This window comes from Toxotes jaculatrix, chromosome 2, assembly GCF_017976425.1.
Source record: "Toxotes jaculatrix isolate fToxJac2 chromosome 2, fToxJac2.pri, whole genome shotgun sequence".
Classification (NCBI taxonomy): domain Eukaryota; kingdom Metazoa; phylum Chordata; class Actinopteri; family Toxotidae; genus Toxotes; species Toxotes jaculatrix.
The window spans coordinates 8347098-8468098 of record NC_054395.1 but is presented as its reverse complement, the minus strand read 5'-3'; the positions used below and the strand labels follow the sequence as shown (position 1 = coordinate 8468098).

General features: G+C 39.9%; 4 protein-coding genes across 13 annotated transcripts; 2 read left to right on the top strand and 2 right to left on the bottom strand.

Moving 5' to 3' along the window:
* Window positions 1–3662: 3662 nt before the first annotated feature.
* Window positions 3663–7387, bottom strand: LOC121187146 (twist-related protein 2-like). Of its 2 annotated transcripts, XM_041046287.1 has the most exons (3): window positions 6202–7387; window positions 5715–5956; window positions 3663–4254 (listed from the first exon to the last, which is right to left on the bottom strand). In XM_041046287.1, exon 1 carries the CDS (start codon window positions 7018–7020, stop codon window positions 6373–6375), a length of 648 nt encoding a protein of 215 aa, XP_040902221.1. In that variant the 5' UTR covers window positions 7021–7387; the 3' UTR covers window positions 3663–4254; window positions 5715–5956; window positions 6202–6372. The 2 variants fall into 2 exon arrangements, with proteins under 2 accessions (XP_040902221.1, XP_040902214.1); XM_041046280.1 differs by having other exon boundaries at window positions 5715–7387.
* A 3529-nt stretch (window positions 7388–10916) lies between these two features.
* Window positions 10917–18603, bottom strand: LOC121199884. Of its 8 annotated transcripts, XM_041064871.1 has the most exons (7): window positions 18501–18603; window positions 18329–18373; window positions 17944–17998; window positions 17714–17745; window positions 13198–13261; window positions 13039–13070; window positions 10917–12932 (listed from the first exon to the last, which is right to left on the bottom strand). In XM_041064871.1, the coding sequence occupies exons 1-7, from the start codon at window positions 18517–18519 to the stop codon at window positions 11506–11508; spliced, it is 1674 nt and encodes a 557-aa protein (XP_040920805.1). In that variant the 5' UTR covers window positions 18520–18603; the 3' UTR covers window positions 10917–11505. The 8 variants fall into 8 exon arrangements, with proteins under 8 accessions (XP_040920805.1, XP_040920821.1, XP_040920812.1 ...); XM_041064887.1 differs by lacking the exons at window positions 13039–13070; window positions 13198–13261 and adding an exon at window positions 16751–16899 and having other exon boundaries at window positions 10917–12783; XM_041064878.1 differs by lacking the exon at window positions 18329–18373.
* Window positions 18604–22186: 3583 nt separating this feature from the next.
* LOC121195071 (E3 ubiquitin/ISG15 ligase TRIM25-like) lies at window positions 22187–27543 on the top strand. The gene is made up of 4 exons (XM_041058271.1): window positions 22187–23031; window positions 23889–24028; window positions 25551–25718; window positions 26257–27543. The coding sequence occupies exons 1-4, from the start codon at window positions 22390–22392 to the stop codon at window positions 26963–26965; spliced, it is 1659 nt and encodes a 552-aa protein (XP_040914205.1). The 5' UTR covers window positions 22187–22389; the 3' UTR covers window positions 26966–27543.
* Window positions 27544–27687: 144 nt separating this feature from the next.
* On the top strand, window positions 27688–106504 carry LOC121195075 (MICOS complex subunit mic25a-like). 2 transcript variants are annotated; one of them, XM_041058285.1, is made up of 8 exons: window positions 27688–28062; window positions 30416–30509; window positions 31290–31410; window positions 31725–31869; window positions 52494–52577; window positions 64262–64332; window positions 81554–81689; window positions 104626–106503. In XM_041058285.1, the coding sequence occupies exons 1-8, from the start codon at window positions 27979–27981 to the stop codon at window positions 104647–104649; spliced, it is 759 nt and encodes a 252-aa protein (XP_040914219.1). In that variant the 5' UTR covers window positions 27688–27978; the 3' UTR covers window positions 104650–106503. The 2 variants fall into 2 exon arrangements, with proteins under 2 accessions (XP_040914219.1, XP_040914229.1); XM_041058295.1 differs by lacking the exon at window positions 52494–52577 and having other exon boundaries at window positions 104626–106504.
* The last annotated feature ends 14497 nt before the right edge of the window (window positions 106505–121001 follow it).

Here is a 121001-nt window from a genome sequence, read left to right as displayed (position 1 = left end):
GTCCAAACATTATAATATGAAAGTGTGAACATATAAATTGACCATAAATGAACATGGCGTTGATCATTTTCACAATACCTCGATTCTGTTTCCCAGTAAATTAATTATTGTCAAAGAAATGCTTGATAGAAAAAAAGAAATTAATATATTTTTCACACACTCTTTTTGTAAAAAGGTACATAATCAAAATAAATACAATTCTTGAATGTTAGCAGTAACTATATTTTTTAAAAAAAACTACTAATTACTAAACTACTACTAATTACCAGATTAAATTTATGGATTTTTAAGTGAGCATTGACCATTATTCTAGTATTGTATGGAAATACATTCAAGTTTGATGGAAAAAAAAAAAAGGTGCCTGGCTTTACAGAAGTCTTCTTTCAGATGTATTGTTTTCTTCAAAGGAAATAAATGAAGGAAATTTCTACCTAAAAAGGTGTGTAAGGTTGAAGAATATTAGCTTATTTTTAGATTTACCACTGACAGGGCAGGAACAAGCCACTTAGCAATATTAATGAGAGCTGTTAAAGTGGCATCCATCCTCTAGTCCTTAGCAAGCTAATTTGTCATTTCATTTCCAGCTGCTTGGACACTGTCACCCAGCAGATATACTTTAATGCTATATTTAGCAAATTTGGAGAGCATATTAAAGCATCACTCTAATATTAAGTGTGAAAGACTTATTTACCACAAATTGCAAACCAGTATTTTTACAGTTGTTATTAGCAAGCTAATGCTGTTTATGCCAAAAACGTCAGCCATCTTAACACCATGTCCCTGTTACAGCATTATCATCATTACTAGTTTCCGTCTTTTATCTACTGTAACCGTATCCCAAAGCTGAAAGAAGCTCTAAACTGGCTGAAACTTCTAAAATTAAAGGACATACATCCCTAACTTTAAAATTTTAATGCAGAAATATCTGAATGTTGATTGTACATAACAATATTGTATGTAATGCATCAGGCTAGGAGTTTTATCACTGAAACTTTGAGCCATGTGCAGCACTTTAGCACCTGAACATTGTATAGTAGCCTTTTGTATGAAACAGCAGAGCTACAAAGACTGAAATAAACATGACATTGAAAGTGACTGTTTGATTGACAGCTGCTTCACTCTCCTGTTAGTTTTGCTGCACTTGCACCTTGATTCTAATGAAGTGCCCGTGGAGCTCAGAGATGAGTGAATTCCTTTCCAACTCCACCCAGTTTGAACCTGAGCTGAGGTCTAATCAGAACAACTGGAAACACCTGTGAGTGTGAGCACAGCCTTTAACTAGCTGCACCAGGCGTACTTCACATTAGTGCAAGCACATTTTTGAAGCATGCTGCAGTGTTTTAGTGGAAGGGGAGATCAGAGCACCACATAAACTTAATGTACAGTCAACAGTCATCAGTGGACTGAGGACACTACTGTGTCCTGATGTTCCGATGTATGAGGTCTTACAATAGATGTGAGGTTACCAGTTGGTTTGGTCATTGCCAGGGGAATTTATTTTTCATCGTTTGACATGATGACATGTGGCCAGCACCCCCTTTTTTTTAAAATCTGAACTTCTCTGAAAGTTTTAATGATTTAACTGAAATCTTTTTGTTTCATGCTATTCTTTATTATTTACCTGTATGTGTTTTTTTTCCTTTACATTTCCTACCATGTGTATGTATAGAAAGATTGTCTATTTTATACTGTTATTTTTGTCTTTTCTTCTTGATTAAAAACAAAATAACTTCCAGTATGAGCCTGCTTTTATATTTCCTTTTTGTCCAAACATTATAATATGAAAGTGTGAACATATAAATTGACCATAAATGAACATGGCGTTGATCATTTTCACAATACCTCGATTCTGTTTCCCAGTAAATTAATTATTGTCAAAGAAATGCTTGATAGAAAAAAAGAAATTAATATATTTTTCACACACTCTTTTTGTAAAAAGGTACATAATCAAAATAAATACAATTCTTGAATGTTAGCAGTAACTATATTTTTAAAAAAAAAACTACTAATTACTAAACTACTACTAATTACCAGATTAAATTTATGGATTTTTAAGTGAGCATTGACCATTATTCTAGTATTGTATGGAAATACATTCAAGTTTGATGGAAAAAAAAAAAGGTGCCTGGCTTTACAGAAGTCTTCTTTCAGATGTATTGTTTTCTTCAAAGGAAATAAATGAAGGAAATTTCTACCTAAAAAGGTGTGTAAGGTTGAAGAATATTAGCTTATTTTTAGATTTACCACTGACAGGGCAGGAACAAGCCACTTAGCAATATTAATGAGAGCTGTTAAAGTGGCATCCATCCTCTAGTCCTTAGCAAGCTAATTTGTCATTTCATTTCCAGCTGCTTGGACACTGTCACCCAGCAGATATACTTTAATGCTATATATAGTAAATTTGGAGAGCATATTAAAGCATCACTCTAATATTAAGTGTGAAAGACTTATTTACCACAAATTGCAAAGCAGTATTTTTACAGTGTTGTTATTAGCAAGTTAATGCTGTTTATGCCAAAAATGTTAGCCATCTTAACACCATGTCCCTGTTACAGCGTTATCATCATTACTAGTTTCTTTTATCTACTGTAACCGTATCCCAAAGCTGAAAGAAGCTCTAAACTGGCTGAAACTTCTAAAATTAAAGGACATACATCCCTAACTTTAAAATTTTATCACTGAAACATTGAGCCATGTGCAGCACTTTAGCACCTGAACATTATATAGTAGCCTTTTGTATGAAACAGCACAGCTACAAAGACTGAAATAAACATGACATTGAAAGTGACTGTTTGATTGACAGCTGCTTCGCTCTCCTGTTAGTTTTGCTGCACTTGCACCTTGATTCTAATGAAGTGCCCGTGGAGCTCAGAGATGAGTGAATTCCTTTCCAACTCCACCCAGTTTGAACCTGAGCTGAGGTCTAATCAGAACAACTGGAAACACCTGTGAGTGTGAGCACAGCCTTTAACTAGCTGCACCAGGCGTACTTCACATTAGTGCAAGCAAATTTTTGAAGCATGCTGCAGTGTTTTAGTGGAAGGGGAGATCAGAGCACCACATAAACTTAATGTACAGTCAACAGTCATCAGTGGACTGAGGACACTACTGTGTCCTGATGTTCCGATGAATGAGGTCTTACAATAGATGGGAGGTTACCAGTTGGTTGGTCATTGCCAGGGGAATTTATTTTTCGTTTGACATAATGACATGTGGCCAGCACCCCTTTTTTTTTTAATCTAAACTTCTCTGAAAGTTTTAACGATTTAACTGTTACTCAAGCACTAAGATACACAAATGCAAGATCAAGCTACAACTTAGAATTTAAGTCCAAACAGTCTATAAATATTCCCTGAGCCCTTAACTTCACATCAGCGTGTTCTTTTTGGAGGAATTAACTGTTCCTGACTGACCAGGCAAAGGCACACAGACCTCATTAAAAAAAAAAAAAAAAAGAGAGAGACTGGGGGAAGGAGGAAGGAAGGGAAAACAAGAGAGACAGTTTAACAAGTGAGACAGGAGACAAAGAGGGTGTGGTGCCAGTATAAATCTCTGCACCGTTCATCATGCAATTTTAGCCAAACAACAGGAACCTCAGGAACAGTTTGAAGACAGTTTTTTATTCTTTATTCAGACAAGTAATGATACGTGTGTTGTACTGTATGTATCACTGAATCTAATTCTTCAAGGATTTTTCTGCTTGGAATATTTATAATCAGTCATCCTGCATCAGTGTCAGTCATTTTTCATAAAGCACCATGCTATATATTCTTCAAGTAAATGCTCCTAAAAAAAACAAACAGCCTCACACTCTGTATGTAAACTGTGTAACAGATAAACTAATCACTGTCTGAGATATATAAAAAAAAAAAAACTTTATCTGCAGGTTAAGTCTTTTTCCAGTGACAGCTCTTACATAAGTTTCCTAGGAATAGTATCTAGGGGAAAATAGTATGAAATAAAAGAACACAAACACCGCTCCAACTTGACCTGTATTGTCAATGTCTTCTCAAGAAATTGACAGCATTTTGTTGGTTTAGGTGGTCCATAGAAGTGTCCCCTTTCCCCAATACCAGCATGCTTCCTGATAAGGATGCCTTTTATTCTTACTAAATAATCTTTTTTTTTTTTTTATCCAAAAGCGAGGTACCTAAAGGTTTCCGTTTGCATCAAAGTCCATGTGATTAGAATGGCAGAAATGGTAGCAAGTAGTAGAGATGTACAGGGAAGATCACAGTCACTTTAATTCAGCAGCTGGAAAGACAAAAAATGCAGAGATGTTACTGCAGTAACTACTTATTTCCATTGATGAGTTTTTGTTGGTCAGATTGGACACATTTTAACGTATTCATCACTGAATGTTTGACACAGGAACGAGATTATTCAAAATTACTACTTCCAACACAGCCAACCTTAACAATCTAGCATCGCCATGTCAAGCCAGAAAACAACTTGATTCAAACGAGATAATACAAGGTACAAATAAGAAGACATTAAACTTGTAGCTGCCGTACTGTCTCTGTAATCAGATGAATGCTGTCTGGAATTAACATGCACTCAAATTCCATCTCCCTGTTTCCGAAGGCCAGCCACTCTGATGTTATATACAAAACGCACAGGGGCTGCTTTTTTCCTCCTTCAGCCCAGAACTGAATTCTTTATAAATGTCAAGTGTCTTCTAACATGTCAGTGAAGGTTAGCCTTCTGAGACCACACTGGGCTGACTGTGGGGCTCAGTAAGACTTCATAAGTCTTCATAGGAGCTGGAAACATTAGCCACCACCCTGGGACGTTCTAATGATAGGTTGCTGGGCTTCATGCATATTGGCAGTGAAGGAAAAAGTGGCTTGTCTTGGATATGTGTTGAGTACAAACAGCATGTCAAGCCCCATTTCCTTGTAGTTTGGTTTTTTATGTGAAATGAGAGTTAAGCCTTGCAGGTGAAGTTTGCTTGGAATTAGTTCTCTTTCACATAAGACCAAAATCAGAGGTGCAATAATACAAAAATTGGCTTTTATTGCTTTAATGCACGTATATAATTTGGTAATTTTGGATGCTGACTTTTTAAAACTCAAGACACGGGGGATGCAAGCGTGTTTGTGGATGGGTGCATGCGCACAACTACAGCTATGCATATATGCTCATTTGTGTATGTATAAATCAGCTCTCACCTCCTCCATCACTCCCAGTGGTTTATGGGAGCCCAGCGGGGAGGCACATCAGCCTCCCCTTTGATGGTGACACACAAGATTCATGACTTTTAGAGACCGTTTGTTTTCATTACGCCTCCTCGTCAGCTCGCTGTAGCTGTATCACGGTTTCGTGCAACGCAAGCAAATTTGGGCCAAAATGAGAGGAAAGAATTTCAAGAGGAGAGTTTTTTTTGGCTCTGGAAGAAACAAAGGGGCTTGGTTTGGGTATAAAAAGGAGAAACTTAAGTCAGGATGACGGTTGCCCGCGGCTACTTTTTCCACTGTCGTTTGGGTTCAGAGGTGGTCAGGGATTCATAATATGTCAGAGTCTCGGAAAAGTAGGAGTTGAAAGGGTATGGAAAAGTCAAAGGTCCAATCTGTCTTGAAACATCCAATTTTGTCTTTCCAGCTCTGACCTTCTTCTGATCCCTCCTCTGAATTCTCCTCTATTATACAAAACATGTACATTAATTTAAAAAAAAAAATGATATAGAGATCAAATGCGGCTCAAAGAATGCATACCTATGATGATGACGATGGTAATGACGATGGTGACACTGACAGCAGTTACGATGATAAAATCAAGGGTGATGATGCGGATGAAACCAGAGGTCAAGCTTCGGCTCCAGCACAATGAACCGTGCTGTCATGTGGAGGCAACATTTAGGACAGGGCGTCCTTAACCATCAGCTTGCTGAATTGAAAGAATGCTGAATGAAGTCCGGCTGTTTTTGTCTCTCGCCTGTCCTGTCCTCCACTGTGATCTATGTAAACAGAGTACAAATGTCGTAAAAAGAATCCTTTAAAAAAAAGCTAGGAATCATACACAGAGCACACTGTCCCTGTTGTGGTACATTTCTCCAAACCTATCATTGGCACACATGAGTAGTAATAGCTGCTTTTGGCAAGCAAAACAATAGAATCACACGAATCCATATTTACATCTCATGTTTGACAAGCATGACAGCTACTACAATTTTCATGAAAGGGTATTGGCTTAAATGCTCACATAAAACTATCACAATATCTTCTCATCAAGTGTCAGATAGTTTTTCCATTGAGACAAACAGATGATGTGGTTGATCATCCATTTTTGAGTACACTGGTCAGCCATTGGTTGACTGTCTGTGTGAAGTAAGAATATTCCCCTCATGAGGAATTTATCAGCTTTCAGGCAGGGTTAGTGACCAGCAGACATGGTCGACCAGGCCCCCTCCATCCTCCAGACAGAGAAGGCGTAGCTCAGTCTTTCATGAGCCAGGTAGTTACATCCAGCCAGCTTAGCGTCCATCTCGTCACTCTGCAGTACCTGGTACAGGAAGTCAATGTAGCGTGATGCCAACTTAAGGGTCTGGATCTTGCTCAGTTTGTCAGAGGGGAGCGTGGGGATTATCTTACGCAATGAGGCAAAGGCTTCATTTAGAGACTGTGTCCGCTGGCGCTCTCGGATGTTGGCAATCACCCGCTGGGCGTGAGGGTCCTCGAGGGCTGAGAGTCCTCCAGGACTAGGACCGGGGACTGGAGAAAGGGAGGGGCCTGAGGAAGGTGGCCGATGCTGAGGACTCTTCTTGAGTCTTTTAGGTCCAGTCGGGGTGTAGATCTGGATGTCATCTTCTGGCTTGACCTTGCCATCGTCTGCTGATGTGGTGGGAATAACTGTGGTAACATGATCCTCTGTATGTGAGCCCGTCTGCCGTTTACGCCCGGTGACCCCCGGCGTTGCTACAACAACAGGACATGCATTAGAAGGTTGTCTTCCCGTGTTCTCCTTGCTGGAAAGCACCCCTCCCTCATGGTGGTCATCATTAGACTGCTCCTCCTCTCTCATGCTTGGCCACGTTTTTCGTCTCTCTTCTCTCTATCCGTCTTTGAATGTCTTCAGTGTTTCTCTCTTTCTCTCAGTGTTTTTCTCTCCACTCCCCCTCTGCTTCTTTCACACAGTTTTCCTGTGTTCAGTTCGTCTTCAGGAGCTCCCTCTGTCACGTTGTGTGTTTCCCTGGCCTTCTGCTGTGTCGTTCTTCTTCTCCAGCAGTTATCGGTTTTTACACTTTGTCACATCCAAACATACTAATCCAAAATGGGAAGGTAATCAGCACTCAGTTTTGGATTTCCACAGTACTTCATCCATACACATGTAAACTCGCCAGTGATTTCCCAGTCTCTGTCAGTGTACACAGCGTCGGCAAACTGGACTGTTCTCACACCCTGCTCCTGTAGCTGCGTGTGAGACAACAGCAACCTGAATCTGACTTTTTAAAGGGAGGGGACCATGAAACTTTCAGCTACCCACCCATCTGACTCCCTGATTGGTCCAGAGGACTTTTTTTGGACAGCTGAGTTTAAGACAACAGGAAGAATAAATCTTAAACGATTGGTCCGATCAAAGGGACGAGGCGGAGACAAAGGTGTGTCGTACAGCCAACCAAATCGAACGGTTGTTGTCATAGAAGTTGCCCAAGTTTATAGGTTCCAGATTTCCTCCAAAGCAAGTCACTACCATCCCCCCTCTTGCTGCCTGGTTTTCTGTCCTCTCCTGTCTCCCTCCTGCACAACTCAGCACCATCACTGGTTGCTTGCTAAATAGTTTACAGAAAAGAGAAAAAAAAGTGTAAAAGAAGCTCCCCAAATGTTTTTGCTTCTGGTTTGACAGTTGGACAAACTACATTTTTCATGGCAGTTCTCCCTGCTTTAGACATAGTGAAACGTGCCGATGTTTTTAAGAAGTAACATTCCAGGCATATGGAGTAATGATGGTTAGGGACTTAGGTAATGCATCTTTCATTGTTTATTTTCTGGTGGGTAAACGAAATTACAAGAAGAAGTTGCAATTGTCAGGTCTGCCATCATTAGTGATGGAAGAGGAATAGAAATGACAGTAAGAAAAGATAGTAAAAATAAATAGAGAAGTACATAGTGCATCCTTTTAATATAGCATTCTCCATGACCTCCAATCAGACACCATCAAATAAAACAAAATTTTTTTTTTTTTGGTGTTTTAAAGATCTTACTCTGAATACGTGATTTGAAAAATTAGCTGAAATATTACAAGAAGTAACACAGAGAGTTGTTCTACTTTGTGAAACAACAGATACAGTTTGTTTCATTCTACTGACAGTGGCTTGGCTGTAGTTTCTAAGCATAGACCTGGAGGGAGGAAAGAGCTGGCATTCAGTCAGCACCGTAGCACTGAGGTCTAATCACAGCATTAAGGAAAGAATGACTTTTGTGAATCAGAGGGAGGCCTGTGGGACGTTTTGTTACTTTCATCCACTGAGCTACATCTAGAACAGGCCTCGGTCCAGGTCCAACGTGGATTTTGCTCTCCAAACTTCTGGGTGAGCCTCCAGCATGGCCCACAGCCACACCCCCACAAGAGAAGAGTCTATTGTTAGCGTTATGCTTTTCAGAGATGAGATGTTTCCCTCTGATGAAGACACTGGAAAACTAAAAGTGGTTTTGCACTGGCTGGAAAATCTCGAAGTCTCTCCGCTGAGTCAATGTAAAGATGGCTGAAGTTATGGTATGATAAATACCTCTACTCATCCTTTGAGCTTGCCGTGCCTGATTGTGATTAGCTGGTATGTTCTAAAACTGGCAACACACGTGTAATAGTGTTTGGTTTTTTTTGTTTTTTTTTTAATCACAACCTCTGGTCATGAGATATGAGCTGTTCCTAACTTTCTTCTTGCTGTTCTTCTTGGCATAATGGCTCATTGCTGGGTGTATACAAAACCCAACAATGTTATGAACGCCCAGCTTTTCCTCGCAGCCAACTGCTCACTCAAAAAGTTAGTAAAGTCTTTCAGAATATTTTTATTTTATTTAATGTTTGTCTCAGTTCACTGTGCCGAGTCCTCCCCAAGGTTACATGGTTTACATTTCGTCTCATCCACGGCAAGGTACTGACCATAACTGCAGCTGGTGCCTGAGTCATTGTTCAGATGTGCAAAATAAACAGCATGAATTTTCCCCCTGGGATTAAGAAGGTATATATTTAAAAAAAAATATATGATAACTCTACAGGGTACATTTGATAACTTAGCTTAAACTATGTCAATTGATAATTTGTCCAAGGGAAGGGAAATGAGCTAAAAAGACTGCGTCTGTCATATTCTGTTTATGGTGAACATCATGGCAATGAGTGGCCGAACCACAGAGCAAAATTAATATTGATTTGGAGTGATGTCCCTGGCCAGATCACTGTAAGTCCAGTATTCACACTCCATTTTAATTTCCTCAAATGCAAGGAAAAAAATAAAATCTTTTCTTTTGTTTGTTTGTTGTTTTTGAGGTTTTGGTTGTAGGACACAAGAATACTACAACTAAAAGCTAAAAGTGGGTCAAAGTCAGATAGCCCAACATCTTTCAGAAGGGTTTCGCATTCTCATTTGATCCGTTATTCACATAAATCCTACAATTTAGTGTAGCTTAAATGATTTCAACAATCATTACTTACTCCAGAAAGAGTAACATATTCTCAAATTGTATTTGACAAAACTAGACATGCAGGCACACAACAGCCAAATTTATATTAACAAAATCTGTCTCGTGTTGAATGACAAGACATATTTATATATGAAAGTCTAAGTTACTGTAACAGTCCCTCACTACAATGCTTCAGATTGTTGTTGTGGAAATTAGTGTCCATGAATACTCTTGTGCACACACCGTTGCCAAAGTGGTTGATTTCTTTTCATCTTCTTCTCTTTAAACATCATTAGACCGTGCATCCTCTCTGTGGGCGATGGGACACCTGTGATCGATCACAGTTATTTACATATCACAGCTCCCTTGAAACTGTTCCTTGCTTGCTAAAAATAAACACCTCCAAACTAGAGGAGTGATGGAAATTGAATATCAGGTTTTGATATAAACACACGTATATTGGGGTAGGGGAGAGGGGAGGGTCTTGTCACGCTCACAATGTTTCGTCTTGTACGGTAAGGTCCCCCAGAGGCTGACTGTGTCTGGAAAAAGGGGAAAGAACGCTGGACCCCGTCTGTTTGAACTGCACGCTCAAATGAGGAGTTAGCATAAATATTTCCACCATGAGAAATGGGAGAATGTTATCACATGTGGAGCTTATATATACATACACGGCACACACACACACACACACACTTGAAATAGTTTGAAATGGGTTTACAATGTGGCATGCATTTACACAGACACACAAATAAAGAGGATTCACTTCTTCCACCTCATTTTATATGAGCAAAACTCAACATTTAACATCTATGATCGCCCTCCATTTAAACAGTTTTATCCAGTCCTGTTTTATAACATGTCTGAACAATCTGAAGGACCATTTAGGTCATTTGTCCCTCCCCTCTGACATGAACCCAAAGCACCCATCCTGAAATTATGCCCCTGTGGTGAAAGGTGTACCAGACCCTGGTGATGGTGAATAAACGCTCTTCATATGATGCTCACTGTCTCTATAGATTATTCACTGCACAAAAGTGTGTGTGTGTGTGTGTGTGTGTGTGTGTGTGTGTGTGTGTGTGTGTGTGTGTAGCTGTCAACACAATTCTACTTTTTTTTTGAGACACTGAGTGTACAAACCTGTTGATGAGAAGGCTCAAGTAGTACGACACCTAGGTAATAGACTTTACAGTAACACATTTCATCCCGAGGAAATTTTACTAAGGTTCTTTCATTTTCAAAATGGACATGATATGTTATGGTCACACGGCTGCACATGAACAGACAATACAATGAAAATGCTTTTGCATTACTTTTTAATCAATGCACCAACAGGACATCTGAAAACAAAAGAGTGTACAAAATAATTTTCAGCACCTCTCAGTAAGAGCATTATAATAAAAACTATCATTCAAATATAATCATCAAATATTAAAAAAACAGCATAGCTGTAAATACAAGTGTGGTCTGTGATCTTGACGTAGCCTTGTCTGTCTATGATTGGTAATATGTGTTGTTGACATTGCACTGCAGGTAGAACCTTTATTTTGAAGGGTGCAGTTAAAAAAAAAATTGACAGAGCATACTAGCCAATCAAAAGCAAGGGGGCACTGGAGGTCCACCTACCAATGAAAACAAAACATTCTGTTGTAAATTTGTTTTATTTGCAAGAACTTAAGCAGACTTAAGTGTATGTGTCCATACACCATCAGTTGGCAGTATGGGTCAAAAGCACATTCTCATGCTGCTCATTCTACCTCAGAGGAACTTGATACAGTTTTTATTGTGCTTTGCTTTTCATTACAGGAGATGAATATTGTAGTCATCTATGTGTACTATATAAAAAAGCCTTCTGTCAAAGCTGCCTCTTCACATCGAATCTCTTCTCTCAATGAGAGTTACACTTTGAGTGAAGGAATTTAAAAGCCTGGATGAAACCATACACAACTGTACCTATTAATGTATAAGCTGTGATTAAAAACAAAACTGCAGCACATGCTAAGGTGCAAGTAAGATATAGCCATATTAAAAAACATATAGTTATTATTATATAGAAACAAAGCTGAAACTTCTCCCATGGGGACAAAATTAGCAGTTTAAGTCCAGCAGGAATCATAGCTGCACACAGACCCATGAACATCCCTGACAGCCCACTGTGGGCACATGAGGACAGAAAAGCTCCTACAGCTGCCCCCACTGTCACCCCAACCCACCCTACCCATCCATAGTGTCCTACTGCTTGTCCATAGCAATTTGTTGCTGCCCCTGCTGCAGAAAGAGACACACCTACTGCCCCTGCCACCCCCATCAGAGCTCCGATGGTGGGACCAGGACCCAGAACAGGTAGAGCTAACTTTATAGCACCTAAAACTGCTCCACCAGAAGCTGCAGCACTAGCACAAGTTTTGCCTGCTCCACCGCTTTGCCAAGACACAAATAATGACATTCCTATAACAACTGCCCCCATCTGAGACGTCAAAACTCCAACAAACATGCCCTCTAGTACAGCACTACTGGTGTTTGTGGATGTTGGTGACTGTAAGGTGACTATTGGCTGCTCTGCAACATTAAATATATCAGTTACGATCAACATCAGAGCAATTGGCACAATGGTTAGTTGGAAGTCCCTTGTGTTTAATGGAATTAGACTGAAAAGCATTGGAAATAAACCAACCATAAGAATCAATTTTGTTATTGAAAATAAATCAATCAGTAATATAGTGAATAAAAGTGATGGTTTAAAAAGCCAAACTGTATATCGAACAGTTTGATTACTGTAACTGCATAAGACAGCAGAGAAAGGTAAAACAGAAAATATAGTTAAAACTAATGAGAAAGGAATAATAAAAAACCAAGTGTAAAGTGTAACACTGGAAGCAATTGATAGAAAACCTTTAAAAGCTCGACCCAGAATGTACCCAGTTGCAGTGACACTTGTGAGACACACCGGCCCAGCCAAAGCAAACGCCTTTCCCATTGCTGCTTCACCATATTTTTTAATCACCAGTTTGTATGTTGATAATCCAATAAACATGCCTACAGCTAATGACAAAGTTGAGGAAAACGTAGCAAACTCCTCGACTAAAAGGGAGATGTGGTTGTTAAGTACAAGTTCATTATTGGTCCTTACTGATGTGCCTTTTTCCTTATAAGGGAAAGCCATAGTGTAGTTTTCTAACTGATCCATGAGCAGCCTGTTGTCAGCCAGAAGCTCCAGGGACTGAAGCACAACGACGGCTGTCGCTCCCAGCAGCAGACCTCCTGCAGCTCCCGACACCAGTCCAATGAAAAATATAGAAATAGCTGATGCCAACCCTGAGGATAAATGGACAAGTCTCATTGGTTACAGTGTGTGTGTTTGTGTGTACATGTGTGTACCCTACATCACACTGTACAGACACACTCACACAAACAAACTTACCAGAGGAGAAAATGGAGGCTAGTCGCAGATTTCTGTCAAACACACAAGTGAGACTCTAAATGTGATGTTATTACATGAACCAAAAAATAAAAAGCAAAGCACTGCTTTTTATGGATGGTCTTTTGTTCTTTTAAATAATAAACTAAGTTTTCAGTTTACCCATTGATCCTGCTGCGTGGTACTGTAACAGTGGGACTCTGGTTCACCTCCAGGTTCACCTCAACTGACAAAAAAGATGAAAAGTCATAATGTAATATGGACGAAATTTACACAAGATTTGTCACCCTCTAATGTCACAATGCAGGGTGTTAGTCTACACAAATATTATTATAGATGATGATGCCTAATTCAGAAATGACCGTATTGGGAACATCAAGCTACACTGTGATAAGTCAACATGTCTGTCAGACGTGCAGCCCTATTCACAATGTCATCTATGTCAAATGAGCTACATCAGTGTGCATTAAAATTTATTCAGTAGAAAATGGACTTGTACAAGTAGTTTTGCATAATTCCTAATTTACCCAAATCTCTACAACAGGGGTGGTGAATGCCAAGTCAGCGTGAACCACAAGCTCACCAGTGTCAGATCTATCCATGGTTTGTGAAGCAGCTCACAGAGAACAGCACAAGATAGTCTTCAACTCTTCTTAGATCTTCCAGCCTTTTATTCCCTGGTCCTTGAAATTCTGTGATATTGTTCAAATGTGGGCAACTACAACGAAAATCCCTCAGTGACGCTGTTTTTGCCTCTTGAATTGTGGTCTGAAACGAGCTTGGTGCTGCAGAATAGTTTTTGATGAGCTCTATTCAAAACTGGAACTTCAACATTCTGTAACAGGAACATTCTTCTGCTATGATGAACAAAGGAAACCATCAGGAAAAAGTATTTAACTCTTCATGGTGCACTTTTCTACAAACACACCCAGTTTTCTGACCCGGCTGTTGCCAGTCTAGTTGCATTGTGGGTGATGTGGGTACCAGGTTTTGACAAAGAAGGAGAATGCTTGGGGGGAAAAAAGGTAGGAGGCTGCTGCATTGATTATGATCCTTAAAAAAAAAAAAAAACCCAAACCCACTGTGTCCATTGTGAGTTCAAGGATCTTATATGATTGCTCTGCTCAAGCAGGCTGGTAAATGTGTCTCTCACTAAAAGCATTAATGGTGCATAAACAAATATCAACTCTTGAAGCACTTTGAAATCATTCTTTCTTACTTTCAGTGTAGGATGCAAGGACACAACCCCTTTTTATGAGCTGAACATGCCTACATTTATGGACCGTGAAGCACAAAGGAGCTCAGAGATAAGCTTTCATCTCTTGGTTTATTTATTCCAAGAAAAAGGAAGTGTCCTGTGTTGTCTAAACAGAACTATATCGTGGTTTCTTTATGCTTTTTATCTAAATTTTGTGTTGAGTTGGAATTTTTTAAAAAAGAAAGAAAGATTTAATATCACAAGGTGTAAGAAGTCTGCTGTTTATACCACTCTTGTAGATAAACTAAATCTATTACAGCAGAGGACTCTCCCCTCCATGCAGGGTAACCTTCACAGACAGTATAAAAGCTGTGTAGATGACTATAGACTACAAGTGCAAAAATAGTCCAGGAAAAAAGTTCAATAATAATCCTGATACAGAGCTCAAAAATATGCCTAACACAAGGTGGCATAGTGGCCTTTCCTACTGAAAACAAACAGCTCACATATGTACAATTAATAATCTTGCATTTACACGTTGTATAAAATATTACAGTGAATGCTACAATGAAACCAACGAAACTGTGTATCAGCACAAATATACTGATAGAAGGACACCGTACACCAATTACACAAGTTTTCCCTAGAAGAGTATTTTTCCCATCCTCCCATTTACATACATCCATAAATGTATGTGTATAATTCCACAATTGTATATGTCATTGCACGAGCAAAGGAAGAAAAGAACATTTATTTTAATCTTTGTTGCCATGGGCCCTGAAAAAAGGAAAAATAAAGTACATGCATATGAAGTATATGTACAGTATGTACACCCAGCAGATGGGGCTGTTGTTTTGTCATTAGCTCAGCTGCAGTTTAAGGTTTAGGACGTGTTAAAAACTGTGTCTCTTAAACCACATTGCCGTGTCCGCAGAAGGTGTAGACCCACTTGCTGTGTCTTGTAGAAATCACTTCAATGCCACGAGATGTCACTGTATCTGAGGGTTGAGTTCCACCTACTAGGTCTGTAATTCTCTGATCTGAACCTGTGCCCATTTTGACAGAGCAATCAAGTCCAGTTTAACCCCTGTAAGTTCTAGTGAGCTGGTACTATTCTAAAATGCAGCTAAGGTTGGAAACACTGGCACAACAACAGCCCCAATATGTCCACAAAGGCAAATGTTTGTCTCTTTGTTTGTTTTGTCTTCCATGCAGTTGTGGCACATATGGAAACCATCCGATAAAAACTTGATCTCAGAAAAAGATACATATGAATAGAGATGCACATGTTATTCCCAGATGATAGGCACATACGACACGAAATTTCATAAACGCTATATAAAACAATCCGGTGTAGGTAAATGATATAAGGATTACAGGTGTGAGCAGGTTTATACATAAACATACCTTAAACAACCATGATGGAGAATGGAAAAGCAGCAGGTTAAGATACAGTCCAGCAGGAATCGTAGCTGCACACAGACCCATGAACATCCCTGACAGCCCACTGTGGGCACATGAGGACAGAAAAGTTCCTACAGCTGCCCCCACTGTCACCCCAACCCACCCTACCCATCCATAGTGTCCTACTGCTTGTCCATAGCGATTTGTTACTGCCCCTGCTGCGGAAAGAGACACACCTGCTGCCCCTGCCACCCCCATCAGAGCTCCTATGGTGGGGCCAGGACCCAGAACAGGTAGAGCTAACTTTATTGCACCTAAAACTGCTCCACCAGAAGCTGCAGCACTAACACAGGTTTTGCCTGCTCCGCCGCTTTGCCAAGACACAAATAATGACATTCCTATAACAATCGTCCACAGCTGAGACGTCAAAACTCCAACAAACATGCCCTCTAGTACAGCACTACTGGTGTTAGTGGATGTTGGTGACTGTAAGGTGACTATTGGCTGCCTTGCAATATGAAATACGTCAGTAATGATCAACATCAGTGGGATGGGTGTAACGGTTAGTTTGAAGGAATGTGATTTTTCAAGTTCTCGTAGAAATATTATCGCAGGAATCAAAACACTTGCAAGAATTAACCTCATTTCTGACAAAAAACTTGTTACAAACACAATTAATGCAGCGCCTGGTGTCAAAAGCCCACCTCCCAATACATCCATATAAGAAGAGTGTAACCTGAAGCAGTGTTCAATGGTGACTGGAACCACTATTACTACTGTTGCTGAAACAATAAACCATATTAAAATACTAACATTTAAAGTAATCGATAGAAAACTTTCAAAAAATAGACCCAATAAGTATCCAGTTGAGGTGACACCCATTAGACACACCGGTCCAGCCAAAGCAAACGCCTTTCCCACTGCCCATTTTTTAATAATCAGTTGATATGTTGAGAATCCAACAAAGATGCCTACAGGTAATGACAGAGCTGAGGAAAACACACCAAACAGCTCTGCAAATATGGATATGTGAATATCATGCACTTGGTTGTAAGTTTCCCATTGTAAAATTTTTTTGGCTTCTCTTTCCAAATAATAATCATCACCCATAATGTAGTTTTCTAACTGATCCATGAGCAGCCTGTTGTCAGCCAGAAGCTCCAGGGACTGAAGCACAACGACGGCTGTCGCTCCCAGCAGCAGACCTCCTGCAGCTCCCGACACCAGCCCAATGCAAAATATGGAAATAACTGATGCCAACCCTGAGGATAAATGGACAGGTCTCATTGGTTACAGTGTGTGTGTGTGTGTGTGTGTGACATTATCCTATGTAGTACCATCAGAGGTGCACTCAAGTTACGTGACTTGACTTGTCCTAAAAGACTTGCAACTCGACTTTGAAACCTTGTTCGTGTTATTTAGCCATCTCTCGTTGACATAAAAGGTGGTGCACAAAATAAAAGAAATACCTGTGAATATAATACAACTCAGTTTATCAACACCATAAACTGCAGCCTCTAAAATGATCATACAGTTAAATGAGCACCTCCCTAATACAGCTGCAACAAAAACAGAACATTACAACCTTGATGAAGGAGGATTATTTGCAGGACAGTTTTATCAGACTGCATTAGAGCACATATTACTGACTGTGGTCAGTTTTTTAGAGGGAAATGTATAAGAGGGATTATGTTCAATAAGAACATTTTTACCAGGACACAATATGTTACATTATAACAGATAACAGTGTGTAAAACGTTTGGCTCAAAAGTTAGATTGTAATTATGTTACAGGAATAATCAAGCTACACCTAATAGTTTTGCTTTTAAATATTCTAAAGTTTGTTTGAAAGTATTGTCATGCAGTTTAAAAAAAAAAAAAGTTTTTAAAAATGTTTAAATTTGGTGCACAGTGTATATTGACTTGTTTAGGACTTGAAACACCATGTTTAGGATTTGGATTTGACTTGGGACTTGTTCGCTTTGACTTGGGAATTTGAAGTCTGACTTCGAAGCCAAAACCTACAACTTGTTGAGTGAGTACCATTACCTAAGTAAGAATACACACTGAACTTACCAGAGCTAACACAGGAAGGCAGTCTGATGCCTCTGTAATAAACAATTAAATAGTTATGATTAGAAAGAGAAAGGAAATAAAGAAACATAGGTGTGCCACCACCTGTGTATCATTCATTCATCAGTATTATGTTCCTGTCACGTGGTGGGGAAATCCATTCATTTCTCTGCTAATGTACCCATAAAATGAGCACGGTAGGTTACTGTAAACATAAACTGTCTTTAATTCACCTGTTGACCCTGCTGTGGTCCTGTCCATCATGAGGCATCCGAAGATTCGGCTGATCTGAAGGAGAGAAATGTACATTTATCATCATCTAATGGCATCATGCACGTCGATCAAACAAGCTGCATCATTTACTTGGTCATGTACATAAGTATAAGATGAAAGACATGGTCACACTTTTTCAAGTCTCGCAATTTGCTGTAATCTGTGCTCCTGTTCAAACTTTCTAATGCACTGAGGATTCAGCAGTCTGAATTAGAAAAATAAAGTTATATTTTTTTTTATTCTGCACCATAGGGACAGCAACGCAAAGAGGCGACTTTGCACTGAAGAGAAAATGCTGAAGCTGAATTTTAAACACTTAGGTGACTTTGGAAACATATAGCTTACATTTGGAAGCACACTGGGTGCCAGTATGATCAAGAGAAGTGATTACTGCAAGAGAAAAAACAACAACTGTCCATTGCTTTTTAAGACAGACATGAGAACCTGTGAACTTACACTATCATATAAGCCCGAGACCCACATCTCCAAAATGTGTTAAGACTCCAAGGAAACTCACCAGTGTCAGATCGGTTCATTGTTGGTCATTCAGCTCACAGATGACAGCACAGTGAACTGGGTACAGCAGGCCAGCGTCACGTTTTAATTCCTTCTGTTCTCAGATCTTCCCACTTTTCAGTTCATTTGCTGACAGAGAAATGCTGCTCATCAGGTTCTGTGTTTGAATGAACAAGATCTGAGTTGTCACGAAAGAGCTGACTTCCAGTAACTAGAACTCACAGGCCGGGACAAAGGAGACAAAAGAGTACAACAGGGGAGAGCATTCACAAAGGGTGTGGTCCATTTAAGACAACTGTAAAACCAAAAACAAAAAGTAATTTTTAGATGATCACACAACACCATCAATAACACAAAACATCACACTTCACCGACTGCACATCACGTCCCTTCTTTGATGTCGAATGCAGGTAAATTTGGCTGGAGTTAGAATGGGGTGAGACACTTCACAGTTTGACTTTGGGGGGCTGACCACTCATTCTGGAAATATTGTTAGTTAATGTTTTAGAACTGCACAACAAAAATAATACAAGCAGCTGAGAAATAAGGAGGCTTATGGGCTGTAGGACAGTGATGCATCATTTTGTGGACCACTCTTGTTAGCCTGCTAGCTCCTGCAGGTAACATTTACAACACTACCTACACTATTTCCTGTGCCTGCTGCTAAAATGTGAATAAAAAATAAATAAATAAATCTGATTTTAATTCAGTGTCAGTATCAAGACCTGAATTTGTGCTGCAGCTAGACCAATATTGTTTTTCATAGTAACCACTGCAAATTGCTTACATTTACTGCAATAGATGTCTTGCATCAGCAAATATGATCATGTTTCTTTTTAATTTGTGTTGACATTGGTGGTCAGTGTAACAGTGTGCACTGTCCAGCTATCCTATTTCCATGTCATCAATTCCAAACACAAAGTATATATGAGCCTTGTTAGATTTGTCACTTCTCTTTGGGTCTTCAGAGCGAGGTACACCCTGGACAGGTGGCCAGTCAGTCACAGGGCTGACATATTTAGACAAACAACCATTCATGCTCACATTCAAACCTACAGGCAATTTAAAACCTAGATGGTTATGAGGTATTTTGAGCTTGTTCTGCCCTCTTGAGGCTCCAAGCCTCCTTTCAGCAAATCTCAGACGTACACTCTCAATTTGTGCACAAAATAAGATCATGATAGCTGACTAGTTATTTTTTTCTGCAAGCTGCATTTTTTCAGTGTTACAGTAGTGGTGAGTTGTGTATAAACCTTCATCTTATGTATTAATGGATTGGACTCAACTGCTTTTGAATGTTTGTTCTATTCTTTGAAACGACTGATACCATGATATCTGCAGTATTTGACTGATTGTAAGTAGGTCCAAATCAGGATTCCTCTGGACTTCTTTCAGACTTTTCACTTACTTTTAGGCCTGAGGATTTTTTTCCCAACTTCACAATCTATTACCTTAATGATATTTTTTGTACAAACTGTCAGAGAAATGTTTAATTCCCAAGTCCCAACTTTTGGTTGGGTGAGTCCATGAATGATACTGGCTAGTTATACCCAATTCACTTTGTGTTTGCTCTAAAAGCCAACATGCAACAAAACCACGATCAAGCCACTATACTGAAAACACAAGTTTCATGTTTTTGAGGTGAACGCTGTTCAGGATATCTCAGGATGTGTAGAGTGGGAATGAATCCAGAAGAATTTGGGTTTGGCTACAGAATCTGTTGTACAGTCTCATGGCAGTGGCAACGTCTGATGCCTGTTTCCACCTGCTACAGTTCATCACAGGGTCATTTCCTCCAGACTTTCCAGTTCACTGCTCGTCACACAACAGCAAAGAACAGAGCACTTCCTACAACAGAAACAGTAAAACATCCTCAGCAGCTTGTTGCAAACACTGAACGATCCCCGTTTACTCAGAAAGAACAGCCTGCTCCTTCCTGAAGAGGGCGTCAGAGTCATATATCCCGTTCAGTTTGTCGTTGATTTGGATGCCGAGGTATCTGTAAGAGTCCACCATCTCTTCTCCCCATCAGTGATTGCTTGACATACCTACATAGCCTAAACCAACTTTAATGAAATGAAATGGGAAAAAAAGGTAACATAACACACAACATGCTGTGTATACAATCAATATAAGAATGTATAACATTAGAGAAGGATCAAACATGACAGTGAGACTCGACTAATTATCATGTTCTTAAAGATGCATTTTAATTTACAATGCATATGTTCTCATACTTGGTAAGTATATTTTGCCATCTTCTGACTTTGCACATCCAATATACATTTTACTTACTACACTTTACATCTTTTGCAAACTTTATATTTAATTTATTTTTTTATTTGTTAATTCAGCTATCATGTGTTTGATTTTGTTTCTCATGAATCAATTTTTAATTGAATGTCCTTTCGTGATGTCCTCATTGCTTTAAGTCTTGTGCCATCCCTCTTTCCACCTGTCCACAGACAGTTACCTCAACCAGGTGCCCTTCCTGATGTCCTTGTCTCAAAACACGTTAGTTGCCCAAACGGCATTCACTGGCATGTTGACAAACATGTCAGTGGAGCGTAGCAACGCACGTCAGCAATGACACATCACAACTTTGTGTGGTGCAATATAATCATGAAGAAAATGTGATGCCTATCAGCAATGAGGTGTTCATTTTAAATATACTGCATGTACAGGTCTGACAGTTATTAATATGGTGTTTTTGTTGTATGTTTCAACAGGAGCACCTGAAGCTTGTCATTCTCATTGACCAATTCATGGTCATTGAGTAAACATTGTCTATCTATTAAATCATATCTGTTTATTCTAACTGAATTCTATGTTTCAATATACTCATGAGGCCAAGTGTGTCATGTCAAACGAGGACTTAGGACACAGTACCTGCAGTTCCCAGTTATTTTGGAAACAGTTGGAGCCACCACTTTCAAATGGTTGAATGGCTAATTGTGGAGAACAGTCTTCACTTTCACTGAAATGCTTTTGATGTTTTTTTTTCCACTTCTCTTTATGTCGGTAGGTGACCTTAATGCCTCAGCTGGAAAGTCTCTTGAATGCACCCTGTGGATTCTTTATGAAAACATAAAACACAGCAACACTGAAGGCGGTGGAAGCGATAAGTGTTTCCCCCCTGTGGTGTTTACGGTCCACAGGAGACGCTGGCGCATGTGATTTTACTCTGTGTACTGTACCAGGTTTCCCCTTTTGTGCACACCTAAGCACATGCAGAAACACACACACATGCACACTTGAATGCTCACAATGAACCAAACAATGTTGCTCTTTGATAAAACTTTGAATCTGTTTTGACACTGACCCATATGCATTTCTTGTGTTCTTATTTTTTAGGTTTTATCCATCTTATAGATTGTGGAATTCAAACTTATTGATGAAATCTAAAGCTCGAAATGTTTAGTGTGTACAGCTCTCTCTTTCCTCAAGATAGATTTGTGCCCTGTACAGGGGAGCCCTGACATTTATCTTACTTTCTAATTTCCAAAAGTTCTGAGGACCTGTGTATGAAACCGTCATGTGGAGCATATTTTCACTATCAACAGCAGCTGCTATGGTGGTGTGACTTTCCAGCACCACAGACAACTAGGCCTCTTGGAAAGGAATGTTGTCCTGCATAAGTTTGTGGATACACCTCCTGCATTTCAGATAGATAGTGAAGGGTGCTGACTTCCTTGTTTGGTCTGCATGTTACCTGTTGTCAGTGTAGACTCACCTGCAGCCTTGCCAGGTGGGAAGATGAGAAAGGGAAACCAGACACAACTCTAGGACAAAAGGTGGAGTTGAAATAAGATGTGCAGAAAGCTCTGACTAAAGGTGTGGCGAGAGCAAAGAAAGAACAAAAGACACTGGCAACCTCAACACATTCCATCATGTCTTTGTCCAAGCCGGAGGAGCAACTTGCTTATGAGCTGAGTTGTCCCATCTGTCTTCAGCTCTACTCTGATCCAGTGGTTCTCCCCTGTGGACACAACTACTGTAGAGCCTGTATCTGCAAGACTGTTGACACCGCAGACAAGAGTGGGAAAACGCTTCAGCGTTGCCCAGAGTGTCGTGAGGAATACCAAGGTGTGTACTCTCTGCAGAAAAACTTCAAACTCTGCAGCATCATCGAGGGTTACCTGGCCACCACACCACATCTGGACAGACCACATCTGGACAGGCAGCCTGACACTAAGCCTGAGAGGATGGAGGTTTTCTGCGACCACTGTATAGATGAACCGTCACTGGCTGTGAAGACCTGCCTGAAGTGTGAGGTGTCACTGTGCTCCAGGCACCTTCAGAGACACCATGAAAAGGAATCATTCAAAGCACACTCTGTGGTGGAACCTCTGAACGACGTAGGGATAAAGGGATGTGCTATCCACCAGCGCCCGCTTGAGTACTTTTGTTCCAATGACATGACCTCGCTGTGCAGCACATGCTTCATAGAAGGCCATCACCAGAACCATGACGTTCTCACCTTCAGTGTAGCCGAAGAAGAGATGAGGCGGGCACTGGAGAACCGCAACAAGGTAGTTTTTGTTGGTTTCATTGACATTAACCTGTGGAATTGGTGCTAAAGTGAAACACAGGGTAACATTTTATTTTACGGATCAAATTTCTGTAAAATTTCAAGGACTTATTCTGGAAAGAACCATGTAATTTGTAACTGATTGTAAGGATTGTAAGTAAATGGAATTGGTAACCCAGAGACGAGCAGGTCACAGCAGGTCAATGTGAAATTTGTATGGGCAAGCATACAAAGTGACATACAGAGAATAAAGATAATAAGTAAACAATTAATTAATGTTTATTTGTGTTTAAATCAAACTTTTCTTTCAAGAAAAGTCTTAATTGCTCAATTGCTACTCAGTCATGAAACTTATATTTATAATTCAGATATTTCAGACCTGTAAAATAAATCTTTTCGCAACAGAGCGCAGATTGTTGAGCAAGGCATTCTTTATGCCTGTGGGAAGCAATAATGGAAACGTGACACTTTTGATGTTTTAATAAGGTGACTGTCAGCTATGTTTCTACCACTATTGTGTTTTGGAAAGAGCGGAATGACTAGAATGAAAAAAAGTTTCTGACTGACAGGAACGTGTGTAATGAATTCTGACAGGGTTGACATGAGTTCTCAAGGCAACTGATTTAAATATTGGAATGACACTTGTGTTGAAGTCCTAAGCCATTTCTCCAAAAAGTCACATGTAACGTGATCATATTTCACCTACAGCACGGAAATAGAAAGGCACCTGTAAGAGTATGATATGACTCTATGCTATGTGTGTTTTTATGTGCCTGTTACAAGAGAAGTACATCCAGTCATTCCTGATTTTCCTCCTACAAGGTGAACACACAAAATGCATTAAATGTATGATTGCAGGTTGTCTCCTGCAGGCTGCAGATGACTGAGAGTCTCCTACAGAAGATAGCAGAGGAGCAGGGAGCTTCTGAAGCTATAGGAGACAAACTGATCAACAAGGCTGTCACACTCATGGACAGCATGGCTGCACTAGTGGACAGGTGACAGACTCCACACGTGCTAGGATTGTTAAATCCTTGAAAACATGTAGTGTCCTCAAGCAGGTCAAGCAGGTCGTTTGCTATTGTTTCTCAGCTACTGTTAATCAAACCTGATAAAACCACACCTACACAGTCCTGATAAAGGAGATTAAAGAGACAAATGTTTTGATAGTTAAACTCTTCATAAATAACACTTGAAGATGTTGTTTTTTTCTGATTGTTTCTCAGTTAGACAGGAATTTTCATGTATTCACATCATGCTTTCACCAACTTCAGGAGGATGGCAGTAAATGCATAACTTTGCCACTCTTTTTAACTCTATTTCTAACTAAAGTACATTTAGGATAGTGATGTGCACCAGGGGTGGATGCTGTATAACATCTTCTGCTGTGCAGTATGTCATTTTATAATTATTTTAATAATATAGATATCATGACATAAAATATAAATAATACTTATGAGATAATTCCTTCATAAAACAACAGAATAGAAATGTGTTTTTCTCCAAAATTACCCACCCACAATGCACACTATGTATTTAAATTACTAAAATTTTGTACTGTTAGTTTAAAAGAAAATTGATAAACTCATGTTTACATTTAAATGGTGGATGAGCAGAGTTTCACTGAATTGCCCTCCCTGCTGTAATTCACTGTACAATTTCCAGTACACTGAGTACATCAGATTACCAGCAGCAGTTTCTCCTTTAGGCTGGAAGAACAGGATCAGGCAGTGACTGCTGTAGATAAAAGTGTGGGACAAAACTCAGCATACCAATGATTTTCTGTAATGAATCCAGTCTATCTGCATTTTTAGCCTACCAGTAAACCTTTTCACTGAAATACGATAATAGTGTTCGAATGTTATAGATAGTTCAAGGCCGGCTCTAAAACTGAAAGATTTTATTATAAAATGCAGATTTCATGTAATTTATTTTTGTAAAATTTTATGTACAACAAATAAAAGTGGCTACAAAATGCCAATAGACATGTGAAGCTGTATTTAGGCAATGATAACATACTCAAAAATAACATTGCAAGCATGCTGACGTGTAGCAGACATAATGTTTACCATGGGCACTGTCCTGGTTTGGTCTGCAACATTTGGTGATTAACACAAAGTACTTGGGACTTATGGGAATATTATGGGAATATAGGCATATTAGCTTTGCAGATATATTTCATCACAAACTAAAGTACTCAACAAATTAAGAATTTCAACTGATCATGGCACTAAAGGAAATATAATGGGATCACCAACATTTTTACAGTTTATCCTGAGAAGGAGCTGAACGTGTGTATAGCATCCATTGAATAGTCATTAAGACATCAAATTCAAAACCACAATTTTCAACCTCATGCTGGGAGTAGACAGGGATGGGAAAATAACATGAAAGAGAAATATGTTCAGTCACTGAGACTGAACATATTTCCTTTATATCCTTTCACCAAGTTATCCAATCAGTATATAAATAAGGCCTGCAGTAGTTCAACCTGTTATTGAATTGTTGTGTTGTGTTCAGGTACAGGGAGCGTCTGCTTGTGCTTATGGAAGAAGAGAGAGTCCAGCGGAGGAAGAGCTGGCAGCTTGGACTGAGTACACTGGAAGAGCAACAGCAGCAGCTGCTGGAGGCCCAGCGAAATGCCACACAGGCTCTCAGTGAAACTGACACATGCATCTTCATACACAGGTACAACAGAGCTTGAATTGCCCCCCAGGGGACAAATAAAGTTCTTGATTGATTGATTGATTGATTGATTGAGAGCTAAATATCCTAAATTATCCCTCCAAAATCTAATAATACCTGTACATACAAGAAGAAATATTTTCACTACAGTATAGACATTTTTCTAATTACATTATCCTCTAGCATATGGGCAAAAATAGATTACTCCACATATGTGCACTAAAAATTTATTTCAATGCAGTCATATTTTCAATTTTACAAATTGTGAATACATGTTCTATCTATAAAAATAAGCAGAATGAACACATGCACTATTAGCTATTAGCTATTAGCCCTTGTAAAATATACAAGGGTCTTACACATTCAGTATGAACTCTTCAATCCATACGAATCCAGAATATTGGATGTCAGCCTTAATGTGAAGATATGTGTGTGCATTCAGAAAGCCTATATAGGTAAAACCATGTGATTCCCACTATAAAGCACAGGGCAGCATTGTAACCCAGTGGAAATGATTTGAGGAAATTCCTCTGCTCTCTAGGTTCATGATGATTGAACATAAACTGCGAGAAGCTGTTGAAGGCACCATTCCTTCCAAGATCCCCTCAAAGGCACCGCTCAATACCAGGCATCTCCAGACAGGCCTCAGAACCCAAGACTTCCGCTCAGAAATGACCCGCCTCCTGGAGTCTCTTCATATCCTCCTCAACCCTCTGGACCTCACCTTCAACATCTGTACTGCCCACCCCAGCTTGGTAGTGTCCAGTGATCTGCGCACCGTCAAGTACAGCTCCACCAAGCAGCCATATGTGGAGCACCCAGAGCGTTTTACAAGTGCGCCTCAGATTCTGTGCACCCAGGGTTTCTCAGGTGGCGAGCATGTATGGGTGGTAGAGGTGGGGCCCAACAGCATGTGGTCAGTAGGTGTGTGTTACAAGACCATCCCCCGCCGTGGTGACCACAGTCGTCTGGGTCACAACTCTGTGTCCTGGCGTCTGCAGTGGAAAAATGGCAAGCTGACAGTGTGCCAGTCCTCCTGTAATGTGGCTCTGGGAGAAATGATCAGTCATCCACTGAGGATTGAGGTAGCACTGGACTATGAGGGGGGGATGTTAACATTCCACAGCACCAAAGGGCGCAGGGAGCACCTCCATACTTTCAGGGCTGTGTTTAGGGAGCCAGTTTACCCAGCGTTCAGTATTCATTCAAACACACCAGAGTCCTGGATCACACTGCACAGTGGGATCTGAACACAACTGTTATTTTTTTAATACTTCTCAAGCATCTAATTCATAAGATTGTTCTTTGTACTTTTCATTTAGTGCTCTCTTTCAAAAGTCTGCCAAAATGGTGCATTTGTGTCTGAATTTGTGTCCGGTCTCACAATTTAGAACTTTGGGTATCACAAATAAATGCTCGACCATGCCATGCGCCATCTTACAATGCCATGCTGTTCTACAAATGTGTTTATTTACTATCCTACATGACTGTATCATGGAAATGATTAATCACATGAGATAATTTGTTTACAAAAACTGAATTTGTTATGCATGATCTGCGTGATTTTTGTGGGGTATATAGCTCAGTTCAGGTGTTCCATGATTCAGTCAGCTTTTTGGGATTTTCTTTGGTCAGTTCGTCCATCATTAACATTTGACATGTTTCCATTTCATCTGTTTAAAGTTAAGTGGATGTCGCTTGAATGTTGTGCGTTTGCCTTGCATTTTCTTTATGTACAGTATACTGATAAGCACGAACCTCACAACGAACACAGGCTGAATATGAGACATGCTTGTGTTTATGCTACAAATAAACTCTGACGGTAATATTTGTGTCTCTGTTGACAAAATATCTGGCTGTCCACAACTATGTGCGTGAATGACAATCTGTATTGTATGTGTGGCACGTGACTGCCTTCTGACAGTTCATTCAGTCAAGGGAGCTTTAGTGTATGGCACTGGGGTTGCCAGGTTGGTTTGTAAAAAGGTAAAGAAATAACAGTGATGCAACCGTTTTTATTTTTGCCTGAACGCACATGTAAAACACTCGTAGATACACAGTTTTATAAGTTATTTTCTCGGTCCCTTTAACACACCAACAGGAAATCATGGTCCATAAGAGGGGGATAGTTTAAGAAGAATCTGGCAACCGATATCCCATCTGTCACAAATTCTGTCATTGGCAGGACACTAATATTATTTCATGTTAGTAACATTATTCTGCAGAAGGCCATTAGCAAAGCTGTCACTTAACACCTTGAAGCATGGGCTCGGGAGAGAGTACGACCAGAAAAGTGTCTTTTGGTGTCGATGATGAGGACAGAGTCAGGATTCTTCGTGGAGTCAAGGTAATGCTAATTTAGCTAGCGTCTGATAAGCCATGCTAACGCTGCTTTAATGATACGCCCAGCGCTAACTAGCTGTTAGCGTGTTGCTGCACAGCAAATGAAGTTACTGGTCTATTCTGGGTTGAACTGACGTTAAGTTCACAACCTTAAAGCGACTGCTGAGGAGAGGAGGGTGTAACGGGATGCAGGGGCAGGTTGATGTACGACCTGAAACATGTCACTTTGTCGTAACACCAAACTTCATTCGTAATAGGTTGTAGGTAGAGGTATGCCTTGCTTATCGGGAAAGGAATATGTCTGGTAGTTGACCGACGTCTCTTAGAAACCCTCACGGTCTTCTGGTAAATTCGGCATAATCACTATCACTAGCTAGTGGTACTCAGTGTACTAAAAATCGCACATTATGCACAATTCACTAGCTGCTGTCAGCGTTTGCTAACAACGCTAGAGACAAGTCGAGCACCTAGCCGTTAACAGAAGCGTTAACGTTCGCTAGTGTTTACGTTGAACATGTCAGCTACGGGAAATTTAAGGAGAGATTCACACTGATGTCTTAATGGACTCAATTGTTGTAGCTATGAGGCCAAATGTCCACAACCGAGGTGGCTTTAAATTGGCAGATTTCGAATGAAGTTTGGTTTGCTGTTCTCTGGTTCTCGACACTGTTGCCTTCCGGTGTTAGAGTACCTGCCGAAATTTTGCCTACTTTGCTTAGTAAGTCGTGGCCATCCAATGAAATGGTAATGCAACTGTATTTGTGCCCAAACATATTAAACTACTCCACGATTAAACACTTTAAATATTGTTAATTGTGAGGTGGCTTTTTTTGTTTTTGTTTTTCATCCACAAACATCGCTTGGAGCAGTTAAGATACGCTAGTAATTATGTGACTTCACAGTTAATTAAGAGACCTTAGATAAATAAGAGACTTTGATTTATATTTGTAGGGCTGAAACGAATCATTAGTTATTTTTAATAATAATTATTGAATTGTTATTTCTATAACATGACAGAAAATAGTGATAAATGCCCATAATAATTTTCCACAAAGCAACTGGAGTTCTTCAGATGTCTCATTTTGTCTGGCCAGCAGTCTAAAATCCAAAGATATTCAGTTTGCTATCATGTGTGATAAAGAACAGTATTAAATTCTCATTTCTGAGAAACTAGAAACAAGCATGTGTCTTAAAAGTCGCATACTGCTATCAAAATAGTTGTCAATTAATTATCTGTCGATTGACTAATCAGTTAATTGACTAATTGTTCCAGCTCTAGATACCTCTGTGAAGGTTTATTTTAAATGACAAACAACTTTATATCCGTGGAAAATGTTACTTTTAGTTTTTTGCTGATCTCAAGTGGCTTTTCACCTTACTGTTGTGGTGTAGAAGTGTACTCAGTGCACCGTGACCTTCACAGCCTTTTGAGTTTGGTTACAGGTAAAGCACTCTCCTGACAACATTCAGCCACATTCACTGGGTGTGGTCAGAAGAGTCCCGTAACTGTGCAAAAGACTGTTCAACAAGAGGAGGTCAGTGAAGTAGCCATTGTCAGCTTGGTGGAGTCATTAATCTCTAATTATACAACTTGCATGCATTCACACACAGAGAATGTTTGAATGTGTGTGTGTGACGGCATCCATAGCAGCCCTACTTTCTAAGGTGTATAAGGAGTTTTGGATGTAAGTGCCAAATTTCCGGTAGGACTTGAAGGCACCTTTAGCTCTAGTTACATTCCTGCAAAGGCAAGCTTATGAAGTATAACAACCCCTGGAATATAAAACCGCTCAAGTTAAGCATTTATACTAGTTGTACTTCAGTGATTGCGAACGTGTTTACAAAATGTCTTGTATAAAGCAAAAACAAAAAGCCTTTCAGATAATCATATTTGCTGCCCAGCCTTAACATTCAAATGTTGTGAGTCATAGAAAGAGTGAGTCAATGGTTGGTGCTGACTCCTGTGGTTTTTGGTGTAGCTATGTTTAACCATTTCCCCAGACACACACACACACACACACACACACTCATATAGCGCAGCAGCAGTGAACCAGTGATTTTTTTTGGGAGGGGGGGTGTTTGCCATACTTAACCAGTTTGTGTGTTTTTCTTCACAAGTTCTGTCCTTCCGCAAGGGATTAAAGAGATAAAATTATGACTTTCATTTGAATAAATATAACACCACATAATTTATGACTTGCTTTTTAATTTAGTAAACCGCTGCTAAGTTTGTAGAAACGTGCAGAAAAACCTCCTATTATTTCTTCTGTAAAGAAAACGAGGAAAAAAAAACTTAAGCTCTGCGTCGATTCTGTCTCTCTAGTCCATCCATCTTTTCTCTACATCCCTCTGTCTAGCTGTCAGAAGATGTTCTTCAGAGGATGAGAGGAGTAGCCAACATCGCTCCAGAACGCACACCGTCATCAGCCTCAAGCACCCAGAAAGACCCAGGTAGCATTCACCTTACAGCCGTCACAACTGTTGAAGATGATCCATTGTCATTTGAGCTGGCTCATGTGTTTTCACCAGCTCCATCTCACATTTAGACATGACAGGGGAACACCACCACCACCACCACAGATTTTTACACTCAAAGGTCAGTGGACTGTTCCTGAAGTGCTCACACAGTTGTGTGATGTCTTGACCATGATTAAAAGAAGAGCACCCACTTTTCCAACACCTGTAGTTGGAAAGCAAATTTCTTGAGATACAAAACACTTTCAGGACACACCTGCAGGGCAAATTTCCCTGAGATACTGACTCCATCAGTTCACATTTAACTTGTCACTCTCTCCTGTCAGGCTCTTGATGCACTCAGGATCATTTTCTCTGGTAGTTAACACTTTTCAGTTTCTTTATGCTCCTCATTGTGCTGCTCTGTGACACCTGTGATTATTGACAGCTTAACACATAATCTGGCTTCTGGTCAGTTCTGCATTAAAGATATCGGGAGATGCTTTTCACTCATTTTGACTTATCAGGAATTTGTTTCAGTATGTAGGCCTTACTGAGTCATCCTCAAATATAAATCAGTCCCTTCTTTTTTAGACATAATTTTCAGGACATATAAAAAAAACCCAATAATAATCAGGTTGCATTTTTTAGACATTTAGTGACACTATGTATGAATTAAATCTGTAATTTTATTTTAATGCTGTAAGTCACCAAACTGCCACAGTTCATATTGGCTTTTTCAGCAAGCCTTTTGATATCCTCTCTGTCTTTGTCCAGGTGTCTCTCGCAGTGCCAGCTCAAGCACTCGACCCCGGCAGAACCCACAGCACCGGGCCCAACCCAATACCCAGTCCAAGACTAACAAGCCAGACTCCTACGCTAAGGAAGAACAGAGGAGGTGGGTTAACGAAAAGGATTTATAAGAAACATATACCACTTTGAGGATAAGAGTAACTTTTAATATTAAACTGAAAAATATTTAAAAATGTTGTTACTTGATGAACTTAATTTTTATATTCCTCTGTAAAACTTCAACCTCATTTTAGATACACTGGATTTGCCGGGCCTGAAAATTGGTATATGCTGCCACCTTGTGGATTTACATGCATAAAGCTTTTGATTGCAGTCAGAAGACTTTGAAAAACAGAAACTAAAGGCAGCTAGAAATAAATACAGGCATTATATTTTGTATGTATGGTACATGTGTTTCAGGTATGAACAACAGCAGGCAATATTCAAGGAGGAGTTGGCCAAGGTGGCACAAAGAGAGAGGGAGGCAGCGATGCAGGAGATGATTAAAACTATGAGCCGGGAAAGACAACACACTCACCAGGAGGCTGAGAAGTTCAAACAACTGGTACATACACACACGCTCACACAGAGACTCATGTTCTCATCCAATGTAGAGTTTTCCTTATTTGTGACTTTAAAAAAATACTATTAGTAAACATCACAAAATTACTGACCACCCACTCAGGGTTTACTGAGGTCAGACAGAGCTCTGTTTCTTGTCATAGCTGAATTTTTCCTGCCATATTTACATGACATGTACTTGATGAATGGTTTTGATAAACAACTGCATTGCCTCTGTAAAAGCAGAGAAGCTAGGGATGCTTTCCGAGGATTTACACTAACACAGTCACATTCATAAGTGGAAGCGAAAACTAACTTCTAGTTAGTGAGTGAAATTTTTGATTGAGTAGTCATTTTAATAGCCGTTAATCTAGTCAACACACTAGCTATCCACAGTGATGACAGCATACACCCATAAATGCAAATCAGAAGCAAATTCAAAGTGGAACAGTTTCAGGTATAATGATCTTTTCTTAAGAATATGAAGATGGACATCACACCGGCCATGCAGGACAGAGACACATAATGTCTGTCCAATAGCTATGTTTTTTGGTGCTTCACATGTTTTCTGGGTGTGCACAAATATCCAAATACCAAAGTTAGCTATAGTTGAGGACGTGGGATGGGAATTAAATGAGGCACGCTGTAAGGTGTGTGTAGCTCAGTTATGGCATTGGTTACTTAATATGGAAGAAAGCAGGCTCTTGATCAAGAGACAAAAGAGTGTGTACAGTGTTCTACAGTTATGGGTCTGGTGAGTTGGTTAAATATGCTGTTCCAGGTAATATAGAAGTTGTGTATGATGGTGAACACTCTCTTTGTATGACCTTTCAGATTTAGAAAATATACAATAGGGATTATATAGCTCACACTACCTAACAACCAACCATATTCATGGTCTCTGCTTAACCTCACCTAATGAGGCGTATTGTTTTTCTTTTTTTTCATGAATGTGGCTCCTTGTGGGGAACGAATAAGTTGTCCCACTACTCCTTCTAAATCCCTGACCGCACTAAAATGATTCTAACACCACTGATGAACTGTATATGCCACTTTCTAGAAAAAAAAAACTTCCCCAGTGGCAAGAGATGAATAGTCTAAATTCTCAGGCAGTGCTTTGATGACCTTTCTTCTCCTGGTCTGTGTTTCTGTGTAAGACATAGAACTGTATGTCACTGGCAGTCTTTATGTACAAAGCAGTGCAACTCTCAAATCTTGTTTGAGCTCTTTTTTCTTTAGTTACCTGTTAACAAAGATTCTGGCATAAAAACAGCCTGTGTTTCATTTGTCTTACTGAAAAGAGTCTATTATGGTAATTTAAATAACCACCTCTTCCAGTTTTGTGAATTACAGATAACTTGTCTAATTTACTTTAGCCCTTCATCATCATTCACAGTTTACAGAAAACTTTACTGCCATTTTTGTCACTCAGATCTGTCCTTGGTGGGAAATGGGAAAAATCCTGTTCCCACTGCAGCATCCACTAGTGACCTGTTGGCGGAGCTGTTGTAGTCTGTGTGTAATGATGCAGCACCTTCTGAATTTTGCTCACCATCATCCCAGAACGTTTGAAAACTTAAGGGTTTGCATGCAGTGAGTTCAGTGATAAAGCTGTGCAAATGCAGGTTCATTTGAGGAGATAAGTTTGTGTAGGGTCAAGTCTCGATTCAGTCTAGTGCAGTCCTCTCCGGTTAAATCACATGTTGGAGCATTTCGTACAGACATAAATTGGGTCTTTCGGATTCCATTTGTAATTTCCATGGTGGTGCTCCTTCTGCCTCCTCCTCCTCCTCCCTACTCCGTTGCTGTTATTTTTCTATCTCCCCTTCTCGTTACCATTTTCTCTCTTCCTCTTTTCCCTGCTCTGCTTTCTCTTCTCTCTCTCACGCCCCAACCTCTATCTCCCTCTGTTTTCCTCTCTTTTCTATCCCAGCCCATCACTCTCTCCTGCCTGCCCTGGAGACAGTATTATCAGTGCAGTGCAAGCGGTAAATTGCACCCTGAGAGTTTCCTGGAGCTGGAGATAGGACTGGAGGTATAGTCATGGGAAGGGGGGGAGCTTGTTTTACACACCAACTGGTGCCTGTTTCACGTGAGTCTTCCTCCCCTTTCCCTCCTCTCTCACCTGCCCCCCTCCCCCCGTGTTGAGACATGCTGTAGCACCTGTCTTATCTCCACTCCAACACACTTCCACTCCTAATAGAAAGACGCTGGAGGGACGTCGTGAGCAGAATGACCAGCCGAGCAGGACTGGACCTCCTGATACTGAGGGCTGCTTGTAATTACTGTTTCTTGTGCTTTGAATACATATACGCACATACACATGAAGTATGGGCAGATTTGCTCACAGTCTTAACTCAGGAGTTTTTCCCCTGTTGTGGAATCAGAGTGCATGATCACACATCATCTGCAGCTCTTTGTCCTGTGCGACCTCTGCAGAGCCAGTCTGGTCAAGCAAGTTAAAGGGCTGTTTTTTTTTTATAACTGTTGAGAATATCAAGTTTTATAGCTAATGTTTATATAAAAACATTTTTAGCGCAGCTGTAAAACGCTGCCATGAACAAGCATCTCACACATGGAACTGGTCATGACATTGACTACGAATGTATTCTTCGTAGTTTAGAAATACATAACATGGATAAGGCTTATTACTATCACTTACACTGGCAGTTGCTATTTGGTGGAATAACGCACTATAAACACCTAGAAAGTAGACAAAACATAGTATATGTACTTGTAAAATGTATTTTCAAGAAATCAAATGGGTTTTAACAGTAGAGCCCCCAGGTTAGAGTACCTGCCAACAAGGCTGGCTGTATCGCAAAAAAGTTAGTGGGCTGCCGTGGTCAGAACCAACTTACATTTGGCAGCTGGCCCATGTTAATTTCACACCCTGTGAGGGAAAAGTTTAAGAAGATGACAGTGATGCAATATTGCCTGGAGAAAAGGGATGAGGAAGACTGAACATATGAGAAGAAGAGAAATCAGAGGTGACAGCTGATTAAGCATTTACTAAGTAATTGGGAGCAAGAAGGATGTGAGGATGAAAAAGAAGTGACTGAACATTTTGTGAAGGGTGAGGATGAAGAATGAAGAGGAGCCAAGAATGAATGGGAGTGAAAGAGAAGACGACACACATTTCCTGTAGAATTGAGCTGAAGAGGAAGGAATGACTGAAAAGTTGAAAAAAGAAGTCTTCACAAGTGATTTAACATTTTCTGGAGGATCACGAGGAGGGGGAAGAGAAGAGCAGCTATAGAAAGATGAGAAGGGAGGAGTGACTATTTGTAATGTTTCTTCAATGGTTTGGGAAGATGAATAGGACAAAAAGGAGGGAAGTGTGATTAAAAAGCAGGTTACGAGATGACTGAACATTTTGCACAGTCAGGAGAAATTAGGGAAGGAGGAGAGGAAGGATGAAGGGGTGAAAAAGAGGGGCTGACGGGAAATATAAATTCTGAAGGACAGGGAGAACAGCGAAGAGGAAGGAGAGATAGAATGTATAGATGAAGAATGAAAATAATGACTGTCTCTTCATTGCCTGTACACAAAATACAGAAGAGTGACACTTGTCTAACTGTTACCTTGTTTGACTGATGAGTAAACACTTCCTGTGGAGCTGGCGACCAATCAGGAGAACAAAAACACCTTCTTAGTCCATCAGTACTGTAAAGCAAACAGGTAGAAAGAGTGAAAGAAGTCACCTAAGGTGATAAATGTCCTGCAGGACTCAGAACTATTTCACTGAGAATTACTGCAAGAAAAAAATAGCAATGATGAGACAGAACAACGTGTGACGGAGGACGAGCTGCAGGATTATGATAAAGGGGAACAGTGGGAGGAGATGCAGGAGAGGAGGACAGAGTTACTCTGTAAATGTGTGGCCAGTAACTCTGTAAAGAATCACTGTAGTGTGATGAACGGTTGGAAACAAGGAACAGAGTTTAGCCTTGAGTGTGAAACAAAGGTGTGAGGAGAAGGTGCTACAGGTGACTAAGTGCTTCCTGTCCTGTGTGCGTGGGCTCAGCACTGAGTCACAAGTCAGAGAGAGCCAGACAGTGATGTGTGGCATCTTCTATTTAGTTGCCTCTTTCTTGTCTTTGCCTTCACTCCCTCACTCATTTCATCCTGCCTTTTGTCCTCTTCCCAGTGAACTACGTGATCCCGTCATTCCTCTGGCCCTTTCTTCATCTTTCAGCCAAGGCCCTCATCCACTGTGCTGCGATCTGTGAATAGTCTTTGTTAACAGCAAATCTTCCGCAGATTAATTTCAGAATGAGAGAGGGGAACAGGAGAATGGAAAGAAAGGAAGCAAGACGAACTAAGGGCTAAAAGGGATTTTCTCTTTTTATAATGTATTAATGGCCTTTTGGCGCCTGTTGAAAGCCAAAAAAAGGTTATAAGTCACATTAGCATACGGTAAATTTTTCTCTCTCTCTCTCTCTGTTCTCACAGAACAATTAGGAAGCCTATTTTATTAGCTGCCCTTTAACTTCCTCTGATGGAGCTTCAACTAATACAAAATGTCATCCATGCTTTCGTCATTCTTTGAACATGGCTGTGAATCGCAGGCGAATCAGTTGCATCTTACAAGGACATAGTTTGTCAGGGAAGAATGAAAGTTGGTTATTGTTACTGGGTTGAATTTTTTTAACATATGATCATGGCAAATTAAAAGTTTATCTGATAGCTTAGGTTTTTGTTGATTAATTAAATACTTAATTAGTTATTTCTGCTGCAGGTATCACTCAATTATCCATCTACTGTCCAACAGAAATCTTGAGGGCCAAACAGGTCAGAATTAAAGAGCTACTTATGAATCAGGTTAAGTTTAGACGCCACGAGATGCTGTATATATGCTGTGAAAATGTTGTATAACATCTTCTATTTCTCAAATTTGAGTTTCAAACGTGTGCATTTACCAGTGAGACAAACAAAAGGGAAGTCTAGCAGAAGATACTTTCATGTTGCATCATGGGAAATGTTGGATCCAGACTTTGCTCTGAATGACCCATATTGGGGACCAAAATCCAGGATATCTCACCTACTGCTGCCTCCATTTTGACCATTCTTGCAACAATACACCTTTAGCACATCACAAAAACACATGCCCCTTGCAATGAATATACGTTTGATGTGTAAGATTTTTCTTGAATACTGATTGTAGAATAGTTGGTTGAATTGTTTTTTCCTTTTTAATTATGTGGTTGGAGAACTGGCTTTGACAGCTACACTTTTTTGGGCAGGGGGGTTTCAAGGGGGCAGATTTCATCTCCACCAGCCGTTCCCAGTTTTATTCTAGAGCTTTGTAAAACTTACACAAGATGCAGGCAGGCATACAGGCTCGTGGTTTGAGGGCTCCCAGGTACTGGAATTAGAGTTGTCATGTAAAGTGCATAGAGATTGTTAAGAGAGAGGTGATACAGGATTAGCTACAGACTGTATAAAGCTTAAGGTTGGGGTGAAGTGTTCATTTGCAAGGACAAAGGTAGTACAGGGTGATTTAGGTCAGTGTACATCAGTAAAAGCACATCTATGTGTTTTCTCATTGAGAACATCTGTTGAAAATACTGGATTAACCAGTTCCTCCAAGTGACACTAGATGGCAACAAAAGGATATACCATGTTTCACTGACTTTACATAAAGGTGAAAGCATCTGTCTGTCTCTATCTTGCACTGTATTGTTCCAGCTGCCACTTTGTCTCGGTGCCCATCATGTACAATATTAAGCTGAATTTCAAGTGTGAAATTCTCTCGTTGGAAGCCTCAGTCACAAATGTTATTCCACAGGTTCCCATGTTAATCTAATTCACCTTTTCTCTCCCTATACAATGACCTTTCATCTCTCCCATCAGTTTTATAGCTTCAGAATTGGTTGTAGAGTGGCACAGCGACAGGGAACATTTCATTGTAATGTTCAAATTACTTAAGTCTTCACGGAAGTTGTCACATGCCAAGAGCCGCTGACGTTCTTTCTCTCACCGGCTTTTATAGTGATTGCGATATATAACAACTTGTGGCTGTCCGTACCTTTCTGTATGCTTGGATTTCTTCGTTGGCTTAATAACAGCCTTTATGTGAGTCACAAAAAGGTAAAAAGAAGCGTGTTGTAGATAAAATGTAATTCTATTTTAGATTAATATTTCAAACAGCAGTATTTCGCATATTTTATTTTCATTTAAGTGTCGAGGGCATCTCAGCTGGGATGTTGTCACTCATGCATATTTATTTTTATCCTGCATTGCTCTGCCTACTAGTTATTAATCAAGACTGCAGTTTCAAATGCCCATATATGGGTCCCTGTTTACCTGGCACCTGATGCTTACTTCTACTTTTCACAGCTTTTAAATACTCAGAAGGTTTTGCTCTGTCCCAACATTGCGATGTGCTGCTCTGAGTAATGACCTTGATCAATCACCTGCTTGCCTCCGCTGGACAGGTCCTGACAGATCTAATCTTGTCATCAGTACAGTTACCAGAAGATGTTTTTGCCTCCCCACTCATTATGTGGCCTTTGCTGTGTGATATAGCACCACTGCTCATTGTCCTCGAAACTTAGCAAGCTAAGCATTATACTTCATAAAAACATGATCATTTCTTCAGATTTAGTGAAGCTGCTCCTTATTTCAGGAAAGGTGGGGTGTCTCCACTATACAATACTGCAGAAAACGCCACTGCCCACACTGACGAGCCAAAGCTGTCTGTTCGCCCTGAAGAGCAGACAATACTACTTCAATTTCTTTTTATGGCATTGCATTACAATGACAACTTATGCCCCCGGTGGGTCTTGCATAGTTTAAGTTTAGTTAAGGATATTTATTCAGTGAAAGTCAAAGTTAAATTTAACACCTATGCGAGTTTATGTTTTGTGTGTATATCTGTCCCTGTAATTGTAATTGAAGTACTTTATCCTAAAAACACCAGCACAGAATATCCATCATGTCTCAGGAATACTCCCCTAACACTGCCACCACTACTTTACAACAAAGACCATAAGGCCAAACATTCTACTAAATTTCGAGCATTTGATTCCCTGATGGTTTTCTGAGGCGGCAGCACCACTCCAGAACAAGATAGTGCTGGGATCCCTCTTGTCTGTCTATCTGTTTGTCAGGCAGTCCTGCTGGAATGAGCCAGATGTTGGCTCTGATTGGACAAACCTGCCTCTCTTGTTTATACCTAAATCCATGTAATCAGCCCGAGATTCTCTGCTGATGGAACGACAGTGTTGTGTCTCTCTTACACACTCAGGAAGCTCATTCAGACTTTTGTTAAGGGTATGAGAGAAACAGCTGTGTTCACGCACGCGCGCGCACAAACACACACACACATATACACATAAGAGTGCAACAGACTGAGGCAGATGGGGACATGCTTCATTATAGCAGTGCGTATGAGCTGTTGAATTGCTTGATGTTTTATCATGTACCCCTCTGACTGCTTATTTAGTCAGGCATATGGTACACACTGCTATTATACCATTTAGATGAGTGAAAAACAGGTTAAATGAGTTGCTTTTGCTCAGCGCGCAGGCTTTGTCTTGAATTTCAATGGACTGACATTGTTCAAGCAATTTAAGGATTATTACCACATAGATGCAGAACACATATGCTTTCATTTTGTATGAATAGACGTACTCTGAGACATATGAACTCGCACGCAGTTAATCACAGAGCTTGTTCCAGTGTTTAGGTAGAAAAAAAAAAACGAGGAGGCAAAAAAGAATAAGAGCCGTAAAGGGGGAGGAAGTGAGAGCGAGGGTGGAAAAAAAAAAGATGTAATGAAACAGAGGGGTAAACAGGAAAGGATGACCAGAAAAGAGGGAGAAGAGGGAGAGGGAATGTTGGGAAATGAGGGTGCTGAGGAGATGGGGGAGATGGCAGGAGTGGCATTGAAGGAAATAGAAGGAAAGCGGTGAGTGAAGGGATGGGTTGAGGAGGAGGAGGAGGAGGCTGAGGTACAGATAAGCCCGCAGTTGTATCGGTAATTGTAATCTGCAGGAACTGACATGGTTCTGCATGTAAAGCTATTAGGCTTCTCAAAAGCCAGCTTCCCTCTGCTCTGTCAGATAGTCAGGTAAGACGAGCCAAGCAAGCAGGCACACAGACGGGACCAGTTAATCTTGGTACTCTGGAAAAAAAAAAAAACAAGGCAGGCTGAGAAAAGAATGGACATCAGAGTAGACGATTTCTATCTACACTTGGAGCTGTCTTTAATTGACAAAAGTTACATTTTCATGGAAGAGTACGTTATAGCTCACTGAAGTAGTTAACAAGTTGTACACTGCGTCATCATGCTAAATATAGTTTGTGTGCTTTCATACTGTGATAGAGCTTGGAAAGATGAAAGTTGTCACGACATTCCCCACTGGACTGGGATATAGATTTTATTATTGCAAAATAAATACTCTCAACACTTTCTGGCTAACTTGAACCAGAAGGCCCATTTCTAAACATCCTGGGATGTTCCTTAAGTCCTTAACTCTCACTGAGAGTAAAGGACTTGCAACACGCCTCCAAACTAACTCCGACTTGGACTGATCTTGAAATTCAGTCACGACAGCCATAAGCAGACAAGCAGACAGTAAAGCTGGAATGCGAGACAGATTTTCAGCAGGGTTTGATTGCAATTACACAGTATATGGTTCTTGACATGTTCAGTACAGAGTCCCAGCAACACTACTGCTGGCAAAAACCAGTGTTGCTACAAAAGAGGAAGCATTTTATTTTGGGAGTGAACGTCAAATTGCCATGCTGGGCTGAGCTTAGTCAATATTAAATTGCAGCTCAATAGACCTTTTTCACCGACAGACAGCCTCTTTGACATTTTGACAGGTCTCAGTTGGAAAAACACAGGTAAAAGGGAAATTAATGATTTCTGGTTTCCATTTACGGTAACTACTTCATTTTCAGGGTCCTGGTATTGTTTAAGTTGGCTCACTGTCACACCGTGATGGCTTACTAAGCCGTGCCATACACCACATTGTTCTAGGGTGACCAGATGTCCCGCTTTGTGCGGGACAGTCACGCATTTCCATTACTTTTCACACGTCCTGCAAATTGAGACGCTGTCCCGCATTGTTATTGACAGTCAGACTCCAGTTTTGAAATGCGTGTTTTATAATCTGGCATTTATCAAATAGGGGGCGGGGCAGGCTGTTTGATCATGTCAATCAAACTGGGACGTGGGTCGCGGCCGGGCGCGCTCACCAACAAGAAACAATGCGAGTCAAGTCAAAACGGCATGCAGCGTGAGACATGGACGGAAGCTGAAAGTACATTGTCTGTGTGGGCCCGGCCTACCTGCAATTGTTGCTGTGATAGAGGTGAAAGACTTTTGATGGAGCAGAATAGAAATGTTTATTTTTTTTAGAAGTTCTACCTTGATGCATTGGTATCCCACATTGTCCCACGCAAACGTAGTCTTTGTCCCACATCTGGTGAACTGGGATCTGGCCACCCTACGTTGTTCATGTTAGTAGTAACAACTATGCGTTTTTTTTGTTTTTTTTTTACTACAACAAGTCAAAATATCAGCTGTGAATAAGGCCTGTTGTAATCATTTTTTAATGCAACACAGTTTATGCTCAGATCTCTTGTTTTGGTGAGTTGCGAAAATGTGTTTTGAATGCAGTGACTGTCTCTCTGCGCAGAAGAATTGCAGTTTGACACATTTATTAAGTAAATGTGATAATGCAAACATGCAGGCATACGGACCAAATTTGAAGATAAGATGTATTTTGGGATTCAAACCTATTCATTTATGGTCCCAGGGCATTGCACCACATCACAGAGACGCTGACACTTGTTAAACCAAAGGGAATTGATCACTCTGGGGTTCCAGATCAGATATCTGTTGGTAAACTATCTAAGATCATTGATAAAAATTTCAGCATCACAAATTCCATATTGTGCGCGTTTTTCTCAGATACCTGGTAGTTTCTAGTCAAAATCCACTTTTATTGCTGTTTGCTTGACCCCACTGAACTAAGAATTGTGTAGGAACTGCTTTATAACAACAAATGAAAACATTAAAGAGAGAGAAGGAGTTAAACTATAAATGGAGGAGAGGAGGAGGAGCAGGAAAGAGGAAGAGGAAAAGGGCCAGTGGCCAATATTGTACTACTCCTTCCTCTGTGTAGCTGCGTTGTTGTAATTATCAGTCAGATTATTATTGAGTGCTAATTTATTGCCTCGCTGGGAGCTATGTGTTAAATAAACGCAGCAGAGTAAATAAAGAGAGGGGAAGAAAGAGGGAATGGGAGAACAGACTGCTGCTGCTATCAGATGGCAACACAGCACACACACTGCCCACAGGGGAAGAGTGAGATGCGTGACTGTATATTTATACATGTCTGTCCCAGGCATACTTGTGAGCCCAAACACCAGTACTCCATGCCCATGTGGTTTGTTGATGATCCATTGGACTGTTAACATTGGTGTGCTGCCCTCAGATGCTCTCTTCATGTGTTCCTTCTGTACTGGATCAGGGAGTTGGCCCTTCCATAGCTGATACCACTGTGGTGTCTACCCGACAGACACACTAACAGCTTAGCCAGCCGCCATCTGTTGTCCCCACAGCACAGTCTCAAAACCTACAGTACGATATGGCTGTTCCAGACCAGAAATGCAGGACTGTAAAAAAAAAAGAAAAAAAGATATGTTCTTCTTTAAGTGAGTTTAAATAGAGTTTTAAATAGAGTTTTAATGTCTGATATTTATGTTTTGGTTTGGGGGCCTTTATAATACCTGAGTTTTTTTTGTTTTGATAAAAGAAGCCAAAACTCTAAAATGTCTGATGCTGCCTTAACACTAGTAGCCTCTCAAGTCTGTCAAAACTGTCAAAAATAAAATGGTGTTAAGTGGCAATAACATTTTTTTTTATTTAAATAAGAATCATCTGATCAAAGATGGCCATTTGCAGCTCTGTAAAAATGTAAAAATGCCTTGTGGCCCAAAAACAATTTTCCGCATAGACTATGATTATAAAAGAGATACTTGTAGAAGTGTTGGCAGGAAAACTGCAAACCATATCAATGGTCATTGTTTGTATTATAATTTTTTTTTTTTATCCAGGGTGGTTTCATATTTGTAAAACTTTCCCAAAGCCTAGAAAAAGGATTTTTATGTGCATGAAAAACCCTGAAGCTAGAAATCTTTTTCCACTGCTCTGTGAGTAATTTTCACTCAGGTGATTGGGCATTGGAATCCAATATCCAGTTCTTATAATAAATTCATCGAACAGCTTTGATGACCTGTCATCCTGTGCCATCAGGACCACATAGGCAAATTGGGGAAAATCAAAACAAGTTTTATTCATCTCTCTCAGCAGCAGGTTATGCTGCACTTCTCTATGCTCAAGGGCTCTATGTATTTCCTCTGGTGGTCTGACCAGCTCAGAAAATGAAATTTGTGGGTGGGTGATTGGACGAATGGTTTGCCTCCTTGAGAACTGAATGTGAGAAATAATTAGCCTGTAAAGCGCAATTCAAAGCGTGCACTAATAGGAACTGGCAGTTGGAGCTGGGCCACATTATGCACCGATTTCTGTCTTTGACAAAACAGGGCAGTGACTAAATGACAGCTGAGCCATCTTTAGTGTTTGCTGTCAGCTAGATTGGTGCTGAAAAGCAGTGTCAATTCATAAATCATACTTGAGAACTAGACAAAAACGGGATGTGCAGTTTTGTATCCTGATCATGTAATCCCATGTTATCCCCACCTGTTTCGAGTGTTTCCCATTAATTACACAGACTGAGTCTAATTTGTCCCAGTATAGTGTCATAATGTGCCAAAAGTATTTTTCCTCTGAGTGTTTCTCATATATTGATCTATTTGTGGCAGTGGCGGTCTGCCACAATATGAACATTGACTGTCACACATTGATTTTCTATTTTATTTTTTATTTATTTATTTTTTCAGATGGGTAAAGTCTTATTTCACTGTGATGCTGCACGTCATACATTGATTCACTCAGCCCTTCCTTGTCACTCTCTCCTTCTACAAACACATTGCCAAAGGATCTGTTTGTCATAGTCGGAGTGGCGATTGGGAGAAATCCTGTTGCTTCGATGGGCAGGTGGACCATTAAACAAATCCATGAAGTTTTTATTGTCCCTGTCTGTCTCTTTACCGAGCCTCTCTGTCATGCATACACACACTTGCGCGAATATATTAGCAATAGTCGGTTGTTGCATTGATGACGGCCAGTTGGAATATTGCTCAGCTCTTAATATGAACATTAGTTTATACTCAAACCACAATCACTGTAATAAATGAAAACTCTAGAAATAGATTGGACAGGACCTGTCCGACCAGAATGTGTGGGGAGATGTTGGCAAGTCTGTTTGTTTAGCTTTTGAATTCACACAACTGTAGAATACCTTTTCCACATTATCCTGTGGTGGTGGTGTCTTCTCACTACTAATGAACTGCATCAGACTTCTCTTGGCAGCAGATCGACACCAAGTGTCTCAGTGTGGGTGTTTGGTCCACGCCGTGGTACAACTGGCAGTGTGACACGTAGACAGCTGCAGCCAGCTGGCAAAGATGAAACAAAGAATGGTCAAGGCAGCACTGACAGAGTGTGACACCTCTCACTGACGTCTTTCACATCATTTTGATAACATGTCTCAATACAGGGTGAGCCAGTCTAATTTTAGGAATCTGTTGATATGATGGACAAAGATTGTAGATTGAGAGTAGTATTTACATGTGCTGTAATATGGCACAGCTAGAACATTTGAACCAGCAGATAAATAGTGATGATGTTGTCTGTGGATTAATCCTGCTGCTGCTTTAATGAATAAAAATGGGAGAAATATAGGTATGACCAGCAGCAGGTGGGGGGTCGGCACAGCATCCTCTACTCAAAATATGTTCCCACTGCTGAGTATTTTACCCTGTTGGAAAGGGTGTTAGCCTCTAAAGTTGGCGGTGTCTCACGGTTGGTGACGTGGTTGTTTCGGTTGTTTTGCCTGGCTTTGGTACATTTGGTTTGCAACTTGCGTGCTAAAGTTCAGCCTCATGGCACTGCGATTAGAGCGTTTAGCGTTTGGAGCATGCTGTCACTTATTTCTAAAAAAGTAGCTCCAGCTAACAAGCAAAACTGCATTACAAACAATGGGAACTGTCTAAACGTCTCTGCTAGTTTTCAGTTTTGCTGTGAGATGTTTCCACAAAAGAGGCACCACTGCTTGCTCACTCATTCTCGCTAGGATTTTGTTTTGTCTCACTTTGCCATTTTCTTTTTTTCCATTTGTTAACCATTCAACCTGTCTCCCTTTTTTCCTTATCATTTTCACCTTATTTTCCTCCGTCACTCACTATGGCTTGGTGTTTCTGTCTCACACATTTATACATTTTCCCCTCTCTCTGTAGCTTCTGAATAGACGCTTCACACCTCTAGCTGTGTACAGAATAGATTGATATGCAGAAGGTGCCTGGGGAAGGAAGAATATACAGTAATATGTTTGTAAGCCAATCTCCCATTTAGCTCATGGCTAGCAGCTGTCATATTCAGTTATACGCCATTTTAATAACTGAAGTTATTTTTCTGCACTTGTTTACATTTGTTTTGTATTTGGACTTCCTAGTGTTTCTTGAGTTTTCTGTCTCTCCTTCTCTTTTGTCTTCTCAACCAGATGAGATCTTTTTATTGTTTTCGTTTCAGTCACTTAGGATATTCTTTAGAGCAGTTTTGCCAGAGGAAAATGAATTTGAAATCTTGTATGACAAAAAGCATTTGTTTAAGCATTAGGACAAAATATAGAAGGAAACATTGTAAAGTCTCTCCTTAAACACAAACAACCAATGAAGTAGTGCAAAGTATGTGTATGAGATCTGAACAAATTAGTATTCTCATATATTTTCTCTGTTGTGATCTAAATGCTGCTTTAAAAGTGACATTTATTTATTTCTTCCCACACACAATATCTATCTTAAACTCAAGTGCAGAGTAAAATGAAACGCATTTCTTGGTGACAACAGCGCCTATTTTTTTTATGTATATCTAAAAGCACAGTGCTTAATATCCCTGTAATTTTGCTCTGCTTTATGATCGAGCATCTCAGCAAATTGAATTCTTTTTGTGTGCAGGTGCACTTGGCCAATAAGCTGATGGCGAGCCTGATACCATACAGGACTTAAAAACAGACATTACAGAATGAACAAATGCACTGCTCTGGCGCTCAGTTTAGGGATTAACTTGGAAGGGGGATAATCCTGAGATGACTTGGGTGTGTTTGCTAGATTTGTTCATCATTCTTAAAGCTTAGGGGTAAAAACTGTTTCTCTGTTTATCACTTCTAAGGGTGATGCTGCTGCTGTACCATTAGTAGATGGAAAGGACAATCACTTTATCGTTGAATTGACTTTTTCCTTCTTTTCTTTTTTTTTTTTTTGGCAAAAATCTTGCTCTGAGACTGATCTGGACTCCAGGGTCAGATTGGGTATTCAACATCAATACTTCTTTGTTATTATGTCTGTTTTGTGTCTCTTACATTGAAAATGGTCAAAGACCAAAAGCTGGCATTGACTGCTTTCTGAGATTTGTACTCTTCTTGAGCTGTTCTTTAATTGCACAGTATATATTTGCTGATTTAAATCAAATTACTTTCAACCATTTCAGACTGATTTGTCCTCAGGCAAAGTTCTTATGTTTAGACAACATTTAACACTGGGGAAGTCTGTCTTCCTTTATTAAAGCAAACAAGACTGGGAGTCTGCAGCCATGCCGATGGCTCTGTAAAGGCAAACTTTGGCACAGTGGTGCTTTGAGCGGAATACTAACACTCGGCATGCTAATATGCTCACAATTACAATGCTAACGTTCTGATGCTAAGTAGATATAATATTTATCATGTTTTTATTTTAGAGTGTTAGCATGCTAAGATTTACTAATTAGCACTAAAAACAAAGTACAGCTCAGGGAGATGGGAATGACTGCAGCCATAATTTGACAGTCCTGAGGTTAGCAGTAGGATGACCTGTTTATCTTTCCAAGTTACTCGTAATGTGAGCTTGCGTGCATTTGACTGGCCAACATTGTGTTCTGGATGACATTGCATTGTAGTGACACAACATGAACCAAGTGATGAAGCCCTCTGCTCAGTGGCACCCCCCACTGTGCAAATGCAAAAGGTGCATTGAAATAAATCAGTGCACTGCATTTGTTTCACACAGTGCTAATGTTGGTTTAAACGCAGCCTAAAGCCGGAAGACTTAATAACAGATTCAATGACACACATTAGTTCTAACAAAAAAGACTGACTCCAGGTATCCCAGAAGAGAGACAGACTAAACAAACATCAGCATGTAAGCCCCAGCCACCCTCTGTATTTATGTGTGTCGTGTGTGAGTGTGTGTGTGTGTGTGTGTGTATGTGGTATTTTGTGTGTGAAGTCACGCCTGGCTGGCTGTTATCTACCATAGACTCGCAGGTCCCTGGAGGGACACCAGAGGAGTCATCTGATTCACTTGCAGTGTCTTTTCTGACTGCAAATTAAAACAGGACCAACACAGAGAGGCGCAGATAGGAAGGAGAGCTGTGTATTTTAATTAAATCCATTCTGTTTCGGCTTAATCCCCGCCAAACAGATACTTGTCTAACATATAAAATTAACACTTGAACAATTTCAGTTCCTCCTTTCACCTGCATTAACATGCACCAGCTCACAGTGCAAGTATCTCTCTCATCAGAAGACCTCTCGCTCTTTGTCTCTCCTCAGTTAAGGTCTGTTTATGAAGCACAGACGATCAGCTCTGATTTGATTTGGCGTTCAGCAGCCCTTATAATTATGATGAATCTTCCTCCCTCTGTATGTGTGTGCATTTGTGCGTGTAGACTCTGTTCACCTCAGTTTTTCTGTACTAATGCTGCTCTCCACTTACACAGTGCTGTTAGTCAGACTTGTATGGAGGGAAGTTAGACACAAGATGGCCATAAATGTACACCACTTGATCTAGAAATGAAAAATAAGTTTTACAAATGTGTGCAACGATGTGTGTGTAAAAATATTCCAATCCAAAACAGATTTTTAACTTAAACTTCACAGATCTGATGATTTTCTCTCTTTCTGAAAAGGTTGAATGTACACAAATGTATAAAATATTTGTGATTCTTTTGTACTATTCACCACCTATCATTAGCTTATTAAAACCATTTTTTACTATATAGAATCCATATAAAATGTATTTCCCACTTTGAAATTACTCACCGATTCACTGAAAGCCCAGATGTCCCAGTTTTCCACCAGCACTTAAACACAGCATGCATTTATGGATCTGTGTGCAGCTGGACACTGTGCAAAGAGTCTGAAAACTTCACATACAAATGCAACCTGATTTATGCATTCAATCAAATAGTCTGACAGTCTGCCAATAGCAAAGACATCCTGTAGTTACTATTTAAACTTTCTACATGTTGGTTTTCCAATGTGACAACATGCCCATCTGGTATCAAAACAAACTCTATCAACTACATGTGCTCAAATAGTAGCAGGTTACAATACGTTTGCTTAATGTTTATAATTTAATGCCATAAAATTTGGCTCAGAGCAGCAGAAGTTTCTAATCTGAGAAAACATCTTCTGATATGATGGTGCTAAAATACTGCTCCTTGTGTAGTTTACTGACAAAGAAACACAAGGAGCCGTGTTTATGCAGGTTAAATGCTGTTCTACGAGCTACAACTGCTAAACCTTTACTTTTTAATGTATATAAGAGGAAGAGCTGCTTTTGAGAGTCCAGCAGTAGCTATGGCTGAACAGTGAGTATCGAGTCTGAAAAGCTATTAACATATAGCCTTTATTGCATAAGGGCAGTGCAAAGAATAAGCAAACTGTGAGTAATTTTGAAATGATGCAAATAAATGCAATCAGTACAGTTGGTTGTGTCATTGTTTTTGGAATAAGCCAACGTTGGATGTACTTTTTGAATTGAAGTGGATCTACAGCTAACCGCACACTAAAGATTTCTCATTAATTTAACAATTAAAGTTGAACTTTTTAGTGCTTATTAAAGCTCATTTAATTTTTTATATCCACTTTCTTTCTGAGAGAAGGAAATTATGGTTGTTTTGGAAGTGTGAGCTTCTTAGCCTTGGTTTTGGGACACCATGTGGCATTATTTGCTAATAAGGATGGGGCAGAAGGATGCACAGTCTGTCCAGCATTTGATGCTAGAAGACTGGGTTCACATTCATGTACGTAAGGGGTAAAGTTTCTCTGTGGTCACTGTAAATGTCACCTTAAATGTGGAGGCATCAGTTTAAGATGTGTTCCTACGAGCAGGATTTTGTTACAACTCGTTTGGAAGCCCAGTCGTAGTCCAGCAGGCAATTTACTCAAGTGTGATGTGGAAATTTGAAACCTCCAGCTCACACACGGAGACTAGATTTTTCAGTGAAGTAGGAGACATCTTATTCAGCAATTCAAGTTTTGAAATGAAAAATGTTTTCATATTCATGGATTCTAAAGTTTTCAATAAGAAAGAAGGAGCAGATGTAACTTTAAGAATTTCTGACTAAGTTATTGAAACTTTTTTTAATAGAAAAACCATATCAGAGAAATTATCATTCAAAACAGTATTTTATTGTCTTTTAACGTATGGAGAGGACCTTTGGCATTTTATACAATTCTATACAACGCTACAAATACTTCTCACATACGATATACTATTTCACGCTATTATATACAAATTCTGTATCTGCTCATTCCAAAACTTCACTTAAGGTATATGATGCTGACACTGGGGAAAATCAAACATGCCTTGTTTGTTATGGCTGCAGCGTGCCATCAGATAGGAATATTCAATGTAATATATTGTGCATCACTTTATGCATGTCTCCCCAAGATGCTGCATGGCATATTTGCTATCTTTGGAAACTTAGGGAACCCCCCCCCCAAAAAAAATAAAAATAAAATTTTTTGCAAGTTTGCAAATTTTCTTGATGTCAAACTTTGCGTGTGTATTGTTGAGGACCCAAGGACTAGCAGTGTCAACTGTGAAGCTTTCTTGATGAGCAGTTCTTGAGAATCATAAAAAGAGAAACATTAAACAATAGTCAGTTAAGGCCAGGACGACACATCCATATAACCCAATCCAATTACAACAATGGTGCGTCGCAAAGATGGCTGTGCTGGGTGAAAGAATGGATTCCCCCAGAAAACAGCCTGCAGCTACAAAACCTCACACAGCATCTGAAGTGTTGGAGTGTTTTAGGCAGAGACCCAACAGAGACTCGAGCTCTTTACAGTGTCGGCATGCCAACCAAAAGCATGTGGCGTCACTGTAGAGCTGTGCGCAGCATACCGATTCGCTCAGGCCCACCTTGCCGAACTCTCTCTCTCACACAAACACATTGACAACATTCATAGAGGGACTGGCTTTCAGGAACACTGGGAGAAATCCTCATCGGTGGGCCGACGGCCAAAAATCCAAAAAGTTTTTACCCTCCCTATATGTCTCGTCAGTGGTCCGGCCCGCGTGCCTCTCATTCAGAGTGCGCATGAGAGCATGCTTTGTGCGTGTGCCAGGACTGGGCTAACTTGGTCATCAACCCTCACATCACCCAAAGGCAAAATCAGTGATGTAGTTAATAACGATAAATTAGTAACAGCTGCAAACACAAACCTGGCTTTCTCAGTTGGTCATTTTCTAACAGTAAACACCATTCACCAATGTTAGCTACATTAGCGTATAAGCAGAAGTAGCATGTAAACAACCCAAATTGCTCGTAGGCCGTTAATTACTGAGATAACAAGCACATTTTGCATGGACACGTCACTAGCGTTTTCACAAATTCACGATTCCTTGTGATGGTATGTTTCTCAGGGAATTCCACCGGGAATAATCTGATCAAACCTGTCACTGATTGCAGGTGTTTAATGTTTAATTGCAAGTGAAGATTTTTAAAGTGCTATCCTATGATTTAGCTGTATCTCCTTACTATTTGTTCTTCATTCTCCCTCCTTCTTGAGCTTTCTGTCCTAACCCTGCTCTGTTTACTTTCTATTTCCCAACCTCTCTAGTCAGCAGATGAGATAGAGGTAATGGTAAGTCATTACAATTTTCAAATTCCTGCTCTTCTGTTCATTTCATCTATTCTGCCGCTTTCTAACCCTCACAATGTTTTATTTCCCCATTGTCCTTTGTACAGACTGAGGGTCTCTGTAAAAAAAAAAAAAAAGTTGAAACTGCTATCAATGTGCTGATTAGAATTATTCTTAATAATTTCTATTAAACCAAAATCCTTGACTGTTGAAAAAATAAAATAACTCTAAATTGCAGTTTCTGGAGAAAAAAATCCTCTTTGATTTGATTGAATAGAAAGCAAATTGAACCCCTCCCTTCTCCCTACCATCTTATTATCTCTGTCTTAAGCTTTTCATCTCTCCTCGTTCCATGCTCCCGTCAGCTTCTCCATCCAAATATTTCCATTTCTTCTTCCTACTTGTTTACACATTCCATATCCCTCCATTAATCCCTCTGATTCTTTTGTCCATCTCCCTTCTCCTTCCATATATCTTGCCCTTGTTCTCTTGATCTATCTGACTGTTTTAGATATTGATCCAGTATTTCTGAATCACTAAAATGTTCTGAATTTTCAAGTTGCAGAGGGTTGCAAAATGTCTATGAACTCTGCAGCATTGTTCAACGGTAAACCGAACTGTAAACCAAGGACAGTATTTTAAACACTAACACATTGTCTCTGTATATATTTCGACTGCAAAAAGCAGTAATTTTAGCAGCAGCAGTTAATTTTTTCCCATTAACAATGTTGAGTGACTCACAGTTGCAGTAATTCTACACAGATGGAAATGAGAATCTTCCAGTTGAATGATTAAAGCAAAAGATGAAAAACTGCATCAGAAAATATCTGGTTCTTGGATAAAAATTGAAGGTACAGTCCTCTGTACTTAAAAACTTTGAGGGAGAATCATCCAGTCACCAAACTTTAAGCTTTGTTGCCAAAGCCAAAGATAACATTGTTGAGAAAACTGGTTACACTTCAGATTAATCAATTCAGTTTTAGATTCTGAGGTGAAGGCTCATGGGTACTGTAGTGTTTTGAGCTGTCTGCCATATCAAACTGAAGGACAAAACATGAATATTCAGAGATTAAGGTGAAATAATAAAAACAGGTTACGACATTATTCCATAACATATCATCATCATCATCATAACACAAACCTGTAGGATTTCTTCATCTGAAAGAGTCCTGTGCTTCTATCATCAGTAATACTGAGGGTATGGTTTATGGAGAATCTCTAAGTGGGAATACAGAAGAGGGAAAACACTTCCATCAGCACTTCCCGCTTCACAACTCTACATTTTTATTTTCTACTTTACAATCCTGTTAATAATCTTGCAACCCCACAGACTTCACTTGCGACCCCATTTGGGGATCCTGACGTCTGGGTTGGGAACCACTGTTGTACTGTATGATGTTGAAGTGCTCGTAAGAGAACTTATCAATAAAATGAATCTGATTACTTGTAACTGAAAAAAGAGAAAAACAAGCAAACAAAAACCAGGCCTACTACTGTAGATTACTACCTTGTAGTGAGAAAACACAGCACTACACACTGTGTAATCGCCTGTGTGTGTGTATGTGTTCCCCGGCAGGCTCAGCAGCTACAGAAGAAAGATTCACAGCTGAAAGCACTGGATGCCTTCTACAAGGAGCAGCTGGCACAACTGGAGAAGAGGGTACGGCAATAACACAAACACACATACAGTCACACACATACACTTGGAAAGACTTCATTAGAGGCTTGCACAGACTCCCAGAGTCGCAGATCTGAGGAGTACAATATAGATGCTATAGATGCAAACACGCACAGTGTAGGCAGATTTAACTTTGTGTCACATATACTGGATATATTAAAAACATCCCCAAACAAACATACAATCCAAAAATGCCAATACAGAGACATTTCCAAATTTCCAAGCGCACACACACACATAGTCATGAATAATTCTCCATGATTAGAGCATATTCACTTTGTTACAGCACAATGACAGAAAGTGACTGGATATAGATGATCTGCGTTGTGAGTCATTATTTGCAATCTGAGTCTGGTCTCACACACCTGCTGAAAAACACAGGTCTGATACTCAAAACTACAACAATAGGACAGTGACAATGAGATTAATGTGATGTTTGGCTGCCAAGCTTGAAACCTTTTCAGATGAGACTCTTGTAGGTATTAGATCTTTTTGGCACTAAAGTGATACTATCCTTGAGGATCTTTTTACTGTTTGTGTACAGTGTATAATTATGCAGTACAGTGCATAGCTATAAGGAATGCCACATATATATATAAACACATATTTCAGCATACAAACATGTAAACTGAATTGAAACTTGCTGCTACAGAATAAGACAGCAGGTCGCGTATACACAAAAATCTGTCTAAAAAAGGAATGCACCGCCCAAGGTCTGTCTATAAATGTGATTCAAAAGGGAACAAGGATTTTATCCAGCCTGAGCATCTCCAGAGAGCCCTTACAAGCCCTTTCATTCCCTTTCATCTATCTGTCTGACATTGACCAGGCGGGAAAGGTGTGGAAGCTGTTTGTCTCAAGTTAGGTTTCAGCCTCACCAGGCGCTACACAAGAAGGACCTTTACACGGGCTCTCTGGGGGAAGCACTCCTCCAGTTCTCAGATGGAGGCGACCTTTACAGGACATTATGTGTAAAATCTAAGTATTATGTTCTGTTTACCATGCCTTATTCAAGCCTGCCCTGCTTGCGTGGGGGCGGAGGGAGTGGTGGGAGCAGATGGAGCCATACGGGGCAACCGTGACATTGGACTGCCATCATTACAGTTGCTCCCTATGATCCATCAGCTTGTAGCTGAGGGCAGACTTCATACTCATCGTCATTCACGCAGCCTTTTGTTTCATTGCTTTCCCATAACATTTAGTCGGTCATTTGGTTATTTCTGATTTATGTTGTAAAATGAAAAGGCAGAAAATCTTTGATGGTTTAAAAAAACTGGTGTGGTTAAGCACATGTGCGTGGAGGTTATGTTTAGCGTCTGCCAAAAGCTACAGTAAGCGGATAGAGTCACTGGCTCGAGCAATAGGCTTTTTTCTGTTTGGTTAAATCTGAAGTTTAGGCTTTTTGAAACTAGGCGTGTCCAATCCTGTCCTGCTAGCCTCAACTGAAGACAGGAAGGAAGACTTTCTTTCTTTCTTTCTTTCTTTCTTTCTTTCTTTCTTTCTTTCTTTCTTTCTTTCTGACTTTCTTTTTCTTTCTTTCTTTCTTTCTTTCTTTCTGACTTTCTTTCTTTCTTTCTTTCATGATTCTGTGGATGTCTAGTTTAAATAACAGATGGACAAACACATAGAGGCTTACATCACAATAGCACAAAATCTGTATTCTAATTACCACACAGTCAGCCTAAATAAACATTTATTACCTCAGTAAATAGTCTCTACACACATTTTAAGTACACTCATGCACACACACACACGCGCGCACAGGTCTCGGTGTCAGCTGCCTGGCTATTTGTGTTAGTCTCATTAGTAACAGGTTGGGTTTGCAGAGGGAGTAGAAGACTGGCAGGCTGGCATACGGGTGGCACAAGCTGTATTTGCTATTGAGCTTAGGATGTTTGGAGACAGACCTCTATGTGGGTGCATGTGGAGTGTGTTAGTGTGTGTGCGGCAGAGAGGCAGACAGAGATGTGTTATGCGTGCATACTGTATATTCAGGTGCACGTGCACTGTATATGTAAATGTGTTTTGAATTTATGTGTCTATCTTCAGGGCTCAGTGTGTTTGCAGACTGTACCAGAAGCCACATAATGCCACGGTTTTAGTCTGTTTGACTGCTCAAAATGTTCTCAACGCTTGAGGTTTAGTTTTCTCAAACTGCTCAGCTGAACGGAACAAAAAAACTGAGCTAGACTTATGTTAATGTTATCTCACCCTTTGCATTAACATACGGCCTGGGTTGAGATGTAGCAAAGCATCCTGACATTAGACATTTGACAACATTCAATGGGAAATTAAAGGAAAGGTTTGTATTTTCACTTGCATACCATAGAACTGGCACTCAGGATAGAAATAAGTCTAACCAGTCTTCTTTGTTTTTGTTTTTTTTTAATGGAAAAATTATATGGACATGGTTTGAATGACTTTAAACGCTATAAAATATACCCTATATAACAATAATGATATTACTGTACTCTCAGTGGAACTTTTTCCAATTTTGTGTTCTTCCATACTTCATGTCATCTTGACTGCCTATTATCAGACTGGTGGCCGAGGAAGCTGTGGCAGTGGTTTCAACCATGAACATTTCACCATAAATATTGAAGTTATACATGTCTTCTTTTTCATGAAGTACCACTTTACCCACTGTACTGTGGTCAGATAGAAGTAATCAGTATATTATATATATATATAAATAGAAGTCTGTACTGATTTGCAAATGCTGGCTAGCTCGCTAACAGTAGCGATCATCATTTCTGGTAAGTTCACAACAGTCGTGTTCAATTTGAAACAATACTGCCCAATCAAAATTCACACACTATACAAGCAAGTACATAGCGTACACTCTATTCTGCATTGAAGTGTACTGACAGAAGTATCCAAAATAAGACAAAGCATTTGTCCTTTTTCTCTCTGTCTCTCCCTACTGGCTGTCTTACTCTCACACACACACTCACTCCTGTCATAATAGAGTATAGTTTGAAGCTGGTGGAATTAGAGCGTACAGAAGGAGATAATAAACCCTCCTCCAAGTCTGACAGGTTGCTTGACACGCTGTCAGCAGTGGCCTCCACGTAGTGCACCAGAAATATCTGCACACTAAACACACACACCAAATAATGCCAATGGCAGTACCTTTATTCCTGACCAAACAGACAGGCGGAGGACTTACTTAAAATGGTTTGCATCTCTCACACACACACACACACACACACACACACACACACACACACACACACACACACACACACACACACACACACACACATGCATAGACACATGCACAGACACATACTATCTTATATACACATATTGACAACTTAGTGTATGTATATGTGTGCTCCTGACACACAGTGGAGCCAGGTTGGCCCTCTGATCAGAACTTGAGTTTTTTTTTTTTAAATACTGTATTAAAAACTCCACTTTTCTGCTGTGTTGCACTTTCTTATGGAAATGCATACACTCTGGACCCTGTGTAGACTGAGTCAAAGTTTAACGCTTTCATCCTGTGAAAAGCTATCTGCCCGATGTGCTGAAGCGAGGGCTTCGAATCAGCTTATTAGTTTAGCTTGTTAGCAATATTTCCACTGAGGCTGCACCCATCTGGAGATGAAGATATGAGTTTTATAATAAGTTAATGTTTCTAAACATTGCAGAGTTGCGGCTAACATTCCAGTCACCTCATTATTTTTGCCTGAGAAAAAAAAAAATGCTTGTGTGCATTCATCAGCAGCGATAAACACTCCACGAGATTCAACCAGCTACATTTAAGATGAAGGCACTGTGAGACAGGAAAATATGAAAATTAATTCTGACGTGTCACTTCTAAAGGTGTAGGAATGAATGCTCTTAAAATGCTTTTATTCTGTAGTGCAGGCTGATGTGTGAAGGAATGATGACAGTTACAGGTTTCTTCATTCAGATACAATTTAAAGGAATAGTATGACATTTGGAAAATATGCTCATAATGTTCTTGCCAAGAATTAGATAAGAAAATGGATACCACTCTTATATCTGTACCAATGACTGCATATCAAGATGGATGAGGTTTCTCCACTTCCTCCCACTGTAGAAAAAATGAAGTCAAAATATCCCTGTGACGGACGCTGCCATCTTGTGCTGGTTACATGGTCATTTGGCGTCTGTGCAGAGGTGGAGAAAGATGAACATCTGAACATATGTTAAAGTGATAAGAACTACCTAAAATGACAGAAAACATCTTTAGGAAAATTTATTTGATGTACCCTTTGGTTTTTGGTTTGGCCTATGTCCCATCTGTTGACATGGAGGGAGAAGAGATTATAACCTGTACCCCAGCCAGCCACCAGCAGGCAATCAAGAAATTTTGGCTTAACGTTTGGGGAGCTGTTCATCTTCATATACAGCCATTGGTCTGTATATAAAGATCAAACTAGCTTAGCTTAGCACAAAGAGTGGAAGAATAAGGAAACAGCAAGCCTGGCTCTGTGCAGAGGTGAAAACACCCTAATCCTCTGAGTAGTGATTGGACTCTTGTGGTCACCAAGGAGAAATTCCAAGTCCTCAGCCAAGAAACAGCCTGGCACCCAACCCCCAGGAAGACCACAACCATTACAAAACTTTTAGATTTTACCCCCTCTTCTATCCTTTGTGCTAAGCTGAATATAGCTTCATATTTAACAGATAACTGTCACAGATAAGAGTGATATCAGTCTTCTTCTCTAACATCTGACAAGAAAGGAAAAAAGTATATTTCCCAAAATGTCACACCTTTAAATTTAGGTTTCAAGTTGTGATATACTTGGCTACATACATAGCAAAATTACTTAAAGAAACAACATCATTCTGGTTGTTGCACAGATAGGGGCCATTTTTCTCAAAAGAGAGTGCAGAACCTGCAATTCACAAAGCAGACCACACAATTAAATTTCTGTCTAAGTTTAATTAATCTACTTCATCTCCCAGGCACTGTGTGGCCAGTCCTGCCTCTCAAACATGTAAACAAGCTAGAATGCACAAGAATTTGATACACTAGAATAAAGCAGTGAATTCCAACATGCATATGCCTGACGTCTACTTTTGCGTCCCAGCTAATATTGTTTTTAGTCAGAACAGCTAGACACCTAGGTGTTCCATTAGTGGCCTCTGTCACCCCTCAATGGCTACAGTACAGAAGAATACAGTACAGAAGAATATAAGACATACACACAAAAGAACAGTGCTTAAGTATACGGGACTACATTTATGGATGTAGGACAAATAATATAACACAATGACACATCTCTCAAAGCTCATGCTTATAACATATACACACACACAGGCCCACATAGAGCCCAGGGTCAATAGTGTGACAACATAGAAAGTTCTTTTGTGTTGTTCAGTGAATGCTGTTGCCACTGTCAGGTCAGACCAAAAGGTTAGATGAAGTGGGAGTGTGTGTGGGTTAAAAAAACTGCTCTTTCTACAGCTGGATCAAAGAGCAGGCTGTGTGTGTGTGTGTGTGTGTGTGTGTGTGTGCGTGCGTGCGTGCGTGCGTGCGTGCGTGCGTGCGAGCGTGCATGCGTGCATGCGTGTGTGTGTGTCTGAGAGTTTTTTTGCCACCCACCTGTAGACCAGTGTTTGTTATGTCTGCAAAAATTAGTCTTTTTCCTCCTTCGGCAAGTGTGTGTGTGTGTGTGTGTGTGTGTGTGTGTGTGTGTGTGTGTGTGTGTGTGTGTGTGTGTGTGTGTGTGTGTGTGTGTGTGTTTTATCATCCACAGCATACGTGCTGTTTGTGTCATTGAACAAACTTTGAGTCAAGACAGATTGAATGATCTTATCAGTGCTTGTCTCTGGCCAATTGTAGCCTGTGGGTCATTCCATCCTAACTCACCCAGAATTCAGAACTTTTCCCAGTTCCAGTCATGGATTTCCTTGAAAAAAAAAAACATGTGGAAAGATATATAAAATTCATGGGACCTTGCAAAATCCTGTAGCTCTGCTCTTTACTTTTTTTAGTTATTAATTTTTGAAGTTTTGGCCCTGGCTTTTGTTTAGCAAGATCTATGGCACTCATTTTTTTGTGCTGGACCAAATAACTTCTAGATGTGACAGAACTACATTAATACTACACAGAATCCAAATTTGGTTGCAAGAAAGTGAAAACTAGTGGAGATACTATCTTTAGAAAATTGAAGATTCTTCGTTTGGGTAAAAAAAAAAAAAAAATTATTAATTTGGTTACTGTAAAACATTCAGAAACAACTGTTTACACTAATGCATGTTGAAAATTAACCTTAGGGTTTCTTTGATGTTCAGTACAAATCTCAACCCAACCCAGTGAAAAATAAGCATAAGATGAGGCTTAGAATGTGCATACAATAAATCACAGGAAATGATTACATTTATCTTAAAGGGACACATCTCAAAAACTCCTAGCTAAATAAGTATGTGGAATAGAGCTATCACATTCTGAGAGGTCCCATAAATTTAATAGAATTTTTTTAAAATCTTTTCAAGAAAATCAATAACATGAAGTGGTCCTAGGTGAGTTGGTATTGAATGACCCCTGTTTTAGAGGTTCTAGATCCTGATCTTTGCAAGTTGTGTTCTTCCAGTTCAGTATTACCTTTGCATGGTTTCAGTTAGCCAGTGGCAATGGAAATACACAGTTAAAATAAATCAGCTAACTTACTTTCAACCTTCAAATTGACTCCAATGATCTCCTAGCACTAGATTTTAGAAATGCATTCCATAGTTGCAGGATAGTTGTCGACATGTCTTGACAAGTGGGGACAATGGCTACAATCATAATCAGAAGGGAAGCAGAAATCTGTGTGGCTATTGATGGCTGAGGATTGTAAAATGTAGCTGTTTCCACCTTTTCACAGCTAACAAGCTTGTTGACACTACACACTGGCTGTTTTTCCTGGCTCTATGCAGCTCTTAATATTTTGCCAGTTTTGAAGGCCATCTTTAAAAAATAATGAACAGTGGTTTTCCATCATGAAGCATTTGCTTCATTACTATTCTTTTTTTCTATGCTATGCACATGAATTCCTCTCTTTTATACCTAACCCTGGTCCAGCAATTATCCATTCTCTGAAAATATTAAGCACACACCACTATCATCGTTGCCGGAGTCAGATGGAAATCATGAGAAAATACAAAGAGAAGCCTCAGTTCAGCCATGATGTTAGGAGCACCTATTCTGGTTGAAGAGGACATATAGCAGGAAAACTGAGCAAGGTTGGCAAAAAGGACTTAGGCACTGACAGAGAAAGAAGCACCTATAGCTTGGAGAACATAATGAGTAGGTGGTCTAAGAGTTGTAGTCAAAGCCCTGACATCTGAATGATTCAGGTTTAGCGGCACCAAATCCTGTCAGTCAGTTGATACTTGTGTTGAATGTTGTTGATATTGTCCTTGGGGAAAATATTTCAACCTTTATCTGCTTACTCATTGTAAGATGTCATTGATGAGATCTATGCAACATGAAAAGGAAAGTAAGGTGGAAGATTTGGAAAAGTAGTCGAGCCAAAGAAACAAGAAGTGATAGTGGGGATGGAAGAAGATAAGTTAGAGCTAATAGCTGATGTTCCATGATCCAGGTTCTTTGTAGCTCAAGAAACTTAGCTACAAAGAATTGTCACAGACTTACCTGTGTGTTGTGAAATAGAATCAGATAAAATAATTCAGCTGCTTGTTGTTGAGGACCTTTTTCTCTCTCTCTCTCATTAATATACACATCGGGTTTGCAGTTCCTGCCATTTGAAATTCTTTAGATTTTTTCAGATCACAATTTTAATTTAAAAACTATTTATCATTAAGTAGGGCTAAATGATAAATGGAAGAAAACAAGGAGCGGAGCAAATATGTTGAACAGAAGGGAGAGGGGTTTGTCAGTTGAGTGCCAGTGTAAAAAGTAATATACACTGCAGATGACAGTTGGATCAGAAATCCTGCAAACATCCTTTAATTCACTAGCGTCACCATGGTAACCAATGCTGCGGCACTTCTTAAATTGTCACTATCAGTAAAGTTAAATGATAATTCATTCTAAAGCGTGACTGCATTTTTCACTTTTTAAAGTAAAGTTTCACCAGAGTACTTTATTTTAAATTTAAATGTATGGACTGGAACTGATCCTGAGTGTGTGGGCAGTCCTGTGCTGAGAAGCCAAAATTATACAATCCTGCTCATATCCAGTAAGAAAAAACAAAACAACACCAGTAACACTAATGCTAGATATGTAGTCCTGCAACAGTAGTAAAATAAGTCCAATCTCCACGAAATCATAGGGTTTATATTATGTTCTCAGCAATCAGCATTTCCTGTCTTTGTTCACTGTGAGTCAATTTCCATGATTTATCTCTTTATAGTTGTTTTAGCAAGGTGATCATAAATACACCTGAGGCTGGATGTCTGTGTAAGGACAACTATGCATATCCCATTTGACCACACATAAACTGTATGGTAAAACACCACACATACCCTGGTGTTTATACATGTACAAATAAGATCTGTGGTGTACTTTCGACCATGCATACACAAGTTTTTTTAGACAGGTGACATGACGAAGAGGAGATGGAAAAAATAAGGTGAGATGGAATCTAAATAAAACATTGTTAGCCAGATTCACTTTGCATGATCTGAAAAATGCCTGTCAAAGGCAGAAAAATACATTTAATTTTGAACAATTATTGGAGTTACAATTATGTCGGTGGTAGATGTGATGAACTGAAATGACGGCTACTCTGGAATTATTATAGAACCCTGCAGATGCGACACAAACAGTGAAATTATGTTACTCCTTTGCTGGTCTTTTCACTCATGGATGAATGGTGGTGCATGCAGACATATCGGTATCTGAATGTGTGATTAATGGCATGTCTCAGTTCATTTATGGCAAACTGTGAGTGGAGATGAGTCTTGTGCACATGCACCCAGTCTCACAATTAATGAGATTCATAAAACAGAAACGTGTGTACACACAGCTTTGTAAACCAGACAAGAAACATACATACACAGTACTAACCCTAACCCTGACCCAGGATTACCATCTTTGTGTGCACATACTCTGGAAACGTACTAGAGTTTAATGTAGCATTTGGCTCCAGATTGTCTAATATCATATGGGCAATAAAGTTAAACTATTTTTCAATATTGAAAAAGCACTAATGGGGTATACTGAAGTACAGTCTCAAAAGCCTTTGTGGGATTTTGATGCCCAACACATGGTGCCGAGATGGGAACGGACACACCAAACGTGGGGGGGATCATTCGAACAAGGCAGCGCAAAGTCTGTTGTTGTCGCTGAGAATAGATGTCTCAGAACCATACCTTTTTCTGTTGCAATGTTAATGTTCTGCTGCTTTGGTAATTTTGTCAACAGCAGCAGACCAACGTCTTGGGGCAAATGTGCAGAAATAACACAATAATGCTTAAAATGTAAATAAAGTGCTTTAATTAAACACTAAATAATCAATGCGTTTCAGTTGGCATCAAAAAAAAAAAACTTGTGGGGAAAGCAGGAATACTGGTAAAGCAGCCTGCATTGATCTCTAAATCAGAGCAGATGATTCTTGTAGTATCTGTTGTCCACAGATGCTTTATACTGTATGAAAGACTTTGCTCTCATTTCATTAAATCCCTGCAGTCACCTGAAGGAAATGTGCTTTCATACCTGCTTACAGTATTAGGACTGAGTGGTCTGACTTATTGGTCTAAATGACTTCACATTGGTAGCCATCGCATTTTTATCATTAACAGCAAATTTTCAAAACATATTGTGGTTCTCAGTTGGTTGTGGCATGAAATACGACTGTCAGACAGTCATTTAGCAAGATGACTGGCCATAATTAAGTCAGTGTGACTGCCAGACACTTGCCAGTTGTGGTCACTCGCTCAGCACTCATCTCTTTGCCCCTGAGAGGAACACCACCAGCTATCATAAACCAGAACTCACCCTTGTGTGGTTTAGTTTTTTTCCGCAAATACATTCAGATAAAACGGCCACTGCAATACAGTGTACATCTGTTTTTTAAGTCATAGGCAGGACTACTTTTGTACCTTTTCTCCTTAAGTAGTCAGGGCAAATGATTTTACTCCCCAAAAAATCCCAGTTCACAAATATCTCTCCCTCCTGCTTCCCTCTCTCCTCTCTGTATTCTCTTCCCTCTTACCTTCATGCCTTCTGCTGCTTTTCCCTCTTTATTCTTCTCTCACCTCCCTTCCAGCATTTTCTCTTTTCTTCTTCCTTTGCCATTCCCTCCCCAGCTGGTACAGTATGCTGGTTAAATATTTGGGGGGGATACAGGGTGCTGGAAGGCCTAAGCTAGGAGGATCAGTCGAGGAGAGGCTGCAGTTGTTTGGGATTAGCTGCTTGTTTTATCATAATACCACTGCCTGCTCGCTTGGGGTTGGTGCTCATCGGGCAAGCTGCAAAGTCAGAAATCACGATTTCTTAAAAAATGTATGAGTAATGCAGCTCATTATTGCTGAGCTTTAGTTTCGCTAGAAGAGGCTGGAATCGCCCCAAAAAAAAGAAAAGAAAAAAATTACTTCCTCAGGATGAAAATACAACTTTTCCTTCATACTGTAAATTTCATGTGTTTCATGAGAGTTTTAGTGGATTGGGGCCTGTGGTAAAATTGTATCTCTGCACAAAGGTGGTTACAAAGTCTGGAAGGTGCAAAATGGAAAAAGAGAAAGACAAGGCAGAAAAGGAAGCTGATAAAAACGAAGGAAGGACAAAGATAGAGAAATGTAGTACAGGAAAGAAATTATTTGGTCACGTTTGGATGTTCTGAAGTGTAAACTAATGAAATATTAGTAAAGAAAAGAAGGCTATTTAATTTAGAGACGGAAGGGTGGGAATCCATGAAAAATAATTGTGATTGAATTTAGGCCAGATTTTTATTAAAGATATGCTTTTAAAAATCTGAATTAGAAGTTAGAAGTTTTTAAAATTAGAAGACCTTTTTGGAAATGAGCTTGTTGACTTTCTTGAGTTAGATCAGAAGGTTGATTCCACTCCTATATCTGTCCATAAACTATGAAGCTGCTGCCAGCATCCGATTAGCATACAGACAGGGGGAAACAGTGTCAGCACTAATCACTGCTCACTAATTAACACGTTATATCTCTTTTGTTCGATTTATACAGAAGTTATGGTTTTACAGGTGCTGGGAGCACCTTTTTTTTTTTTTAAACCTTGTATCCTAAATTGTCAGGCCAAAACTTATGTGTCCTTTTGATGATATATTAGAAATTGAAACATTTTTGAAAATATTGAAAATTGTACTCAATGCAGCAATCAGTTTAAACAATTTCAAAGCATACATATCTTTGGTCTACATGTCCTTATACTTTCAGAATTCTAAACAGATTTTTTTCTTCTATTCATAACAAACAAGGACAAGACATAGCAATTGTGGTTGTGAGGCAGTAATACATACAAATGAACAAAAAGGTGCATGGCATGGAGCTGAGGCTAAAAAAATGATGCTATGAACATACAGAACTATGAATTATGAACAAGTATTACATTAAACGCAAATCTTCCAAAAGTCTTTGTCCATTTAGAAGCACAATTACTAACTGTACGAAAGAAAAGAAGACACTCTAATGTGCACATTAAAAACTGAAAGTAAAAGAGCTCAACTAATGCTTTCTCTTTGCCGTCCTGTGTTGTCCTTCTGCATCTCTAGAATTTGGAAAGATACGAACAGAGCAAGGACCAGTTCCACCAAGCTGCCTCCAAGACTGAAGCAAACGTGAGGTGAGACATGCATTCACACACATACACATTCACAAACTAATTTGCAGTTCCAAAAGTAAGGAGATATTATTCCCAGGAGCCTCTGACACGCACCCACCAACTCACACAACATGGGCATACACACAGCAGAATAATAAGCAGCGACAGATAGTGATCTGCTCTTTTCCTCATTTTTTAACCAGTTAAATGAATACATTCTCCAGAGCAAACCTGACTAATGTGATAAGTGTTTTAATTGGCTGCTTTAATTAAGCCGAATTTAACAATACCCTATTTCCCCATCCTTGCTTCTCACTGTGGATTTGTAATGAGCCACAGCAAGGGAAAAGGTAGCTAATTATTGCCACTGCAGTCTGTAAAACACACAGCTGTAATTCACATTAGAGACCGGGCCTTGACTTGCTGTTAAATTTTGTGTCACACCAGTAACAGCACTTTCAAAAGACAAGAGTCATCAGTACAGCTAGCTGAAAGATGTGAGTATTTATGGGTGAGGGCAAAATATACTTGTTTTTGTATGTCCTTCACTGCTTTATCCCTGAAGGCAGGTTTTAGCTTGAGGCCAGCTTTCTGTTGGTGACATTTATCTGTGTTTTTCTCATGTTGGCATGATTTTCAACTCATTTCATTTTCAAATTAAAATTATGTTTAGCCACACACAGCATTGCTAAAAAGAAGGCTGGTAGGGCAAGAAACAAGCAGTCAGAAGATCATACAGGTTTTAGGTAAACCTCCAACTTTACCAAACTGATTTGGAAGCAAAATTTAAGGAAAATGGTAACATTACCTAAGGAGTCTGTTGTAAAGGTCCATCACAGTTTACAGACCAATTTCTTAGTGTAGCTTTGACCAACAGCAGTTGCTACAATTGTGCATGCACACACTGGTCCTGTGCAATGAGGGGCAGATATTTCAGGTGTATTTCACTCTGGCAGCAGGCCAAGCAAGACAGCCTAGATGTTCTTCTCCTGAGCCACGTCCTCCCAGATGGACATGTCCAGAAATCTTTTAAAGCTTCTCTTATAAGTGTGTTTATATTAACTATAACTGTAACTATATAATAATATTAATTATTAATTTAATTGCATCAGGTGACTACATTCAACAAGCAAGTTATTAGGAACACCTGAACACCTGCTTATTCATGCAATTATCTAATGAGCCAATTGTGGCAGCAGTGCAGTGCATAAAGGAGGTGGGCTCTCAGTGACTTTGACTTTGGTATGATTGTTGATGCCAGATGGGTTTAATTTTATGTACAATAGTCTCCAGAGTTTACTCAGAAAGGTGCAATAAAAAACAAAAAAAATCATCATCCAGTGAGCAGCAGCTCTACAAATGGAACCACCTTGTTAATGAGAGAGGTCACAGGAGAATGGTCAGACTGGTTGGATCTAACATAGAGGCTTTGGTAACTCAGATAACCACTCTTTACCACTGTGGTGAGCAGAAAAGCATCTCAGAATGAACAACACATCCAACTTTGAGATGGATGGGTTACCACAGCAGAAGACCACATTGGGTTTCATTGCTGTCAACCAAGAACAGAAATCTGATGCTGCAGTGGGCACAGGCTCACCAAAACTGGACAAGTGAAGATTGGGAAAACATAGTCTGGTCTGATGAATCTGGATTTCTGCTGATGATAGGACCAGAATTTGGCGTCAACTGTATGCATGGCTGGTGGTGCTGATGTAAAGCCTCCCCAGTGCCAAGACCTGAATCCAACTGAACACCTTAGGATGTGGCAGAACAGGAGATGGGCAGCATGAACATGCAGCTGACAAATCTGTAGAAAGTTTGTGTTGCAATCATGTCTGCATGGACCAGAACAGTTTGTTTTTCTCGGCTCATCAGACTTTTTTGTAGCCACATCAACAGGTTACCAGATCTCAGCAAATTACTTTGTACATTAATAAATGTACTAACAGTACAGTATGTAAAAGGAAATTCAGAGTCAGGAGGTTAGATTCATTTTTGTGATTAAAAAAGGCTTTGAGTTTCATTACTAGAGCCATGAATTAACCAGTAACTGCTCCATTTAAGGAGTCCAGGTTCCAAAGAAATAGGGAATTGTATTAAAGATTTAGAGTTCGAACCACTTGCATGGTCAGTTCTACCTGGATGACTCAAAAATTAAGCAAAAACAACAAGGTGCCTATTTTCAGCAGAATAGAGGATTACGTTCTCATTTCACTGTCACACCAAAGCCCTGTACTTCACTATGGTTCTTCAGTCTTAAGCTTGATGATAACAAGAAGCTTCGGGCTTGCCCCTACACTGACGGATACACAGACTGCTCATTGTGTGTCAGCAGTGCAGTTAATACGTCCTTTCCATGATAATTTGAAGTGACTGTACGCTGCTATCAACAGCTTAGGGATATGAGACCTCCATTACAGTCAGGTTTTATGCAATGCCAACATGTTTTTGATCTGTGCTGATGCTGAAGACCAGGTGATCTTACCTCTGGGGAATACTGTACAGTAATATCTCTAATCCGTCCCTTACTGGGATGTTGTGCGTGTGTGGAGAGAGGGGAGGAGGGTATTCTAAATCCATGAGTGTTTTATCAGGGAAGATAAAACGATCCAAGCTTCCTGTATGACACTACCTTTATGGTCAATTATATGCTGCTTTTACAGGCTTTAGAGAGTAGATTAGGCTCTCATTCAGTTTATAATCTAGTCTAACCCTAACCTCCGGGGAATTTAGTAGTGTTACTTTAATGAGTGGATTAAGATGTGAGGAAGAGTGTACGTCTGTGCATTTGGTGTCAGAATATACAAAATAAACAGGGTGTATTTGATGTTGACCTGTATACTTAAGTAGCTACAACATGGTTCGGTTGTAGAATAGTTAATGTTAGCAACACCTGTGTTTTTCCTACTATGACAAATCAAATAAATATCTGCTGTGAAAAAGGCCTATACCCTTGAAAAAAGACTGTGTACCAAAAAGATTCATGTACTGTAAGTATGCGATCAGTGTCTTCCATGTGTGATCAGAAAGTCTGGAAAAGAAGTACTTTCCAGCCCTTTTAGATGAAGTCATCATGTAACATAATATGCAATTTGGTGGTAGCTCATATGTAGGTAAGCCCAAACTAATTGTCTTCACTTGCTGTAGAGGCCAACTTATACTTTCTGTTACTTGCATAGATTATGATTAAGTATCTGTATGAATTTCAATTTCATTTTTTTTTCCTTTTTAAACAAATTGGCACAAATCTGAATATCGTCCTTACATCATTTCAGTCCTCCAACCTAAATGACCATATAGGTAGCTTGTCCCTATGCTTGGATACGACACAGGAGTACAGTAGTATGACCTGTGGCAACATACCAGCAGCAGGAATGGGGATTGATACCACTGCCATTATCAGTTCTGCTTATTGGTCCAGTTTTTGACTGACTCCTTTAATCATTCCTGATTAGTTTTCTGTGTTGGGGAAAAAAGTAGGCCTGCAGTCTGAATGCAGGTTGTAGGCTGAGAGCTAGCTGTAACTATTATGTTATTATGTTAATGTTATTATAACATAGGATATTTACCCTCTGTACCAGATGTGCTGCTCATTGTGGAAGCAGTTGCACTCGTACAGAGTGTCAAACAAACACAACATTCCTGGAATTTAAGCCTTTGTTTCATTGAAAGATCTTTCAACATATTGCAGGTTTTTCCACTTGAAATTACCGTTTTACAGTCATCAGTGTTTCCCACAGGTTGAGAATTTTCTAGTGGTGGTGGTTGTTGCTGCATGTCATAGTTAGGTTAGGTTTAGGCACAAAAACAAGGCACAAAAAGGAAAAGTACAATAAGTACCTCCTTAAGGTTAGGAAGGAGGACCTTCGTTGTCATGGTTATAATAATAAATACAGTTAAGGCAGTGGAACATTCATGGACAAAAGAAACTATGGTGACTATCGGTTTCACACAGGAAGAAAACAGCAGTCCTCTATGTGAAAGTCCTGTATTTTGTCAAACATCCATCCAACCTAACCTCCTCCTAACATGACTTTGTTCCTGTGAGAATTACCACAGCTGTTAGAGGTCGTCTAAAAATAAAGCATAATGCTGGTAATAAGGTGCTGCACACGCAACCTTTTTTAACAGGACAGTCTTGAGCTCATATTTTTTATATTGCATGATTCCTTTATGGATGGACATGAAATAACATGTTAAAGCAAATACAGGTTATTTCCAACATGGTCCCAAGATGTTAAGAGAAAAAAAAACAGACATACATCATAAAACTAAACAATAAAATAAATTTGCATTGTTACCTTATTCAGTAAACAAAATTCCCTTTTTCCACTTTTTATGTTGTTTTATGTTGTAAACTGCCTGAGTGAAGTTTCCATCAGTGTGAAAAAAGCTGCTTCTGGCAACATCAGTTACCTTCTTTGAACTGTAGATAAGTGGTAGTTATTGGCAGTTAATAGCCTTTAGCCTTTAGCTCTTTCTTTGTCTACCCAAAGCTGTCTGAGAAAAGCCTATGACAAGTTCATTTTCATTAGACTTAGACTTAGACAGACTTTATTGTCATTCAGGTATACAATGTATACAGAACGAAATTTCGTTGCATTTTACTCGCAACAGTATAAAAAGATAAAGGATATGGCATGTAGACAGTGAAATGAGGAAATAGGCAATAGAAATGAATAAATAAGGACTATAAACACAGGTAAAATATAAATACAGTAAAAAAACAGTGCAAAGTGCAATACGGTGATTGAAAGAGACAGTAGTGCAGTCTATGGATTTAAGAATCTAAGAGTTTAAAAGTCTGATGGCGAGGGGGAAGAAGCTGTTCCTGAACCTAGTGGTTCTGCACCGGATGCTGCAGAATCTTCTTCCGGAGGGTAGGAGTGAAAAAAGTCTATGGTGAGGGTGTGAGGCGTCCTTGATGATGTTGCTGGCCCGGGACACACAGCGCTGAGAAGCAATGTCCTGCACAGAGGGAAGGGAGCTCCCGATGATTTTCTCAGCTGTCCTCACCACTCTCCTCACATTCCTCCAGTCTGCAGCAGTGCATCCTCCACACCACACAGAGATGCAGCTGGTGAGGATGCTCTCTACAGTACTCCTGTAGAATGTAGTGAGGATGGGTGGGGGCAGGTGGGCTCTCTTCATCCGTCTCAGGAAGTGCAGGCGCTGCTGAGCCCTCTTAACCAGAGACGCAGAGTTCACCGACCACGTGAGGTCGTCTGTGATGTGCACCCCCAAAAACTTAGTGCTGCTGACCACCTCCACGGCCGAGTTGTTGATGAGGAGAGGAGCGTGACTGGGCTGGATCTTCCTGAAGTCCACGATGATCTCTTTGGTCTTGTCAACGTTCAGGATCAGGTTGTTGCCTTCACACCATCTCACCAGCTGCTCCACCTCCTCTCTGTAGGCCAGGTCGTTATCATCTCTGATGAGGCCCACCACTGTCGTGTCGTCGGCAAACTTCACAATATGGTTAGTGGCAGACCTTGGGACACAGTCGTGTGTCATCAGAGTGAACAGCAGAGGGCTCAGGACACAGCCCTGGGGGGAGCCTGTGCTGAGAGTGATGACGCTGGAGGAGTTCTTGCCGACCCGCACTGACTGTGGTCTTTCAGTGAGGAAGTCTAACAGCCAGTTGCACAGGGGAGTGCTAAAGCCCAGGAGTCCCAGTTTGCCCACCAGATGCTGTGGGATGATAGTATTAAATGCTGAACTAAAGTCCAGGAACAACATCCGCACATGCGTGTTCTTCTCCTCCAGGTGTGTCAGGCTCAGGTGAAGAGCGGAGCAGATGGCATCCTCTGTGGAGCGGTTTGGCCGGTAGGCAAACTGGAGCGGGTCGAATGTGGGGGGGAGTTTGGAGATGATGTGGTCCTTCACCAGTCTCTCGAAGCACTTCATCATGATGGGGGTGAGTGCAACAGGCCGGAAATCATTTAGTGAGGTGATGTGTGTCTTTTTGGGCACTGGAATGATGGTTGCAGCCTTGAAGCACGTTGGAACTTTGGCTTGGCTCAGTGAGGTGTTGAAGATGTCCGTTAGGACACAAGCCAGCTGATCAGCACATTCCCTGAGCACTCGTCCAGGAATGTTGTCAGGGCCCGGGGCCTTGCGGGTCTTGACTCTTTTCAGGGTTCTCCGCACATCAGCTGAGGCAAGACACAATGCTGTTTCTTCCTGCAGAGGGACTCCTTTCTCTGCAGGGGTGCTGTTTAGTGCCTCAAACCTTCCAAAGAAGTTATTCAGGTCATTGAGGAAGTCAGTGTCATTTCCACACGCAGGAGGGGCGGTCTTGTAGCTAGTGATGGTCCGTAAGCCATGCCACATTCTCCTGGTGTTCGTGGGGTCATTGAAGAAGTCCTGTACTTTCTGGCTGTAAGTACGTTTAGCAAGTCTGATGGTACGGTTTAAGTTGGCTCTGGCAGTCTTCAGAGCCTCCTTATCGCCAGACTTAAAGGCTAAGTTCCGAGCCTTCAGCATTCTGCGTACTTCCTCAGACATCCAGGGTTTTTGATTGGCCCTGGTGGTGATGCTGTTTATGACACTGACGTCATCCATGCATTTGTTGATGTAGGCTGACACAGACATGGCATACTCATCAATGTCAGTTTGGTTGTTGTATGTTGCAGCCTCTTTGAACATGTCCCAGTCTGTGCACTCAAAACAGTCCTGCAGTGCCTCCATGGCCCCCCCAGACCACTTCCTCACCTGCCTAACGGTGGGTTTTTCCCGGATCAGCAGGGGCTTGTATGCTGGGATTAGCATAACAGATAGATGGTCAGACGAGCCAATATGGGGGCGGGGGGCTGCTTTGAATGCATCCTTGACATTAGTGTAGGCTTTGTCTAAAGTGTTCATTCCCCTGGTTGCAAAGTCCACATGCTGGGTTTCTCCCATTAATTTAGCTCATCCAGATCTCGAATCATCTTTCCTCATTATTGATTTACTTAGTAGATGAGGGCTGAAACAGCATCCAAAAACAATTTGCTATTTCAAATAGCACCTCTGCTTTTTTTGTATTTATTTATATTTTTACGATATCAGGATTCTCTGTTGAGACTGTCCTCCTGTAAGAAAAAAAAACCCTTAGGTCATCTTTGCAAGCCTTTTATTACAACCCATAATTACATTTATTGTTAGGCAACTTCTAGCAGCCGTAGTAATTATGACGGGAGCAAAGGAGGAAGTTAGATGATGTTGTATAAAGAGCGACAAAGTCCTCATTAGGAGGAAGTTGGGGTGGATTGATGGGTCCCTTAAACACAGGGTTCGACACGGGGGGCCGCTGTTTGTTTCCCTTTTGAAACCAGTCGTCATCATTGTTTGTTTTATCCATGACTTCCACAACCTTAACCTTTTGTATATTTTTGTAACCATAACGATGAAAGTCCTCTAACCTTTGGGACGTACTGATTTGAACCCATATTACAGTCCCTCCTAAACCTAACCAAGTAGTTAATGTGCCTATACCCAACCAAACTGAGACTGTCCCATAATCTTAACCACTTGTTTATCATTGTAACCATGACGACAAATGTCCAGTATGACTGCCTCCGTAGTGGCGCTATTTTCACAAGCTTCTCTGAGTCATCTCCATGTTAAATTACTACTTTTACTAAGAGGTCAGTGGGAACCAGAATTAGATTTATCCACTATACTTGTAGACAGTGAATAAGACTAAATGGTCAGTTGTAGCAGATGTATTTGTTTTAGTTTAGTATCCTGTATCCTTTGTACTTTGACTAGTGTGAAAATAATCTGGAAGTGATAAAATTCAGAATGCATTTGGTGTTCGTAGTAAAGGGGCAGAGTTTGGACATTGATAGACACTTTGAATCATTCATGTATTTGAAAACAAAACTAAGTTCCATTCTCTAACATTGTCTGATGCCAAAGCTGCTGAGCAATCTGTGGGAAACTTCAGACAGACTCTGACTTTATGCTGTAAACAGAGTGAAGTTTCTCTCGGTGCACAGCTGTAGAACAAAGCTACTATAAAATATGAGCTGGGTGACTCCTAAACCCCCCTAGCTCCACTGTCCATGTCATTTTGTGTTCTATATAAGAATGTGTGTGTGTGTGTGTGTGTGTGTGTGTGTGTGTGTGTGTGTGTGTGTGTGTGTGTGTGTGTGTGTGTGATGTGTTAATCCACAGTTTAATCCTTGGAGCAAAAAGCAGTTTTGGCTGCCAACACTCTGGTTTGAGGGGCCCAGAGACAGTGTGTCTCTGTCCCATGTGTGTATAAGAAAGAGAAAGAAGATGAAAAGCAACAGAAAGCAACCTGTAGCACTCTGAAATATCAAACTCAATGAAGAGTAATAGAACATTATCATTAACTTTCCTATCATTCTCTTTGTCTCTCTCTATTTCATTTGCATTGCTCTTTTTTTTGGTCCAAACCTTCAAATTAGCCAAATGTACAGAATGTATGAAAATCGTCTCACATCAGAGCTCTAAAAGTCATTCTTTTTTTTTTTTTTTCAATGACTTGAGTTGTTTTTTTTTGTTTTTTCAAGTAAATGACACATTTACTTTCTCCTGGTTTGCTGATCAGAGTGCCAGCATTATCACAGGTGCCATATATAACAAATATATAGCAAAATATCAACTAGACACATAAAAACACATAAGAGAAAAATAATCTAGTCAGTGGACAAAACATCTATGGATTTAATTGTCCGATCATATCAGTGCAGGTTGTGAGAATAAATAGGTTGTAGTACATGACACAAGTACCTATAAAGTGCATGTGTAATTTTCATCCACTGTAGTACATGGTCACACCAATGATGTATTCTACCCAGTACATTATGCTCATAATGTTTGTTGTCAACTTGTTCAGGGGGAGTACAAGAACACAAATCTATACATGCACCCACATGGTGTACATACAATACATGCAAGAGAAAGAAAAACAAATAAAAATAGAAACCAAAATTCCTTTTGGGTTATTAAATGAAACTAATATTTCTAGTTGACCCTGTCCCCCAGTCCACTACCCTCACACCCCACACTCCCTCCTACTCCTACTTCAGATGTCCAATCTTGATCAACACTAAAGTACATCCTCTAGCCCTCCCACCTCACAGGAATCCTTTAGAAACCACAGAGTGTGCCTGGTTATGAATTGATTGGAAATATGACTTCAGGGTTGCATCAACAAAACTTCATTGAGCATACAGCTATACTCTAAATTACAGCACCTGAGACAACTTAAAGTCTACGCCACTGATTCTGTACATATGAACACTAAAGCTCCCGTGGCAGCTGGTAATTATTTACTGTACCTGAGTGGAACTACAGGCATTGGAAGTCTAAGTGAGATAGAATCTTGTAGTGAGAGCCAGTCAGTAGCTTTGCAGAAAACTAAAACAGGATTTCTCCAGTAGTTCAGCACAGCTCCTCAGCTTTATGACAGCTACCAGAAAAACAGAGGAGGCCTCTTAGCGGTGGTCTGTGGCAGCAGGACTTTCAGGAACTGGCTTACATTGAAGCCGTGATTGCTACACGTAACTGTTTGCCACTTAGCAAAGTTTTGCATTTGCTGACTCGACAGGCTTTAACCAGCTGTGGAATTACAGACTGAAAGACACATGAGGATTGAAGCGGTTGTCTTTTTAGTCTAGATACATTTTGTATGTGGGAGAGTGAGGGAGACAACCTCCTCTTCAGAGTTGAAAGTGATAGAGCAAGAGTGAAATGGAGACAGACAAGGTAGATATTTTAACAAGGCCAGCTGTCTGTTACAGTAGTAGCTGAACTAGCCTTAATAGCCGGCCTTTGTCAGATCCTCCCAGCCTGTGTGAGACGGTACCAGCCTACAGAGATCACTCAGCGATGAGGTGGGAATCACTGTCAAGACAAGTCCAGAGTCCAAGTTAAAAAGCATACAACTTTGCAATTGTTGCTGTGCAACATGGTGTGTGGTTCACTGAATGTAGACCCCAGTCAGATGTATACATTACATTCCTGTTAACTTTACAGTGGCTATTGCAAGAAAACACCTATAAAGCAACCTGATTTGAATGGAAAGGGAAACAGTGTGTCATTAGTATTATCAAGTGAACATCTACGCCCCGCAGCACCTGTCAGGCTGTCAGGAATATAAGCTTATTACAAGATAGTCAATGTGTTAGCACAGGCCATTTATTGATCTATTTCTCTTTGCTTATCTAATCCTGAATCTGATGTGCTGTAAGTTTAAAAAAAAAAAAAACACCACACAGACTAATATATGCTCGCAACTGATCAATAGATTTTTTTTTTTTTTAAACTATGAGCACAGATCCTTTTTTCCTACAAAAAAACTCCATCACAGGCACCTCTGTCGGGCCCTACACCACTGTCCAGTGCAATCACAGCCGCATACAGTTTTGGGTGTAGTGGATGATATTTGACTGCAGGTTGGGAAATGTTTCTCTTGTCTCTCTCTAGCTGTTGCTCAGTATGGCCACACAGGAACTCAAAGGGTTACAAGACTAAAACATTTTCTAATTAGTAAGGAAAGTTAGGGAAATGAACACCAGTTAAAATGAGTAAATGAAGCAGAGGATGATTTGATAAATATGCTGCATGGAGGCATACAGGGAGAAAAAGGTTAGGCTGAATGGTGAGTGGTGTCCATCCAAGGGGGACAACTAACTTAAGTACTGCGAAAACTGTACCACCTTTGACTGCTACAAAATAATATTAAAACGATTTGAGGATTCAAGTTAGAAATATTATTTTAGACATGTAACTACTTTTGTTTTTTGGTGACACTAAAAACAAAACTAGGTCATATGAAGGGAAACTAGGTGAATAAAGACTGTACACCATTTTTTTCAGGAGTCTTTTGCTTGAAGACAGCACTTGACTGCTGCCTAGCTACAAAGGAAAGGGCTGTTAAATGACATATATAATTTGCGAATGCTAAATCATCTATCAGCCGACAGACCCATCGCTCTGTCGGTCTTTTGAACGTCACAAAAACACAATGCTAACTTTTGAAGTATCAAAATAGTAAAACGCTTTCTCCTCACTGAGAAACCATCTTCGGCCAAGCATACAAACACTGGTTTGCAATGCATGTTTACTAGTAAACATTTATTTTGTGGCTAACTCACAAAATAGATTAATAGAAGCCAGCTAATAGCACTGATCCTGCCCTTGATTGGGAGACAGTGATGTTGATGACGCAGGATGTTTTATGTATTTTACGAGGTCGAGGTCACTATCAAAATGCAGTACTAAGCACCACCATGTAGCTATAGTGTGTGTGTGTGTGTGTGTGTGTGTGTGTGTGTGTGTGTGTGTGTGTGTGTGTGCGTGCAATATCATTTCATACTTTTACCTTTGCAAGGTTATGTTACAACTATTTTTTTCCAGAACACACAACAAAGCAGACTATTTAGCCTTTTATAACCTCCCTCCAGAATAACATAAACTAACTCTTAAACACATTTTGAGGTCAGGGTCAGGGGTCATGTTGTGGGTTTTAGAAACTGTGGATAATTATCAAATTTTACAGAAGCCATGGTGGAAACCTAGAAGAAAATATAAGAAAATATATTCACTAATACAGCACTGACAAAAGAATGACAGAGGAGAAAGGCATTGAGAAAAATGACGTACTCTGCTTACTCTTCAATATTTATGAGAGACAAAGTGAAGTCTGAGCTCTTGTATATAGAGGACACTCTCCTCCTGGTTGCAGGTGTGATAGGAATGGAGAGATGGGAGAGGACGAGTGAAGCAGTGTGGAGATACAAGATAGAGGAGTAGAGGATGTGTGCCCTCAGTCAATTGAAAAGCTGTCAGGGCACAGGTGCATACAAGCTACAAGCTAGAGATAACAGGCAACTCTGTCTCTCTCGCTGTTTTCCTCTTCACCTCTCTTGCCCTCTTTCTCTCTTGTTATAATCTCTCTTTAATCAAGGTAGTGATGGTAAAGCAGTCTGTTCAGGATTTCTGACCCTTTATCACATCAAATGACGTTTTCTGCCTCAGTAGGTAAGGATGGACCTGTTTGCCTCAGTCTCTCGTTCTTGTAAACATTTTCTGGACTTATCCAGTAGTGAGTGAATTCGAAATAAAACAGTGCTAAACATGCACATTGTCTTGAGCTGGATTAAAGCTCAAAAGAGTAGTTAGATATTTTGAGAAATTTGCCATTTGTCTTCTTGCCACGAGTTATATGAGATGATCAAAACCACTTTCATGTCTATACACAAAATAAAAAGGTTAGATCCTGTATCCTGTAAGACTGGAAGCTACCTAGGATATATCATGTTGATTGATGGCCTTCAGAGGTAGTGTTAGGAGGTTCCCCCTCCCGCCAGTCTTAATGCTAAGCTAAGCTAATACCTTGCTAGCTCTATTCATCATAAAGACATTAGATTGCTATGGATCTTCTCTCTTAAATCATCTAATCAGATACAGGCCACATGCCTCTTCTGTACAAAGGCCTATACACCGCAGTAACACAAAAGTTTCAACTGCAGCAGCCGCCTCAGCGAGGCAGGTGTTAGACAGACAATGAATCAACAAGAGTTGTAAGGGGAAGAAATAGAAGAGAGTGTAAAACAGATTATGATTGATAGTGTAAACTCAAGTTGTTCAGGGCAAAGAAAGCTGCTGGATTCCAGAAACAGAAGGCCGACAAAAATAGACAAAATGCCTTGGTTGATGGCTGGCCAAAGAGAGTTGCGCATCTGGACATTTAGACATTTCTTGCAGGACTTTTTGGGGAAAGCTAGAGGCATTGCACTTGAAAAAGCAATGACTCTTTCTTACCACTCTTTTTCATGACTATCAGGTTTTTGATGCCCCCATAAATTTGAGAACTTCTTGCGATTTGTCTTGTGTATCAATATTCATAATATAACATATGTAGTATAAAGGTTTTATTATTGTGGTAATGAGAGAAAGAATATTTGCTGAAACAGTGCAAAACAGAGTCACCTGGAAGTAAAAAGTGGTTTGACTGGAGATTGAAATTGCAGTAAAACTGATAAATCCGACCTAAATATGACTTCACTTACCAACAAATGGCACAAATTACAATAATGTTCTCTAATAGGTCAGTGTGATAGAAACAGTTGGACCACTTGCATCACACTAGTATTATTGGTAAATCTTGTCAACTAAATTTGTCAGACAGCATTTGAAAATTTGAGTCAACAATCATGTTTCTTTGTTTGGATTGAACTATGCTCCTACAAAATGTGACTTCACCACTGTATAGGAAAGTAGCTGCCAGAATAATACAGGTAGTCAGCTATTTGGGTGCCACTTGGGCAGCTGTCTGAATTTTGATTAAGTTTTGTGCAACAAATATATATATATATATTTTTTTTTTTTTTTTTACAGCCCCATAGTAATGTTTAAACTGTCCTGACATCGGAGGATTCTGTTGTTTCAAGTTGACATTGAAATATGCAGCCAGTGCTGGTTACTCTCACAGAGTCAGGCATTATAAAAACTTTATTATCATAACAAGCCAAAACATGCAAGACATACCTAGTGTTGTTGGCTCACAAACAAGATGTTGCAGAGTTTCTCTGAATTTGTATTGTAGCCCTCAAGTCACAAAATTGGATTTTCTTCATTTTTCCTCATTGGGTAGTGCCTCCTATGAGATGTTAACAAGATTTTCTAATTACTTGCCTGAAACACAGTAGAGATACCAATACTTTGTACTTGACAAGATAGCAAGAAAATGGCACATAGGACAAACAATGCCTCACATGTACAGCCAAAACCATTAAGGAAGACACAAAAAACATCACTCTTAACTCCAAGAGAAGCATGGTTTAGAGGCGATAAAAGCATCTTCCTTATCAGTCTCGTAGCTTTGCCAGTAGCTTTTGTAGTTGGTGGTGTGTTTTGTGTCACTTCCATTTTCCAGTGCCCCCCCCTCCCTCGCCCTTTCATTTTCCTCCTTCTGTCTGTCTCGGTAAGCTGGTCTGCGTGGTCCACAAGTCTGAAGCCTCTGTGTTCCGTCCGCCTCCGCCTTCGCTGCCGGAGATTAAAAATAATGGGCAGCACCATTAATTAAGCAACTAATCTTACTGTTTATGTTTTGTCATATTTACCGCTCGCAGATGTGTAGAGAACTCCCCCAAAAACGACTGCTCCCACACGCATTAAAATGCTTTCACAGCACACACACACACACACTCACACACATTAACAACAACAAGCCCGTACATGGCTCGACGAGCTGTCAGGGATGCAGCTTTGCTTCATTCCAGTTTCAAAAAACCCAAGGCCTCCGTCTCGCTCCCTCCCTCTGTTTTTATTTATTTATTTTTGTAAGCGGCTCAGTTAATATTGTTGATTTAAGACCTCACCTTCAATTTGGTGTAGCATGTGGACGGAGCTTTAGCTTTCGCTGCGGCTGAACCAATTTTCTGCTTCAAGCTCCTTTAATAAACCACGCAGCGCTATCAAGAGGCTTTGGCTTCCCTGATGAAGGCCATTTATTTCAAATTAAAGGAGAGTTCCTTATCTTCAAACGGAGAGAGAGATAAAGATGGCGCGCTTTGGTGTCGTCCTCGCTATTTTGTTAATGCAGTGAGAGAAACGGAAGGGGTGAGCGAGGGAAAAGTAAGACAGGAGACAGTTGGAGAGAAGACAGAGACAAAAAGTGGAAGAAGACAGATTAAACACGCAAGATAAACCATTCGAGGTGGTGTGGAGGCACAGAGTAATCTGATAGGCTGTCTGTCCTCTTTTTAAAGTGGGCTTGTGAGAGAATACCAGTGGATGCTTCATTCCTCCCCTTTCATCTTTTTATCTTACTTTCTTCCTTTATATGTTTTCTCTTTTCGTTTTCCTCTTTAACTTCTATCACTCTTTCTCAGATAAACTCAATCTCTGCCTCCATGATATTGTTGCTTTCGGTAAAGTGTGTGTTTGCCTGTGTGGATATGGATATTCTGTAATTGAAATTCTGGGGTCAGGTCTTCGCTGTGAATCAAAGCCAAAAAGAGCCTTTAATTTGGCTTTCAATTAAATCTGGTGTTAAATGCTCCTCACAGAGAAAGTGTGTATGCTGGGACCCCGCGTGGGAGAAACTGATGTTTCAGCTGGTGTGTGTGTGTGTGTGTGTGTGTGTGTGTGTGTGTGTGTGTGTGTATGTATGTATGTAGCACATGTTCATTGTGATTTTATGTTTAAGATGTACTACAAAGTGTGCCTGGGTGTGTACATTTGTGCATGTTCCTTTTTATAGTTGTGTGGGTGTACATAACTTGCTTGTCTCTGCTTCAATCAGTCAGAATCCATTACAGCGAGGCACCCAGGCAGCAAGCCTGTCATAGTTAACAATCACACAGATAGACAGGCAAAGACCAATTATAATACAGCCCACATATCAAATTAAGCGTAGCTAATTCAGTCTCTAAAAGCACTCTTTTCTCCTGTATTTGATCGGAATGATCCTACCCACTCAATTAAATGTGATTTAGCACTAATTGCATGATTTGCAATGAAGCACATACTCTGCACGCACAGGTTGTGAAACAGGTCGCAATGGGCGTAAATGTTAATTGTTTTTCATCTTTGTCTCGTCTCATTTAATCACACCTTGTTTTTCTTGCAGAACATTTTTTCTTCTTTATCTTTTTTACAGTTTTTGTTGGTTTACTAGTTTTAGTTAAGAAAAATGAAGACGTTTTACTTTATTTTTGTCAGGCATTTGTAATTTTTTAAGTCTTGTAAGAATTTTGAGGCCGCTGTTGTCGCCATCTTTGTTGTATACAGCTACCGTGGCTACAGGTGTTGTTCTTGCCTATAATTTTAGTGGAAAATGCAGTTTACCTGTTCACACACACAGTGCTCATGCCGCTCCACTCTGCAGTAATACAACAGACTGATGCTCTTCAGTAAATCCATTTATCATTTCCAGACTTCGTCTGTTTGAACAGAACCGCGCTCTCTGTTGTCCCTACTCATCTAGCATTACTACAGCTTTGTGCTCTCCACTGTGGAGCAGTGAGTCATTCAGAAACTGGATTCACTAGCTTGTTCATTTACATTTAGCGAGAGAGGAGAAGACAGAAATCACCAGATAAAATAGTGAATAAAATAAAATAGGAAGATTCCGATCGTTGACCCTCGACTTTAACCTTGGAACTTACTCGTTCTCTACAATAGTAACACAACTGAAAATAACTGTAATTTTCCATCCGCATCCACAGCACTTGATCAAGTTACATTTAATTACTATACCTTTGCATGTTTTTGTAGTTTCTCTCAGCTGTTTTGTTGCTGCTTCTTGTCTAAGTCACAGTGAGCTATAGATGAATTTAGTCCATAAATCCTTTTTTTTCCAAGAACATCAAGGTAACATCAGATAACATTACTGACAGAAACAGAATGTTACCAAATAAAAGACCCCTTTAATTAACAGTATTGCAACGGGTCTCGCAGTTAGATCAACTTCTGAACAAGACATACTTTATTATTAAAACAGTAAGTAATAAATAGTAATAAAAAGTTCATTTGTCTGTTTTTGTTTAGTTTTTATTTATTGATGAACGATGTAATATATTTCGCTCCTCACTCGTTTTCTTACTAGTTGATATTGTATTTTATTTTTAGCCTCGTCAGTTAATATTTTTCATTATAATTCGTATTGACAAAGTTCACACTGCCAGTGACATCACTGAAACCATTCTCTTTGTCACACACAACTTATTTAAATTATCTCATTCGTCCTTATGTCTGTTTCTGGTCTCCACCAACTCCTGAGGAAAACAACTGGCTTTTTAGCTGCTAAATGCTCCACTATGTTCACCAGGTTATGTTCACCAGCCGTGTCTGTGTCCCATTTGGTGCAGAACAGGTAGTGTAACAGGTAGTGCTGAAAACAGCTGCTGCTGCTGCTGTGGTTGCAAACAGCGTCAGGGGAGAGAAGCAAAACAGTGAGGTGCAAGTCACTATGAAGCTATGTAGACCTGAGGGGACCTTTTGTTATGACCAATAAAAATCCTCAACAAATCCATGTCATATTTATATGTGAAACTTTGATCCACAGTGGATGTTAAAATCTGGATTGACAGTCTGGTCCAATATTCAGACTGTAGCTACTGATGCACATCAGTTGTAACATATCTTTGATGTTTTTCAGCCTGCGTTATTTTTCTGCCAGCCCAAATTGAAGCTGTCAGTGAGAAAGAGGGCAGGGAACGTTACTGTTTTCTTTCACTCCATTCCTAATTCCATCTCTGTGTCTGTTTTTTTGCAGATCTCGCAATATAGACCCGGTGTGTTCTGGCCTGCAGGCTCAGATTTTATCCTGCTACAGGGAGAACAGAGACCAGACCCTAAGGTGTTCAGACCTTGCCAAAGAATACATGCAGTGTATCAATGCTGCAAAGAAGGTAAGAGTTTATTTTTTGTTTTTTTTTTTCAAATCTGTGATTAGAATATCAGTGAAGATTTAGTATAAAAGGTGTATATATCTGGAACAGAAGTGTTATCAGAAATAAATATTGTGACGGCGCTCCGATTAAATTGAAACAAATAAGTCTTATATCATACTTTAACTAAGAGGATCAGTTTCTAAAGCCATGTCAGTAGCGACTTTCTAAGGCAGTCTGTGCACATTTGTGAACTGACAGGTGCATAGGAGAAAAAGAAAGGACATAATGCGAAAACAAAACATCACCTCCCGCACACTGTCACCACTTAAGGTGAATTCATTAAATTGCTGGGTTTTGTTCAAGCAACCCTCATCAGGCATTTCACACAGCCGATGAAACCAGTCAGTACAAGAATACATATAACCATGTACCCGCAAAGATGTCAGCCAGTCCTGGAGACTAAGCAATCAACATCTAAAGAAAAAACCTGGGAAGGGGTGGGGGAATGAATTAACGCGGCCCAACAGGTGAGATTCCCTCATCTTCATCAATAAAAATCACTTGTCATTTGGTCACAACCACTGATATGCAATACTGAGAAATCATAATTCCCAGGAAACGTTATGTGTCCGAACAGTACAATCTGTATAGACATAATTATAACCTAATGGAAATGAATATGAAGCGTGGGAGTCTATTTTTGTTTTTATTTTGAGCGGCAACTTCCTATAAATAATAAAAATGTTACATTTGTAACAAAATGTATTGGACTTAACGTGCGCTCAGAGAAACAATGATTTGGTGAAATATGGGCTGAGCAGTCCTGTCTGAATGGTGGCTTTTATGTTCTCTTTGGAGAGATATGTTTGTATTTTCACAGCCGCACTCTGTCTGATGTAAAAGAAAGAAATTCTTTTTTTTTTTTCTCATGTTCTCAAGATTATTCTTGGGGAGTTAAAGGGAGAAAAAAATCTGATTGATAGGGTTTTGAGTGCTGTCACTTTAGGTTTTTACACAGAAAAAAAGGCTTGTCATTAAAAACAGCTTTCAGAGTGAACGTCTGATGTAAAAGTAGGTAATCCAAGTTCTCCAGTGCTACCAAACCTGTTTTCCTTCCAATACTGAAAATGACACCTTTTTAAAGGCAAACAGAGTTTGCGTTGCTATAAAATAACTCCTCAGTCACAGTTCACCTCGTCACTGCAGAGCCCTTCGCCCCTTTGGTTCTAATTTTAGGCAGTTTACTTGCACAAAATCATTTAAAGTAAGTGAAGAGAAGCAGGCTGTTACCTGACAGCAAGTAGTTAAAGGTGGATGTAAAACCATTTTCCCAGACTTTAATTACATTTTTGGTATTTTCTGAATTTGACCATGAACTGAAACACATGAACATTACCATTGATATGTCTGTACTTTATTAACTTTTAATTTAAAGAAAACACACTCAAATTTGGAAAATAAAAAAAATCTAGAAGCGGTTCACTTGATTTCAAATAAATAAGAGAGGGTTATCCAGGTCATCCAGTCAGATGCAGCAATAATGTCTGCAGTCTCCCCATTAGAATTCTTGGGAGGTGTGAAACCAAAATGCTTGCACTGCAGACAGTATTTGACTGTAAATAGGATTATATAATATTAGGCCCTTTTTTTATGTTTGTTTGCATCATTTATTTGCATTTATAAGTTTAAAGCCTCATCCTTTAACCCAGTTCCTCAACACAGCAAAGAGGAAGACACGCTGTATATGAAGCCATATTATAACTGTATCTTAGTTATGCGGTATTATTACATAAGGTTTTGTTGGTTAGTGGAGACGCTGGCAAATATGGAGCACCAAAACTTACCAAAGGTGGTAAAAGGTTATCAGACAAGTTGAAATATAACTGAATACTTCACTGACGAATGCAGTTAGTTAAACAATTTAAAGGGAGCGTAAAAAGAAATGCTTTTTTCTATACCTGATATTTTTCATGTAATTTGCAGTTAATCAGCGATCTGTTTCAGCCAAAAGAAAACAGCAAAAAATGGGAAACTAAGAAGTTTAAAAGTCAAATGAACTTGTAAACGATTCACAGAGGAGTAAAATAAATTCAGTTTTAATGTATTTTGCAACTTATTTGAGGTAAAGGAAAAAGAAAAAGAACTTTCTTTCTTTTTTAACCAGCTGATTAGAGTTTAAAGGAACACCTTGAGATTTCTCTTTCTACTCCACTTGAATTATTTAACAAACAGTATTGTTTGTTTATGTATTCATTTATATGTTTGTCTGATCATTTTTTACCATGTTTTGTCAGTTTTAGGGCTCAACAGAGAAAGCTGCAAACGGTATGAAATTGCATTATGGTGATTGCAGTTTCATGCATTTCTCTGAGGGGACATAAATTTAGTTGATGTAGTTTTGCCTTCATCTTTCCATTAGAGTTGTCTCTGAGCAGCCAACTAACGTTATAAACTATGTATTTACTGAGTCAAGAGATCTTGCCTTTTTCTCTTCGGCACTCTCTTGTATTTTATCCGCAATGAAGATCAGATAAAAACCACTACTTACCCATGCACTCAGTAAAATCTAGCCTTTGTACTTTACTTTTCAGCATTCCACATTACTCAGATGGGCTTGCTGCTGTATTATTCAAAAAGCAAAGACAACTTCCTCAATATGTGCATCACTGCAGCAGTTTTAAGTTACAAATTCACAGAAAGTTAGAGGGAAAATTGTGAAGAGGTGGAGGGAAAGTTGGAGGACAGGATACTGGAAGCTTGCTCTTCCAAAGTTTGTACAGTAGAGGCATTTGAAGGTGTAGCTCCTCATCATGCACACAAACAACGTATTACTCTGCCTCATGCTGCTCTCTGCTCACATCTCCTCTGTGTTGCTCAGGGGCACTGAGGCTTCCCCTGGCATACAGTAATACAGCATGTGATAATCAGCTTGCTGAAATTTGATTCCTCTGCTCTTGTACTAATGTAATGTGTGCATGGCTGCCTGTACGTGTGTGCACTGTCAATAGCATCTGAACCTTTGTATCTGCCTTGTGTTACACCACCCATACACAGACATTTATATACACACACTTGACCCTGTGTTTGCCTTCTTGTATTTCTGAATTTAAGAGAACCAAATGTAGCCAAAAGCTTAGCAGTGTGTGTGTGTGTGTGTGTGTGTGTGTGTGTGCGTGTCTATGTGTGTGTGAGAGAGAGAGAGAGAGAGAGAGAGAGAGAGAAACTTTCTTTGTTATATTAGCTGGTGTGAGATAACGAGGAGTGAAGTGAAGACTCTTTGAAGACTGTCTTTAAAAGAGCACAGCAGATCATACACAATATGTGAGTGTGTGTGTGTGTGGTGTGTGTGAATAGCTTGCTACGTTGCAGTCTGCTTTAACCAACACATCAAGGTCTTTCCTCTTGATTGGCCCCCGAGGCATCTCCCTGACTTTCACCCCATCATTTTGAAAGTTTATAAAGTTCTTCCTCCATTTTCTGTCTTTAAAAGCTGTCACAGATAGTTTGGTTATCACTGATAACTTTTTTTTTTTTCAGTGGACTGGTAGGTGCAAAGATTTACAGTTACACAAAACTTATTAGATGTAGTTGGCTAAAAAATCTGTGAAATAGCTGTTAGCAAGTGTGAGAAACCATATTTTGTTGAAAGACAAAATAACAACCTTCACAGACCGAGACAGTATTAGGTGATCAGTGTTAATAAATACTATGTCTGTGTTTTCTGGATCCACTCAACCCATCAATCTTATTTTACCAGAATTGTCAAAATCAGAGGGTTTTCTGACAGTGTTTTGGCCTCAAACTTCGTGTATATTGGGGTATGATGAACTATAAGAAGGACATAAATGTCAATAATTGTAGTTTTCTACTCAGATTCCAGTTCAGCAACTTAAGTAACTATAGTTTTACAAGTGATAAAATATGTGATAATAATTAACATTTGTCATTTTAGCAGATGGCTGAAATAGTAACAATGGTAACTCACTACATTTACATTAAATGTGACAAAAACAAACCATTTGTTGATCTTTCATTTTTACTTTGACTGCACATCATCATAAAATTGATGCAAATAATACATTTACATGCAGTTTAGATTGTGACCTTGATTTTATCTTCTGTTGTTATCTACAGGCAGGTGATTTAAATTCTCAGCAATTCAAATTATGAGTAATTATCTATCTATCATTTATTGGCTCCAGCTCTGAAACCTTTGAAGTGAACTTCACAACGCAACACTACTTCATGATCTTTGCATCACACTCTTTCTTAGCTTTCTGCCTGTATAAAAGTGTAAACATGTTTATTTTTATATTTGATTATTGAAAATGCAAATGGTCGAGTCCAACAAACCGGAGGGAAATGATTCTCTGATAGTTCTACTGTGTCCATTTAATAGAGCAAAACATTGTTTTTCTCTTCAGTGTAATGCATATTAAATGTGTGCTGTGAGCCTGGGGAAAACTTGTTTTTATTTCTTTTATCGTTTTATTTATAAGAACAGTTGATGAGCAGTGTCTTCTGTGTTGTGAATAGAAGTTTTAATCCTTTCAAAATTTAAGATTAAACAAGAGAGGCTATTGCTAATTCAGTTAATCAAAGAATGAAATTATATGAGAAATCCTCTGAGTGGAGAAAGCAGACGACTGACTTTTCATTCTTGAGCTTTTTAATGAGTGAAAGAAGACTTATGTGGAACTGAATCTGGTCCAGTTTTTGTTTTGTCTTTTCAGTCTCACAGAGGCAACTGCGATGTGTTTTGATCAGTGTCACAGCAGGTCAGTGGACAGGCCTGCAAGTCACAGGCATCTTCCAGCTGGGTTACACTACCTTCTCCTTGCGTGAATGTGTGTTTGATGGCAAATGAGGGGAGGGTCCCACAGAGCCTGCAGAGACAGAGCAGACAACCTCTTGTCATCATTCACTGGGAGGCTGAGCCAGACATGGCATGGGACACATATATACTGTCCAGTTCAGTGGGATTCTCCAGTCATTTATCTGCACTCTCAGATGCAAATACATACCCAACACACAGGCACAAACTGTCTTTATGCCTGGCGGGATTCTCAAATCATTTAGCGCCAGTCTCAGAGAGAGCCTGGCTCTGATGCTGATCAGTGTCAGCTCACAATGGAAAGAAAGAGAAGCAGGAAAGCAGGCTGTAAAATAAGACACAGTGCAAGAGAGATACAAAAGAGATTTAGCAAAGAAAAGCAGAACAGAGAAGTTTAGAAAATGAGTGAGTGAGGAAGTGAAAACAGAAAAGATGTTTGGAAAAACATAAAGAGATGTCTGGTACCGCTCTGTGTCCAATCACAGACATATGTGGAGCTACAGCAAGGTTGGAATCTGGTCGGCTGCAAGTTGAGACCGCTGAATCTTTAAATGCCTTTATTTTCCCCTTCAGCAAGGCCAACTACTGAGGCGTACACACGTATATATCCGGAGCCCTGCTGTGGAGTACAGACATCGCAGGCTTTGGGTGTAATACCCAGGGAGTTACTTCCAAAGTTAAAAGCTGCCTGTCAGACTAGACTGGAGAGATGGAGAGGGTGAAAGAGAAGGAGGTAGAATCAGAGTGGAGCAAAACCTAAAGCAAAAAAGTTTAAAGAGTGCTGAGGGGCAGCACAGTGACTGAGAGAGAAATTTGGAAACACTTCTACTTCTGTGTACCTGGACATTTTCCTCTGTTTGAATACATCTAAATAGTCTCTCCATTCCCTTTTTTCCTTGTCATGCTATCACTGTTTTCAAGTCAAAAATTCAAATATATGCGTTTACAGCATTGTTGGATGCTGTCATCATTTCCATAGGGCCCATGAAGGAAGTATTGTTACCATTATCAGGCAGTCAAATGATTGTGTTCCAATGTAACAGTGTTTTTAGTGCTAACAAACTGTCTTTGTGTTTCTCTGGACTGTTTTTCCCTGTTTCAGCATTGGAAAAATAACTCCTTGCTGTCACATATAGGTTTGTTGCCTCCTAAGCATTGATGATTCAGATTAATTATCAAGATTTGCCTTAAAACAGCAAATGTAATTAGAGAAAGCGATTGAATTGGATAGAAGAGCAACGCGCGGCAGCGGGACTCATTTCTGTTTTCTACGTCAACGCTCTGAGCTCCTGTGCTGAAAGCTAGCTAAGTTGGCCAGCCTACTTTGAAATCAGAAATTGGCACCATTTTGTTTACTGCCAGCCTGTGTGATCAACACTTTGTCTGATAGAGCTGCCAGCAACCAGGCCGGAGAGATACACTCTTATTATTTCTATGAACATGTGGAAAGCTAATGTTTTTAAATAAGCGCGCACACACACCTATATATATATATATATATATATATATATATATATATATATATATATATATATATATACCTGTGTGTGTGTGTGTGTGTGTGTGTGTGTGTTTTGGCTCAGTTTCATTGTGTAGAAGCCATTGTGCATTCTGAGACATGCTTAGGGTATGAGTATGAGTCCGGAGGGACAGCACAGCAGAAGATAAGAGGAAGGAGAAAATAGCTTGATCAACTTTTGATAAGTCTATTTGCAAAGAAAAACCCTATTGACAATACTGATGTACTGATAATAAATCTGTATCTGTTGCCGATCTTGACGCACACTGACTTCCACAAAGCCAGAGAATCACAGCGGTATAAAACCTAATATTGATTTCTTTTTTCTTTTACCTTCAGTCTTATTCTTTATTGAACAGCAGTCATGCCGGTACAAAGATCACAGCAGCCCACCTACTCTACCTTGAGATAACAATATAGACAAACATACTGAAGAAAAATACAAAGAGAATGCTGAGGACAAAGAATTGTATTGAAGAACAAGAAAAAACACATGCTGTAGATACACACAGATGTAGAGGCTGTTAGATAAGGGTGGTAGATGTTCAAGACCAATAAGAAATAAATCAGAAGGCCTTGAGAAACATTGTATACAGAAAATGAAAAATAGAAAGGAAGAAGAGTAGGAGAGCGTTAAAGCATGCCAAGAGAGCACAGTGAAAGAAGAACCAATTAGGTCTAAAGTGACTGCTGAGATTAAATGTTAAGAGGCAGGAGCTGGAAATCAGTTTAAGTGAAACAGTCTTTCTCTATACGTTGTATGAAAGAGAAAAGATGAGTAAGAGCTTAGCAAAAGTAGAAATCAACCTTGTGATGCGGACTAAGGGCCCTCTCAGGTCTTGGGCAAATGGACTGTGTGGGCAAAGGGTTGGTTGAGGCAGAATATAAATCAGAGGGTGTGGTGATTAATAATAATAATTATTAAATAATAATACTCTTAGCCAGTCACATTACTGGTCTCAGCCATCTGAAGCAGCTGTGCCGATCACAGTGACGCTTGCACAAATCTGCAGCCAGAGGCAGATGGTATGTTTTTTTTAATTGAACTTGTACAATGATGATAGAAATAAATAATAAACAATGTTGCTGAAGCCGTTTATATGACATCCGACATTATTTCAGTTTTATTTCTAGTGTATTTCTCAGCACAAATGGTCACATCATACTGTAAAATGGGGCACAGCAGCATTTGCACCAGAATGCATTTTAGGAATAAAACATGAGATGCAACCATTGCTAAAAAGAAAAACTGAAAGGAGGCAGCGCCACACAGGATGGATGAGCTGCTGTAATGTGACATCCTCCAGTTAAACAACAGAATATCGGTTCATAACGGACCAGCCTCGTGTGTGTAGTGTTGTGTAGGGTTACTTTGTAGCAGCCTGGTGCCATTTGCATGTGATTTAACAAAAGGTAAACACAGACAGCTGTGCACAGTGGCACTGTGCTCTGATACAGCACTTCTCAAATCAGAGGCTGCAGATTTATCAGCATATCTTATCCTGCTGCCTTCAGATGGTGGCAGTGATTTAATGAACTGAAGAAGAAGCTTTTCATACAGTATAAAGCAGCTGTGGACAACAGATAGTGGAAGGATCACTCATACTAATTTATAGATAAATGCAGACTGATTTACCAACACCTGCTTTAAACACAATAAACTGTATTTTTTTTCCTGCTGTTTTAAAAGCTTTTACTGGCTGTGTCATCAAGTGATGACAGATTGATGTTGTGGGAGGAAACAGATGTGGTTTTCAGACATCACTCTATTCTAAGTGCAAAGTCTAAGACACATTTTCCACCAAAATAAAGAATTTGCTCCGTACTGTCTCATTTGAATGAATCTCCCACCTGTTTGCACCTCTCCTCCTACCTCTGCGCCTTTCGCTTGGCACCAGAATACCACACAGATGACTAGAGCAAATTTCAAGGTCAGGAAACTACCAAACTCTCAGCGCTGATCATTGCAGTGTCACGAAAATAAGGCCCTGATAGTGCGTCTGCAAGCTGGAAAGACATTACAAGAAAATAAACCAGAGAGATGAATGTGAAGAGAAGAAAAATATGAGTATGGGTAGTCAGAGGAAGAAAAACGCGATGGCAAATGCTAAGCAACTGAAGAAGCAAGGAGAGAAAAGGATGAAAAGGAGGAGGTGGACGGGTGAAGGAGCCCTTGTGAGACAGGAAGATGGAGAATAAAGAGTCAGAGAAAAAACAAGAAGGGGTGAAGGAGGCGTGAGCCAAATATGGGTGGCTACTGTGTGGAGAGAAGTGGTTATGGAGGAAGGGTTGGAGATGGACAGAGAATGAAAAGATGTAGTGAGAGGAGAAGAGATGGTGGGCCCCTCGGCAGTCAACGCTAATGAAGAAGAATGAGGAGCCTCAGCTGCTTGCTGGATCTGCTACTGACCACACATACACAGAACGTTTCACACAAACATTTGTCCTGCTCAAGTTACAACGTAAAATTCATGAAGCAAACAAGCAGGCGAATTCCATGTTCACCTCATTGCTAAGTTCCTTCTGTAAATCCAAAATTTTTACTTACTATTTTATGAGAGAAACCGTTTTAGATTAAAAAAGACTCACGCATGGGAGTTTCACACCAAGCTTCTAAATTAGCGTAGGCTGCTTGCAGTATTTTTTCTGTCTTCTTTTAAAATGGAGAACTTTTCTGCAAAGTTGATGTAGCATGCAGCAGATACCACTTTTTATCCTTTGACACTATCCTATGACTCTGTGCCTTAACCACTGTGAGTTTGTGCCCACTAGAGAAAAACAGGAATAATACTTAGAGATAAAAATTCTTCAATATTAACAAATTGTTCAGTAGTTGTCTACCACGGTTTGTGCAAAGGTGTTGAATTGATTTAAAAAGGTGCCATTCATTTGAAGCACATTTTTGTCAGATTCTTGTTTCTCCTCTTCTCTCAGTTGAAGGTCTGTTTGTGCCTCATTAGCTGTGACTGCCTACAGACAAGGAAAAAAGAAGCCTTAAGGAATCCTTGAACTTTTTTTCCCACCCCAGCTCATAGTTTGAACAAAAGTTGATAAAGACTCGCCAGAACACAGCAGCATAATGCGTAGTGTGGTGGTGAAGGTCTATTAACTAAAAGTTCTGTGTTCCATCTGTTTTGTTTGTCTGAAGTTGCAGTTTAACAATGAACATGTTTGTTTATCATGAACTCTTTTGTTTGTATGTATATATACAGTATATGCATTAACATGTACAAACAGAATTAATGGCTCTTGTGACTTTTCTTCAGTGAGCTGTTGCTGTAAATCTAATAATTACTTTCAAACAGTGCAGAAGGACATTTTTAACTGTCAGCAGCCGCATTGCATTGTGACTCCTGTAGCACACACAGATAAAAGAAGTAGTCAGTGTATTGTAGACGGGTGCAGTGATCACAGGATAAAAGTGCTGCTCATGTGGAACTTTGACACGAGTTGGAATTAGTACATTGGTATAGTCTGACATGCTGACGTGTGTGTGTGTGGGCTCAGATACTAAACAGTGTCTGCAGGGCACCACCATGGCTTAGAGGTTAAGACACTGACCATAAACACTAAAGTCCCCTTTGGGATCCAGCTGTGGACCTGTGATACATCTCTGTATCTCTCATGTAGCATAATTCTGAAATACACCAGCAGTTTTATCTTACCTTTTAGCCTACTTTTTTTTTTTTCAAATCCAGTCCATTGCTGAATCCAAAATTATTCCACACATTCCTTCTCAGATGTTTATCTACTGGGTTCCCTCCACTGAGTGTTAACAAATAGAACAGTTTACTCATACACCAGCAGGGCAATTATGAAGTCAGTGACTTTTCAAACCGCCCTCTGCTGGAGTATAAAGGCCTGTTATACTTAAACACTCTCAGTTTTGAATTCAGTCTTTACAGATCCAGTGTCCATTTAATGTAGAATATTAATTTTCCAGTGTGTAGTAGTGCCAACCTTAGGATGTAGATGTTTTGACATTTATAATAGGCCGCTGGTTGTCTGTTGACTAGTGAGTCACTCCGGGCATGGACCATGAAATTGGCAAATACTATTATTATTGTTCTCTGTATATACATTTATGGCACTTTACATGTTTATATTCTTACCCATCAAGCAGTACCATCACCGTGGCATCCGATGGGTTTCAGATTCATTTTACAGCAGCAGGACAATGACCCCAAACTTACAGCCAGAGTGATAAAGAATCGTGTTCATAAACAAGAAGAAGGAGTCCTGCAACAGATGGTCAGGTCCCCACAGAGCCCTGATCTCAACATCATTGTGTTAGTCTAGGATTACATGAAGAGACAGAGGACACTTAGACTAAATCCACAGAAGAACCTGTGTCTGGTTCCCCAAGAAACAACCCACCTACCAAGTACCTTGAGAAACTGTGCACAACTTATACCCAGGAGAGCTGGTGCTGTTTTAAAAGGATAGTAATGCCAAATATTAATTTGATTTAGGTTTTTCACTCTGTTTAAAGCTAATTGATAAATAAAAAACATTCAGAGCATTATTTGTGAAAGCATCTCCATTTTACAAGTTTTCACAAGTCCCTAAAACGTCTGCTGTATGTCATTAATAATTTGCAGCCTTTGGCAACTCAAAGAAAATTACCAGTTTCCACCTGACTTTATTTGCACTCATATGACCACATGACCATCATACTGTTTGTACAGTCTCTGCTTATTCACCACTAAGAAACAAATGTACTAACTGTACAAATGTTAGCTGTAACTAGACAGCAAGGTGTGCATCATTTGTGTGGACTGTGTGTGTGTGTGTGTGTGTGTGTGTGTGTGTGTCTGTGTGTGTGTGTGTGTGTGTGTGTGTGTGTGTGTGTGTGTGTGTGTGTGTGTGTGTGTGTGTGTGTGTGTGTGTGTACAGCTCACATTCTGATTCATTCTGATCTTTTTTTTTGTTGTTGCTCAAGCTGATTTTCAACTCGTGTGCACATACTGATGACCAGCCAGGATACACAAATCAAATCAAAGCTATTAGCTAAGTATGGCTGAGCCATTCCACGCTCCTCAGCGAGGTGGCTCAGGTGACCTTAAACAGTTTATTGTGTGGCAACCCAGCCTTAATGAGTGATTTTCAGCACAGGCCCTTGATGCCTTTAGTTTGGAGCAGTTGCCATGGAGGATCTGCACAGATGGTGCAGTAGTGTGTGAGTGTTCAGGATGATAATATTTCGCTTTCCAATTCCAGTCGAGTCTGTCGTGATTTATTTCAAGCATGGTTGATTTTTACAAGCTGACTTTGTACAAGTGTGGACCCAAAACATAATGAAGGAGTTTAGTGCAAGAGAAAGCACAAAAAAAAGAATAAACAGGCAAAGTAGTCAGTGTTTAATTGGTTTTGTTACAGTAATATGGGCGGTTGTTTTCATTTAACTGTGGAGATGAGCTTTCTCTTTGTTGTTCTATTTTTCATTTTTGACTTTAGCTGCCACAGATTTGCACAAACATATTAAACAGTCGTCATTTAACAACTTTTACCTGTGATTTATAAACCCCACATTTTGAGCGTATGTTTGTTCCTCAGTGCGTTTTGGCTGTGTGACCTTGAGTGTGCTTTTGTGTGTCTGTGTGAAGAGTTTGAAACTGGAGTCAAACTGGACTCCAAACAAATGAAGTTCAGGACAGTCATTAATGCCAATGTAAACACACAAACACAGGCAGCAGGCCATGAGACTCAAAGAGAGAAAAAGTCTTATAGGCAGGAAACAGTTTTATCTTGGAGCTGGCATACTGCACGAGACATGTCTCTGAAAAGTTTATTTTCCCTTTACCTGTATCTCGGTGAATATTTCTAGACAACATTACATATTTCTTATGCAGTGTCTCTATAACATGTAAGCATTTCCACTCTGTTCACATTAAAAGGGATAGAGAAAGTATGTCCATATATCAAGCACCTCACCGTTTCTGTGTACGGTACATTAACACATACAGAACACAACACACAATCGGCGAAGTACACTTACATCATAGCCGAGGGTTTGTAGAAAAGTTTTTGTCAGTTGGTTTATCTGAATGCTCGTCAGTTTGTTTTTGCTTTAGTCTATTTTTTTTATCTATCTTTAATGAATCTTCCTTCATCTGTCAATTTTGTTTTTCTGCGTCTGCTTCCTTTAAACCAACACCTTTCATCTAGCTTCTACGTCTGTCTGCAACTCTTTTTTTTTCTTTTTGTGTCAACTCCACTCTCTTTGTCTCTCTTGTTTTATTCCACATTGCCTCCTATGTTTCTCTTTTTCTAAACCCTTTCTTTTCTTTTTCTCGCCCGCTTCCTTCATTTCTCTCCCCCTGCTCTGCAGTTGACTTATTGATTTCATTTTCATACTGTTGGCAGTTGTTCCCTCTGTCATAAACCATCAGCCTTGCCTCCTTTCAAGCCAGCATTGATCATTGTACAACCGATCACAACCAATCACAGCGAAGCGTCATTATCTGCTCTTACTCTTTCTCTTTTGTTGTTCGTCTGTCTTGTATTGTGTGCTCTGTAGGTTATATTTTTTAATCTAGCTATTCAGAGCTCCAGTGAAATAACAGCCCTGTACATTTAGGTATTTAGGTGGTGAATTAGGCTTTTCATTTTTCTTTTTCTTTTCTTTCTCTCAGACTCAGTGTTATGAAAAAATGACTCACTCAGATGGAATGCTGAAGACTTTCAAAGTAAACTGCACAAAACTTTTTTCTTTCACTCTTCTTGTTGCAAAGACATTAAACTTTTACTGTGCATGCATTTGTTAGTGAGCCAGTTCATAAGCAGTGTTGTGTAAAACAGTCCAAGCAGATGTGTGATTGAATTTGAACATAGTCGTGTCAGTCTAGAATTACAGTCCAACCAAAAGTTTTTTTGTTTTTTTTTGTCCACTAATGCATACATTTCTGATCCATAAATCCGCAGACTCATGCTGTGTTCTGCTTTGACAAAATATTTCATGAGACATTTATACAGTACACAATCAAACTGAGTACAAAGAGTAAAAGGAGTATTTCTGATATTTCTTTCTGGGGTTCATATAAGGCTTTTGTTTTCTTCCTTTTAATAATAAACAAGACAAGGTCAAAACCTACTTTATGACTGGACTGCGGGTGGTCAGTGTGTCAGACTGAGGAACTCGGTTGAAAAATGTTGTCTAACTGCTCTAAACTAGCTAAACTAACTGAAACCTGCTCAGTTAAACCAGAATCTTATTATATCTAATCTTATTATATCTAATATCTAATTATTGTAGGAAGCAGTGAAGGTCTAATTAATATTTCATTGCATCATGGGAACGGTAGGTTCCAGTGTTTTAGCATCTTCACCCACATGAGTGACTCTTGTGAGTTGTGAGCTGGAGTTCCCTTTTAAAACAGTGGAAGGAAGCCTTAAGGGCATAACACGCCAGCCATGTCGCACATAACACTGCATCATTTGATGTTCACACTGGTCACGCCAGCAAGACAGCACAAGTCAAGGTACAGTAGCTGCGATACACCAGTCCTGAACGTGAATGTGATAAAGTTGTTGCTGTAAAATAGGACTTACTTGTCAGCCTGTGTACTACCGATGTGTGTTGCCCTTTTGTATGCACACTGTTCTCTTTTTTTTTTTTATCCTGTGGCTGCTGTTCTGCCCAGCATCTTCCTTCAATAAGGACAACAAACATTCATTCTCCCACTACTCTTAGCGACTGTTATGCTGCACGTTAAACTTTTTCTTATTTTGTCTATTTCTCTGAGAGATGTAACATTTGCTAGGTCTCTGTTTGCCACCTCTCTGTCTGCCCCCATCCGTCCCCTCTGTCTCTCCATCTCCTGTTGTCCCATTTCCCTGTCTTTTGTTGCGCTGCAGTGTGCAATCGAACAGCACATCAAGCCAAATCTAGAGCCTCTGTTTCCTCTTTCATCTGCCACGAGGTCCCCAGTGGCCCTCAGACGCCTCAAAGCTTTCAAACGAGGGGAAGGGTCGGGGGTGTGGAGACATGGAGGGAGGGGGGTAGAATCGAGGGTACTCACAACTGCCTTCTGAGGGAAGCATTTTCACTAGCTTTTGTACCCCTCACTGGCTGCACCCTGACCTTTCTGAGCTCCACCATGCCTGTCGGCTCGCTCCATCAGACCCCCTACACTTTTTCTGTCTTTCTGCGTTCTCTGATGGGTGTTCCAATAATAATTCAGCACAGCCCTGTATTGTGTTCTGTTGAAAGCAACCTTGGTTGCATAAGCAATTTACACACTTAGTTTTTCCTTTTTTTTCTGGGTGCATTTCACACCAATATTCTGGTCAGCATTTCATCACCCCCACTTCTTGTGCGCTTAGGAAGAGATTTTGTGGAAGAAAGACCACCAGCTGGGATAAGAGAGGACAACAGCAGGGCTTTTAGGTGGGTTTTTCACTGGCTTTTGTCGCCTCAAAGCAGCCGCAACATTATCGGAACAGTCCACTTTGTACCAGCCTCCCTTTTTTGTCCTATTGTCACTCAATCCATCTGTCTCTCCACCTCCTCTTTCTCTTTATGAGTTGAAGCCTGCCTCTCCTTTGTGATTGCTCTCCAATCCACACCCTGTACTCCCAAAAGAGATCGATTTTTTTCTTCTCTGGCCTTTTGTAAATAAATAAATACCATTGTGTTATTGTTTGCTCCCAGAACTATGTTGACAAGTTTGCTTTAATGTGAAACTTTGAAAATTGCTTTTTTTATGATTGTACTGCCGTTACTTAGAATTCTTTGTCAAGCAAAGGCAGCATATTATTTATATTGTACTTGAACGATGACTAATTAACTTGTCATTTGTGGTGGGTTTTTTTTGTCCAGTAAAATCTTGTATCTTCGTCTGTGCTTCCAATTCATGTAATTCAAAGTTTTGCCATATAATTAGCCTGAGGTTAGTATCTTCTCGAACTGTTTGCTCTGTCTGTTTACACAAACTTACCCTGCTGCCACATGTTGTCCTTAGTTTGTACACTTATTTTCAGATATTCAATCAATATTTAGCAGGTATAATCTTTACAATGTTTAGGTATAGTGTTTGCCATGTTCGCCATCTTGATTTAGCCCAGGAAGTCAGGTGTCCAACAAAGTCACAAGGATACTCTATCTGACCACCACAGATATCTGTGTCAAACTCTAACAGCATATGAACATCTTAAACCCTGCAACAAATCCACAATCAAACATTGACAATGAGATCTTTAATCTCACCTTTAAAAAAACGCCCATGGCTTTTTGAGCAACCTTTGGTAGTCTGTACAGCACAAATTGATTCACTGAAGCTGCATGAATTTAATGGTTGATTACCAATAACCGTGACTGCTCATTGGACATTGTTTTGATCATTTAAGAGTTCTTTAAGTCATTTTTCAAGACAAAAAAAGTCCTGCACAGGCTTCCTGCTTCTCAAATGTGAGGATTTCTTGTTTTCCTCCATTTTATCATTGTAAACTGAATATGTTTGGTTTTGGATCAATTGATTATATGCAAAAGTAATGAACAGATTAACTGATAATGAAAACTTTCTTTAGCTGCCCTTATAGTTCCTGTAGTTTTGATAGAACTGGTGCGCAGCTGATTATCAAGGTAACCTGAAATGAACTTTATTAGTGAAGACAGTCTTTGCAGTACGTGTTCTCCCCCACATCCCTCTCCAACTCCATCCCTCCATCCCTCAGCAGTGGAGTGGTCAGGCCAATCAACCACAGAGCCTCAGCCTATCACCTGGGAGCCCCAATTGCCTGCCAGTCATCAGATAAAATGGATTTCCAATTGAGTCAAGGCTCCCAGGCTGGGTCAAGCAAAATGGAGAACAGGCAGACTTCTGCCGCTCTTCTACCTCTTCTGACTTTCTGTTTGTTGTTTGTTTCTCTCTTTCTATCTCCTACTGTGTTTGGCCCCCCGTCCCTCTTCTCTCTCCACTCTCCTCACGCGGCCTCTCTGATCTGTTGGCCGGAGCCACATGAAATGAAAATAGGTGTGTTGTAAAAGCCCAGATACCAATGTGCTGTCTGAGAGGCAGTGTGATGTAACCCCAGCAAGTGTTCTTACTCTACTTTAACTTGGGATGGATCTTCAATTAGAGCAACAGGTGGGAAATCCATTAGTTTGTTAGTGGGTGAGTTGTGAGGTGTTACCAGTTTTATTTAATACAGTAGAAGTGCACATATACCATTTTCAATACTTTGCTGTTCACACCATGGCAGTATGCATTCTGCATCTTTCATTTAATCATTTATTAGGTTCCCCATAGACTTCATCAAATCAGAGGCTGTTGTTCATGGTGTCCAGTCGACCAGTATTTTGATAATAGGTTGATAACAGGCTTCCTGCTTCTCAGATGTGAGGATCTGCTGCTTTTCTCTGCCTGATATCATTGTTAATACTGTCTATCAGTTTTTTGGAGCTATTGATCAGTTGAAAATATAATGAACTGATTAACTGATGATGAAAATTCTAGTTCCCCTCCCAGGTCCTATATTTATTGTTAGAAGTGGTGGACAGGTGATTAACTGACTAACAAGTAAACTCATGTGCAGTAATTTATTCTTTCCACCTCTTAGAGTGCAATGTTTGTTTGCAATGTTTGTATATACTTTATATTTTTAATTTTTTACTTGAATCCACCCTTGTTCTATTTTAGTACTAAGAGTATTTAAGAGTTTATTTTTACTTCTATATTTTATTTCATTTACATTCCATTTTTATATCAGCACCTTAGTTAGTTACTTTTAGTAACTAACTTAACTTAGTTACTTTTTACTTTTTACTGTGTACTGCTGCTTACTGTGTTTTTTGGTGTTGTACTGCTGCTGGTACCCAAATTTCCCCAAGGGACCTCCCAAAGGGATTAATAAAGTATATTCTATTCTATTCTATTCTATTCTATTCTAAACTTTCTTAGTGGAGACAGTCTTTGCAGTACATGTATTCCTCCACAGCCCCCTCCATTTAAATAATTTTTCTATTGCTTTCATCAAGTGGCACTGAATCTCTGCAATGCATTTTTCTTCACAGTGAACATGTGTGTAAGCCACTATTAAAAATTCTAGTCATATCTGAAGCAAACAGATTAATTAGATCAAGACCAATGGCAAGGATGCTGTTGTAGCTATTTTTTTTAAGGTTCACATTTTTCATGTCAACACATACATATTGCCCAGCAAGACTGCCGGATAAGCCTGGTCATATTCTGCATTTTATTTTTTGTGAACAAAATAGTGCCTACACCAAAACCAATTATACTTTAATTAAGTATTGTCAGTGTTTCCAAAGCCTGATCAGTTTCATTCCTCTGTGCTGTAGACCTGTCGTCCAAAAACTATTACAAACACATCACTGAGCTGCGCGGTTGCACTGGCTGACACGTTCCTTCATGACCATGACCATAAACATGGCCACCATGGTTTATTTCGAGTCAATACATTGTCCTGATATCATAAAAAGACCCAAATTATATATTAACCCACAGCTGAAAATCGTCCTAATGCACGTTTTCTCCTGTTTGCGTGACATGTGCTTAAAACTACAGCGCCCGGCTGTTTTAGGAAATTACATAAAAAATTAAGCAGTGTACATGTTACTGTTGTTAATTTGCCAGTCCAGGTGCAATTATACTAATCCAACATGAACCACAGGCAGAGTTAAATTTTTAAGGCTCTCTTTTTCTTTGTGACCAGAAGGTCATTAACACAAGGTAATCAGATTTGAGAAAACAACCTGAAATTGGTCCAGTTGTCATGGAGAACTACACGTGTTCAAATTTCCATTTACTGGACCACTTCAAGGACTACTTGTGTATGTTAACTTAAAAGCTGAGGTTCAAAGATTCTTGACCTTGGAAATTATGTATTATCACATTTGCTGCAAAATCATTTTTACATCAGAAACGCCTTTGAAGAGGAGGTTTATTTTGTGTATAATTAAAGGCTGTCAATGACAAACATGAGCAAGAGCAACAGTTTAAAGTAAGATGCATGAAGTAGGTCTGTTTTTTTTTTTTATTTCAAACGTTCAGAGTTTTTTGATGCGGTCTTAGAAATGATTTTTAAAAATGCTTCTCTTTTTTGTATTTTAGAAAGTGAAGGAGGTTTTCTTTTTCCTTTACTTATTGTAAATTTGTTTCAAAGGAAGTATTTATATACTTTTTAAATTGTGACTGCACATTGCATCAAAATCCTTTTGATTTTATTGAACGTTGAAAGCACCTCGCGGGACACAAGTGACTCACTGATACATGTAGGTCCACAGCTACATAACACTGACCCTGACTCGTACTGTTTTTGACCTGATAATTTGTGATTTTATAGGTCAAAGGTCACTGCGTCCTGTCCTTCAGTGTTTCTGTTTGTGCATGCATGAAAGCCCATGCCCCTCTTTCTCACTTTCTTTGAGCACTCAAGAGCAGTGTCACTTCTGAACATACATATACAATTTTTTAGAGATTTAAAAAAAAAAAAAATCTGTTTCTTTATTTCTATTTCAGGTGAGCAGTTGTGTTCATAACCTGTTCTGAAGCATACAAGGAGGAAAAATATGGTTTACGTCTAAGTTAACTGGCTATATGTAAACACCTACCACTTGGATCCAGTGCAGTATAGAGCAGAAGAAAAAGAGGATGGAGGGAGGAATGGAGGTTTAGAAAAGGTGTCTGAAGTAAAAGTGGATGAGAGAAGAGAACAGATGAAGAGGTAGAGTAAATAGTAGAAAGATACAGGAGAATGGGAGGTGAGGAGAGAAAACCAAAGGGATGCGATGAGAGGACAGGAGAAGTGAGCCATATTGATCACCCTGCTCTGTGAGTCTCTCTGTGGTTTTAATGGTTTGAGTTTCACAGCTGGAGTTAACTCTGCAGTGCTTAGAACAGATAACATGCTCTCCACACACACACACACACACACACACTCACACACACACATGCATGCACACACATTAATACACACACAGTCAATGTCTCTCTACTAACTGGCTTCGGGTCAATGCAGCCCTAGCCTTCAGTCAGTTTAGCTCATTGCATCGTTCCACACGGGCTACAGGAGCTACACTGGAGGTTCAGTGGGATCAGTGGTCATTCTGAAACAACCCTCCTCCCTGCTGCGGCCCAGCCTCTGAAGCCAAGCGGGGCTGAGACCTGATTGATTTCTGACTGGGAAACCAAAGCAAATCAACAATGGTGTTGATTTTATGATTAGAGTAAAAAAAAAAAATCTTTGATTAATTAAAGATGTAACTATGGTATTAATTAGTGGAATGGCTGATGCTGAATTAAAATTTAATCAAAGAAAAATATAAAATATAGAAATATAGAATTATCTGTAATATGCGTTGCAGGCATGTGTTCTCACCATATTTGCATAAAACACAAGTGCATGAGGGAAAGCGCAATTCTGACGACTGAAGCTGTTTCCACAGCTTCAGTCGTCCTTCTGTATATTTTCAACATACAGAAAATCTGCAGGTGGTTATGTTTACCTTCACCGTCTTCTTTTAGCATGTTTACATGATGGCATTTGCTGACAAGCACTAAAAAGAAAGTTCAACAGCGGCTGATGGAAATGTCATTTGTTTGGTAGGTGTTTGATGATGAAACCACTGTTTAACAATTTAATGTAAAATTTTGCAATTTCCAATCCTCACACTCATGACAGCGCTAGAGGATCAGCTGAGTCATGAGGATTTATTCTCCGGGAATCATGAATATCTCACAAAACTTCACAGTAATCTATCCAAGATTTGTTTAGATATGTCTGGCCCCCTGCAGCCCTTCTACTAGCACTTTAGGTTCAAGTGGGGGATTGTCTGATATCACTAAGCTCAAAAAAGAAATGATATTGTATTGATCTTGATTCCAAAGCATTGCTTCGGCCATACTTCAGCTCCACTTGATAAAAACTATCATTGATAAAATGATAATATTACTATCTGAAGGTCTAATGCAATAGGAGCCAAACAAACTTTGTGGGATATGAGAAAGAAATGGAGTGGCACAGCAGGAGAGCAGAGATACCACAGCTTGTGAAGAGAGAGGGAGAGAGTGATTGGAGGGGAGCAGCAGATCCAGCAGCTCAGACTGCAACAGGTGGAGATGGTGTTGATACAGCTGATATCTCACTAGAAAAGTGAGGTAAATGTAGTCACTGTTCATCTCTTATCAAAAGAAAGAAAAGTGCAGATGCAGCCTGTTTTGTTTTGTTTTGTTTTTTGTTTTTTTTTTAATGTCAAGTTCAAATTCAAGTTTTTAACACAAACCAAAAACACAATCACGTATTGTGTTCACTGGTAATAATTGCTCTTTTTTTTATTTCCAAGAATCTGTTTGTAGTTTTGTATGAGCGGTGATTGAGAAGTCCTTGGCCTAAGGTAGAACCAGATGACTTATACAGCTCTTGTTATTCAGCTTTTTGAGTGATTATACAGGAAGTTAATAACTTTAGTGGTGTTTCTGTTTTGAGTAATTGAAAATTGCAAGTCAGCGCTGTCTGAGCACAACATCAACCTTTCTGCAGTCATCTGCTACCTCGCTCTCAAGAGCTTGTCCTGCAAGGAGCTCCTTGGCCTGATTTGACCTGATCTGGCACCAGACTACTGCCTCTTCCCTAAGAGGAAGAAGGAGCTCAGTAGTTGCCATTTTGACAACAAATTTTGTAACAAGGGATAATTCTCCTCAAAAGATGAATTATCCCACATTGTGTGACCTTAATAAATTCAGTGGAATGATAATCACGCTCTCTTAAAGTGTGTCCACCCATTATTTGCATGATCCTCCCTTGAAGGAATATGCAGTAAGGAAAGAGGCACACCTCACTAAAGTGACACACAAGCTGTGACTTCAGCCTGATGCTGCTGACTGATAAATACACTGCATGCGTTTAGTTTTGAATCCATCACAGCTGCATCTGAAAAACCAAAACCAACACAGGAGATTTAGTATATCTGGCCTTGGATTCTGTGTGGGAGACGAAGTAGTCAGGGTCAAGCCTCACTGTTGTAATCAGCTTATACAATCATGGCTAGAAGCCATCTTGTTAGATATTGTCTCTCTTGGAAAGCATAAGTAATAACTAATAAGGTTTCAAAGAGTTTATTGACTTTCACATAGAAGGCCAATCACCCACCATTAAATGGCCATGAGCATCCTCTTCATCCTCTGTAACTCAATATGTTCTGTTGGAACCATTTCACTAACAAGGTGCTGTATATCACCAAGCTTTATTGATCATTTTGAGAGGTTGTACTCCAAGGTTGTAGGAATAGAGCTGTGTGGTGGCAAAGCTCCATTCAATTTGGCTAGTTATCACCTTGGCTTTATATGTTGTGTCTCTCTCAGGATCATCTCGGCAGGATTTCAAGGTGTTAATTGATCGTAGCCATTTTATGGGAGAGTACGCAGTCTGAGTGAAGCCCTCTTGGTCGTTCTCTGTAGCTTGGAATCGTGGTGTCAGGCATGGCAGTGAGGGACAGTGTGTTGGTAGGGTTTCATGGACTGCATTGAGCTGTGGTTGAAGGATGGCGGTTGCACTCCTTTGATCAATTACATGTATCTGTTTTCAGATAGGAGTTAGGCCCGATAGACTACAGCTTGGAGGTCACTGGGTCTGCCTTAGAGGAAATGAATACGAAGGTGTGTAGCTTCTTCACTGAAAAAAGATTTTAAATGGGGACGAGCAAAGAGTTTGAAATGGTTCTACTTTGCACGTGTTTTCCTGAGAGTTAGTGTGTTATTGTTAAGAGTAGAACAAGAATGAACAATCAAGTCCAGTATTATTCTCTGATGTTAGCTTATCACGATATTTTTGGTGCAGACGTCGGTGCATTTTTGCACCTTAACTCTGCACCTTCTTGATAGCCACTGCATCACACTAATTAGAAAGGACATGAGAAGAGCTGAATAAGTGATTGTGTTTGATGTCAGCCAATAATACACCCTCTGTTAACATATTTCCCTTTATTACAGCACATCCCCAACTTTGGTGCTCTTAAAAATAGCAAAAACATTTTACCAAATATTTTAACCACCTTATGGAAGGAGAATAAACTCATAGGATCCCATCAGCAGAGTGTGGCAGCTGTAAAAGAGGTCTATCAATTAGAACTTTATTGCAAAACATGCTTTTTGTAAAGTAGCACAAAATGGCGAATGGATTTAAAAAAAAAAAAAACTCCATCACCTAACTTTGTGTTCATTGAAGGGTGAAGGCTGAAAAACCCACTGAGATTATTTAGTAGGTCAAGGGGAACAAGTCCCATAAAAATGCCAAACACTGACTGCATCAACAATAAGGGACTACAGACACAAGCTGAGAGTAACCAAGAGGGAAATTCTCATCTTGTTGTCGACCTCGTGTAGTTGCAATTTGTAGCAATATGAAAAAGCCTCTGGAGTAGTGATGTGGAGCTGAGTAACGTCGGTCAACAAGTTCACGTCTCTCCATTACTGAGATAATCCCTACTATTACCCGGCCTGACCTTTCGATTGTGGTCAGGTAAAGCTGGAAACGTATGCACAAAACATGGTCCTTACACCTGAGAGAATCTCAAAGGTCAGAGGGCGTGACAGCAGTGCAAATGGACTAATCATCACGTCTTTTGTCTCTTTTTCTCTTAGAACCTGCTGGTCAACCATGGATGAAGAGTGGGAGGGAGAGGGTAAAAAGGTTACTCGACGAAGGCTTTTATTTTGGCACTAAGAGCGGCACTTGTCGCAATTGCTGTTTTGAATTATGAAAGCTGATTTGCTGTTAGCATGCCTTGTTTTTAAAACGTTCCTATTTTGCTATTTATCTGCAGTATCATCTGTTAAAGTTGCTCTACTATTCTGCACTGCTACATTTAACGGGAAGGCTTTTGAAAGAGTGTGTATTAGGTTCATGGTCTGAGTCAGTACGCTTTCAATTTAGTCATTTAAAAGATCGGCAGAAAATATTTCTAAGATTGTAAAATCATAAAAATACAGTCAGGGTCACTCCTCCATCGGCTGAATGGCATTCAGTTGGAAGCGCTGCTGCTTCTGTGCAGATGAAAAAGAAAGTATTCCACTGTCTGAGCTGAATCAGGTGCATAGGGACCGTCCTTGTTTTCAGCACTGTCTGAAAGAGCTGATGGAGTTGTATCACGTTTAAGTTTTATGGTTTTGTATTTTTTTTTTTAAACAACACAGGAATAAACTCAGGTAATCCTGACCATGACTTTAATTCATCACACCTGTGATTTATTATATGATTTTATTAAACCATTCAAATCTGGTTTCATTCATGTCTTTAGTCTTTCTACTCAACTACTACTCAGCTAGTTTCTGTGCTAATTCAGCTTTAATGTGTACGTTTCATTTCAACTGAGTGATTAATTGATTCCTCAGAATAAGCCAAACCACCTTAATTTCCTTTCAGACCACCTTTCAAAATGAAATGATGGTGCTTCATAGAACACGAATGAAAAAAAAAAACCCTTTGATTTGTTAGGTGGTTAGTTGGAGCCTGACACCAACTACGCTACACCGTTGAATCTTCTAATAGTAATGCATTGACTGCCGCGTGCCACTCCCTAATTAAGCACCTTAGACGGAGCATTTTAAATTCAGACTACAATACAACTCAAGCTATGAAATGGTAGCACTGACAACCATACTGCAACTGTTAGTAACTTTTTTCAATAAATTAACCGTAAGTTTGAGATAGTCTAAGAGTTCTGAAACAGCCTGACAGAAGGGAAGTCTCTACAGATGTGGTTTATTCAGGATTCTGTTTAACAAAAAAAAATCCATCATGAAGACCTGAAGAGCATCTCATTGAGCATCAGTAGTCATGTTTGCATCCAAGTGTGATGCAAAACTGAACAGACGTACTATCACTACTGCTGTGTGAATATTAGGAGTTGGTTCATTGAGATGAACAGGTGGTGGTACTAATCCTCCAGTCGGTGCCATTAAACCATTGCAGAAGAAAAGAACACAGTGAGATGACGTGATTAAAAGAGCTCCAGTCAAATGGTGGAAAACAATGTAGAAAACATAATGGAAATATGGCATGTTTATTTGTGTCATGTCTTATTTCAGAGAGTGTTATGCCGTCCTCATCACTCCAAACTGATCTGATTATTTCATCTGTCGTTATTTTTTGTCTCTTTAGTCAAATGCTACATCGACATCCTATTTCTTTTGCTAAATTTGACCCCATTGCACTTTGCTGGCTTTTGTTTTTATCAGTACACAAACGTTTCCACCTCAGACAAGCGCAAACGTTTTTTGCTTTTTTTTTTCTGCATTTCAGCTCAAGTTGCATAATTTGGAAATGCGAATACAAACAGGTGGATGGGAATGCACCTATTTATTCCCTGAATGAAGATAAGAGAAGAAGTGCAGCAGAGTAACAAAAGTATGACGACACTGACCAAACTTGAACAGAGAAAAAAGCTGTCACTCAGACACTGAGAAATAATTATTGGTACTAAATGAGACCATGTGAATGTGTCCGTTAATAAAATGTGTGGAATGCTGTATACTGTATGTCTCCTCAGTGTTTTTCCTGATGACAAAAACTTTTCTCATCCATCCCAAGAAAACACAACTGGATACCAGGCTCCAAGATGGCACCGTGTTCTTTCCAGTCAAAGTTTGTCACCGACACATAAAGGCAATATGCATTAAATCCTTCTCTCACTCCACACACACACGAGTGACAAAAACATTACACACACACACACACACACAGATATATATAGGTATGAAACTTTATATAGCAGTTTTTCATTGTTCATGTATTGCAGCATGCAATCCCCCATTTCTGTTTGCAGTTTTATCTCATAGAGATCAGCCTTGTTGTTTACTGTTCAGTTTCCTACATGTTTTTTCTCAGAGCTGTATTATGACACTGCTAATGCAAAATGAACATTTCTGCTGCTGCAGCTTCACATTTATTTTGATGCAGTTATAGAACATGCAGTGTATTCGTGTCCGCAGTTAGCGCTGACCGCAGCCATCGATACAGGCCTCATCAAAACAACACGAATATCGGAGCAAGAGGGACCAGCCACAGTGAACCGTTACACAAAGAGCTAACGACAAACTGCACATCTGCAACTTCTCAACAAGGTAACTTATTCCTTTTACTACACCATGGAAAAACTACTTGAGCCAAAGGGCAATTAGGAAGACAGGGAAGAAGAATTTAATGAAAAAAAGGAGATTCTAGTTGAGAAAATTCACTCATTTTATAAATCTTTTGACAGGAGAATATGAAACATTTGATTCTTTTTTTTTCAGAGCTGTGTGGACTATTCTGTGGCAGCAGTGTGACTTACAGCTGGAGATATCCTCTTTCAGCAACACTGAGGTGTACCCAGGTGTGCAATAATGTACTTGATTGACTTAATGTAACAAGCTTGACTCAAGTGGCCACATTTTGTCTGCTCGGGGTAATTCTTCCTGAGTTGTAGCTTTAAATTCTGTAGTGAGGCTCCGGTAATTGGCTTTGAGCGCGGAGTTAGGCTGGCAACGCTCTGCTGCTATGCACCTCACCGTTGAGCAGTTGCACACAAAATACACACACATTTGGGCACAAGGCGGCCAATCTTAATAAAAGAAATGGCACGGGGGTGGAGGAAGGAGGGTGGAAGATGCGGTCACGCAGATGTTGCTACGGTAACAGCGGTGAGCGAGGACTAGGAGCTGGGAGGCAGCAGGTTAGGGAAAAAAAAAAAGAAGTGAGGAAGACGACATTCGGCACATACAAATGCGTCCTCGCTCTCTCCCTGTTGATCCCGTGTCACACCCAATTACCACTGCAGCGAGGGGAAGAAGGGAGCACCGAGGGGGGGCTGCTGGGGTGGGGGTTGTACAGAGAATACAGAAAAGAGAAAGAGGAGTATTCTGGTGTATGCTTGAACCTGTCAGGGGAGATGCTCGCACACGTGCGTGTGCCGAACACCCACGCCTGTCATTACACCTTCACAAGGGGAAGGTTGTGGCAAAAATCTTTCTTCAGAACGAGTGTAAGACAGGTGAAGATTTCAGTGTGTGACAGCTTCTCTGTGAAATGTAGGAGTATGTGGAATGTGTATGGACTAGAGACTCAGCTCTGCATGCACATTTATCCCCGTACTATATAACGTTGAGACAAGTTTCTCTCGTGTGTTTGCTTTCTACAGTGATGATGCGTATGTGATGAAAGGGGGATTATGGGTGTTTTTTTTTGCCTCCATTTCATTCTGGATACATACATTTCTGGTTTATTCCAACCTGAGTCTTATTATCATATTATAGGCCTTCATTTCTGTCAGTTATGATAACACTGAACTCACCACAATAATTGCTTGGAACACTTAGACATCACCAATAAATCGGACGGGGAATAAAATAAATCAGTTTGTTTGTCAGCTTGTAAACAAGACAACAATTTAGCCAGATTACCTAAACCACTTCATTCAGATTCAGATTGGCAGTGAGCACACCTAAGATGTAGCTGATGATCCCTCACTGCACAGGAAAACTGAATGCGCACAACTACAGCAGGTGGAAGTCAGGTCTGTTTATAACTGTCAGCTGTAGCTAGATAGATAGATAGATAGATAGATAGATAGATAGATAGATAGATAGATAGATAGATCAGTCAACTGGTTAGATGCAGGGAACAGGAGCAAGTGTAAAGACCTAAGCAACTCTGAAAAGGGCTAAATCATTAAGACGACTGGCTCAGAGAATCTGTGAAAGGCTCATGGGGGGCTCCCAGTCAGCAGTGCTGAGTGATTGAAGAGGGACCAACCACAAGCTGAAGACTGGGTGTTGGGTAAAGTGCTAGAAGAAGTCTGATCTGCAGCAGCCCTGTCTCAGCAGTTTACAGGACTTAGAGGATCAGTTTTTAACATCTTGGTGCCAGATACCACTCTTGAGAGGTCTTGTAGAGTCCAATCCTCAGTGGGTCAGAGCTGTTTTGGGGGGCACACAGGACCAACAGCATATTAATCCAGGGACCCGCTACAAGATGGGGCCTCTATCCTTTGAGTGTAGTGCTTGAACCCCAGATTGCTCCTGATGGTTAGGTCAGTGCTTTGTATGGTAGCTTGCTAGTGTGTGTGTGTGTGTGTGAATGGGTGAATGAAACAGTTGGTACAGCACTTTGGATAAAAGCGGTACATAAAATGCAGCCAATTTACCACAAACTAAACTACAAGGTGAAGCTGGAGCCTCCGGGCCCTCTGTGGTCTGGGTCTATCCTGGGGCATCTGCCCACTTAGGCCTGTAATAAACCCTGTTACAAAGCTTAGATTACACCCTTAAAATGGAAGCACCAGAAGATCAAATGCCATAAAAGGAATAATTTTTGAAAAATGTTAGAATTAGTTTTCTATTTGTATACAAGATGATAATTGTTTATCCTCACACACACACACAGGCCACAAGGGAAATCAGTCTCTTATCTCTTCCCTCCATCAGATTGTCAGAATAACTGACATCTATTAGCCCGACACTCCATCTGCTCGGCACTCGTGTGTCAGCGTGTGTGTGTGTCTGCATATGTGCGCTCGCGGTGCGGCGCCTGCAGAGGCCTTCCTCACGACATCGCTCCTCCGATTTAAGACTTCCACCTCTCTAATGTCATTAGAGGGATGAGAAAAGGACAGAAGGTGGATGAGGGGATGAGACAAAGGAAGAAAAAGAGGACAGGGAGCGAATGGTCTGCTTAACCTCTGCGGTCTGACGGAGCAGGCGAATGTGCAGCGAGAGAACAATTTAATCCCTCTGTAGTAGCCCGGATTAGTCCTCCGATTTATCACTGCCTCGCTCTTTTCTCTGGGCTGCACTGTCATTTTCCCTCCGCTCTCATCCCTTTCTTCATCCCCTCTTTCTCTCTCGGTAATGCGTCTGGTACTGAGTGGCTTAATGCTGTTTAATGTGGTGACTTCCCTTTATCTGCCTATTGTCATTACTCTTTCTTAGGCACAAAGGGCTCCTGTAGTGAAGATTCCACGGAGCTAAAATGGTACTGACAATAGTGTGTGTGTTGGCACGGGGCTTTGCATTTCTTTTTTTTAATAAAAGCTATACATTATCTGTTTATTGTTTAAGTCTGTCGCAATTCTGAGTTAAAAAAAAAAAAAAAACAAAACCGATGATGTACCAGACAAAAATTTTAAGGATAACCCGTAAGTTTTAACAGTTTCTCCTGAGGGGGACATGAATGTCTGTGACAGTGCAGTCCGGCTGCAGCAGGAGTGGAGTTGGTGATGAGCGGTGGTGAATCTGAAACGATGGAGCATGGAGCTGCCACCTCAACCAACAGTGTTTGACTTCCATGGAGTGTCCGTGGAAGTCAAACACCGACAAAAGCGAGACCAGATCATTTTCTTAGAGCTGCTTATTATAAAGCAGGTACCTCATAGGTCTATTACATCCTGGACATGCTGCATGAAGACTGGAGGCAGGGGGAAGCAGCTAGTCTGACTCTGTCTCTCATGTAAACTAATATAAAACTAGTAATGATAATAATTTTAGCTATGGAGCTGTTTCTTGACACACCACAATTTCTCTGTTTGCTCAACCAAACCTGGCAACCTCCCTGGAGGTTTGCACACAGTCACTGTGCCCAATTATTATTTTTTTTGACCAGAAATGATTCCATCACATAAAGCCACAAATAGTTGTTTCTGCATTTATGTTTATGCACTGGTTAGAATAGAATATGTAAGTTTTAAGATGACTCCAGTTCTGTACTGAACACACAGATATGAGAAGATTATCTCACCTCTCACTCAGAAAGAAGTGAACAAAGATATGAATGGAACGGCTACGTTGAGGAGGATGAAGAGAAATGATGCAGCAACTGGACCATCAGGTACAAATGTGCCAGTCTGGTTTGACCTGTAATTGTAGCTCACTTCCTGGACAGTGTGATTTTTTTTGGAAATCCTGTCAGACTCTGATCAGTGCTGTCAGAGGTAACACGTGTGACATAAAGACAAATGAATGGAGACCAATCCTCATTCTACCGTCCTTGTTAAATTTTAACAAACTGCCTACCACTCGCCTGCTGTCAAAATTTTTGCTCTCGCAGCCGCAGTGAGGTGTCTCACACTGAACGGCACCCATCTTATGAGACCCTCCTTATTAAATGTAGGTCTTTAGGTAGAAAAGCAAAGAGGAAAATGACAAATGTACTGTCCACCAGCCTTGTTAGAACAGGACAGAAGTCTCTCTGATGAACATTTCTGGGTTAAGGGATGATTCCCGCTGGGGCCACATGTAGCTTAACAAGGCCTTTATTCTGTGTATGCATTTCAGCATTCACTGTAACTTGTAAATTAAGAGCAGCACAGATTTTGTGGTGGAAAGAGAGACATTACAAGAGACACAAACCACTTAAAGAATCCTGAATGGAAAAAGTTTGTACTGTCAAAAATGGCCCTTTTATCACATATATCCCGCTCCTCCCCCCAAAAAGCCAATCATCTGCTTTATGGCAGCCAGTCCGGGAAACACATCAAGCTAAACGTGTTGCACTGAGGTTCAGTTTCAGCTGATGTGGAGGTAGGAAGTAGCAGACAGACTTTGAATGAGCATGGAAGAGGAAGATGTCAGACAAAAATAAGGACTTTGTGATTCAGTTTTTATGTCTCGATGACCACTGAAAATGCAGTTATTGCTCTCAGTTATTGCTTTAGATAGGAGCCGTGTTTTGTTAGCCCAGAATAACCGCCCGACAGTGTTGCCAAGATGGCTGCCAAGTGGCCAGACTTGCCTGTAAGGACTTTGGTGGAAAGACTGCTTGTTGGGTGAATTTTAATAACGACAGAAACTGAAATACAAAGTGATTTGTTCTGTAGACAGTCAGACACTTGTATCAACCACTGGCCACATCACGGGTAATCAAGATGAGCGAGGCTGCAGAAATCTAACCAATAATCACATCACAAGGACCATTTAGAGGCCGCTCCAGAGCTTTTAGTCAGAACTTGACATTTGTTAAGCCTGCCAAACTAAAAGCAGCCTCAGACACTGCTTTAAACTTGGCTGATTTTGTACTTTTCTAATGACATTTCACCGTTGCTCTGAGTAACACCACACCCTCCTCCGTTAAGGCTCATAAACACAAAAAAAGCCAATATATTCTTTTAAAGTTACTATCTTTAATGTTTTTGTAGAAGTGGAGTGCTGGGAAATTGGAAAGCAGCTTTTCACCTCTTTCAAGCTTTCTGTCTATATATCTGTCTATGTCTCCACTGAATTAAAAAAAAAAATTCTTACCAGTTCCTAAGCACCTGTGCCTTATTTCATGCACCTGCCATCTTTCAGCACTTGTGTCAGGTAGTTTGAACTGAAATTTTGAACTGAAATTTTGAGCACTGTGGCACTTATGGCTTCCTCTTAATGTACATTATTTATAAGTCTGCCAAATGCATAAACCCCTTCTCCACAATGAAATATCTTAACAGCCATTGGATGGATTGTCATGAAATAATGAACAGGTTCTCATGGTCCCCAGAGAATGACTCTGGAAATTCTCATTATTCCAACTTTTTGATCTGAAAATGTCCATATACTGTCTTAAAAGAATCAGTGTGTGCTGTGTATTTTCATGTATGTGTGCGTTTGTGTGAGACTTGAACACAAATCGCATGTTTCCAAACCTAATTGTAAATATGTGATGTTCTCTCATGCGTGCATGTTGGTATGTAAGGTCATGCATGCCTGTGTCTTTCTATGATCTGATAACATAGGGATAATCACACGACAGCACTGAGGAAGGGTGATAATGATTGTGGGAAACGAACTGGGTTCATGTCTACCACGATGACCCCGTATAGTACACACCTCATTACAGAGCAGCCGCTTACTTTGAGTTGCATCATGTCATTATATGGGTGTGTGTGTGTGTGTGGGTGTATATGTGGATATGTGTGAAAGAGGGATCCAGCACCTTGTTACTAAAGAAAAGAAAGAAGAACAGGTCATGTTGTAAATAAAGCCTGTTCTACATGGTCATTAACAGTGTAAGCCCATACTTTAATTGAAGACTGACCCAGCTGATTCGTGGAGCTGCTTTCCTACATAGGTGTTGGCTGAAGATTTCAGAAATGCTGCGTTTCAGAGCATCACTTTCAGTTGTTTAAATTCAAACTGATTAAAGACTGTAAACTGAATGTGACTGTAAGAATGACGCATGGGGACAACGCTAACAGACAGTGCTGGACGATAGGGACTAATTACTACTTTGTCCACCTAGTTAAGCTGCTAAGGTCTAACTCTGTGATTAATAGAAGTTTGTCAAAATCTTCATTTGGACATTTTTTCTGCACATATTCATTTATTTAATTATTTTAGCTATTGAGTTTGAAGCCTTACAATATTGACTCTCCGAGTCCTCCGACCATACAAACCCACTTCTGAAGGTCAGTGCACTTCTGAAGGAGCGTACTGGCAGCTTAAGCAGAGAAGGAGATTTAAATGGGATTCAAAATGTTTAGCCTACTTTAACAATAATTTCAGTTAAAAGTAGGGTCTCAGTATGATAAGATTATTTATTGTGTGATTTAATGGAGTGATCAGTTTGAAATTGGTGTACAGACCCCTTTAAACATGAGTTCTGTGGTCTCTGTGATCATGTGTGTGTGTGTGTGTGTGTGTGTGTGTATATATATATATATACATATTTGTACAGTATGTGTCAACTGTCAGTTAAGAATATATATATATGCAAAGAATTAGAAAGCTTAGGATGTTATCGTGGTTGTGTTGTCGTGTTGCCTGAAACATCAGACTAATTTCTCATCTTTACTGTTGTTTAGTTATCATTTGAATAATTAACAAACAACCTAAAGCCGCTACAATCATATTTGATGGAAAAAAAAAAGTGACATTCACAGGAGGCTCACTTAATGGACTCTCGTGTTGCTGATTGCCATGGAAACTAGATGCTAACTGACTCACTTTGTATCCACCTCAGTCTTCAGACTCTTCTGAGGTCTCCTCTGACCTCCTGTGTCGCTCACAGCACTCGGGTAGGTGCACACTGCACGTCCTTACTGGAAGATGTACAAATACATTTATAGATAGAAAACTGTCCAATAATTTGATATTGTCAGAGAGACTTAAAATGGTGTTAATTGGGCTACAAAAATCATCTACAAAAACAAAAAAAAAAGTTACAGAGGACCCGACCTTGGAGGCCATCAGTTGTTTCCATGTATCTTCACTCACAGCTCAAGGATTCCCCCAATTCAAAGTATTTTTTTGTGGGAGCCACAACAAAACACCTGCTCGGGGTTCCCGGGGAGCCAAACTACACCATACAACCAAGCAACTAAAGGAGGCGGAGGAAGCAAGCTTCTGGCTGAGAAGGCATGACAAGGCATGGAGAGCAAGCAACCCCTGAGGATAATTAGCTGCAGGGAGTGTCAGGGAGAAGTCCACATTCACTGCCCCGCCACCAGGAGATGTTCTGGGATAAGGGGCGAAACATCTATGAGCGGTGGTCACAGCTGATGACCCTGCAGCTAACCAGGTAGACTCCGGTGGAGGTACGGCAGGCCTAGTGTCATTCAGGTGAGAAATCAAACAAGTAGATTTCAGATATATTGTTGATTGATGAAAATAATGCCTTTGTTATGATCCTTTAGGAGATATGAGGACCCGCTTGCTGCGCGACAAAGTCCAACCTCCTTCTGAGGGCATCAGTCTTGTCTCAGCAAACCCTTTGGTAATTTACCTACATAATTCCTTTTGGAAGATAAATTTTAGTCTCAGAGATGAAACCTAATATTTGTTGCTGCCAAATGGCACTGGCAGATGGTAAAGTGAGGACAACAGGTGTATCTGTTGACTGCATCTCATAGTCAACACAAAAACTCTAAAAAAAAAAAAAAAAGAAAAACTCTAAAAAAAAGCTGCTTCTTCTTTTCCTTCCAGAAAGAGTCTGTGAGTGGACCTCTGAGTTGTGTAATCACAGGAGTCTGGCTGAGCTGGTGATGCCATCAGAAGTAGTTTTGTCCCAATAGAAAAGCGTGTGTCCACACATCTCCCTCACTCTTCTGCTGCACCTGTTAAGGTAACAACTTTTCCATTCATCTTTATTGGTACTTTGCATGTGGAGACCTCACATAGTGGCCCCTGACTTTAATCTGAGCAGAGGTCAAATATAGAATAACTGAAGATACCTGTGTGTAAAGGGCCTTTACAGTGGTACTGATGACCTCAGAGATGTTGTCAGCTCTTGGGTGTCACTTCATTCCAGTACATTCATCCCTGACAACACAGTGAAATATTTCCATATGTCCGTAGATCTCTAAATCTTCTCCTGAATGAGAAACAGAAGGCATTCAAGGACAGTAACCTCTCTGAAAGACAAGGTGAAACAGGAAGTAATAAATAAGAAGCAAGTGTAACATGAAACCACTGGGCATTACTAACAAAGATAGGATGGACTGAGAAACTGTATTAGAGCTGCAAAAATACATCTTAGAAGAAAATGATGATAGACACAGCTCTCATTATGTCCACAGGATCTAAGGTTTGACATCCACAGTTTTAATGATGTTACCTTTGATCTTAAAATGTGTCTTTAGCTTCTCTTGCCCTTCCTTTTAAAGTGAGCTCTGTTAAATGTGTTAATATTTAAAACCCAGAACTAACTCTGGGGCCCCAAGACTCCATGTAACATGTTGCTTCTAACCCTGTGCAGAGCAAATCAGGCCTTCTTTAATTCATTTCTGGATATTTCTCAGCCTTCAAGACGTGCCAGGGTAGTGGGAAATACAGATATCATACCTGTTACTAACATCAGTTGCACAGATGTGTTAAATTAGTGCTCACCAGAAGCCTTGAAATCATTAGTCACAGGTTCTTTTGAAAAACTGATGAAATGAATGCTGCGGGTGGAAGTAAATTAGTGGCAGCTGAAAAGGACATGCAGTATAGACCATATACCCAACTTATCTGACCTTTCCTGGAAATATCTTTTTTTGATCACTTGGGAGAAACAAAAACAACTTTATCTATCAAGAATAAATCGCATTGTCACAATAAATAATAATAATAATAATAATAATAATAATAAACAATATAATATTGTTATTCATTATAACTTTTGAAGGCCTTTAATGTTTACAATTTCCCATAAGACCTACACGTTCACAGGTTAAGCTCAGCAAAGGAAGAAAGTCCAGCGGCTACAGAGACTTAAGACGTGTCTGAGCCATGTGGAGCTTGTTAGACAGCTGACAGGTTACAGCTAAAAAGTTTAACAATGACTTACGATGAGAACACCTGTGAAATTTATGCGTATTCAAAACCAAGACACTGTACAATGACCACAGCATCTGCACTGTCCCTCTAAAATCAAGTTATATGGGCAGCAAACCCCTAGGAACACGCTTCAGTCATTCATTGAACATGTCAGCAAACGGCTGCTTATTTTAACATCCAGCATATATGGATGGACGGATCCTGGAGATTTCTCCTGAGTGAAACAGGTAGAAATGATGTAATGTCCTGACATCTCATAATCAATGGTATTTATATGATTTTATTTTTATTTACTGCAGCATGTAGCCTTAACTGGCTCAGGGAATCCTGTATATAATTTTTTTATTGCCAGAACAACCCTGGTTAATATTCTGTATGATAAATTGGATAGCTGGGTTACGTTTAACAAGAGGACGGTGGAATATAGTATCTGCTTACCTGCACCCTAAAAAATCCATTATTAACAGGGAGCCAGGAGCCAAAACATCTATTTATTTGCTACCAGCCAGTCTCATGCTCCCTCAAACTGCCCCCTGGACATGTCATTATTTACCCAATTATAACAAGACTGCATTTTTATATTGCTATATCCACAGCTTTCGAACCAAGCCCTATTTAATGATGTATGACAGAGTATCTGCTTTTGCCTCCCCCTGTGGTCCCCTGACTGGCAGACAAGCCCTTGACACAGCACCAAGAGGAAAAACACTCCTGCTTCTCTTTTTCAGACAATCTCCAGTTTGTTAGTTTCTTTTGTCATTTTTTGTTTGTTTGCTTGTTCTTGGTGTTTTATGTATCCTTTATGTCCAGAAATGCTCTGTATATGTGTTTTTGTAGGTGCAAGGTTTATGTGAGATTGCATGTAAGTGGGTGGGAGAGCCTGTGAGTGTGTGTTTAGGATTTATATGTTCTCTCTTATTGTGTGTGTGTTTGCACTGAGGAAAAGCTTAGTAACACACACACACACACACTGCTCTAGGTATGGATAAATATTTCAGATTTTGCCTTGATCTAGTCAAACAGTTAATCATGTTAGGCTTTACTTTGTTAAAGTCCCATTTCAGACAAATATGCAAAATTAGATTTTTGGACTAAAAAGCCCTCTGGGAAGAATGGCTCTGCGATTAACACTCTGGCCTTCTAAATTTGTGTGGGCCGACTTAATTGGGGCTAAGTTTTATCAAAACCTTGTAGTATTTTTCTAGCCTAACTAGAGGTTGCTATGGCAACCTGCCACTAGGTAACAGAGGTCTAAAACACAATTGGAGAAATAAGAAAATATCTTTCAAGCCGGAGACACCAGACCAACTTCCAAAACTGGCTAATGAGCATCCAATTTTTTCGTTTGTCAACATGTGAAAAACATATTTATAAATCATCTCATAAAGTCTCTATGAAAAATACGAATGCAGCAAAGCACTTTGACGCTTGTCTGTTAATCTTCTCTCTAAAATATAAATCTCCCAAGTGAACAAAACTAAATCAACATTCACATTTTTTCCACAAGATAGAAATTTATATTATCTGGACGTCCTGTTCAAACATGAAGACCAGGGTTTCATCACAGGGCAACATCAACCACAGTAACTGTGATAATAAGAGAACTGTGTATTAGCTGAATAACTGCCTCTGCACTGGTAGCTTTTCAGTTTAAAGCTGCAAACATACATCTGGAGAGAACTCTTCCATTAGTCTGCTGCAACTTCTTACAACTAAGCCCATCACATAATCCTGCAAAACTGAAGCAAAACTAACCAGATAATTTCTAGCTTCAACACACGTTGGAGGAATGCAATTTTCTCCTGGAGAACATTATTGAGTCAGAAGTAAAGAAATATATTGGTTTTTGACTCAGAGGCTCAGACTTGCCAAACATCATATTGCAGTGCACTGCGTTCAGAAATCTGAGCAATAAAAGTACAGAGTTTTTCTCCCTATAGTTGTGCTCAGTGGACTGGTCCATGACCAAAATGTAATGTATGAAAGTCTTGGTCCAATCCACTGTCAAATCATTGAAGATTTATAGATTTATATTTATAGATTTAATTAGGTATAGTACATATTCAGGCTTATTGAACTCCTGAGGTTCATCCTTTTAAATCTCTGATCATCATTGTTTTCACGCATTAGATCCACTGCTGTCATGAAGGTCCAGAGAGGAATTTCAAATAGTGGAAAATTGTGAAAATCAATATTAGTATTAGTCAGTATTTGCTATAATTCATACACTCCGAAGCCAAGATCATTTTAAAGTGCACAAAAAAAAAAAAAAAATCATAAACCTTGGCTCTGCTTTGCAGCGCAGTTTCAGTGTGGGAGAAAATGTTTTAATATCAAAACATCATTTAAAAACATCAACGGCAAATATCAGGATTTAGCATCAATCTGTCAGAATCAAAGAGTAAAGGCTCCGTTGGAAGTGTACACAACGCTTTTCTATTTCTTATTTAACAATACTTCAACACAGCAGAATGCAAAACAACCACAAGATATTTTGTTTGAGGAAGTGGCTCAACAAGTTTCAATATTCTGTGTCTTTAGGCATCACTTGCTTTACTTGTATGTAGTAAGTCTGATGAAGTGAATAACATAATGCAGCTCTGTGTGTGGCTCCACAGTAGAAACCGGTTTGATGCATACACACATGGTGAGATCACGAGGGAACGATAGATGGCAGCCTTGGCTTCAGTTTACAGCTCACACACACCCACAAACATCATGCCGTGCCTCACAGTGTAATGTTCACTGAGCTGTGTTTCTATACTTTTTTAATTTCATACCTGAAGCACTCAGGTTTAAAAAATTTTTAAAAAAAAGTCCAAATAAACACTTGAAATCTGGAGAACGAGAGAAAAGAGAATATTTGGAATTAAATTAGATATTTGGAATTAAAGTATTGAACCTCAAGATAAAAAGGATGATGATTCACATGAAGCCGATTAACAGAAGTTATTAGCAATTCCAAACTAGTAAGACATGCACACACAGCGTCTAAGAGGCAACCTGGAGGCAACAGGCAGATAATTAATCGCACAAGGTTAAATTACATGAAGAAATTACTTAGAGTTAAAACTCAACATTCAATTATAAACTGACCTATTTTGAAATCTGTTTTTATCAAGCGTGCAATGTTGCTTTTTTCTTCAGGTTTTTGATTTTAACTTAAATTGACTGTATGCAGTGCTCTTAACCCTAAAGCAGCTCAGTGTTGTGGGAGCTGATCACATCCCTCATTACTGATCTGCCATTCCTCTACACATTATTCATACTGACCGAGGAGGCACTGAAACAGTGCCTGAGGCTGCCAAAGGAGGCGAGGACAGAGTGGAGGAGGGGACGAGGTAATGGAGGAGATAGAGGAAGATGGAAGGGAGGAGGAGAGGATGGCAGAGAGGCGTAGAGGTGAAGAGTGAGCAGAGGAAGGAGAGGTGAAAGGGAGGAACTGAGGGGCAGAAGAAATGGAAAGATGAGGAGGAGAGAAGAAGGCAAAACATGGGAAATGGGAGGCAAAAGGAGAGATGGTGAGGAGAAGTAAGAAAGGAAAGGAGGTGCTGAAGAGAGGAAAAGAAGTGCTACGAAGACAGAAGGAGGTACAAAAGTGCAGGAGAAAAGAAGGAAGTGGACGACAACAGGAAAGGGGGGATGTAATGGAAGAGAGAGCAGGAGATGCAGGAGAAAGAAGAGGAGGAGGTCCAGAGGAGAGAAGGAAGAGGAGAGGAGAAGGAAGAGAACTGAAAGAAGGTGCAGAATCAAAGAAAAGGTGAAGGAAACATCTGACAGGAGGAGTGAAAAGAGGAAGAGGAAAAAGTAGATTAGAGGAGGAAAGTAAGGAAAGGAGGTGCAGAGGACATCAGAGCAGATGCCAGCTATACAGCAGAGCTCAGCTAATCTGTGTCTGTCATGCTCCGCATATGAAACACCAAGTGATGACCGCTGTGATTCACTACTGCTGGCTACAAACCAGCCACTGGCCACCGTGAGTGTGTGTGTGTGTGTGTGTGTGAGGCTTTCTATTCAGTGCAGAGGGCTCCTTTTAACAGCAGATTTGCTCTGACATGATTCATGACCACCTGCCTCCAGGGTGGGGGTGTGTGTGTGGGGGGGGGGCATAAGGGACACACATGCACTCACAAACACTTTAAATTCTTTGAGTCCACAAAGAGAGATTTGATTTTTACATAAAAATTTAAATCCTGCAGGAATCTGACGTTGCTCTGGGTAACGTAAAAATGTCCGAACACACACACACACACACAGAAAGAGAGAGAGGGAGAGAGAGAGAGAAAGAGAGAGAGACAGAACTGATGAAAAAAATGAGAAAAAATGTCTCATCTTCTTTTAACTTGTTTGAGTCAAATGCTGTCACAGGTGCAGGGCAGAGGTGAATCTGCCTTTGAGTGTGTAAAGTTTCTGTGGCCATGGTGAGGTTTAACACAAACACAAAACACACTACAGAACACACATGGATGGGAAATGTGTATACTGATGAAGACACACAGCACTGTGACTCAGTCCTAAAAACTGTGTGTGTGTGTTTGTGTGTGTGTGAAGGGGAACAACATTTTATCTGTGGAGTCAGTGGCTGCAGGTAGAGAGGACAAGAGATGACAACATCTGTGGACAAACGCAGGCAGACGTATAGGGCGGTTGTGTCCACGCTGTTGTCTCTTTTCTCTCTGTTGTTCACGTCTGTGTTGTTCAGGATGTGAAGCGCATTAGCTGAGAAACACAGAAACTCGTTAATAAAAGAA

Excerpts from the sequence above, each read along its gene's own strand:
- LOC121187146 (XM_041046280.1), bottom strand. The coding sequence starts at position 7,020 with ATGAGAGAGGAGGAGCAGTCTAATGATGACCACCATGAGGGAGGGGTG.
- LOC121195071 (XM_041058271.1), top strand. The coding sequence starts at position 22,390 with ATGTCTTTGTCCAAGCCGGAGGAGCAACTTGCTTATGAGCTGAGTTGT. Across the intron at positions 24,029-25,550 it reads ATGGCTGCACTAGTGGACAG|GTACAGGGAGCGTCTGCTTG; the intron begins GTGACAGACTCC and ends TGTTGTGTTCAG. Across the intron at positions 25,719-26,256 it reads ACATGCATCTTCATACACAG|GTTCATGATGATTGAACATA; the intron begins GTACAACAGAGC and ends TCTGCTCTCTAG.
- LOC121195075 (XM_041058285.1), top strand. The coding sequence starts at position 27,979 with ATGGGCTCGGGAGAGAGTACGACCAGAAAAGTGTCTTTTGGTGTCGAT. Across the intron at positions 30,510-31,289 it reads AAGCACCCAGAAAGACCCAG|GTGTCTCTCGCAGTGCCAGC; the intron begins GTAGCATTCACC and ends GTCTTTGTCCAG. Across the intron at positions 64,333-81,553 it reads AAGACTGAAGCAAACGTGAG|ATCTCGCAATATAGACCCGG; the intron begins GTGAGACATGCA and ends GTTTTTTTGCAG.
- LOC121199884 (XM_041064871.1), bottom strand. Across the intron at positions 13,262-17,713 it reads GCCTTCCTGTGTTAGCTCTG|TTGAGGTGAACCTGGAGGTG; the intron begins GTAAGTTCAGTG and ends CTTTTTTGTCAG. Across the intron at positions 13,071-13,197 it reads CCACGCAGCAGGATCAATGG|AAATCTGCGACTAGCCTCCA; the intron begins GTAAACTGAAAA and ends TGTGTTTGACAG.